We start from the raw sequence: 132540 nt of genomic DNA on the forward strand, positions 1-132540 counted from the left end.
GCGCTGGGTGCTCAGTGCTCGGGGTGCTGGGTGCTCAGTGCTCAGTCCTCAGGGTGATGGATGCTCAGTGCTCAGGGTGCTGGGTGCTCAGTGCTCAGGGTGCTGGGTACTCAGTGCTCAGGGTGCTGGGTGCTCAGTACTCAGGGTGCTGGGTGCTCAGTACACATGGTGCTGGGTTCTCAGTGCTCGGGTTGCTGGGTGCTCAGTGCTCGGGGTGCTGGGTGCTCAGTGCTCGGGGTGCTGTGTGTTCAGTGCTCAGGGTGCTGGGTGTTCAGTACTCAGGATGCTGGGTGCTCAGTACTCAGGGTTCTCATTGCTCAGGGTGCTGGGTGCTCAGTACTCAAGGTGCTGGGTGCTCAGTACTCAGGGTGCTCAGTGCTCAGTACTCAGGGTGCTCAGTGCTCAGTACTCAGGGTGCTCGGTGCTCAGGGTGCTGTGTGCTCAGTGCTCGGGGTGCTCGGTGCTCAGTACTCAGGGTGCTGGGTGCTCAGTGCTCAGGGTGCTGGGTGCTCAGTGCTCAGGGTGCTGGGTGCTCAGTGCTCAGGGTGCTGGGAGCTCAGTACTCAGGGTGCTCGGTGCTCGGGGTGCTGGGTGCTCAGTGCTCGGGGTGCTCGGTGCTCAGTACTCAGGGTGCTCAGTGCTCAGTACTCAGGGTGCTGGGTGCTCAGTGCTCAGGGTGCTGGGTGCTCAGTACTCAGGGTGCTGGGTGCTCGGTGCTCAGTACGCTGGGTGCTCAGTACTCAGGGTGCTGGGTGCTCAGTACTCAGGGTGCTCGGTGCTCAGTACTCAGGGTGCTGGGTGCTCAGTGCTCGGGGTGCTGGGTGCTCAGGACTAAGGGTGCTCAGTGCTCAGTACTCAGCGTGCTGGGTGCTCAGTGCTCAGGGTGCTCGGTGCTCAGTACTCAGGGTGCTCAGTGCTCAGTTCTCAGCGTGCTATGTGCTCAGTGCTCAGGGTGCTCGGTGCTCAGTACTCAGGGTGCACAGTGCTCAGTACTCAGCGTGCTGGGTGCTCAGTGCTCAGGGTGCTCGGTGCTAAGTACTCAGGGTGCTCAGTGCTGAGTACTCAGCGTGCTGGGTGCTCAGTGCTCGGGGTGCTGGGTGGTCAGTACTCAGGGTGCTGGGTGCTCAGTACTCGTTGTGCTGGGTGCTAAGTGCTCAGGGTGCTGGGTGCTCAGAACTCAGGGTGCTGGGTGCTCAGTACTCAGGGTGCTCAGTGCTCAGTACTCAGCGTGCTGGGTGCTCAGTGCTCAGGCTGCTCGGTGCTCAATGCTCGGGGTGCTGAGTGCTCAGTGCTCAGTGTGCTGGGTTCTCAGTACTCAGGGTGCTGGGTACTCAGTACTCAGGGTGCTGGGTGCTCAGTACTCGGGTGCTGGGTGCTCAGTACTCAGGGTGCTGGGTGCTCAGTACTCGGGTGCTGGGTGCTCAGTGTTCAGGGTGCTGGGTGCTCAGTGCTCAGGGTGCTGGGTACTCAGTGCTCAGGGTGCTGAGTGCTCAGTACTCAGGGTGCTCAGTGCTCAGTACTAGGGGTGCTGGGTGCTCAGTGCTCAGGGTGCTCAGTGCTCAGTACTCGTGGTGCTGTGTGCTCAGTGCTCAGGGTGCTCAGTGCTCAGTGCTCGGGGTGCTGGGTGCTCAGTGCTCGGGGCGCTGGGTGCTCAGTGCTCGGGGTGCTGGGTGCTCAGTTCTCGGGGTGCGTGGTGCTCAGTGCTCAGGGTGCTCAGTGCTCAGTACTCAGTGCTCAGGGTGCTCAGTGCTCAGGGTGCTGGGTGTTCAGTACTCAGGGTGCTGGGTGCTCAGTACTCAGGGTGCTGGGTGCTCAGTGCTCAGGGTGCTGGGTGCTCAGTGCTCCGGGTGCTCAGTACTCAGGGTGCTGTGTGTTCAGTGCTCAGGGTACTGGGTGCTCAGTACTCAGGGTGCTGGGTGCTAAGTGCTCAGGGTGCTTGGTGCTCAGTGCTCAGGGTGCTCAGTGCTCAGTACTCAGTGTGCTTGGTGCTCAGTGCTCAGGGTGCTGTGTGCTCAGTGCTCAGGGTGATGGGTGCACAGTGCTCAGGGTGCTGGGTACTCAGTGCCCGGGGTGCTCAGTGCTCAGTACTCGGGGTGCTGGGTGCTCAGTGCTCAGGGTGCTCAATGCTCAGTACTCGGGGTGCTGTGTGCTCAGTGCTCAGGGTGCTCAGTGCTCAGTGCTCGGGGTGCTGGGTGCTCAGTGCTCAGGGCGCTGGGTGCTCAGTGCTCAGGGTGCTGGGTGCTCAGTACTCGGGGTGCTGGGTGCTCAGTGCTCAGGGTGCTCAGTGCTCAGTACTCAGTGCTCAGGGTGCTCAGTGTTCAGTGCTCAGGGTGCTGGGTGTTCAGTACTCAGGGTGCTGGGTGCTCAGTACTCAGGGTGCCGGGAGCTCAGTGCTCAGGGTGCTGGGTGCTCAGTGCTCGGGGTGCTCAGTACTCAGGGTGCTGTGTGTTCAGTGCTCAGGTTACTGGGTGCTCAGTACTCAGGGTGCTCGGTGCTTAGTACTCAGGGTGCTGGGTGCTCAGTAATCCGGGTGATGGGTGCTCAGTGCTCGGGGTGCTCAGTACTCAGGGTGCTGGGTGCTCAGTGCTCGGGGTGCTCAGTACTCAGGGTGCTGTGTGTTCAGTACTCAGGGTGCTGGGTGCTCAGTACTCAGGGTGCTGGGTGCTCAGTGCTCAGGGTGCTGGGTGCTCAGTGCTCGGGGTGCTCAGTACTCAGGGTGCTGTGTGTTCAGTACTCAGGGTGCTGGGTGCTCAGTACTCAGGGTGCTGGGTGCTCAGTACTCGGGTGCTGGGTGCTCAGTACTCAGGGTGCTGGGTGCTCAGTACTCGGGTGCTGGCTGCTCAGTGTTCAGGGTGCTGGGTGCTCAGTGCTCGGGGTGCTGGGTCCTCAGTGCTCAGTACTCAGGGTGCTGGGTGCTCAGTGCTCGGGGTGCTGGGTGCTCAGTGCTCAGGGTGCTGGGTGCTCAGTGCTCGGGGTGCTGCGTGCTCAGTGCTCAGTACTCAGGGTGCTGGGTGCTCAGTGCTCGGGGTGCTGGGTGCTCAGTGCTCAGGGTGCTGGGCGCTCAGTACTCAGGGTGCTGGGTGCTCAGTACTCAGGGTGCTGGGTGCTCAGTACTCGGGTGCTGGGTGCTCAGTGCTCAGGGTGCTGGGTGCTCAGTGCTCGGGGTGCTGGGTGCTCAGTGGTCAGTACTCAGGGTGCTGGGTGCACAGTGCTCGGGGTGCTGGGTGCTCAGTGCTCAGGGTGCTGGGTGCTCAGTGCTCAGGGCGCTGGGTGCTCAGTGCTCGGGGTGCTGGGTGCTCAGTGCTCAGTCCTCAGGGTGATGGATGCTCAGTGCTCAGGGTGCTGGGTGCTCAGTGCTCAGGGTGCTGGGTACTCAGTGCTCAGGGTGCTGGGTGCTCAGTACTCAGGGTGCTGGGTGCTCAGTACACATGGTGCTGGGTTCTCAGTGCTCGGGTTGCTGGGTGCTCAGTGCTCGGGGTGCTGGGTGCTCAGTGCTCGGGGTGCTGTGTGTTCAGTGCTCAGGGTGCTGGGTGTTCAGTACTCAGGATGCTGGGTGCTCAGTACTCAGGGTTCTCATTGCTCAGGGTGCTGGGTGCTCAGTACTCAAGGTGCTGGGTGCTCAGTACTCAGGGTGCTCAGTGCTCAGTACTCAGGGTGCTCAGTGCTCAGTACTCAGGGTGCTCGGTGCTCAGGGTGCTGTGTGCTCAGTGCTCGGGGTGCTCGGTGCTCAGTACTCAGGGTGCTGGGTGCTCAGTGCTCAGGGTGCTGGGTGCTCAGTGCTCAGGGTGCTGGGTGCTCAGTGCTCAGGGTGCTGGGAGCTCAGTACTCAGGGTGCTCGGTGCTCGGGGTGCTGGGTGCTCAGTGCTCGGGGTGCTCGGTGCTCAGTACTCGGGGTGCTCAGTGCTCAGTACTCAGGGTGCTGGGTGCTCAGTGCTCAGGGTGCTGGGTGCTCGGTGCTCAGTACGCTGGGTGCTCAGTACTCAGGGTGCTGGGTGCTCAGTACTCAGGGTGCTCGGTGCTCAGTACTCAGGGTGCTGGGTGCTCAGTGCTCGGGGTGCTGGGTGCTCAGTAATAAGGGTGCTCAGTGCTCAGTACTCAGCGTGCTGGGTGCTCAGTGCTCAGGGTGCTCGGTGCTCAGTACTCAGGGTGCTCAGTGCTCAGTTCTCAGCGTGCTATGTGCTCAGTGCTCAGGGTGCTCGGTGCTCAGTACTCAGGGTGCACAGTGCTCAGTACTCAGCGTGCTGGGTGCTCAGTGCTCAGGGTGCTCGGTGCTAAGTACTCAGGGTGCTCAGTGCTGAGTACTCAGCGTGCTGGGTGCTCAGTGCTCGGGGTGCTGGGTGGTCAGTACTCAGGGTGCTGGGTGCTCAGTACTCGTTGTGCTGGGTGCTAAGTGCTCAGGGTGCTGGGTGCTCAGAACTCAGGGTGCTGGGTGCTCAGTACTCAGGGTGCTCAGTGCTCAGTACTCAGCGTGCTGGGTGCTCAGTGCTCAGGCTGCTCGGTGCTCAGTGCTCGGGGTGCTGAGTGCTCAGTGCTCAGGGTGCTGGGTTCTCAGTACTCAGGGTGCTGGGTACTCAGTACTCAGGGTGCTGGGTGCTCAGTACTCGGGTGCTGGGTGCTCAGTACTCAGGGTGCTGGGTGCTCAGTACTCGGGTGCTGGGTGCTAAGTGTTCAGGGTGCTGGGTGCTCAGTGCTCGGGGTGCTGGGTTCTCAGTGCTCAGTACTCAGGGTGCTGGGTGCTCAGTGCTCGGGGTGCTGGGTGCTCAGTGCTCAGGGTGCTGGGTGCTCAGTGCTCGGGGTGCTGGGTGCTCAGTGCTCAGTACTCAGGGTGCTGGGTGCTCAGTACTCAGGGTGCTATGTGTTCAGTACTCAGGGTGCTGGGTGCTCAGTACTCAGGGTGCTGGGTGCTCAGTACTCAGGGTGCTGGGTGCTCAGTACTCGGGTGCTGGGTGCTCAGTGTTCAGGGTGCTGGGTGCTCAGTGCTCGGGGTGCTGGGTGCTCAGTGCTCAGTACTCAGGGTGCTGGGTGCTCACTGCTCGGGGTGCTGGGTGCTCAGTGCTCAGGGTGCTGGGTGCTCAGTGCTCGGGGTGCTGGGTGCTCAGTGCTCAGTACTCAGGGTGCTGGGTGCTCAGTGCTCGGGGTGCTGGGTGCTCAGTGCTCAGGGTGCTGGGCGCTCAGTACTCAGGGTGCTGGGTGCTCAGTACTCAGGGTGCTGGGTGCTCAGTACTCGGGTGCTGGGTGCTCAGTGCACAGGGTGCTGGGTGCTCAGTGCTCGGGGTGCTGGGTGCTCAGTGCTCGGGGTGCTGTGTGTTCAGTGCTCAGGGTGCTGGGTGTTCAGTACTCAGGATGCTGGGTGCTCAGTACTCAGGGTTCTCATTGCTCAGGGTGCTGGGTCCTCAGTACTCAGGGTGCTGGGTGCTCAGTACTCAGGGTGCTCAGTGCTCAGTACTCAGGGTGCTCAGTGCTCAGTACTCAGGGTGCTCGGTGCTCAGGGTGCTGTGTGCTCAGTGCTCGGTGTGCTCGGTGCTCAGTACTCAGGGTGCTGTGTGCTCAGTGCTCAGGGTGCTGGGTGCTCAGTGCTCAGGGTGCTGGGTGCTCAGTGCTCAGGGTGCTGGGAGCTCAGTACTCAGGGTGCTCGGTGCTCGGGGTGCTGGGTGCTCAGTGCTCGGGGTGCTCGGTGCTCAGTACTCGGGGTGCTCAGTGCTCAGTACTCAGGGTGCTGGGTGCTCAGTGTTCAGGGTGCTGGGTGCTCAGTACTCAGGGTGCTGGGTGCTCGGTGCTCAGTACGCTGGGTGCTCAGTACTCAGGGTGCTGGGTGCTCAGTACTCAGGGTGCTCGGTGCTCAGTACTCAGGGTGCTGGGTGCTCAGTGCTCGGGGTGCTGAGTGCTCAGTACTAAGGGTGCTCAGTGCTCAGTACTCAGCGTGCTGGGTGCTCAGTGCTCAGGGTGCTCGGTGCTCAGTACTCAGGGTGCTCAGTGCTCAGTTCTCAGCGTGCTGGGTGCTCAGTGCTCAGGGTGCTCGGTGCTCAGTACTCAGGGTGCTCAGTGCTGAGTACTCAGCTTGCTGGGTGCTCAGTGCTCGGGGTGCTGGTTGCTCAGTACTAAGGGTGCTCAGTGCTCAGTACTCAGCGTGCTGGGTGCTCAGTGCTCAGGGTGCTCGGTGCTCAGTACTCAGGGTGCTCAGTGCTGAGTACTCAGCGTGCTGGGTGCTCAGTCCTCGGGGTGCTGGGTGCTCAGTACTCAGGGTGCTGGGTGCTCAGTACTCGTTGTGCTGGGTGCTAAGTGCTCAGGGTGCTGGGTCCTCAGAACTCAGGGTGCTGGGTGCTCAGTACTCAGGGTGCTCAGTGCTCAGTACTCGGGTGCTGGGTGCTCAGTGTTCAGGGTGCTGGGTGCTCAGTGCTCGGGGTGCTGGGTGCTCAGTGCTCAGTACTCAGGGTGCTGGGTGCTCAGTGCTCGGGTTGCTGGGTGCTCTGTGCTCAGGGTGCGGGGTGCTCAGTGCTCGGGGTGCTGGGTGCTCAGTGCTCAGTACTCAGGGTGCTGTGTGCTCAGTGCTCGGGGTGCTGGGTGCTCAGTGCTCAGGGTGCTGGGCGCTCAGTACTCAGGGTGCTGGGTGCTCAGTACTCAGGGTGCTGGGTGCTCAGTACACGGGTGCTGGGTGCACAGTGCTCAGGGTGCTGGGTGCTCAGTGCTCGGGGTGCTGGGTGCTCAGTGCTCAGTACTCAGGGTGCTGGGTGCTCAGTGCTCGGGGTGCTGGGTGCTCAGTGCTCAGGGTGCTGGGTGCTCAGTGCTCAGGGCGCTGGGTGCTCAGTGCTCGGGGTGCTGGGTGCTCAGTGCTCAGTCCTCAGGGTGATGGGTGCTCAGTTCTCAGGGTGCTGGGTGCTCAGTGCTCAGGGTGCTGGGTGCTCAGTGATCGGGGTGCTGGGTGCTCAGTGCTCATGGTGCTCAGTACTCAGGGTGCTGGGGGCTCAGTACTCAGGGTGCTGGGTGCTCAGTACTCAGGGTGCTGGGTGCTCAGTACTCAGGGTGCTCGGTGCTCAGTACTCAGGGTGCTGGGTGCTCAGTGCTCGGGGTGCTGAGTGCTCAGTACTAAGGGTGCTCAGTGCTCAGTACTCAGCGTGCTGGGTGCTCAGTGCTCAGGGTGCTCGGTGCTCAGTACTCAGGGTGCTCAGTGCTCAGTTCTCAGCGTGCTGGGTGCTCAGTGCTCAGGGTGCTCGGTGCTCAGTACTCAGGGTGCTCAGTGCTGAGTACTCAGCTTGCTGGGTGCTCAGTGCTCGGGGTGCTGGTTGCTCAGTACTAAGGGTGCTCAGTGCTCAGTACTCAGCGTGCTGGGTGCTCAGTGCTCAGGGTGCTCGGTGCTCAGTACTCAGGGTGCTCAGTGCTGAGTACTCAGCGTGCTGGGTGCTCAGTCCTCGGGGTGCTGGGTGCTCAGTACTCAGGGTGCTGGGTGCTCAGTACTCGTTGTGCTGGGTGCTAAGTGCTCAGGGTGCTGGGTCCTCAGAACTCAGGGTGCTGGGTGCTCAGTACTCAGGGTGCTCAGTGCTCAGTACTCGGGTGCTGGGTGCTCAGTGTTCAGGGTGCTGGGTGCTCAGTGCTCGGGGTGCTGGGTGCTCAGTGCTCAGTACTCAGGGTGCTGGGTGCTCAGTGCTCGGGTTGCTGGGTGCTCTGTGCTCAGGGTGCGGGGTGCTCAGTGCTCGGGGTGCTGGGTGCTCAGTGCTCAGTACTCAGGGTGCTGTGTGCTCAGTGCTCGGGGTGCTGGGTGCTCAGTGCTCAGGGTGCTGGGCGCTCAGTACTCAGGGTGCTGGGTGCTCAGTACTCAGGGTGCTGGGTGCTCAGTACACGGGTGCTGGGTGCACAGTGCTCAGGGTGCTGGGTGCTCAGTGCTCGGGGTGCTGGGTGCTCAGTGCTCAGTACTCAGGGTGCTGGGTGCTCAGTGCTCGGGGTGCTGGGTGCTCAGTGCTCAGGGTGCTGGGTGCTCAGTGCTCAGGGCGCTGGGTGCTCAGTGCTCGGGGTGCTGGGTGCTCAGTGCTCAGTCCTCAGGGTGATGGGTGCTCAGTGCTCAGGGTGCTGGGTGCTCAGTGCTCAGGGTGCTGGGTGCTCAGTGATCGGGGTGCTGGGTGCTCAGTGCTCATGGTGCTCAGTACTCAGGGTGCTGGGGGCTCAGTACTCAGGGTGCTGGGTGCTCAGTACTCTGGGTGCTCGGTTCTCAGTACTCAGGGTGCTGGGAGCTCATTCTCGGGGTGCTGGGTGCTCAGTGCTCGGGGTGCTGGGTGCTCAGTACTCATTGTGCTGGGGGCTCAGTACTCAGAGTGGTGGGTGCTCAGTACTCAGGGTGATCTGTTCTCAGTACTCAGGGTGCTGGGTGCTCAGTGCTCGGGGTGCTGGGTGCACAGTGCTCAGGGTGCTGGGTGCTCAGTGCTCGGGGTGCTCAGTACTCAGGGTGCTGTGTGTTCAGTGCTCAGGGTACTGGGTGCTCAGTACTTAGGGTGCTTGGTCCTCAGTACTCAGGGTGCTGGTTGCTCAGTACTCGGGGTGCTGGGTTCTCAGTACTCGGGGTGCTGGGTGCACAGTGCTCAGGGTGCTGGGTGCTCAGTGCTCGGTGTGCTGGGTACTCAGTGCTCAGGGTGCTGGCTGCTCAGTGCTCAGGGTGCTGGGTGCTCAGTACTCAGTGTGCTCAGTGCTCAGTACTCAGCGAGCTGGGTGCTCAGTGCTCAGGGTCCTCGGTGCTCAGTACTCAGGGTGCTCAGTGCTCAGTACTCAGCGTGCTTTGTGCTCAGTGCTCAGGGTGCTGGGTGCTCAGTACTAAGGGTGCTGGGTGCTCAGTACTCAGGGTGCTGGGTGCTCAGTACTCAGGGTGCTGGGTGCTCATTGCTCGGGGTGCTCGGTGAACAGTACTCAGGGTGCTGGGTGCTCAGTGCTCAGGGTGCTGGGTACTCAGTACTCAGGGTGCTGGGTGCTCAGTGCTCAGGGTGCTGGGTGCTCAGTGCTCGGGGTGCTGGGTGCTCAGTGCTCGGGGTGCTGGGTGCTCAGTGCTCGGGGTGCTGGGTGCTCAGTGCTCGGGGTGCTGGGTGCTCAGTGCTCGGGGTGCTGGGTGCTCAGTACTCAGGGTGCTGGGTGCTCAGTACTCAGGGTGTTCGGTGCTCAGTATTCAGGGTGCTCAGTGCTCAGTACTCAGGGTGCTGGGTGCCCAGTGCTCGGGGTGCTGGGTGCTCAGTACTCGGGGTGCTGGGTGCTCAGTACTCAGGGTGCTGGGTACTCAGTGCTCAGGGCGCTGTTTGCTCAGTACTCAGGGTGCTGGGTGCTCAGTGCTCAGGGTGCTCAGTGCTCAGTACTCAGCGTGCTTTGTGCTCAGTGCTCAGGGTGCTGGGTGCTCAGTACTCAGGGTGCTGGGTGCTCAGTACTCACGGTGCTGGGTGCTCAGTGCTCAGGGTGCTGGGTGCTCAGTACTCCGTGCTCAGGATGCTGGGTGCTCAGTGCTCAGGGTGCTCGGTGCTCAGTACTAAGTGCTCAGGGTGATGGGTGCTCAGTGCTCGGGGTGCTCGGTGCTCAGTGCTCAGGGTCCTGGGTGCTCAGTACTTAGGGTGCTGGGTGCTTAGTACTCAGGGTGCTCAGTGCTCAGTACACAGGGTGCTGGGTGCTCAGTGCTCAGTACTCAGGGTGCTGGGTGCTCAGTGCTCGGGGTGCTGCGTGCTCAGTACTCAGCGTGCTGGGTGCTCAGTACTCAGGGTGCTGGGTGCTCAGTGCTCAGAGTGCTGGGTGCTCAGTGCTCAGGGTGCTATGTGCTCAGTGATCGGGGTGCTGGGTGCTCAGTGCTCAGGGTGCTGGCTGCTCAGTGCTCAGGGTGCTGGGTGCTCAGTGCTCAGGGTGCTCGGTGCTCAGTACTCAGTGCTCAGGGTGATGGGTGCTCAGTGCTCGGGGTGCTCGGTGCTCAGTGCTCAGGGTCCTGGGTGCTCAGTACTCAGGGTGCTGGGTGCTTAGTACTCAGGGTGCTCAGTGCTCAGTACACAGGGTGCTGGGTGCTCAGTGCTCGGGGTGCTGGGTGCTCAGTGCTCAGTACTCAGGGTGCTGGGTGCTCAGTGCTCGGGGTGCTGGGTGCTCAGTACTCAGCGTGCTGGGTGCTCAGTACTCAGGGTGCTGGGTGCTCAGTGCTCAGGGTGCTGGGTGCTCAGTGCTCAGGGTGCTATGTGCTCTGTGATCGGGGTGCTGGGTGCTTAGTACTCAGGGTGCTCAGTGCTCGGGGAGCTCGGTGCTCAGTGCTCAGGGTGCTGGGTGCTCAGTACTCAGTGCTCAGGATGCTGGGTGCTCAGTGCTCAGGGTGCTGGGTGCTCAGTGCTCAGGGTGCTCAGTGTTCAGTGCTCAGTACTCAGGGTGCTGGGTGCTCAGTACTCAGGGTGCTGGGTGCTCAGTGCTCGGGGTGCCCGGTGCTCAGTGCTCGGGGTGCTGGGTGCGCAGTACTCAGGGTGCTGGGTGCTCAGTGCTCAGGGTGCTGGGTCCTCAGTGCTCAGGGTGCTGGGTGCTCAGTACTCAGGGTGCTGGGTCCTCAGTGCTCAGGGTGCTGGGTGCTCAGTACTCAGTGTGCTCAGTGCTCAGGGTGCTGGGTGCACAGAACTCAGGGTGCTGGGTGCTCAGTACTCAGGGTGCTGGGTGCTCAGTACTCAGGGTGCTTGGTGCTCAGTACTCAGGGTGCTGGGTGCTCAGTGCTCAGGGTGCTCGGTGCTCAGTACTCATGGTACTGGGTGCTCATTCTCGGGGTGCTGGGTGCTCAGTACTCAGGTTGCTCAGTACTCTGGGTGCTTGGTGCTCAGTACTCATGGTGCTGGGTGCTCAGTACTCAGGGTGCTCGGTGCTCAGTTCTCAGGGTGCTCGGTGCTCAGTGTTTGGGGTGCTGGGTGCTCAGTACTCAGGGTGCTGGGTGCTCAGTGCTCGGGGTGCTCGGTGCTCAGTACTCAGGGTGCTGTGTGCTCAGTACTCGGGGTGCTGGGTGCTCAGTGCTCAGGGTGCTGGGTGCTCAGTGCTCGGGGTGCTGGGTAATCAGTGCTCAGGGTGCTGGCTGCTCAGTGCTCAGGGTGCTGGGTGCTCAGTACTCAGGGTGCTGGGTGCTCAGTACTCACGGTGCTGGATGCTCAGTACTCGGGGTGCTGGGTGCTCAGTACTCAGGGTGCTGGGTGCTCAGTGCTCTGGGTGCTCGGTGCTCAGTACTCTTGGTGCTGGGTGCTCAGTACTCAGGGTGCTGGGTGCTCAGTGCTCAGGGTGATCGGTGCTCAGTACTCAGGGTGCTCAGTACTCAGGGTGCTGGGTGCTCAGTACTCAGGGTGCTTGGTGCTCAGTGCTCTTGGTGCTGGGTGCTCAGTGCTCACCGTGCTGGGTGCTCAGTGCTCGGTGTGCTGGGTACTCAGTGCTCAGGTTGCTAGGTGCTCAGTACGTTGTGTGCTCAGAGCTCAGGGTGCTGGGTGCTCAGTGCTCAGGGTGCTGGGTGCTCAATGCTCAGGGTGCTGGGTGCTCAGTACTCAGGGTGCTGGGTGCTCAGTGCTCAGGGTGCTGTGTACTCAGTGCTCAGGGTGCTCGGTGGTCAGTACTCGGTGTGCTGGGAGCTCAGTGCTCGGGGTGCTGGGTGCACAGTGCTCAGTACTCAGGGTGCTCAGTGCTCATTACTCAGCGTGCTTTGTGCTCAGTGCTCAGGGTGCTGGGTGCTCAGTACTCAGTGTGCTGGGTGCTCAGTACTCAGGGTGCTCGGGGCTCAGTACTCAGGGTGCTGGGTGCTCAGTACTCAGGGTGCTGGGTGCTCAGTACTCAGGGTGCTGGGTGCTCAGTACTCAGGGTGCTCGGGGCTCAGTACTCAGGGTGCTGGGTGCTCAGTACTCAGGGTGATCTGTTCTTAGTACTCAGGGTGCTGGGTGCTCAGTGCTCGGGGTGCTGGGTGGACAGCGCCCAGGGTGCTGGGTGCTCAGTGCTCAGGGTGCTCAGTACTCAGGGTGCTGTGTTTTCAGTGCTTAGGGTACTGGGTGCTCAGTACTCAGGGTGCATGGTGCACAGTACTCAGGGTGCTGGGTGCTCAGTACTCGGGGTGCTGGGTGCTCAGAACTCGGGGTGCTGAGTGCACAGTGCTCAGGGTGCTGGGTGCTCAGTGCTCGGGGTGATGGGTGCTCAGTGCTCAGGCTGCTGGCTGCTCAGTGCTCAGGGTGCTGGGTGCTCAGTACTCAGGGTGCTCAGTGCTCAGTACTCAGCGTGCTGGGTGCTCAGTCCTCAGGGTCCTCGGTGCTCAGTACTCAGGGTGCTCAGTGCTCAGTACTCAGCGTGCTTTGTGCTCAGTGCTCAGGGTGCTGGATGCTCAGTACTCAGGGTGCTGGGTGCTCAGTACTCAGGGTGCTGGGTGCTCAGTACTCAGGGTGCTGGGTGCTCAGTGCACGGGGTGCTCGGTGATCAGTACTAAGAGTGCTGGGTGCTCAGTGCCCAGGGTACTGGGTACTCAGTACTCAGGGTGCTGGGTGATCAGTGCTCAGGGTGCTGGGTGCTCAGTGCTCAGGGTGCTGGGTGCTCAGTGCTCGGGGTGCTGGGTGCTCAGTGCTCAGGGTGCTGGGTGATCAGTGCTCAGTGCTCAGGGTGCTGGGTGCTCAGTGCTCAGGGTGCTGGGTGCTCAGTGCTCGGGGTGCTGGGTGCTCAGTGCTCAGGGTGCTGGGTGCTCAGTGCTCGGGGTGCTGGGTGCTCAGTACTCAGGGTGCTGGGTGCTCAGTACTCAGTGTGTTCGGTGCTCAGTACTCAGGGTGCTCAGTGCTCAGTACTCAGGGTGCTGGGTGCTCAGTTCTCGGGGGGCTAGGTGCTCAGTACTCGGGGTGCTAGGTGCTCAGTACTCAGGGTTCTGGGTGCTCAGTGCTCAGGGTGCTGGGTGTTCAGTACTCAGGGTGCTGGGTGCTCAGTACTTAGTGTGCTCGGTCCTCAGTACTCAGGTTGCTGAGTGCTCAGTGTGCTGGGTACTCAGTACTCAGGGTGCTGGGTGCTCAGTACTCAGGGTGCTGGGTGCTCAGTGCTCAGGGTGCTTTGTGCTCAGTACTCAGGGTGGTGGGTGCTCAGTACTCAGGGTGCTGGGTGCTCAGTGCTCGGGGTGCTGGGTGCTCAGTGCTCGGGGTGCTGGGTCTCAGTGCTCAGGGTGCTGGGTGCTCAGTGCTCGGGGCGCTGGGTGCTCTGTGCTCGGGGTGCTCGGAACTCAGTACTCAGGGTGCTGGGTGCTCAGTGCTCGGGGTGCTCGGTGCTCAGTACTCAGGGTGCTGGGTGCTTAGTGCTCGGGGTGCTCGGTGCTCAGTACGTTGGGTGCTCACTACTCAGGGTGCTGGGTGCTCAGTGCTCAGGGTGCTGGGTGCTTAGTGCTCAGGATGCTGGGTGCTCAGTGCTCAGGGTGCTGGGTGCTCAGTACTCAGGGTGCTGGGTGCACAGTGCTCGGGGTGCAGGTTTCTCAGTGCTCAGGGTGCTGGGTGCTCAGTGCTCAGGGTGCTGGGTGCTCAGTACTCGGGGTGCTGGGTGCTCAGTACTCAGGGTGCTGCGTGCTCAGTACTCAGGGTGCTGGGTGATCAGTACTCGTGTGCTGGGTGCTCAGTGCTCAGGGTGCTGGGTGCTCAGTGCTCGGGGTGCTGGGTGCTCAGTGCTCAGTACTCAGGGTGCTGGGTGCTCAGTGCTCGGGGTGCTGGGTTCTCAGTGCTCAGTACTCAGGGTGCTGGGTGCTCAGTGCTCAGGGTGCTGGGTGCTCAGTGCTCAGGGTGCTGGGTGCTCAGTGCTCAGGGTGCTGGGTACTCAGTGCTCAGGGAGCAGGGTACTCAGTGCTCGGGGTGCTGGGTGCTCAGTACTCAGGGTGCTGGGTGCTCAGTACTCAGGGTGCTCAGTGCTCAGTACTCAGGGTGCTCAGTGCTCAGTACTCAGGGTGCTCAGTGCTCAGTGTGCTGTGTGCTCAGTGCTCGGGGTGCTGGGTGCTCATTCCTCAGGGTGCTGGGTGCTCAGTGCTCAGGGTGCTCGGTGCTCAGTGCTCAGGGTGCTGGGTGCTCAGTACTCAGGGTGCTGGGTGCTCAGTGCTCGGGGTGCTGGGTGCTCAGTACTCAGGGTGCTGGGTGCTCAGTGCTCAGGGTGCTGGGTGCTCAGTGCTCAGGGTGCTCGGTGCTTAGTACTCAATGTGCTCGGTGCTCGGGGTGCTGGGTGCTCAGTGCTCGGGGTGCTGGGTGCTCAGTGCTCGGGGTGCTGGGTGCTCAGTGCTCGGGGTGCTGGGTGCTCAGTGCTCAGGGTGCTGGGTGCTCAGTGCTCGGGGAGCTGGGTGCTCAGTACTCGGGGTGCTCGGTGCTCAGTACTCAGGTTGCTGGGTGCTCAGTGCTCAGGGTGCTGGGTGCTCAGTACTCAGGGTGCTGGGTGCTCGGTGCTCAGTACGCTGGGTGCTCAGTACTCAGGGTGCTGGCTGCTGAGTACTCAGGGTGCTCGGTGCTCAGTACTCAGGGTGCTGGGTGCTCAGTGCTCAGGGTGCTGGGTGCTCATTAGTCAGGGTGCTGGGTGCTCAGTACTCAGGGTGCTCAGTGCTCGGGGTGCTGGGTGCTCAGTACTCAGGGTGCTGGGTGCTCAGTGCTCGGGGTGCTGGGTGCTCAGTGCTCAGGGTGCTGGGTGCTCAGTGATCAGGGTGCTGGGTGCTCAGTACTCAGGGTGCTCAGTGCTCGGGGAGCTCGGTGCTCAGTACTCAGGGTGCTGGGTGCTCAGTACTCAGTGCTCGGGGTCCTGGGTGCTCCGTGCTCGGGGTGCTGTGTGCTCAGTGCTCTGGGTGCTTAGTGCTCAGTACTAAGGGTGCTGGGTGCTCAGTACTCAGGGTGCTCAGTGCTCGGCGTGCTGGGTGCTCAGTACTCAGGGTGCTGGGTGCTCAGTACTCAGGGTGCTGGGTGCTCATTCTCGGGGTGCTGGGTGCTCAGTGCTCGGGGTGCTGGGTGCTCAGTACTCAGGGTGCTGGGTGCTCAGTACTCAGGCTGCTGGGGGCTCAGTACTCAGGGTGCTGGGTGCTCAGTACTCAGGGTGCTCGGTTCTCAGTACTCACGGTGCTGGGAGCTCATTCTCGGGGTGCTGGGTGCTCAGTGCTCGGGGTGATGGGTGCTCAGTACTCATTGTGCTGGGGGCTCAGTACTCAGGGTGGTGGGTGCTCAGTACTCAGGGTGATCTGTTCTCAGTACTCAGGGTGCTAGGTGCTCAGTGCTCGGGGTGCTGGGTGCACAGTGCTCAGGGTGCTGGGTGCTCAGTGCTCGGGGTGCTCAGTACTCAGGGTGCTGTGTGTTCAGTGCTCAGGGTACTGGGGGCTCAGTACGCAGGGTGCTTGGTGCTCAGTACTCAGGGTGCTGGTTGCTCAGTACTCGGGGTGCTGGGTGCTGAGTACTCGGGGTGCTGGGTGCACAGTGCTCAGGGTGCTGGGTGCTCAGTGCTCAGGGTGCTGGGTGCTCAGTGCTCAGGGTGCTGGCTGCTCAGTGCTCAGGGTGCTGGGTGCTCAGTACTCAGGGTGCTCAGTGCTCAGTACTCAGCGTGCTGGGTGCTCAGTGCTCAGGGTCCTCGGTGCTCAGTACTCAGGGTGCTCAGTGCTCAGTACTCAGCGTGCTTTGTGCTCAGTGCTCAGGGTGCTGGGTGCTCAGTACTAAGGGTGCTGGGTGCTCAGTACTCAGGGTGCTGGGTGCTCAGTACTCAGGGTGCTGGGTGCTCAGTGCACGGGGTGCTCGGTGATCAGTACTAAGAGTGCTGGGTGCTCAGTGCCCAGGGTACTGGGTACTCAGTACTCAGGGTGCTGGGTGATCAGTGCTCAGGGTGCTGGGTGCTCAGTGCTCAGGGTGCTGGGTGCTCAGTGCTCGGGGTGCTGGGTGCTCAGTGCTCAGGGTGCTGGGTGATCAGTGCTCAGTGCTCAGGGTGCTGGGTGCTCAGTGCTCAGGGTGCTGGGTGCTCAGTGCTCGGGGTGCTGGGTGCTCAGTGCTCAGGGTGCTGGGTGCTCAGTGCTCGGGGTGCTGGGTGCTCAGTACTCAGGGTGCTGGGTGCTCAGTACTCAGTGTGTTCGGTGCTCAGTACTCAGGGTGCTCAGTGCTCAGTACTCAGGGTGCTGGGTGCTCAGTTCTCGGGGGGCTAGGTGCTCAGTACTCGGGGTGCTACGTGCTCAGTACTCAGGGTTCTGGGTGCTCAGTGCTCAGGGTGCTGGGTGTTCAGTACTCAGGGTGCTGGGTGCTCAGTACTTAGTGTGCTCGGTCCTCAGTACTCAGGTTGCTGAGTGCTCAGTGTGCTGGGTACTCAGTACTCAGGGTGCTGGGTGCTCAGTACTCAGGGTGCTGGGTGCTCAGTGCTCAGGGTGCTGGGTGCTCAGTACTCAGGGTGGTGGGTGCTCAGTACTCAGGGTGCTGGGTGCTCAGTGCTCGGGGTGCTGGGTGCTCAGTGCTCGGGGTGCTGGGTCTCAGTGCTCAGGGTGCTGGGTGCTCAGTGCTCGGGGCGCTGGGTGCTCTGTGCTCGGGGTGCTCGGAACTCAGTACTCAGGGTGCTGGGTGCTCAGTGCTCGGGGTGCTCGGTGCTCAGTACTCAGGGTGCTGGGTGCTTAGTGCTCGGGGTGCTCGGTGCTCAGTACGTTGGGTGCTCACTACTCAGGGTGCTGGGTGCTCAGTGCTCAGGGTGCTGGGTGCTTAGTGCTCAGGATGCTGGGTGCTCAGTGCTCAGGGTGCTGGGTGCTCAGTACTCAGGGTGCTGGGTGCACAGTGCTCGGGGTGCAGGTTTCTCAGTGCTCAGGGTGCTGGGTGCTCAGTGCTCAGGGTGCTGGGTGCTCAGTACTCGGGGTGCTGGGTGCTCAGTACTCAGGGTGCTGCGTGCTCAGTACTCAGGGTGCTGGGTGATCAGTACTCGTGTGCTGGGTGCTCAGTGCTCAGGGTGCTGGGTGCTCAGTGCTCGGGGTGCTGGGTGCTCAGTGCTCAGTACTCAGGGTCCTGGGTGCTCAGTGCTCGGGGTGCTGGGTTCTCAGTGCTCAGTACTCAGGGTGCTGGGTGCTCAGTGCTCAGGGTGCTGGGTGCTCAGTGCTCAGGGTGCTGGGTGCTCAGTGCTCAGGGTGCTGGGTACTCAGTGCTCAGGGAGCAGGGTACTCAGTGCTCGGGGTGCTGGGTGCTCAGTACTCAGGGTGCTGGGTGCTCAGTACTCAGGGTGCTCAGTGCTCAGTACTCAGGGTGCTCAGTGCTCAGTACTCAGGGTGCTCAGTGCTCAGTGTGCTGTGTGCTCAGTGCTCGGGGTGCTGGGTGCTCATTCCTCAGGGTGCTGGGTGCTCAGTACTCAGGATGCTGGGTGCACAGTGCTCGGGGTGCAGGTTTCTCAGTGCTCAGGGTGCTGGGTGCTCAGTGCTCAGGGTGCTGGGTGCTCAGTACTCGGGGTGCTGGGTGCTCAGTACTCAGGGTGCTGCGTGCTCAGTACTCAGGGTGCTGGGTGATCAGTACTCGTGTGCTGGGTGCTCAGTGCTCAGGGTGCTGGGTGCTCAGTGCTCGGGGTGCTGGGTGCTCAGTGCTCAGTACTCAGGGTGCTGGGTGCTCAGTGCTCGGGGTGCTGGGTTCTCAGTGCTCAGTACTCAGGGTGCTGGGTGCTCAGTGCTCAGGGTGCTGGGTGCTCAGTGCTCAGGGTGCTGGGTGCTCAGTGCTCAGGGTGCTGGGTACTCAGTGCTCAGGGAGCAGGGTACTCAGTGCTCGGGGTGCTGGGTGCTCAGTACTCAGGGTGCTGGGTGCTCAGTACTCAGGGTGCTCAGTGCTCAGTACTCAGGGTGCTCAGTGCTCAGTACTCAGGGTGCTCAGTGCTCAGTGTGCTGTGTGCTCAGTGCTCGGGGTGCTGGGTGCTCATTCCTCAGGGTGCTGGGTGCTCAGTGCTCAGGGTGCTCGGTGCTCAGTGCTCAGGGTGCTGGGTGCTCAGTACTCAGGGTGCTGGGTGCTCAGTGCTCGGGGTGCTGGGTGCTCAGTACTCAGGGTGCTGGGTGCTCAGTGCTCAGGGTGCTGGGTGCTCAGTGCTCAGGGTGCTCGGTGCTTAGTACTCAATGTGCTCGGTGCTCGGGGTGCTGGGTGCTCAGTGCTCGGGGTGCTGGGTGCTCAGTGCTCGGGGTGCTGGGTGCTCAGTGCTCGGGGTGCTGGGTGCTCAGTGCTCAGGGTGCTGGGTGCTCAGTGATCAGGGTGCTGGGTGCTCAGTACTCAGGGTGCTCAGTGCTCGGGGAGCTCGGTGCTCAGTACTCAGGGTGCTGGGTGCTCAGTACTCAGTGCTCGGGGTCCTGGGTGCTCCGTGCTCGGGGTGCTGTGTGCTCAGTGCTCTGGGTGCTTAGTGCTCAGTACTAAGGGTGCTGGGTGCTCAGTACTCAGGGTGCTCAGTGCTCGGGGTGCTGGGTGCTCAGTACTCAGGGTGCTGGGTGCTCAGTACTCAGGGTGCTGGGTGCTCATTCTCGGGGTGCTGGGTGCTCAGTGCTCGGGGTGCTGGGTGCTCAGTACTCAGGCTGCTGGGGGCTCAGTACTCAGGGTGCTGGGTGCTCAGTACTCAGGGTGCTCGGTTCTCAGTACTCACGGTGCTGGGAGCTCATTCTCGGGGTGCTGGGTGCTCAGTGCTCGGGGTGATGGGTGCTCAGTACTCATTGTGCTGGGGGCTCAGTACTCAGGGTGGTGGGTGCTCAGTACTCAGGGTGATCTGTTCTCAGTACTCAGGGTGCTAGGTGCTCAGTGCTCGGGGTGCTGGGTGCACAGTGCTCAGGGTGCTGGGTGCTCAGTGCTCGGGGTGCTCAGTACTCAGGGTGCTGTGTGTTCAGTGCTCAGGGTACTGGGGGCTCAGTACGCAGGGTGCTTTGTGCTCAGTACTCAGGGTGCTGGTTGCTCAGTACTCGGGGTGCTGGGTGCTGAGTACTCGGGGTGCTGGGTGCACAGTGCTCAGGGTGCTGGGTGCTCAGTGCTCAGGGTGCTGGGTGCTCAGTGCTCAGGGTGCTGGCTGCTCAGTGCTCAGGGTGCTGGGTGCTCAGTACTCAGGGTGCTCAGTGCTCAGTACTCAGCGTGCTGGGTGCTCAGTGCTCAGGGTCCTCGGTGCTCAGTACTCAGGGTGCTCAGTGCTCAGTACTCAGCGTGCTTTGTGCTCAGTGCTCAGGGTGCTGGGTGCTCAGTACTAAGGGTGCTGGGTGCTCAGTACTCAGCGTGCTTTGTGCTCAGTGCTCAGGGTGCTGGGTGCTCAGTACTAAGGGTGCTGGGTGCTCAGTACTCAGGGTGCTGGGTGCTCAGTACTCAGGGTGCTGGGTGCTCAGTGCTCGGGGTGCTCGGTGATCAGTACTCAGGGTGCTGGGTGCTCAGTGCTCAGGGTGCTGGGTACTCAGTACTCAGGGTGCTGGCTGCTCAATGCTCAGGGTGCTGGGTGCTCAGTGCTCAGGGTGCTGTGTGCTCAGTGCTCGGGGTGCTCGGTGCTCAGTGCTCGTGGTGCTGGGTGCTCAGTGCTCGGGGTGATGGGTGCTCAGTGCTCGGGGTGCTGGGTGCTCAGTAATCAGGGTGCTGGGTGCTCAGTACTCAGGGTGTTCGGTGCTCAGTATTCAGGGTGCTCAGTGCTCAGTACTCAGGGTGCTGGGTGCTCATTGCTCGGGGTGCTGGCTGCTCAGTACTCGGGGTGCTGGGTGCTCAGTACTCAGGGTGCTGGGTACTCAGTGCTCAGGGTGCTGGGTGCTCAGTACTCAGGGTGCTGGGTGCTCAGTACTTAGGGTGCTCGGTGCTCATTACTCAGGGTGCTGGGTGCTCAGTGCTCAGGGTGCTCAGTGCTCAGTACTCAGCGTGCTTTGTGCACAGTGCTCAGGGTGCTGGGTGCTCAGTACTCAGGGTGATGGGTGCTCAGTACTCACGGTGCTGGGTGCTCAGTGCTCAGGGTGCTGGGTGCTCAGTACTCAGTGCTCAGGATGCTGGGTGCTCAGTGCTCAGGGTGCTCGGTGCTCAGTACTCAGTGCTCAGGGTGATGGGTGCTCAGTGCTCGGGGTGCTCGGTGCTCAGTGCTCAATGTCCTGGGTGCTCAGTACTCAGGGTGCTGGGTGCTTAGTACTCAGGGTGCTCAGTGCTCAGTACACAGGGTGCTGGGTGCTCAATTCTCGGGGTGCTGGGTGCTCAGTGCTCAGTACTCAGGGTGCTGGGTGCTTAGTACTCAGGGGGCTCAGTGCTCAGTACACAGGGTGCTGAGTGCTCAGTGCTCGGGGTGCTGGGTGCTCAGTGCTCGGGGTGCTATGTGCTCAGTGCTCGCGGTGCTGGGTGCTCAGTGCTCGGGGTGCTCGGTGCTCAGTACTCAGGGTGCTGGGTGCTCAGTGCTCGAGGTGCTCAGAACTCAGGGTGCTGTGTGTTCAGTGCTTAGGGTGCTAAGTGCTCAGTACTCAGGGTGCTCGTTGCTTAGTACTCAGGGTGCTGGGTGCTCAGTACTCCGGGTGCTGGGTGCTCAGTGCTCGGGGTTCTCGGTGCTCAGAGCTCAAGGTGCTGGGTGCTCAGTACTCAGGGTGCTCATTGCTCAGGGTGCTGGGTGCTCAGTGCTCAGGGTGCTCGGTGCTCGGGGCACTGGGTGCTCAGTACTCAGGGTGCTGGGTGCTCAGTGCTCGGGGTGCTCGGTGCTCAGTACTCAGGGTGCTGGGTGCTCAGTGCTCGGGGTGCACGGTGCTCAGTACGTTGGGTGCTCACTACTCAGGGTGCTGGGTGCTCAGTGCTCAGGGTGCTGGGTGCTCGGTGCTCAGGGTGCTGGGTGCTCAGTACTCAGGGTGCTGGGTGCTCAGTGCTCGGGGTGCTGGGTGCTTAGTACTCAGGGTGCTGGGTGCTCAGTACTCAGGGTGCTGGGTGCTCAGTACTCGGGTGCTGGCTGCTCAGTGCTCAGGGTGCTGGGTGCTCAGTGCTCAGTACTCAGGGTGCTGGGTGTTCAGTGCTCGGGGTGCTGGGTGCTCAGTGCTCAGTACTCAGGGTGCTGGGTGCTCAGTGCTCAGGGTGCTGGGTGCTCAGTGCTCAGAGTGCTGGGTGCTCAGTGCTCAGGATGCTTGGTACTCAGTGCTCAGGGTGCTGGGTGCTCAGTACTCAGGGTGCTCAGTGCTCAGTACTCAGGGTGCTGGGTGCTCAGTGCTCAGGGTGCTGGGTGCTCAGTACTCAGGGTGCTGTGTGCTCAGTGCTCGGGGTGCTGGGTGCTCAGTGCTTAGAACTCAGGGTGCTGGGTGCTCAGTTGATGGAGGAAGGTCATTGGCTAATAAAGGCACTGCCCTGGCCCATTTTATTGGTTAGAGGATAGGTGGGAGGAGTAAATAGAACAAAATGCTGGGAGGAAGAGGAAGTGAGCAGAGACTCCACAGCTCTCTTGGGAGCATGACCTTCCTCCATCACTCAGTGCTCAGGGTGCTGTCTGCTCAGTGCTCAGGGTGCTGGGTGCTCAGTGCTCAGGGTGCTGGGTACTCAGTGCTCAGGGTGCTGGGTGCTCAGTACTCAGGGTGCTGGGTGCTCAGTACTCAGGGTGCTGGGTGCTCAGTGCTCTGTGTGCTGGGTGCTCATTGCTCGCGGTGCTGGGTGCTCAGTGCTCGGGGTGCTCGGTGCTCAGTACTCAGGGTGCTGGGTGCTCAGTGCTCGATGTGCTCAGTAGTCAGGGTGCTGTGTGTTCAGTGCTCAGGGTGCTGGGTGCTCAGTACTCAGGGTGCTGGGTGCTCAGTGCTCGGGGTGCTGGGTGCTCAGTGCTCAGGGTGCTGGGTGCTCAGTCCTCAGGGTGCTGGTTGCTCAGTACTCGGGGTCCTGGGTGCTCAGTACTCAGGGTGCTGGGTGCTCAGTACTCGGGTGCTGGGTGCTCAGTGCTCAGGGTGCTGGGTGCTCAGTGCTCGGGGTGCTGGCTGCTCAGTGCTCGGGGTGCTCGGTGCTCAGTGCTCAAGGGGCTGGGTGCTCAGTACTCAGGGTGCTCATTGCTCAGGGTGCTGGGTGCTCAGTACTCAGGGTGCTGGGTGCTCAGTGCTCAGGGTGCTCGGTGCTCGGGGCGCTGGGTGCTCAGTGCTCGGGGTGCTCGGAGCTCAGTACTCAGGGTGCTGGGTGCTCAGTGCTCGGGGTGCTCGGTGCTCAGTACTCAGGGTGCTGGGTGCTCAATGCTCGGGGTGGTGGGTGCTCAGTGCTCAGTACTCAGGGTGCTGGGTGCTCAGTGCTCAGGGTGCTGTGTGCTCAGTGCTCAGGGTGCTGGGTGCTCAGTGCTCAGGGTGCTGGGTACTCAGTACTCAGGGTGCTGGGTGCTCAGTGCTCGGGGTGCTATGTGCTCAGTGCTCGCGGTGCTGGGAGCTCAGTGCTCGGGGTGCTGGGTGCTCAGTGCTCGGGGTGCTATGTGCTCAGTGCTCGCGGTGCTTGGTGCTCAGTGCTCGGGGTGCTCGGTGCTCAGTACTCAGGGTGCTGGGTGCTCAGTGCTCGAGGTGCTCAGTACTCAGGGTGCTGTGTGTTCAGTGCTCAGGGTGCTGGGTGCTCAGTACTCAGGGTGCTCGGTGCTTAGTACACAGGGTGCTGGGTGCTCAGTACTCCGGGTGCTGGGTGCTCAGTGCTCGGGGTTCTCGGTGCTCAGTGCTCAAGGTGCTGGCTGCTCAGTACTCAGGGTGCTCATTGCTCAGGGTGCTGGGTGCTCAGTGCTCAGGGTGCTCGGTGCTCTTGGCACTGGGTGCTCAGTGCTCACGGTGCTCAGAGCTCAGTACTCAGGGTGCTGTGTGCTCAGTGCTCGGGGTGCTCGGTGCTCAGTACTCAGGGTGCTGGGTGCTCAGTGCTCGGGGTGCTCGGTGATCAGTACGTTGGGTGCTCACTACTCAGGGTGCTGAGTGCTCAGTGCTCAGGGTGCTGGGTGCTCGGTGCTCAGGGTGCTGGGTGCTCAGTACTCAGGGTGCTGGGTGCTCAGTGCTCAGGGTGCTGGCTGCTGAGTACTCAGGGTGCTCGGTGCTCAGTACTCAGGGTGCTGGGTGCTCAGTGCTCGGGGTGCTGGGTGCTCATTAGTCAGGGTGCTGGGTGCTCAGTACTCAGGGTGCTCAGTGCTCGGGGTGCTGGGTGCTCAGTACTCAGGGTGCTGGGTGCTCAGTGCTCGGGGTGCTGGGTGCTCAGTGCTCAGGGTGCTGGGTGCTCAGTGATCAGGGTGCTGGGTGCTCAGTACTCAGGGTGCTCAGTGCTCGGGGAGCTCGGTGCTCAGTACTCAGGGTGCTGGGTGCTCAGTACTCAGTGCTCGGGGTCCTGGGTGCTCCGTGCTCGGGGTGCTGTGTGCTCAGTGCTCTGGGTGCTTAGTGCTCAGTACTAAGGGTGCTGGGTGCTCAGTACTCAGGGTGCTCAGTGCTCGGGGTGCTGGGTGCTCAGTACTCAGGGTGCTGGGTGCTCAGTACTCAGGGTGCTGGGTGCTCATTCTCGGGGTGCTGGGTGCTCAGTGCTCGGGGTGCTGGGTGCTCAGTACTCAGGCTGCTGGGGGCTCAGTACTCAGGGTGCTGGGTGCTCAGTACTCAGGGTGCTCGGTTCTCAGTACTCACGGTGCTGGGAGCTCATTCTCGGGGTGCTGGGTGCTCAGTGCTCGGGGTGATGGGTGCTCAGTACTCATTGTGCTGGGGGCTCAGTACTCAGGGTGGTGGGTGCTCAGTACTCAGGGTGATCTGTTCTCAGTACTCAGGGTGCTAGGTGCTCAGTGCTCGGGGTGCTGGGTGCACAGTGCTCAGGGTGCTGGGTGCTCAGTGCTCGGGGTGCTCAGTACTCAGGGTGCTGTGTGTTCAGTGCTCAGGGTACTGGGGGCTCAGTACGCAGGGTGCTTTGTGCTCAGTACTCAGGGTGCTGGTTGCTCAGTACTCGGGGTGCTGGGTGCTGAGTACTCGGGGTGCTGGGTGCACAGTGCTCAGGGTGCTGGGTGCTCAGTGCTCAGGGTGCTGGGTGCTCAGTGCTCAGGGTGCTGGCTGCTCAGTGCTCAGGGTGCTGGGTGCTCAGTACTCAGGGTGCTCAGTGCTCAGTACTCAGCGTGCTGGGTGCTCAGTGCTCAGGGTCCTCGGTGCTCAGTACTCAGGGTGCTCAGTGCTCAGTACTCAGCGTGCTTTGTGCTCAGTGCTCAGGGTGCTGGGTGCTCAGTACTAAGGGTGCTGGGTGCTCAGTACTCAGCGTGCTTTGTGCTCAGTGCTCAGGGTGCTGGGTGCTCAGTACTAAGGGTGCTGGGTGCTCAGTACTCAGGGTGCTGGGTGCTCAGTACTCAGGGTGCTGGGTGCTCAGTGCTCGGGGTGCTCGGTGATCAGTACTCAGGGTGCTGGGTGCTCAGTGCTCAGGGTGCTGGGTACTCAGTACTCAGGGTGCTGGCTGCTCAATGCTCAGGGTGCTGGGTGCTCAGTGCTCAGGGTGCTGTGTGCTCAGTGCTCGGGGTGCTCGGTGCTCAGTGCTCGTGGTGCTGGGTGCTCAGTGCTCGGGGTGATGGGTGCTCAGTGCTCGGGGTGCTGGGTGCTCAGTAATCAGGGTGCTGGGTGCTCAGTACTCAGGGTGTTCGGTGCTCAGTATTCAGGGTGCTCAGTGCTCAGTACTCAGGGTGCTGGGTGCTCATTGCTCGGGGTGCTGGCTGCTCAGTACTCGGGGTGCTGGGTGCTCAGTACTCAGGGTGCTGGGTACTCAGTGCTCAGGGTGCTGGGTGCTCAGTACTCAGGGTGCTGGGTGCTCAGTACTTAGGGTGCTCGGTGCTCATTACTCAGGGTGCTGGGTGCTCAGTGCTCAGGGTGCTCAGTGCTCAGTACTCAGCGTGCTTTGTGCACAGTGCTCAGGGTGCTGGGTGCTCAGTACTCAGGGTGATGGGTGCTCAGTACTCACGGTGCTGGGTGCTCAGTGCTCAGGGTGCTGGGTGCTCAGTACTCAGTGCTCAGGATGCTGGGTGCTCAGTGCTCAGGGTGCTCGGTGCTCAGTACTCAGTGCTCAGGGTGATGGGTGCTCAGTGCTCGGGGTGCTCGGTGCTCAGTGCTCAATGTCCTGGGTGCTCAGTACTCAGGGTGCTGGGTGCTTAGTACTCAGGGTGCTCAGTGCTCAGTACACAGGGTGCTGGGTGCTCAATTCTCGGGGTGCTGGGTGCTCAGTGCTCAGTACTCAGGGTGCTGGGTGCTTAGTACTCAGGGGGCTCAGTGCTCAGTACACAGGGTGCTGAGTGCTCAGTGCTCGGGGTGCTGGGTGCTCAGTGCTCGGGGTGCTATGTGCTCAGTGCTCGCGGTGCTGGGTGCTCAGTGCTCGGGGTGCTCGGTGCTCAGTACTCAGGGTGCTGGGTGCTCAGTGCTCGAGGTGCTCAGAACTCAGGGTGCTGTGTGTTCAGTGCTTAGGGTGCTAAGTGCTCAGTACTCAGGGTGCTCGTTGCTTAGTACTCAGGGTGCTGGGTGCTCAGTACTCCGGGTGCTGGGTGCTCAGTGCTCGGGGTTCTCGGTGCTCAGAGCTCAAGGTGCTGGGTGCTCAGTACTCAGGGTGCTCATTGCTCAGGGTGCTGGGTGCTCAGTGCTCAGGGTGCTCGGTGCTCGGGGCACTGGGTGCTCAGTACTCAGGGTGCTGGGTGCTCAGTGCTCGGGGTGCTCGGTGCTCAGTACTCAGGGTGCTGGGTGCTCAGTGCTCGGGGTGCACGGTGCTCAGTACGTTGGGTGCTCACTACTCAGGGTGCTGGGTGCTCAGTGCTCAGGGTGCTGGGTGCTCGGTGCTCAGGGTGCTGGGTGCTCAGTACTCAGGGTGCTGGGTGCTCAGTGCTCGGGGTGCTGGGTGCTTAGTACTCAGGGTGCTGGGTGCTCAGTACTCAGGGTGCTGGGTGCTCAGTACTCGGGTGCTGGCTGCTCAGTGCTCAGGGTGCTGGGTGCTCAGTGCTCAGTACTCAGGGTGCTGGGTGTTCAGTGCTCGGGGTGCTGGGTGCTCAGTGCTCAGTACTCAGGGTGCTGGGTGCTCAGTGCTCAGGGTGCTGGGTGCTCAGTGCTCAGAGTGCTGGGTGCTCAGTGCTCAGGATGCTTGGTACTCAGTGCTCAGGGTGCTGGGTGCTCAGTACTCAGGGTGCTCAGTGCTCAGTACTCAGGGTGCTGGGTGCTCAGTGCTCAGGGTGCTGGGTGCTCAGTACTCAGGGTGCTGTGTGCTCAGTGCTCGGGGTGCTGGGTGCTCAGTGCTTAGAACTCAGGGTGCTGGGTGCTCAGTTGATGGAGGAAGGTCATTGGCTAATAAAGGCACTGCCCTGGCCCATTTTATTGGTTAGAGGATAGGTGGGAGGAGTAAATAGAACAAAATGCTGGGAGGAAGAGGAAGTGAGCAGAGACTCCACAGCTCTCTTGGGAGCATGACCTTCCTCCATCACTCAGTGCTCAGGGTGCTGGGTGCTCAGTGCTCAGGGTGCTGGGTACTCAGTGCTCAGGGTGCTGGGTGCTCAGTACTCAGGGTGCTGGGTGCTCAGTACTCAGGGTGCTGGGTGCTCAGTGCTCTGTGTGCTGGGTGCTCATTGCTCGCGGTGCTGGGTGCTCAGTGCTCGGGGTGCTCGGTGCTCAGTACTCAGGGTGCTGGGTGCTCAGTGCTCGAGGTGCTCAGTAGTCAGGGTGCTGTGTGTTCAGTGCTCAGGGTGCTGGGTGCTCAGTACTCAGGGTGCTGGGTGCTCAGTGCTCGGGGTGCTGGGTGCTCAGTGCTCAGGGTGCTGGGTGCTCAGTCCTCAGGGTGCTGGTTGCTCAGTACTCGGGGTCCTGGGTGCTCAGTACTCAGGGTGCTGGGTGCTCAGTACTCGGGTGCTGGGTGCTCAGTGCTCAGGGTGCTGGGTGCTCAGTGCTCGGGGTGCTGGCTGCTCAGTGCTCGGGGTGCTCGGTGCTCAGTGCTCAAGGGGCTGGGTGCTCAGTACTCAGGGTGCTCATTGCTCAGGGTGCTGGGTGCTCAGTACTCAGGGTGCTGGGTGCTCAGTGCTCAGGGTGCTCGGTGCTCGGGGCGCTGGGTGCTCAGTGCTCGGGGTGCTCGGAGCTCAGTACTCAGGGTGCTGGGTGCTCAGTGCTCGGGGTGCTCGGTGCTCAGTACTCAGGGTGCTGGGTGCTCAATGCTCGGGGTGGTGGGTGCTCAGTGCTCAGTACTCAGGGTGCTGGGTGCTCAGTGCTCAGGGTGCTGTGTGCTCAGTGCTCAGGGTGCTGGGTGCTCAGTGCTCAGGGTGCTGGGTACTCAGTACTCAGGGTGCTGGGTGCTCAGTGCTCGGGGTGCTATGTGCTCAGTGCTCGCGGTGCTGGGAGCTCAGTGCTCGGGGTGCTGGGTGCTCAGTGCTCGGGGTGCTATGTGCTCAGTGCTCGCGGTGCTTGGTGCTCAGTGCTCGGGGTGCTCGGTGCTCAGTACTCAGGGTGCTGGGTGCTCAGTGCTCGAGGTGCTCAGTACTCAGGGTGCTGTGTGTTCAGTGCTCAGGGTGCTGGGTGCTCAGTACTCAGGGTGCTCGGTGCTTAGTACACAGGGTGCTGGGTGCTCAGTACTCCGGGTGCTGGGTGCTCAGTGCTCGGGGTTCTCGGTGCTCAGTGCTCAAGGTGCTGGCTGCTCAGTACTCAGGGTGCTCATTGCTCAGGGTGCTGGGTGCTCAGTGCTCAGGGTGCTCGGTGCTCTTGGCACTGGGTGCTCAGTGCTCACGGTGCTCAGAGCTCAGTACTCAGGGTGCTGTGTGCTCAGTGCTCGGGGTGCTCGGTGCTCAGTACTCAGGGTGCTGGGTGCTCAGTGCTCGGGGTGCTCGGTGATCAGTACGTTGGGTGCTCACTACTCAGGGTGCTGAGTGCTCAGTGCTCAGGGTGCTGGGTGCTCGGTGCTCAGGGTGCTGGGTGCTCAGTACTCAGGGTGCTGGGTGCTCAGTGCTCGGGGTGCTGGGTGCTCAGTACTCAGGGTGCTGTGTGTTCAGTACTCAGGGTGCTGGGTGATCAGTACTCGGGGTTCTCTGTGCTCAGTGCTCAAGGTCCTGGGTGCTCAGTACTCAGGGTGCTCATTGCTCAGGGTGCTGGGTGCTCAGTGCTCAGGGTGCTCGGTGCTCGGGGCACTGGGTGCTCAGTGCTCGGGGTGCTCGGAGCTCAGTACTCAGGGTGCTGGGTGCTCAGTGCTTGGGGTGCTCGGTGCTCAGTACTCAGGGTGCTGGGTGCTCAGTGCTTGGGGTGCTCGGTGCTCAGTACTCAGGGTGCTGGGTGCTCAGTGCTCGGGGTGATCGGTGCTCAGTACGTTGGGTGCTCACTACTCAGGGTGCTGGGTGCTCAGTGCTCAGGGTGCTGGGTGCTCGGTGCTCGGGGTGCTCGGTGATCAGTACTCAGGGTGCTGGGTGCTCAGTGCTCAGGGTGCTCAGTACTCAGTACTCAGGGTGCTGGCTGCTCAATGCTCAGGGTGCTGGGTGCTCAGTGCTCAGGGTGCTGTGTGCTCAGTGCTCGGGGTGCTGGGTGCTCAGTGCTCGTGGTGCTGGGTGCTCAGTGCTCAGGGTGATGGGTGCTCAGTGCTCGGGGTGCTGGGTGCTCAGTACTCAGGGTGCTGGGTGCTCAGTACTCAGGGTGTTCGGTGCTCAGTATTCAGGGTGCTCAGTGCTCAGTACCAGGGTGCTGGGTGCTCAGTGCTCGGGGTGCTGGGTGCTCAGTGCTCAGGGTGCTCAGTGTTCAGTGCTCAGTACTCAGGGTGCTGGGTGCTCAGTACTCAGGGTGCTGGGTTCTCAGTGCTCGGGGTGCCCGGTGCTCAGTGCTAGGGGTGCTGGGTGCGCAGTACTCAGGGTGCTGGGTGCTCAGTGCTCAGGGTGCTGGGTCCTCAGTGCTCAGGGTGCTGGGTGCTCAGTACTCAGGGTGCTGGGTCCTCAGTGCTCAGGGTTCTGGGTGCTCAGTACTCAGTGTGCTCAGTGCTCAGGGTGCTGGGTGCTCAGAACTCAGGGTGCTGGGTGCTCAGTACTCAGGGTGCTGGGTGCTCAGTACTCAGGGTGCTTGGTGCTCAGTACTCAGGGTGCTGGGTGCTCAGTGCTCAGGGTGCTCGGTGCTCAGTACTCATGGTGCTGGGTGCTCATTCTCGGGGTGCTGGGTGCTCAGTACTCAGGTTGCTCAGTACTCTGGGTGCTCGTTGCTCAGTACTCATGGTGCTGGGTGCTCAGTACTCAGGGTGCTCGGTGCTCAGTTCTCAGGGTGCTCGGTGCTCAGTGTTTGGGGTGCTGGGTGCTCAGTACTCAGGGTGCTGGGTGCTCAGTGCTCGGGGTGCTCGGTGCTCAGTACTCAGGGTGCTGTGTGCTCAGTACTCGGGGTGCTGGGTGCTCAGTGCTCAGGGTGCTGGGTGCTCAGTGCTCGGGGTGCTGGGTAATCAGTGCTCAGGGTGCTGGCTGCTCAGTGCTCAGGGTGCTGGGTGCTCAGTACTCAGGGTGCTCGGTGCTCAGTACTCAGGGTGCTCAGTGCTCAGTACTCAGCGTGCTGGGTGCTCAGTGCTCAGGGTCCTCGGTGCTCAGTACTCAGTGTGCTCAGTGCTCAGTACGCAGCGTGCTTTTTGCTCAGTGCTCAGGGTGCTGGGTGCTCAGTACTCAGGGTGCTGGGTGCTCAGTACTCACGGTGCTGGATGCTCAGTACTCGGGGTGCTGGGTGCTCATTACTCAGGGTGCTGGGTGCTCAGTGCTCTGGGTGCTCGGTGCTCAGTACTCTTGGTGCTGGGTGCTCAGTACTCAGGGTGCTGGGTGCTCAGTGCTCAGGGTGATCGGTGCTCAGTACTCAGGGTGCTCAGTACTCAGGGTGCTGGGTGCTCAGTACTCAGGGTGCTGGGTGATCAGTACTCGGGTGCTTGGTGCTCAGTGCTCAGGGTGCTGGGTGCTCAGTGCTCGGGGTGTTGGGTGCTCAGTGCTAGGGGTGCTCGGTGCTCAGTGCTCAAGGTGCTGGGTGCTCAGTACTCAGGGTGCTCATTGCTCAGGGTGCTGGGTGCTCAGTACTCAGGGTGCTGGGTGCTCATTGCTCAGGTTGCACGGTGCTCGGGGCACTGGGTGCTCAGTGCTCGGGGTGCTCGGAGCTCAGTACTCAGGGTGCTGGGTGCTCAGTGCTCAGGGTGCTCGGTGCTCAGTACTCAGGGTGCTAGGTGCTCAGTGCTCGGGGTGCTGGGTGCTCAGTGCTCAGTACTCAGGGTGCTGGGTGCCCAGTGCTCACGGTGCTGTGTGCTCAGTGCTCAGGGTGCTGGGTGCTCAGTGCTCAGGGTGCTGGGTACTCAGTACTCAGGGTGCTGCGTGCTCAGTGCTCAGGGTGCTATGTGCTCAGTGCTCGCGGTGCTGGGTGCTTCGTGCTCGGGGTGCTGGGTGCTCAGTGCTCGGGGTGCTGGGTGCTCAGTGCTCGGGGTGCTCGGTGCTCAGTACTCAGGGTGCTGGGTGCTCAGTGCTCGAGGTGCTCAGTACTCAGGGTGCTGTGTGTTCAGTGCTCAGGGTGATGGGTGCTCAGTACTCAGGGTTCTCGTTGCTTAGTACTCAGGGTGCTGGGTGCTCAGTACTCCGGGTGCTGGGTGCTCAGTGCTCGGGGTTCTCGGTGCTCAGTGCTCAAGGTCCTGGGTGCTCAGTACTCAGGGTGCTAATTGCTCAGGGTGCTGGGTGCTCAGTGCTCAGGGTGCTCGGTGCTCGGGGCACTGGGTGCTCAGTGCTCGGGGTGCTCGGAGCTCAGTACTCAGGGTGCTGGGTGCTCAGTGCTTGGGGTGCTCGGTGCTCAGTACTCAGGGTGCTGGGTGCTCAGTGCTTGGGGTGCTCGGTGCTCAGTACTCAGGGTGCTGGGTGCTCAGTGCTCGGGGTGCTCGGTGCTCAGTACGTTGGGTGCTCACTACTCAGGGTGCTGGGTGCTCAGTGCTCAGGGTGCTGGGTGCTCGGTGCTCGGGGTGCTCGGTGATCAGTACTCAGGGTGCTGGGTGCTCAGTGCTCAGGGTGCTCAGTACTCAGTACTCAGGGTGCTGGCTGCTCAATGCTCAGGGTGCTGGGTGCTCAGTGCTCAGGGTGCTGTGTGCTCAGTGCTCGGGGTGCTGGGTGCTCAGTGCTCGTGGTGCTGGGTGCTCAGTGCTCAGGGTGATGGGTGCTCAGTGCTCGGGGTGCTGGGTGGTCAGTACTCAGGGTGCTGGGTGCTCAGTACTCAGGGTGTTCGGTGCTCAGTATTCAGGGTGCTCAGTGCTCAGTACCAGGGTGCTGGGTGCTCAGTGCTCGGGGTGCTGGGTGCTCAGTGCTCAGGGTGCTCAGTGTTCAGTGCTCAGTACTCAGGGTGCTGGGTGCTCAGTACTCAGGGTGCTGGGAGCTCAGTGCTCGGGGTGCCCGGTGCTCAGTGCTCGGGGTGCTGGGTGCGCAGTACTCAGGGTGCTGGGTGCTCAGTGCTCAGGGTGCTGGGTCCTCAGTGCTCAGGGTGCTGGGTGCTCAGTACTCAGGGTGCTGGGTCCTCAGTGCTCAGGGTGCTGGGTGCTCAGTACTCAGTGTGCTCAGTGCTCAGGGTGCTGGGTGCTCAGAACTCAGGGTGCTGGGTGCTCAGTACTCAGGGTGCTGGGTGCTCAGTACTCAGGGTGCTTGGTGCTCAGTACTCAGGGTGCTGGGTGCTCAGTGCTCAGGGTGCTCGGTGCTCAGTACTCATGGTGCTGGGTGATCATTCTCGGGGTGCTGGGTGCTCAGTACTCAGGTTGCTCAGTACTCTGGGTGCTCGGTGCTCAGTACTCATGGTGCTGGATGCTCAGTACTCAGGGTGCTCGGTGCTCAGTTCTCAGGGTGCTCGGTGCTCAGTGTTTGGGGTGCTGGGTGCTCAGTACTCAGGGTGCTGGGTGCTCAGTGCTCGGGGTGCTCGGTGCTCAGTACTCAGGGTGCTGTGTGCTCAGTACTCGGGGTGCTGGGTGCTCAGTGCTCAGGGTGCTGGGTGCTCAGTGCTCGGGGTGCTGGGTAATCAGTGCTCAGGGTGCTGGCTGCTCAGTGCTCAGGGTGCTGGGTGCTCAGTACTCAGGGTGCTCGGTGCTCAGTACTCAGGGTGCTCAGTGCTCAGTACTCAGCGTGCTGGGTGCTCAGTGCTCAGGGTCCTCGGTGCTCAGTACTCAGGGTGCTCAGTGCTCAGTACGCAGCGTGCTTTTTGCTCAGTGCTCAGGGTGCTGGGTGCTCAGTACTAAGGGTGCTGGGTGCTCAGTACTCACGGTGCTGGATGCTCAGTACTCAGGGTGCTGGGTGCTCATTACTCAGGGTGCTGGGTGCTCAGTGCTCTGGGTGCTCGGTGCTCAGTACTCTTGGTGCTGGGTGCTCAGTACTCAGGGTGCTGGGTGCTCAGTGCTCAGGGTGATCGGTGCTCAGTACTCAGGGTGCTCAGTACTCAGGGTGCTGGGTGCTCAGTACTCAGGGTGCTGGGTGCTCAGTGCTCTTGGTGCTGGGTGCTCAGTGCTCAGGGTGCTGGGTGCTCAGTGCTCGGTGTGCTGGGTACTCAGTGCTCAGGTTGCTCGGTGCTCAGTACGTTGTGTGCTCAGTGCTCAGGGTGCTGGGTGCTCAGTGCTCAGGGTGCTGGGTGCTCAATGCTCAGGGTGCTGGGTGCTCAGTACTCAGGGTGCTGGGTGCTCAGTGCTCAGGGTGCTGTGTACTCAGTGCTCAGGGTGCTCGGTGGTCAGTACTCAGTGTGCTGGGAGCTCAGTGCTCGGGGTGCTGGGTGCACAGTGCTCAGTACTCAGGGTGCTCAGTGCTCATTACTCAGCGTGCTTTGTGCTCAGTGCTCAGGGTGCTGGGTGCTCAGTACTCAGTGTGCTGGGTGCTCAGTACTCAGGGTGCTCGGGGCTCAGTACTCAGGGTGCTGGGTGCTCAGTACTCAGGGTGCTGGGTGCTCAGTACTCAGGGTGCTGGGTGCTCAGTACTCAGGGTGCTCGGGGCTCAGTACTCAGGGTGCTGGGTGCTCAGTACTCAGGGTGATCTGTTCTCAGTACTCAGGGTGCTGGGTGCTCAGTGCTCGGGGTGCTGGGTGCACAGCGCCCAGGGTGCTGGGTGCTCAGTGCTCAGGGTGCTCAGTACTCAGGGTGCTGTGTTTTCAGTGCTTAGGGTACTGGGTGCTCAGTACTCAGGGTGCTTGGTGCACAGTACTCAGGGTGCTGGGTGCTCAGTACTCGGGGTGCTGGGTGCTCAGAACTCGGGGTGCTGAGTGCACAGTGCTCAGGGTGCTGGGTGCTCAGTGCTCGGGGTGCTGGGTGCTCAGTGCTCAGGCTGCTGGCTGCTCAGTGCTCAGGGTGCTGGGTGCTCAGTACTCAGGGTGCTCAGTGCTCAGTACTCAGCGTGCTGGGTGCTCAGTCCTCAGGGTCCTCGGTGCTCAGTACTCAGGGTGCTCAGTGCTCAGTACTCAGCGTGCTTTGTGCTCAGTGCTCAGGGTGCTGGATGCTCAGTACTCAGGGTGCTGGGTGCTCAGTACTCAGGGTGCTGGGTGCTCAGTACTCAGGGTGCTGGGTGCTCAGTGCACGGGGTGCTCGGTGATCAGTACTAAGAGTGCTGGGTGCTCAGTGCCCAGGGTACTGGGTACTCAGTACTCAGGGTGCTGGGTGATCAGTGCTCAGGGTGCTGGGTGCTCAGTGCTCAGGGTGCTGGGTGCTCAGTGCTCGGGGTGCTGGGTGCTCAGTGCTCAGGGTGCTGGGTGATCAGTGCTCAGTGCTCAGGGTGCTGGGTGCTCAGTGCTCAGGGTGCTGGGTGCTCAGTGCTCGGGGTGCTGGGTGCTCAGTGCTCAGGGTGCTGGGTGCTCAGTGCTCGGGGTGCTGGGTGCTCAGTACTCAGGGTGCTGGGTGCTCAGTACTCAGTGTGTTCGGTGCTCAGTACTCAGGGTGCTCAGTGCTCAGTACTCAGGGTGCTGGGTGCTCAGTGCTCGGGGGGCTAGGTGCTCAGTACTCGGGGTGCTAGGTGCTCAGTACTCAGGGTTCTGGGTGCTCAGTGCTCAGGGTGCTGGGTGTTCAGTACTCAGGGTGCTGGGTGCTCAGTACTTAGTGTGCTCGGTCCTCAGTACTCAGGTTGCTGAGTGCTCAGTGTGCTGGGTACTCAGTACTCAGGGTGCTGGGTGCTCAGTACTCAGGGTGCTGGGTGCTCAGTGCTCAGGGTGCTGGGTGCTCAGTACTCAGGGTGGTGGGTGCTCAGTACTCAGGGTGCTGGGTGCTCAGTGCTCGGGGTGCTGGGTGCTCAGTGCTCGGGGTGCTGGGTCTCAGTGCTCAGGGTGCTGGGTGCTCAGTGCTCGGGGCGCTGGGTGCTCTGTGCTCGGGGTGCTCGGAACTCAGTACTCAGGGTGCTGGGTGCTCAGTGCTCGGGGTGCTCGGTGCTCAGTACTCAGGGTGCTGGGTGCTTAGTGCTCGGGGTGCTCGGTGCTCAGTACGTTGGGTGCTCACTACTCAGGGTGCTGGGTGCTCAGTGCTCAGGGTCCTGGGTGCTTAGTGCTCAGGATGCTGGGTGCTCAGTGCTCAGGGTGCTGGGTGCTCAGTACTCAGGGTGCTGGGTGCACAGTGCTCGGGGTGCAGGTTTCTCAGTGCTCAGGGTGCTGAGTGCTCAGTGCTCAGGGTGCTGGGTGCTCAGTACTCGGGGTGCTGGGTGCTCAGTACTCAGGGTGCTGCGTGCTCAGTACTCAGGGTGCTGGGTGATCAGTACTCGTGTGCTGGGTGCTCAGTGCTCAGGGTGCTGGGTGCTCAGTGCTCGGGGTGCTGGGTGCTCAGTGCTCAGTACTCAGGTTGCTGGGTGCTCAGTGCTCGGGGTGCTGGGTTCTCTGTGCTCAGTACTCAGGGTGCTGGGTGCTCAGTGCTCAGGGTGCTGGGTGCTCAGTGCTCAGGGTGCTGGGTGCTCAGTGCTCAGGGTGCTGGGTACTCAGTGCTCAGGGAGCAGGGTACTCAGTGCTCGGGGTGCTGGGTGCTCAGTACTCAGGGTGCTGGGTGCTCAGTACTCAGGGTGCTCAGTGCTCAGTACTCAGGGTGCTCAGTGCTCAGTACTCAGGGTGCTCAGTGCTCAGTGTGCTGTGTGCTCATTGCTCGGGGTGCTGGGTGCTCATTCCTCAGGGTGCTGGGTGCTCAGTGCTCAGGGTGCTCGGTGCTCAGTGCTCAGGGTGCTGGGTGCTCAGTACTCAGGGTGCTGGGTGCTCAGTGCTCGGGGTGCTGGGTGCTCAGTACTCAGGGTGCTGGGTGCTCAGTGCTCAGGGTGCTGGGTGCTCAGTGCTCAGGGTGCTCGGTGCTAAGTACTCAATGTGCTCGGTGCTCGGGGTGCTGGGTGCTCAGTGCTCGGGGTGCTGGGTGCTCAGTGCTCGGGGTGCTGGGTGCTCAGTGCTCGGGGTGCTGGGTGCTCAGTGCTCAGGGTGCTGGGTGCTCAGTGTTCGGGGAGCTGGGTGCTCAGTACTCGGGGTGCTCGGTGCTCAGTACTCAGGTTGCTGGGTGCTCAGTGCTCAGGGTGCTGGGTGCTCAGTACTCAGGGTGCTGGGTGCTCGGTGCTCAGTACGCTGGGTGCTCAGTACTCAGGGTGCTGGCTGCTGAGTACTCAGGGTGCTCGGTGCTCAGTACTCAGGGTGCTGGGTGCTCAGTGCTCGGGGTGCTGGGTGCTCATTAGTCAGGGTGCTGGGTGCTCAGTACTCAGGGTGCTCAGTGCTCGGGGTGCTGGGTGCTCAGTACTCAGGGTGCTGGGTGCTCAGTGCTCGGGGTGCTGGGTGCTCAGTGCTCAGGGTGCTGGGTGCTCAGTGATCAGGGTGCTGGGTGCTCAGTACTCAGGGTGCTCAGTGCTCGGGGAGCTCGGTGCTCAGTACTCAGGGTGCTGGGTGCTCAGTACTCAGTGCTCGGGGTCCTGGGTGCTCCGTGCTCGGGGTGCTGTGTGCTCAGTGCTCTGGGTGCTTAGTGCTCAGTACTAAGGGTGCTGGGTGCTCAGTACTCAGGGTGCTCAGTGCTCGGGGTGCTGGGTGCTCAGTACTCAGGGTGCTGGGTGCTCAGTACTCAGGGTGCTGGGTGCTCATTCTCGGGGTGCTGGGTGCTCAGTGCTCGGGGTGCTGGGTGCTCAGTACTCAGGGTGCTGGGTGCTCAGTACTCAGGCTGCTGGGGGCTCAGTACTCAGGGTGCTGGGTGCTCAGTACTCAGGGTGCTCGGTTCTCAGTACTCACGGTGCTGGGAGCTCATTCTCGGGGTGCTGGGTGCTCAGTGCTCGGGGTGATGGGTGCTCAGTACTCATTGTGCTGGGGGCTCAGTACTCAGGGTGGTGGGTGCTCAGTACTCAGGGTGATCTGTTCTCAGTACTCAGGGTGCTAGGTGCTCAGTGCTCGGGGTGCTGGGTGCACAGTGCTCAGGGTGCTGGGTGCTCAGTGCTCGGGGTGCTCAGTACTCAGGGTGCTGTGTGTTCAGTGCTCAGGGTACTGGGGGCTCAGTACGCAGGGTGCTTGGTGCTCAGTACTCAGGGTGCTGGTTGCTCAGTACTCGGGGTGCTGGGTGCTGAGTACTCGGGGTGCTGGGTGCACAGTGCTCAGGGTGCTGGGTGCTCAGTGCTCAGGGTGCTGGGTGCTCAGTGCTCAGGGTGCTGGCTGCTCAGTGCTCAGGGTGCTGGGTGCTCAGTACTCAGGGTGCTCAGTGCTCAGTACTCAGCGTGCTGGGTGCTCAGTGCTCAGGGTCCTCGGTGCTCAGTACTCAGGGTGCTCAGTGCTCAGTACTCAGCGTGCTTTGTGCTCAGTGCTCAGGGTGCTGGGTGCTCAGTACTAAGGGTGCTGGGTGCTCAGTACTCAGCGTGCTTTGTGCTCAGTGCTCAGGGTGCTGGGTGCTCAGTACTAAGGGTGCTGGGTGCTCAGTACTCAGGGTGCTGGGTGCTCAGTACTCAGGGTGCTGGGTGCTCAGTGCTCGGGGTGCTCGGTGATCAGTACTCAGGGTGCTGGGTGCTCAGTGCTCAGGGTGCTGGGTACTCAGTACTCAGGGTGCTGGCTGCTCAATGCTCAGGGTGCTAGGTGCTCAGTGCTCAGGGTGCTGTGTGCTCAGTGCTCGGGGTGCTCGGTGCTCAGTGCTCGTGGTGCTGGGTGCTCAGTGCTCGGGGTGATGGGTGCTCAGTGCTCGGGGTGCTGGGTGCTCAGTAATCAGGGTGCTGGGTGCTCAGTACTCAGGGTGTTCGGTGCTCAGTATTCAGGGTGCTCAGTGCTCAGTACTCAGGGTGCTGGGTGCTCATTGCTCGGGGTGCTGGCTGCTCAGTACTCGGGGTGCTGGGTGCTCAGTACTCATGGTGATGGGTACTCAGTGCTCAGGGTGCTGGGTGCTCAGTACTCAGGGTGCTGGGTGCTCAGTACTTAGGGTGCTCGGTGCTCATTACTCAGGGTGCTGGGTGCTCAGTGCTCAGGGTGCTCAGTGCTCAGTACTCAGCGTGCTTTGTGCACAGTGCTCAGGGTGCTGGGTGCTCAGTACTCAGGGTGATGGGTGCTCAGTACTCACGGTGCTGGGTGCTCAGTGCTCAGGGTGCTGGGTGCTCAGTACTCAGTGCTCAGGATGCTGGGTGCTCAGTGCTCAGGGTGCTCGGTGCTCAGTACTCAGTGCTCAGGGTGATGGGTGCTCAGTGCTCGGGGTGCTCGGTGCTCAGTGCTCAGGGTCCTGGGTGCTCAGTACTCAGGGTGCTGGGTGCTTAGTACTCAGGGTGCTCAGTGCTCAGTACACAGGGTGCTGGGTGCTCAATTCTCGGGGTGCTGGGTGCTCAGTGCTCAGTACTCAGGGTGCTGGGTGCTTAGTACTCAGGGTGCTCAGTGCTCAGTACACAGGGTGCTGGGTGCTCAGTGCTCGGGGTGCTGGGTGCTCAGTGCTCGGGGTGCTATGTGCTCAGTGCTCGCGGTGCTGGGTGCTCAGTGCTCGGGGTGCTCGGTGCTCAGTACTCAGGGTGCTGGGTGCTCAGTGCTCGAGGTGCTCAGTACTCAGGGTGCTGTGTGTTCAGTGCTTAGGGTGCTAAGTGCTCAGTACTCAGGGTGCTCGTTGCTTAGTACTCAGGGTGCTGGGTGCTCAGTACTCCGGGTGCTGGGTGCTCAGTGCTCGGGGTTCTCGGTGCTCAGAGCTCAAGGTGCTGGGTGCTCAGTACTCAGGGTGCTCATTGCTCAGGGTGCTGGGTGCTCAGTGCTCAGGGTGCTCGGTGCTCGGGGCACTGGGTGCTCAGTACTCAGGATGCTGGGTGCTCAGTGCTTGGGGTGCTCGGTGCTCAGTACTCAGGGTGCTGGGTGCTCAGTGCTCGGGGTACACGGTTCTCAGTACGTTGGGTGCTCACTACTCAGGGTGCTGGGTGCTCAGTGCTCAGGGTGCTGGGTGCTCGGTGCTCAGGGTGCTGGGTGCTCAGTACTCAGGGTACTGGGTGCTCAGTGCTCGGGGTGCTGGGTGCTCAGTACTCAGGGTGCTGGGTGCTCAGTACTCAGGGTGCTGGGTGCTCAGTACTCGGCTGCTGGCTGCTCAGTGCTCAGGGTGCTGGGTGCTCAGTGCTCAGTACTCAGGGTGCTGGGTGTTCAGTGCTCGGGGTGCTGGGTGCTCAGTGCTCAGTACTCAGGGTGCTGGGTGCTCAGTGCTCAGGGTGCTGGGTGCTCAGTGCTCAGAGTGCTGGGTGCTCAGTGCTCAGGGTGCTGGGTACTCAGTGCTCAGGGTGCTGGGTGCTCAGTACTCAGGGTGCTCAGTGCTCAGTACTCAGGGTGCTGGGTGCTCAGTGCTCAGGGTGCTGGGTGCTCAGTACTCAGGGTGCTGTGTGCTCAGTGCTCGGGGTGCTGGGTGCTCAGTGCTTAGAACTCAGGGTGCTGGGTGCTCAGTTGATGGAGGAAGGTCATTGGCTAATAAAGGCACTGCCCTGGCCCATTTTATTGGTTAGAGGATAGGTGGGAGGAGTAAATAGAACAAAATGCTGGGAGGAAGAGGAAGTGAGCAGAGACTCCACAGCTCTCTTGGGAGCATGACCTTCCTCCATCACTCAGTGCTCAGGGTGCTGTCTGCTCAGTTCTCAGGGTGCTGGGTGCTCAGTGCTCAGGGTGCTGGGTACTCAGTGCTCAGGGTGCTGGGTGCTCAGTACTCAGGGTGCTGGGTGCTCAGTACTCAGGGTGCTGGGTGCTCAGTGCTCTGTGTGCTGGGTGCTCATTGCTCGCGGTGCTGGGTGCTCAGTGCTCGGGGTGCTCGGTGCTCAGTACTCAGGGTGCTGGGTGCTCAGTGCTCGAGGTGCTCAGTAGTCAGGGTGCTGTGTGTTCAGTGCTCAGGGTGCTGGGTGCTCAGTACTCAGGGTGCTGGGTGCTCAGTGCTCGGGGTGCTGGGTGCTCAGTGCTCAGGGTGCTGGGTGCTCAGTCCTCAGGGTGCTGGTTGCTCAGTACTCGGGGTCCTGGGTGCTCAGTACTCAGGGTGCTGGGTGCTCAGTACTCGGGTGCTGGGTGCTCAGTGCTCAGGGTGCTGGGTGCTCAGTGCTCGGGGTGCTGGCTGCTCAGTGCTCGGGGTGCTCGGTGCTCAGTGCTCAAGGGGCTGGGTGCTCAGTACTCAGGGTGCTCATTGCTCAGGGTGCTGGGTGCTCAGTGCTCAGGGTGCTCGGTGCTCGGGGCGCTGGGTGCTCAGTGCTCGGGTTGCTCGGAGCTCAGTACTCAGGGTGCTGGGTGCTCAGTGCTCGGGGTGCTCGGTGCTCAGTACTCAGGGTGCTGGGTGCTCAATGCTCGGGGTGGTGGGTGCTCAGTGCTCAGTACTCAGGGTGCTGGGTGCTCAGTGCTCAGGGTGCTGTGTGCTCAGTGCTCAGGGTGCTGGGTGCTCAGTGCTCAGGGTGCTGGGTACTCAGTACTCAGGGTGCTGGGTGCTCAGTGCTCGGGGTGCTATGTGCTCAGTGCTCGCGGTGCTGGGAGCTCAGTGCTCGGGGTGCTGGGTGCTCAGTGCTCGGGGTGCTATGTGCTTAGTGCTGGCGGTGCTTGGTGCTCAGTGCTCGGGGTGCTCGGTGCTCAGTACTCAGGGTGCTGGGTGCTCAGTGCTCGAGGTGCTCAGTACTCAGGGTGCTGTGTGTTCAGTGCTCAGGGTGCTGGGTGCTCAGTACTCAGGGTGCTCGGTGCTTAGTACACAGGGTGCTGGGTGCTCAGTACTCCGGGTGCTGGGTGCTCAGTGCTCGGGGTTCTCGGTGCTCAGTGCTCAAGGTGCTGGCTGCTCAGTACTCAGGGTGCTCATTGCTCAGGGTGCTGGGTGCTCAGTGCTCAGGGTGCTCGGTGCACTTGGCACTGGGTGCTCAGTGCTCACGGTGCTCAGAGCTCAGTACTCAGGGTGCTGTGTGCTCAGTGCTCGGGGTGCTCGGTGCTCAGTACTCAGGGTGCTGGGTGCTCAGTGCTCGGGGTGCTCGGTGATCAGTACGTTGGGTGCTCACTACTCAGGGTGCTGAGTGCTCAGTGCTCAGGGTGCTGGGTGCTCGGTGCTCAGGGTGCTGGGTGCTCAGTACTCAGGGTGCTGGGTGCTCAGTGCTCGGGGTGCTGGGTGCTCAGTACTCAGGGTGCTGTGTGTTCAGTACTCAGGGTGCTGGGTGATCAGTACTTGGGTGCTTGGTGCTCAGTGCTCAGGGTGCTGGGTGCTCAGTGCTCGGGGTGTTGGGTGCTCAGTGCTAGGGGTGCTCGGTGCTCAGTGCTCAAGGTGCTGGGTGCTCAGTACTCAGGGTGCTCATTGCTCAGGGTGCTGGGTGCTCAGTACTCAGGGTGCTGGGTGCTCATTGCTCAGGTTGCACGGTGCTCGGGGCACTGGGTGCTCAGTGCTCGGGGTGCTCGGAGCTCAGTACTCAGGGTGCTGGGTGCTCAGTGCTCAGGGTGCTCGGTGCTCAGTACTCAGGGTGCTGGGTGCTCAGTGCTCGGGGTGCTGGCTGCTCAGTGCTCAGTACTCAGGGTGCTGTGTGCCCAGTGCTCACGGTGCTGTGTGCTCAGTGCTCAGGGTGCTGGGTGCTCAGTGCTCAGGGTGCTGGGTACTCAGTACTCAGGGTGCTGCGTGCTCAGTGCTCAGGGTGCTATGTGCTCAGTGCTCGCGGTGCTGGGTGCTTCGTGCTCGGGGTGCTGGGTGCTCAGTGCTCGGGGTGCTGGGTGCTCAGTGCTCGGGGTGCTCGGTGCTCAGTACTCAGGGTGCTGGGTGCTCAGTGCTCGAGGTGCTCAGTACTCAGGGTGCTGTGTGTTCAGTGCTCAGGGTGATGGGTGCTCAGTACTCAGGGTTCTCGTTGCTTAGTACTCAGGGTGCTGGGTGCTCAGTACTCCGGGTGCTGGGTGCTCAGTGCTCGGGGTTCTCGGTGCTCAGTGCTCAAGGTCCTGGGTGCTCAGTACTCAGGGTGCTCATTGCTCAGGGTGCTGGGTGCTCAGTGCTCAGGGTGCTCGGTGCTCGGGGCACTGGGTGCTCAGTGCTCGGGGTGCTCGGAGCTCAGTACTCAGGGTGCTGGGTGCTCAGTGCTTGGGGTGCTCGGTGCTCAGTACTCAGGGTGCTGGGTGCTCAGTGCTTGGGGTGCTCGGTGCTCAGTACTCAGGGTGCTGGGTGCTCAGTGCTCGGGGTGCTCGGTGCTCAGTACGTTGGGTGCTCACTACTCAGGGTGCTGGGTGCTCAGTGCTCAGGGTGCTGGGTGCTCGGTGCTCGGGGCACTGGGTGCTCAGTACTCAGGGTGCTGGGTGCTCAGTGCTTGGGGTGCTCGGTGCTCAGTGCTCAGGGTGCTGGGTGCTCGGTGCTCGGGGTGCTCGGTGATCAGTACTCAGGGTGCTGGGTGCTCAGTGCTCAGGGTGCTGTGTGCTCAGTGCTCGGGGTGCTGGGTGCTCAGTGCTCGTGGTGCTGGGTGCTCAGTGCTCAGGGTGATGGGTGCTCAGTGCTCGGGGTGCTGGGTGCTCAGTACTCAGGGTGCTGGGTGCTCAGTACTCAGGGTGTTCAGTGCTCAGTATTCAGGGTGCTCAGTGCTCAGTACTCAGGGTGCTGGGTGCTCAGTGCTCGGGGTGCTGGCTGCTCAGTACTCGGGGTGCTGGGTGCTCAGTACTCAGGGTGCTGGGTACTCAGTGCTCAGGGTGCTGGGTGCTCAGTACTCAGGGTGCTGGGTGCTCAGTACTTAGGGTGCTCGGTGCTCATTACTCAGGGTGCTGGGTGCTCAGTGCTCAGGGTGCTCAGTGCTCAGTACTCAGCGTGCTTTGTGCTCAGTGCTCAGGGTGCTGGGTGCTCAGTAGTCAGGGTGCTGGGTGCTCAGTACTCACGGTGCTGGGTGCTCAGTGCTCAGGGTGCTGGGTGCTCAGTACTCAGTGCTCAGGATGCTGGGTGCTCAGTGCTCAGGGTGCTCGGTGCTCAGTACTCAGTGCTCAGGGTGATGGGTGCTCAGTGCTCGGGGTGCTCGGTGCTCAGTGCTCAGGGTCCTGGGTGCTCAGTACTCAGGGTGCTGGGTGCTTAGTACTCAGGGTGCTCAGTGCTCAGTACACAGGGTGCTGGGTGCTCAGTACTCAGGGTGCTGTGTGCCCAGTGCTCACGGTGCTGTGTGCTCAGTGCTCAGGGTGCTGGGTGCTCAGTGCTCAGGGTGCTGGGTACTCAGTACTCAGGGTGCTGCGTGCTCAGTGCTCAGGGTGCTATGTGCTCAGTGCTCGCGGTGCTGGGTGCTTCGTGCTCGGGGTGCTGGGTGCTCAGTGCTCGGGGTGCTGGGTGCTCAGTGCTCGGGGTGCTCGGTGCTCAGTACTCAGGGTGCTGGGTGCTCAGTGCTCGAGGTGCTCAGTACTCAGGGTGCTGTGTGTTCAGTGCTCAGGGTGATGGGTGCTCAGTACTCAGGGTTCTCGTTGCTTAGTACTCAGGGTGCTGGGTGCTCAGTACTCCGGGTGCTGGGTGCTCAGTGCTTGGGGTGCTCGGTGCTCAGTACTCAGGGTGCTGGGTGCTCAGTGCTCGGGGTGCTCGGTGCTCAGTACGTTGGGTGCTCACTACTCAGGGTGCTGGGTGCTCAGTGCTCAGGGTGCTGGGTGCTCGGTGCTCGGGGTGCTCGGTGATCAGTACTCAGGGTGCTGGGTGCTCAGTGCTCAGGGTGCTCAGTACTCAGTACTCAGGGTGCTGGCTGCTCAATGCTCAGGGTGCTGGGTGCTCAGTGCTCAGGGTGCTGTGTGCTCAGTGCTCGGGGTGCTGGGTGCTCAGTGCTCGTGGTGCTGTGTGCTCAGTGCTCAGGGTGATGGGTGCTCAGTGCTCGGGGTGCTGGGTGCTCAGTACTCAGGGTGCTGGGTGCTCAGTACTCAGGGTGTTCAGTGCTCAGTATTCAGGGTGCTCAGTGCTCAGTACTCAGGGTGCTGGGTGCTCAGTGCTCGGGGTGCTGGCTGCTCAGTACTCGGGGTGCTGGGTGCTCAGTACTCAGGGTGCTGGGTACTCAGTGCTCAGGGTGCTGGGTGCTCAGTACTCAGGGTGCTGGGTGCTCAGTACTTAGGGTGCTCGGTGCTCATTACTCAGGGTGCTGGGTGCTCAGTGCTCAGGGTGCTCAGTGCTTAGTACTCAGCGTGCTTTGTGCTCAGTGCTCAGGGTGCTGGGTGCTCAGTAGTCAGGGTGCTGGGTGCTCAGTACTCACGGTGCTGGGTGCTCAGTGCTCAGGGTGCTGGGTGCTCAGTACTCAGTGCTCAGGATGCTGGGTGCTCAGTGCTCAGGGTGCTCGGTGCTCAGTACTCAGTGCTCAGGGTGATGGGTGCTCAGTGCTCGGGGTGCTCGGTGCTCAGTGCTCAGGGTCCTGGGTGCTCAGTACTCAGGGTGCTGGGTGCTTAGTACTCAGGGTGCTCAGTGCTCAGTACACAGGGTGCTGGGTGCTCAGTTCTCGGGGTGCTGGGTGCTCAGTGCTCAGTACTCAGGGTGCTGGGTGCTCAGTGCTCGGGGTGCTGGGTGCTCAGTACTCAGCGTGCTGGGTGCTCAGTACTCAGGGTGCTGGCTGCTCAGTGCTCAGAGTGCTGGGTGCTCAGTGCTCAGGGTGCTATGTGCTCAGTGATCGGGTTGCTGTGTGCTCAGTACTCAGGGTGCTGGCTGCTCAGTGCTCAGGGTGCTGGGTGCTCAGTGCTCAGGGTGCTCGGTGCTCAGTACTCAGTGCTCAGGGTGATGGGTGCTCAGTGCTCGGGGTGCTCTGTGCTCAGTGCTCAGGGTCCTGGGTGCTCAGTACTCAGGGTGCTGGGTGCTTAGTACTCAGGGTGCTCAGTGCTCAGTACACAGGGTGCTGGGTGCTCAGTGCTCGGGGTGCTGGGTGCTCAGTGCTCGGGGTGCTATGTGCTCAGTGCTCGCGGTGCTGGGTGCTCAGTGCTCGGGGTGCTCGGTGCTCAGGACTCAGGGTGCTGGGTGCTCAGTGCTCGAGGTGCTCAGTACTCAGGGTGCTGTGTGTTCAGTGCTTAGGGTGCTGGGTGCTCAGTACTCAGGGTGCTGGGTGCTCAGTGCTCAGGGTGCTGGGTGCTCAGTGCTCGGGGTTCTCGGTGCTCAGAGCTCAAGGTGCTGGGTGCTCAGTACTCAGGGTGCTCATTGCTCAGGGTGCTGGGTGCTCAGTGCTCAGGGTGCTTGGTGCTCGGGGCACTGGGTGCTCAGTGCTCGGGGTGCTCGGAGCTCAGTACTCAGGGTGCTGGGTGCTCAGTGCTTGGGGTGCTCGGTGCTCAGTACTCAGGGTGCTGGGTGCTCAGTGCTCGGGGTGCTCGGTGCTCAGTACGTTGGGTGCTCACTACTCAGGGTGCCTGGTGCTCAGTGCTCAGGGTGCTGGGTGCTCGGTGCTCAGGGTGCTGGGTGCTCAGTACTCAGGGTGCTGGGTGCTCAGTGCTCGGGGTGCTGGGTGCTCAGTACTCAGGGTGCTGGGTGCTCAGTACTCAGGGTGCTGGGTGCTCAGTACTCGGGTGCTGGGTGCTCAGTGCTCAGGGTGCTGGGTGCTCAGTGCTTAGTACTCAGGGTGCTGGGTGTTCAGTGCTCGGGGTGCTGGGTGCTCAGTGCTCAGTACTCAGGGTGCTGGGTGCTCAGTGCTCAGGGTGCTGGGTGCTCAGTGCTCAGGGAGCTGGGTGCTCAGTGCTCAGGGTGCTGGGTACTCAGTGCTCAGGGTGCTGGGTGCTCAGTACTCAGGGTGCTCAGTGCTCAGTACTCAGGGTGCTGGGTGCTCAGTGCTCAGGGTGCTGGGTGCTCAGTACTCAGGGTGCTGGGTGCTCAGTGCTCGGGGTGCTGGGTGCTCAGTGCTTAGAACTCAGGGTGCTGGGTGCTCAGTGCTCAGGGTGCTGTCTGCTCAGTGCTCAGGGTGCTGGGTGCTCAGTGCTCAGGGTGCTGGGTACTCAGTGCTCAGGGTGCTGGGTGCTCAGTAATCAGGGTGCTGGGTGCTCAGTACTCAGGGTGCTGGGTGCTCAGTGCTCGGTGTGCTGGGTGCTCATTGCTCGCGGTGCTGGGTGCTCAGTGCTCGGGGTGCTCGGTGCTCAGTACTCAGGGTGCTGGGTGCTCAGTACTCGAGGTGCTCAGTACTCAGGGTGCTGTGTGTTCAGTGCTCAGGGCGCTGGGTGCTCAGTACTCAGGGTGCTGGGTGCTCAGTGCTCGGGGTGCTGGGTGCTCAGTGCTCAGGGTGCTGGGTGCTCAGTACTCAGGGTGCTGGGTGCTCAGTACTCGGGGTCCTGGGTGCTCAGTACTCAGGGTGTTGGGTGCTCAGTACTCGGGTGCTGGGTGCTCAGTGCTCAGGGTGCTGGGTGCTCAGTGCTCGGGGTGCTGGGTGCTCAGTGCTCGGGGTGCTCAGTGCTCAGTGCTCAAGGTGCTGGGTGCTCAGTACTCAGGGTGCTCATTGCTCAGGGTGCTGGGTGCTCAATGCTCGGGGTGCTGGGTGCTCAGTGCTCAGTACTCAGGATGCTGGGTGCTCAGTGCTCAGGGTGCTGTGTGCTCAGTGCTCAGGGTGCTGGGTGCTCAGTGCTCAGGGTGCTGGGTACTCAGTACTCAGTGTGCTGGGTGCTCAGTGCTCGGGGTGCTATGTGCTCAGTGCTCGCGGTGCTGGGAGCACAGTGCTCGGGGTGCTGGGTGCTCAGTGCTCGGGGTGCTATGTGCTCAGTGCTCGCGGTGCTTGGTGCTCAGTGCTCGGGGTGCTCGGTGCTCAGTACTCAGGGTGTTGGGTGCTCAGTGCTCGAGGTGCTCAGTACTCAGGGTGCTGTGTGTTCAGTGCTCAGGGTGCTGGGTGCTCAGTACTCAGGGTGCTCGGTGCTTAGTACTCAGGGTGCTGGGTGCTCAGTGCTCGGGGTTCTCGGTGCTCAGTGCTCAAGGTGCTGGCTGCTCAGTACTCAGGGTGCTCAATGCTCAGGGTGCTGGGTGCTCAGTGCTCAGGGTGCTCGGTGCTCTTGGCACTGGGTGCTCAGTGCTCACGGTGCTAAGAGCTCAGTAATCAGGGTGCTGTGTGCTCAGTGCTCGGGGTGCTCGGTGCTCAGTACTCAGGGTGCTGGGTGCTCAGTGCTCGGGGTGCTTGGTGCTCAGTACGTTGGGTGCTCACTACTCAGGGTGCTGGGTGCTCAGTGCTCAGGGTGCTGGGTGCTCGGTGCTCAGGGTGCTGGGTGCTCAGTACCCAGGGTGCTGTGTGCTCAGTGCTCGGGGTGCTGGGTGCTCAGTACTCAGGGTGCTGGGTGCTCAGTACTCAGGGTGCTGGGTGATCAGTACTCGGGTGCTTGGTGCTCAGTGCTCAGGGTGCTGGGTGCTCAGTGCTCGGGTGTTGGGTGCTCAGTGCTAGGGGTGCTCGGTGCTCAGTGCTCAAGGTGCTGGGTGCTCAGTACTCAGGGTGCTCATTGCTCAGTGTGCTGGGTGCTCAGTACTCAGGGTGCTGGGTGCTCATTGCTCAGGTTGCACGGTGCTCGGGGCGCTGGGTGCTCAGTGCTCGGGGTGCTCGGAGCTCAGTACTCAGGGTGCTGGGTGCTCAGTGCTCAGGGTGCTCGGTGCTCAGTACTCAGGGTGCCGGGTGCTCAGTGCTCGGGGTGCTGGGTGCTCAGTGCTCAGTACTCAGGGTGCTGGGTGCTCAGTGCTCACGGTGCTGTGTGCTCAGTGCTCAGGGTGCTGGGTGCTCAGTGCTCAGGGTGCTGGGTAATCAGTACTCAGGGTGCTGCGTGCTCAGTGCTCGGGGTGCTATGTGCTCAGTGCTCGCGGTGCTGAGTGCTTAGTGCTCGGGGTGCTGGGTGCTCAGTGCTCGGGGTGCTATGTGCTCAGTGCTCGCGGTGCTGGGTGCTCAGTGCTCGGGGTGCTCGGTGCTCAGTACTCAGGGTGCTGGGTGCTCAGTGCTCGAGGTGCTCAGTACTCAGGGTGCTGTGTGTTCAGTTCTCAGGGTGCTGGGTGCTCAGTACTCAGGGTGCTCGTTGCTTAGTACTCAGGGTGCTGGGTGCTCAGTACTCCGGGTGCTGGGTGCTCAGTGCTCGGGGTTCTCGGTGCTCAGTGCTCAAGGTCCTGGGTGCTCAGTACTCAGGGTGCTCATTGCTCAGGGTGCTGGGTGCTCAGTGCTCAGGGTGCTCGGTGTTCGGGGCACTGGGTGCTCAGTGCTCGGGGTGCTCGGAACTCAGTACTCAGGGTACTGGGTGCTCAGTGCTTGGGGTGCTCGGTGCTCAGTACTCAGGGTGCTGGGTGCTCAGTGCTCGGGGTGCTCGGTGCTCAGTCCGTTGGGTGCTCACTACTCAGGGTGCTGGGTGCTCAGTGCTCAGTGTGCTAGGTGCTCGGTGCTCAGCGTGCTGGGTGCTCAGTGCTCATGGTGCTGGGTGCTCAGTGCTCGGGGTGCTGGGTGCTCAGTGCTCAGTACTCAGGGTGCTGGGTGCTCAGTGCTCAGGGTGCTGGGTGCTCAGTGCTCAGGGTGCTGGGTGCTCAGTGCTCAGGGTGCTGGGTACTCAGTGCTCAGGGTGCTGGGTGCTCAGTACTCAGGGTGCTCAGTGCTCAGTACTCGGGGTGCTGGGTGCTCAGTGCTCAGGGTGCTCAATGCTCAGTACTCGGGGTGCTGTGTTCTCAGTGCTCAGGGTGCTCAGTGCTCAGTGCTCGGGGTGCTGGGTGCTCAGTGCTCGGGGCGCTGGGTGCTCAGTGCTCGGGGTGCTGGGTGCTCAGTACTCGGGGTGCTGGGTGCTTAGTGCTCAGGGTGCTCAGTGCTCAGTACTCAGTGCTCAGGGTGCTCAGTGCTCAGGGGGCTGGGTGTTCAGTACTCAGGGTGCTGGGTGCTCAGTACTCAGGGTGCTGGGTGCTCAGTGCTCAGGGTGCTGGGTGCTCAGTGCTCGGGGTGCTCAGTACTCAGGGTGCTGTGTGTTCAGTGCTCAGGGTACTGGGTGCTCAGTACTCAGGGTGCTCGGTGCTTAGTACTCAGGGTGCTGGGTGCTCAGTACTCCGGGTGCTGGGTGCTCAGTGCTCGTGGTGCTCGGAGCTCAGTACTCAGGGTGCTGGGTGCTCAGTTCTCGGGGTGATCGGTGCTCAGTACTCAGGGTGCTGGGTGCTCAGTGCTCGGGGTGCTCGGTGCTCAGTACGTTGGGTGCTCACTACTCAGGGTGCTGGGTGCTCAGTACTCAGGGTGCTCGGTGCTCAGTACTCAGGGTGCTGGGTGCTCAGTGCTCTGGGTGCTGGGTGCTCAGTACTCAGGGTGCTGGGTGCTCAGTGCTCGGGGTGCTCGGTGCTCAGTACGCTGGGTGCTCAGTACTCAGGGTGCTGGGTGCTCAGTACTCAGGGTGCTGGGTGCTCAGTACTCAGGGTGCTGGGTGCTTAGTACTCAGGGTGCTGGGTGCTCAGTGCTCGGGTTGCTGGGTGCTCAGTGCTCGGGGTGCTCAGTGCTCAGTACTCAGGGTGCTGGGTGCTCAGTACTTGTTGTGCTGGGTGCTCAGTGCTCAGGGTGCTGGGTGCTCAGTACTCAGGGTGCTCGGTGCTCAGTGCTCGGGGTGCTGGGTGCTCAGTACTCAGGGTGCTGGGTGCTCAGTACTCAGTGTGCTCAGTTCTCAGTACTCAGCGTGCTGGGTGCTCAGTGCTCAGGGTGCTCGGTGCTCAGTACTCAGGGTGCTCAGTGCTCAGTACTCAGCGTGCTGGTTGCTCAGTGCTCAGGGTGCTGGGTGCTCAGTACTCAGGGTGCTGGTTGCTTAGTACTCAGGGTGCTCGGTCCGCAGTGCTCAGGGTGCTGGGTGCTCAGTACTCAGGGAGCAGGGTGCTCAGTGCTCAGGGTGCTCAGTGCTCAGTACTCATCGTGCTCGGTGCTCAGTGCTCAGGGTGCTCAGTGCTCAGTACTCAGGGTGCTCAGTGCTCAGTGCTCTGGGTGCTGGTTGCTCAGTGCTCGGGGTGCTGGGTGCTCAGTGCTCAGTGTGCTGGGTGCTCAGTACTCAGGGTACTCAGTGCTCAGGGTGCTGGGTGCTCAGTGCTCGAGGTGCTCAGTACTCAGTACTCGGGGTGCTCAGTGCTCAGTACTCGGGGTTCTGGGTGCTCAGTGCTCAGGGTGCTCAGTGCTCAGTACTCGGGGTGCTCAGTGCTCAGTACTCGGGGTTCTGGGTGCTCAGTGCTCAGGGTGCTCAGTGCTCAGTACTCGGGGTGCTGTGTGCTCAGTGCTCAGGGTGCTCAGTGCTCAGTGCTCGGGGTGCTGGGTGCTCAGTGCTCGGGGGGCTGGGTGCTCAGTGCTCGGGGTGCTGGGTGCTCAGTACTCGGGGTGAGGGGTGCTCAGTGGTCAGGGTGCTCAGTGCTCAGTACTCAGTCCTCAGGATGCTCAGTGCTCAGTGCTCGGGGTGCTGGGTGCTCAGTGCTCGGGGTGCTCGGAGATCAGTACTCAGGGTGCTGGGTGCTCAGTTCCCGGGGTGATCGGTGCTCAGTACTCAGGGTGCTGGGTGCTCAGTGCTCGGGGTGCTCGGTGCTCAGTACGTTGGGTGCTCACTACTCAGGTTGCTGGGTGCTCAGTGCTCAGTGTGCTGGGTGCTCAGTACTCAGGGTGCTGGGTGCTCAGTTCTCGGGGAGATCGGTGCTCAGTACTCAGGGTGCTGGGTGCTCAGTGCTCGGGGTGCTCGGTGCTCAGTACGTTGGGTGCTCACTACTCAGGTTGCTGGGTGCTCAGTGCTCAGTGTGCTGGGTGCTCAGTGCTCAGGGTGCTGGGTGCTCAGTACTCAGGGTGCTGGGTGCTCAGTGCTCGGGCTGCTGGGTGCTCAGTGCTCAGGGTGCTGGGTGCTCAGTACTCGGGGTGCTGGGCGCTCAGTACTCAGGGTGCTGGGTGCTCAGTACTCAGGGTGCTGGGTGCTCAGTACTCTCGTGCTGGGTGCTCAGTGCTCAGGGTCCTGGGTGCTCAGTGATCGGGGTGCTGGGTGCTCAGTGCTCAGTACTCAGGGTGTTGGGTGCTCAGTGCTCAGTGTGCTGTGTGCTCAGGGCTCAGGGTGCTGGGTACTCAGTACTCAGGGTGCTGGGTGCTCAGTGCTCGGGGTGCTATGTGCTCAGTGCTCGCGGTGCTGGGTGCTCTGTGCTCGGGGTGCTGGGTGCTCAGTGCTCGGGGTGCTATGTGCTCAGTGCTCGCGGTGCTGGGTGCTCAGTGCTCGGGGTGCTGGGTGCTCAGTGCTCGAGGTGCTCAGTACTCAGGGTGCTGTGTGTTCAGTGCTCGGGGCGCTGGGTGCTCAGTACTCCGGGTGCTGGGTGCTCAGTGCTCAGGGTGCTCGGTGCTCGGGGCACTGGGTGCTCAGTGCTCAGGGTGCTCGGAGCTCAGTACTCAGGGTGCTGGGTGCTCAGTGCTCGGGGTGCTCGGTGCTCAGTACTCAGGCTGCTGTGTGCTCAGTACTCAGGGTGCTGGGTGCTCGGTGCTCAGGGTGCTGGGTGCTCAGTGCTCAGGGTGCTGGGTGCTCAGTACTCAGGGTGCTCAGGGCTCAGTACTCGGGGTGCTGGGTGCTCAGTGCTCCGGGTGCTCAGTGGTCAGTACTCGGGGTGCTGTGTGCTGAGTGCTCAGGGTGCTCAGTGCTCAGTGCTCGGGGTGCCGGGTGCTCAGTGCTCGGGGCGCTGGGTGCTCAGTGCTCAGGGTGCTGGGTGCTCAGTGCTCAGGGTGCTCGGTGCTCGGGGCACTGGGTGCTCAGTGCTCAGGGTGCTCGGAGCTCAGTACTCAGGGTGCTGGGTGCTCAGTGCTCGGGGTGCTCGGTGCTCAGTACTCAGGGTGCTGGGTGCTCAGTGCTCGGGGTGCTGGGTGCTCGGTGCTCAGGGTGCTGGGTGCTCAGTACTCAGGGTGCTGGGTGCTCAGTGCTCGGGGTGCTGGGTGCTCAGTACTCAGGGTGCTGGGTGCTCAGTACTCAGGGTCCTGGGTGCTCAGTACTCGGGTGCTGGGTGCTCAGTGCTCAGGGTGCTGGGTGCTCAGTGCTCGGGGTGCTGGGTGCTCATTGCTCAGTACTCAGGGTGCTGGGTGTTCAGTGCTCGGGGTGCTGGGTGCTCAGTGCTCAGTACTCAGGGTGCTGGGTGCTCAGTGCTCAGGGTGCTGGGTGCTCAGTGCTCAGGGTGCTGGGTGCTCAGTACTCAGGGTGCTCAGGGCTCAGTACTCGGGGTGCTGGGTGCTCAGTGCTCCGGGTGCTCAGTGGTCAGTACTCGGGGTGCTGTGTGCTGAGTGCTCAGGGTGCTCAGTGCTCAGTGCTCGGGGTGCCGGGTGCTCAGTGCTCGGGGCGCTGGGTGCTCAGTGCTCGGGGTGCTGGGTGCTCAGTACTCAGGGTGCTGGGTGCTCAGTGCTCAGGGTGCTCAGTGCTCAGTACTCAGTGCTCAGGGTGCTGGGTGCTCAGTACTCAGGGTGCTGGGTGCTCAGTGCTCAGGGTGCTGGGTGCTCAGTGCTCGGGGTGCTCAGTACTCAGGGTGCTGTGTGTTCAGTGCTCAGGGTACTGGGTGCTCAGTACTCAGGGTGATCTGTGCTTAGTACTCAGGGTGCTGGGTGCTCAGTACTCCGGGTGCTGGGTGCTCAGTGCTCGGGGTGCTCGGAGCTCAGTACTCAGGGTGATGGGTGCTCAGTTCTCGGGGTGATCGGTGCTCAGTACTCAGAGTGCTGGGTGCTCAGTGCTCGGGGTGCTCGGTGCTCAGTACGTTGGGTGCTCACTACTCAGGGTGCTGGGTGCTCAGTGCTCAGTGTGCTGGGTGCTCAGTGCTCAGGGTGCTGGCTGCTCAGAGATCAGGGTGCTGGGTGCTCAGTACTCAGGGTGCTCAGGGCTCAGTACTCGGGGTGCTGGGTGCTCAGTGCTCAGGGTGCTCAGTGGTCATTACTCGGGGTGCTGTGTGCTGAGTGCTCAGGGTGCTCAGTGCTCAGTGCTCGGGGTGCCGGGTGCTCAGTGTTCGGGGCGCTGGGTGCTCAGTGCTCGGGGTGCTGGGTGCGCAGTACTCAGGGTGCTGGGTGCTCAGTGCTCAGGGTGCTCAGTGCTCAGTACTCAGTGCTCAGGGTGCTGGATGTTCAGTACTCAGGGTGCTGGGTGCTCAGTGCTCGGGGTGCTCATTACTCAGGGTGCTGGGTGCTCAGTGCTCAGTACTCGGGTACTGGGTGCTCAGTGCTCATTGTGCTGGGTGCTCAGTGCTCAGTACTCAGGGTGCTGGGTGCTCAGTGCTCGTTGTGCTGGGTGCTCAGTGCTCAGTACTCAGGGTGCTGGGTGCTCAGTGCTCAGGGTGCTGTGTGCTCAGTGCTCAGGGTGCTGGGTGCTCAGTGCTCAGGGTGCTGGGTGCTCAGTGCTCGGGTTTCTCGGTGCTCAGTGCTCAAGGTGCTGGGTGTTCAGTACTCAGGGTGCTCATTGCTCAGGGTGCTGGGTGCTCAGTGCTCAGGGTGCTCGGTGCTCGGGGCACTGGGTGCTCAGTGCTCAGGGTACTGGGTGCTCAGTACTCAGGGTGATCGGTGCTTAGTACTCAGGGTGCTGGGTGCTCAGTACTCCGGGTGCTGGGTGCTCAGTGCTCGGGGTGCTCGGAGCTCACTACTCAGGGTGCTGGGTGCTCAGTGCTCAGTGTGCTGGGTGCTCAGTGCTCAGGGTGCTGGGTGCTCAGTGCTCAGGGTGCTGGGTGCTCAGTATTCAGGGTGCTGGGTGCTCAGTGCTCGGGGTGCTGGGTGCTCAGTGCTCAGGGTGCTGGGTGCTCAGTACTCAGGGTGCTGGGTGCTCAGTACTCGGGTGCTGGGTGCTCAGTGCTCGTTGTGCTGGGTGCTTAGTGCTCAGTACTCAGGGTGCTGGGTGCTCAGTGCTCGTTGTGCTGGGTGCTCAGTGCTCAGTACTCAGGGTGCTGGGTGCTCAGTACTCAGGGTGCTGGGTGCTCAGTACTCGGGTGCTGGGTGCTCAGTGCTCGTTGTGCTGGGTGCTCAGTGCTCAGTACTCAGGGTGCTGGGTGCTCAGTGCTCGTTGTGCTGGGTGCTCAGTGCTCAGTACTCAGGGTGCTGGGTGCTCAGTGCTCAGGGTGCTGTGTGCTCAGTGCTCAGGGTGCTGGGTGCTCAGTGCTCGGGTTTCTCGGTGCTCAGTGCTCAAGGTGCTGGGTGCTCAGTACTCAGGGTCCTCATTGCTCAGGGTGCTGGGTGCTCAGTGCTCAGGGTGCTCGGTGCTCGGGGCACAGGGTGCTCAGTGCTCAGGGTGCTCAGAGCTCAGTACTCAGGGTGCTGGGTGCTCAGTGCTCGGGGTGCTCGGTGCTCAGTACTCAGGGTGCTGGGTGCTCAGTGCTCGGGGTGCTCGGTGCTCAGTACGTTGGGTGCTCACTACTCAGGGTACTGGGTGCTCAGTGCTCAGGGTGCTGGGTGCTCGGTGCTCAGGGTGCTGGGTGCTCAGTACTCAGGGTGCTGGGTGCTCAGTGCTCGGGGTGCTGGGTGCTCAGTACTCAGGGTGCTGGGTGCTCAGTACTCAGGGTGCTGGGTGCTCAGTACTCGGGTGCTGGGTGCTCAGTGCTCAGGGTGCTGGGTTCTCAGTGCTCGGGGTGCTGGGTGCTCAGTGCTCAGTACTCAGGGTGCTGGGTGTACAGTGCTCGGGTGCTGGGTGCTCAGTGCTCAGTACTCAGGGTGCTGGGTGCTCAGTGCTCAGGGTGCTGGGTGCTCAGTGCTCAGGGTGCTGGGTACTCAGTGCTCAGGGTGCTCAGTGCTCAGTACTCGGGGTTCTGGGTGCTCAGTGCTCAGGGTGCTCAGTGCTCAGTGCTCGGGGTGCTGGGTGCTCAGTGCTCGGGGCGCTGGGTGCTCAGTGCTCGGGGTGCTGGGTGCTCAGTGCTCGCGGTGCTGGGTGCTCAGTGCTCGGGGTGCTGGGTGCTCAGTGCTCGAGGTGCTCAGTACTCAGGGTGCTGTGTGTTCAGTGCTCGGGGCGCTGGGTGCTCAGTACTCCGGGTGCTGGGTGCTCAGTGCTCAGGGTGCTCGGTGCTCGGGGCACTGGGTGCTCAGTGCTCAGGGTGCTCGGAGCTCAGTACTCAGGGTGCTGGGTGCTCAGTGCTCGGGGTGCTCGGTGCTCAGTACTCAGGCTGCTGGGTGCTCAGTACTCAGGGTGCTCATTGCTCAGGGTGCTGGGTGCTCAGTGCTCAGGGTGCTCGGTGCTCGGGGCACTGGGTGCTCAGTGCTCAGTGTGCTCAGTGCTCGGGGTGCTCGGTGCTCAGTACTCAGGGTGCTGGGTGCTCAGTGCTCGGGGTGCTGGGTGCTCGGTGCTCAGGGTGCTGGGTGCTCAGTACTCAGGGTGCTGGGTGCTCAGTGCTCGGGGTGCTGGGTGCTCAGTACTCAGGGTGCTGGGTGCTCAGTACTCAGGGTCCTGGGTGCTCAGTACTCGGGTGCTGGGTGCTCAGTGCTCAGGGTGCTGGGTGCTCAGTGCTCGGGGTGCTGGGTGCTCATTGCTCAGTACTCAGGGTGCTGGGTGTTCAGTGCTCGGGGTGCTGGGTGCTCAGTGCTCAGTACTCAGGGTGCTGGGTGCTCAGTGCTCAGGGTGCTGGGTGCTCAGTGCTCAGGGTGCTGGGTGCTCAGTACTCAGGGTGCTCAGGGCTCAGTACTCGGGGTGCTGGGTGCTCAGTGCTCAGGGTGCTCAGTGGTCAGTACTCGGGGTGCTGTGTGCTGAGTGCTCAGGGTGCTCAGTGCTCAGTGCTCGGGGTGCCGGGTGCTCAGTGCTCGGGGCGCTGGGTGCTCAGTGCTCGGGGTGCTGGGTGCTCAGTACTCAGGGTGCTGGGTGCTCAGTGCTCAGGGTGCTCAGTGCTCAGTACTCAGTGCTCAGGGTGCTGGGTGTTCAGTACTCAGGGTGCTGGGTGCTCAGTACTCAGGGTGCTGGGTGCTCAGTGCTCAGGGTGCTGGGTGCTCAGTGCTCGGGGTGCTCAGTACTCAGGGTGCTGTGTGTTCAGTGCTCAGGGTACTGGGTGCTCAGTACTCAGGGTGATCTGTGCTTAGTACTCAGGGTGCTGGGTGCTCAGTACTCCGGGTGCTGGGTGCTCAGTGCTCGGGGTGCTCGGAGCTCAGTACTCAGGGTGATGGGTGCTCAGTTCTCGGGGTGATCGGTGCTCAGTACTCAGAGTGCTGGGTGCTCAGTGCTCGGGGTGCTCGGTGCTCAGTACGTTGGGTGCTCACTACTCAGGGTGCTGGGTGCTCAGTGCTCAGTGTGCTGGGTGCTCAGTGCTCAGGGTGCTGGCTGCTCAGTGATCAGGGTGCTGGGTGCTCAGTACTCAGGGTGCTCAGGGCTCAGTACTCGGGGTGCTGGGTGCTCAGTGCTCAGGGTGCTCAGTGGTCAGTACTCGGGGTGCTGTGTGCTGAGTGCTCAGGGTGCTCAGTGCTCAGTGCTCGGGGTGCCGGGTGCTCAGTGCTCGGGGCGCTGGGTGCTCAGTGCTCGGGGTGCTGGGTGCGCAGTACTCAGGGTGCTGGGTGCTCAGTGCTCAGGGTGCTCAGTGCTCAGTACTCAGTGCTCAGGGTGCTGGATGTTCAGTACTCAGGGTGCTGGGTGCTCAGTGCTCGGGGTGCTCATTACTCAGGGTGCTGGGTGCTCAGTGCTCAGTACTCGGGTACTGGGTGCTCAGTGCTCATTGTGCTGGGTGCTCAGTGCTCAGTGCTCGGGGCGCTGGGTGCTCAGTGCTCGGTGTGCTGGGTGCTCAGTACTCAGGGTGCTGGGTGCTCAGTACTCAGGGTGCTGGGTGCTCAGTGCTCAGGGTGCTGGGTGCTCAGTGCTCGAGGTGCTCAGTACTCAGGGTGCTGTGTGTTCAGTGCTCAGGGTACTGGGTGCTCAGTACTCAGGGTGATCGGTGCTTAGTACTCAGGGTGCTGGGTGCTCAGTACTCCGGGTGCTGGGTGCTCAGTGCTCGGGGTGCTCCGAGCTCAGTACTCAGGGTGATGGGTGCTCAGTTCTCGGGGTGATCGGTGCTCCGTACTCAGAGTGCTGGGTGCTCAGTGCTCGGGGTGCTCGGTGCTGAGTACATTGGGTGCTCACTACTCAGGGTGCTGGGTGCTCAGTGCTCAGTGTGCTGGGTGCTCAGTGCTCAGGGTGCTGGGTGCTCAGTGCTCAGGTTGCTGGGTGCTCAGTATTCAGGGTGCTGGGTGCTCAGTACTCAGGGTGCTGTGTGCTCAGTACTCAGGGTGTTGGGTGCTCAGTGCTCGGGGTGCTGGGTGCTCAGTACTCAGGGTGCTGGGTGTTCAGTGCTCAGGGTGCTGTGTGCTCAGTGCTCAGGGTGATGCGTGCTCAGTGCTCAGGGTGCTGGGTACTCAGTGCTCAGGGTGCTGGGTGCTCAGTACTCGGGGTGCTGGGTGCTCATTACTCAGGGTGCTGGGTGCTCAGTGCTCGGGTGCTGGGTGCTCAGTGCTCGCGGTGCTGGGTGCTCAGTGCTCGAGGTGCTCAGTACTCAGGGTGCTGTGTGTTCAGTGCTCAGGGTGCTGGGTGCTCAGTACTCAGGGTGCTCGGTGCTTAGTACTCAGGGTGTTGGGTGCTCAGTGCTCAGGGTGCTGTGTGCTCAGTACTCAGGGTGCTGGGTGCTCAGTGCTCGAGGTGCTCAGTACTCAGGGTGCTGTGTGTTCAGTGCTCAGGGCGCTGGGTGCTCAGTACTCCAGGTGCTGGGTGCTCAGTGCTCAGGGTGCTCGGTGCTCGGGGCACTGGGTGCTCAGTGCTCAGGGTGCTCGGAGCTCAGTACTCAGGGTGCTGGGTGCTCAGTGCTCGGGGTGCTCGGTGCTCAGTACTCAGGGTGCTGGGTGCTCAGTACTCAGGGTGCTCATTGCTCAGGGTGCTGGGTGCTCAGTGCTCATGGTGCTCGGTGCTCGGGGCACTGGGTGCTCAGTGCTCAGGGTGCTCGGAGCTCAGTACTCAGGGTGCTGGGTGCTCAGTTCTCGGGGTGCTCGGTGCTCAGTACTCAGATTGCTGGGTGCTCAGTGCTCGGGGTGCTCGGTGCTCAGTACGTTGGGTGCTCACTACTCAGGGTGCTGGGTACTCAGTGCTCAGGGTGCTGGGTGCTCGGTGCTCAGGGTGCTGGGTGCTCAGTACTCAGGGTGTTGGGTGCTCAGTGCTCGGGGTGCTGGGTGCTGAGTACTCAGGGTGCTGGGTGCTCAGTACTCAGGGTCCTGGGTGCTCAGTACTCGGGTGCTGGGTGCTCAGTGCTCAGGGTGCTGGGTGCTCAGTGCTCGGGGTGCTGGGTGCTCAGTGCTCAGTACTCAGGGTGCTGGGTGTTCAGTGCTCGGGGTGCTGGGTGCTCAGTGCTCAGTACTCAGGGTGTTGGGTGCTCAGTGCTCAGGGTGCTGGGTGCTCAGTGCTCAGGGTGCTGGGTGCTCAGTACTCAGGGTGCTCAGGGCTCAGTACTCGGGGTGCTGGGTGCTCAGTGCTCAGGGTGCTCAGTGCTCAGTGCTCAGGGTGCCGGGTGCTCAGTGCTCGGAGCGCTGGGTGCTCGGTGCTCAGGGTGCTGGGTGCTCAGTACTCAGGGTGCTGGGTGCTCAGTACTCAGGGTGCTGGGTGCTCAGTGCTCTGGGTGCTCAGTGCTCAGTACTCAGTGCTCAGGGTGCTCAGTGCTCAGTGCTCAGGGTGCTGGGTGTTCAGTACTCAGGGTGCTGGGTGCTCAGTACTCAGGGTGCTGGGTGCTCAGTGCTCAGGGTGCTGGGTGCTCAGTGCTCGGGGTGCTCAGTACTCAGGGTGCTGTGTGTTCAGTGCTCAGGGTACTGGGTGCTCAGTACTCAGGGTGATCGGTGCTTAGTACTCAGGGTGCTGGGTGCTCAGTACTCCGGGTGCTGGGTGCTCAGTGCTCGGGGTGCTCCGAGCTCAGTACTCAGGGTGATGGGTGCTCAGTTCTCGGGGTGATCGGTGCTCAGTACTCAGAGTGCTGGGTGCTCAGTGCTCGGAGTGCTCGGTGCTGAGTACATTGGGTGCTCACTACTCAGGGTGCTGGGTGCTCAGTGCTCAGTGTGCTGGGTGCTCAGTGCTCAGGGTGCTGGGTGCTCAGTGCTCAGGGTGCTGGGTGCTCAGTATTCAGGGTGCTGGGTGCTCAGTGCTCGGGGTGCTGGGTGATCAGTGCTCAGGGTGCTGGGTGCTCAGTACTCAGGGTGCTGGGTGCTCAGTACTCGGGGTGCTGGGCGCTCAGTACTCAGGGTGCTGGGTGCTCAGTACTCAGGGTGCTGGGTGCTCAGTACTCGGGTGCTGCGTGCTCAGTGCTCAGGGTGCTGGGTGCTCAGTGCTCGGGGTGCTGGGTGCTCAGTGCTCAGTACTCAGGGTGCTGGGTGCTCAGTGCTCGTTGTGCTGGGTGCTCAGTGCTCAGTACTCAGGGTGCTGGGTGTTCAGTGCTCAGGGTGCTGTGTGCTCAGTGCTCAGGGTGCTGGGTGCTCAGTGCTCAGTGTGCTGGGTACTCAGTGCTCAGGGTGCTGGGTGCTCAGTACTCAGGGTGCTGGGTGCTCATTACTCAGGGTGCTGGGTGCTCAGTGCTCGGGTGCTGGGTGCTCAGTGCTCGCGGTGCTGGGTGCTCAGTGCTCGAGGTGCTCAGTACTCAGGGTGCTGTGTGTTCAGTAATCAGGGTGCTGGGTGCTCAGTACTCAGGGTGCTCGGTGCTTAGTACTCAGGGTGCTGGGTGCTCAGTACTCCGGGTGCTGGGTGCTCAGTGCTCAGGGTTCTCGGTGCTCAGTGCTCAAGGTGCTGGGTGCTCAGTACTCATGGTGCTCATTGCTCAGGGTGCTGGGTGCTCAGTGCTCAGGGTGCTCGGTGCTCGGGGCACTGGGTGCTCAGTGCTCAGGGTGCTCAGAGCTCAGTACTCAGGGTGCTGGGTGCTCCGTGCTCGGGGTGCTCGGTGGTCAGTACTCAGGGTGCTGGGTGCTCAGTGCTCGGGGTGCTCGGTGCTCAGTACGTTGGGTGCTCACTACTCAGGGTGCTGGGTGCTCAGTGCTCAGGGTGCTGGGTGCTCGGTGCTCAGGGTGCTGGGTGCTCAGTACTCAGGGTGCTGGGTGCTCAGTGCTCAGGGTGCTGGGTACTCAGTGCTCAGGGTGCTGGGTGCTCAGTACTCAGGGTGCTCAGTGCTCAGTACTCGGGGTGCTGGGTGTTCAGTGCTCGGGGTGCTGGGTGCTCAGTGCTCAGTACTCAGGGTTCTGGGTGCTCAGTGCTCAGGGTGCTGGGTGCTCAGTGCTCAGGGTGCTGGGTGCTCAGTGCTCAGGGTGCTGGGTACTCAGTTCTCAAGGTGCTGGGTGCTCAGTACTCAGGGTGCTCGGTGCTCGGGGCTCGGGGTGCTCGGTGCTCAGTACGTTGGGTGCTCACTACTCAGGGTGCTGTGTGCTCAGTGCTCAGGGTGCTGGGTTCTCGGTGCTCAGGGTGCTGGGTGCTCAGTACTCAGGGTGCTGGGTGCTCAGTACTCGGGTGCTGGGTGCTCAGTGCTCAGGGTGCTGGGTGCTCAGTGCTCGGGGTGATGGGTGCTCAGTGCTCAGTACTCAGTGTGCTGGGTGCTCAGTACTCAGGGTGCTGGGTGCTCAGTACTCGGGTGCTGTGTGTTCAGTGCTCAGGGTACTGGGTGCTCAGTGCTCCGGGTGCTGGGTACTCAGTCCTCAGGGTGCTGGGTGCTCAGTGCTAAGGGTGCTCAGTGCTCAGTGCTCAGGGTGCTGGGTGCTCAGTACTCAGGGTGCTCGGTGCTCAGTACTCAGGGTGCTGGGTGCTCAGTGCTCAGGGTGCTGGGTGCTTAGTACTCAGGGTGCTGGGTGCTCGGTGCTCAGTACACTGGGTGCTCAGTACTCAGGGTGCTGGGTGCTCAGTACTCAGGGTGCTCGGTGCTTGGGGTGCTGGGTGCTCAGTTCTCAGGGTGCTCAGTGCTTGGGGTGCAGGGTGCTCAGTACTCAGGGTGCTGGTTGCTCAGTGCTCAGGGTGCTGGGTGCTGAGTACTCAGGGTGCTGGGTGCTCAGTACTCAGGGTGCTGGGTGCTCAGTGCTCGGGTTGTTGGGTGCTCAGTGCTCGGGTTGCTGGGTGCTCAGTGCTCGGGGTGCTGTGTGCTCAGTGCTCGGGGTGCTGGGTGCTCAGTGCTCAGGGTGCTGGGTGCTCATTGCTCGGGGTGCTGTTTGCTCAGTGCTCGGTGTGCTCGGTGCTCAGTGCTCGGGGTGCTGGGTGCTCAGTACTCGGGGTGCTCAGTGCTCAGTACTCAGGGTGCTGGGTGCTCAGTACTCAGGGTGCTGGGTGCTCATTGCTCGGGGTGCTGGGTCCTCAGTGCTACGGGTGCTGGGTGCTCAGTGCTCGGGGTGCTGGGTGCTCAGTGCTCGGGGCGCTGGGTGCTCAGTGCTCGGGGTGCTCGATGCTCAGTACTCAGGGTGCTGGGTGCTCAGTGCTCAGGGTGCTCGGTGCTCAGTACTCAGGGTCCTGGGTGCTCAGTGCTCAGTGTGCTCGGTGCTCAGTACGTTGGGTGCTCAGTACTCAGGGTGTTGGGTGCTCAGTGCTCAGGGAGATCGGTGCTCAGTACTCAGGGTGCTCAGTACTCAGGGTGCTGGGTGCTCAGGGCTCGGGGTGCTGGGAGCTCAGTACTCAGGGTGCTGGGTGCTCAGTGCTCGGGGTGCTGGGTGCTGAGTGCTCAGGGTGCTTGGTGCTCAGTACTCGGGGTGCTCGGTGCTCACTACTCAGGGTGCTGGGTGTTCAGTGATCAGGGTGCTCTCTGCTCAGTACTCAGGGTGCTGGGTGCTCAGTGCTCAGGGTGCTGGGTGCTCAGTACTCAGGGTGCTGGGTGCTCAGTGCTCAGGGTGATCGGTGCTCAGTCCTCAGGGTGCTCAGTACTCAGGGTGCTGTATGCTCAGTGCTCAGGTTGCTCAGTACTCAGGGTGCTGGGTACTCAGTACTCAGGGTGCTGTGTGCTCAGTGCTCGGGGTGCTGGGTGCTCAGTATTCAGGGTGCTGGGTGCTCAGTGCTCAGGGTGCTGGGTGCTCAGTACTCAGGGTGCTCAGTGCTCGGGGTGCTGGGTGCTCAGTGCTCGGGGTGCTCGGTGCTCAGTGCTCGGGGTGCTGGTACTCAGTACTCGGGGTGCTCAGTGCTCAGTACTCAGGGTGCTGGGTGCTCAGTGCTCAGGGTGATTGGTGCTCAGTCCTCAGGGTGCTCAGTACTCAGGGTGCTGTATGCTCAGTGCTCAGGTTGCTCAGTACTCAGGGTGCTGCGTACTCAGTACTCAGGGTGCTGTGTGCTCAGTGCTCGGGGTGGTGGGTGCTCAGTACTCAGGGTGCTGGGTGCTCATTGCTCGGGGTGCTGGGTGCTCAGTGCTCCGGGTGCTGGGTGCTCAGTGCTCGGGGTGCTGGGTGCTCAGTGCTCAGGGTGCTGGGTGCTCAGTGCTCAGGGTGATCGGTGATCAGTACTCAGCGTGCACAGTAATCAGGGAGCTGGGTGCTCAGTATTCAGGGTGCTCAGTGCTCGGGGTGCTGGGTGCTCAGTACTCAGGGTGCTGGGTGCTCATTCTCGGGGTGCTGGGTGCTCAGTGCTCGGGGTGCTGGGTGCTCAGGACTCGGGGTGCTGGGTGCTCAGTGCTCAGCATGCTGGGTGCTCAGTACTCAGGGTGCTCGGTTCTCAGTACTCAGGGTGCTGGGTGCTCATTCTCGGGGTGCTGGGTGCTCAGTGCTCAGGGTGCTGGGTGCTCAGTGCTCAGGGTCCTCGGTGCTCAGTACTCAGGGTGCTCAGTACTCAGCGTGCTTTGTGCTCAGTGCTCAGGGTGCTGGGTGCTCAGTACTCAGGTTGCTGAGTGCTCAGTACTCACGGTGCTGGGTGCTCAGTACTAAGGGTGCTCAGTACTCATTACTCAGGGTGCTGGGTGCTCAGTGCTTGGGGTGCTGGGTGCTCAGTGCTCAGGGTGCTGGGTGCTCAGTGCTCGGGGTGCTGGGTGCTCAGTACTCGGTGTGCTCAGTGCTCAGTACTCAGGGTGCTGGGTGCTCAGTACTCAGGGTGCTGGGTGCTCAGTGCTCAGGGTGCTGGGTGCTCAGTACTCAGGTTGCTGGGTGCTCAGTACTCAGGGTGCTGGGTGCTCAGTGCTCAGGGTGCTGCGTGCTTAGTGCTCGGGGTGCTCGGTGCTCAGTACTCAGGGTGCTCAGTGCTCAGTACTCAGCGTGCTGGGTGCTCAGTGCTCAGTACTCAGCGTGCTGGGTGCTCAGTGCTCAGGGTGCTGGGTGCTCAGTACTCAGGGTGCTGGGTGCTTAGTACTCAGGGTGCTCGGTCCTCAGTGCTCAGGGTGCTGGGTGCTCAGTACTCAGGGTGCTGGGTTCTCAGTGGTCAGGGTGCTCAGTGCTCAGCACTCAGGGTGCTCGGTGCTCAGTGCTCAGGGTGCTCAGTGCTCAGTACTCAGGGTGCTCAGTGCTCTGGGTGCTGGGTGCTCAGTGCTCAGGGTGCTGGGTGCTCAGTGCTCAGGGTGCTGGGTGCTCAGTGCTCAGGGTGCTGGGTACTCAGTGCTCAGTACACAGGGTGCTGAGTGCTCAGTGCTCGGGGTGCTGGGTGCTCAGTGCTCAGTACTCAGGGTTCTGGGTGCTCAGTGCTCAGGGTGCTGGGTGCTCAGTACTCAGGGTGCTGGGTGCTCAGTGCTCAGGGTGCTGGGTGCTCAGTACTCAGGGTGCTGGGTCCTCAGTGCTCAGGGTGCTGGGTGCTCAGTGCTCGGGGTGCTCAGTACTCAGGGTGCTGTGTGTTCAGTGCTCAGGGTACTGGGTGCTCAGTACTCAGGGTGCTCGGTGCTTAGTACTCAGGGTGCTGGGTGCTCAGTACTCCGGGTGCTGGGTGCTCAGTGCTCGGGGTGCTCGGTGCTCATTGCTCAGGGTGCTGGGTGCTCAGTACTCAGGGTGCTCATTGCTCAGGGTGCTGGGTGCTCAGTACTCAGGGTGCTGGGTGCTCAGTACTCAGGGTGCTCAGTGCTCAGTACTCAGGGTGCTCAGTGCTCAGTACTCAGGGTGCTCAGTGCTCAGGGTGCTGGGTGCTCAGTGCTCGGGGTGCTGGGTGCTCAGTGCTCACGGTGCTGTGTGCTCAGTACTCAGGGTGCTGGGTGCTCAGTGCTCAGGGTGCTGGGTGCTCAATACTCAGGGTGCTGGGTGCTCAGTACTCAGGGTGCTCAGTGCTCAGTACTCAGGGTGCTCAGTGCTCAGGGTGCTCGGTGCTCAGTGCTCAGGTTGCTGGGTGCTCAATACTCAGGGTGCTGGGTGCTCAGTACTCAGGGTGCTCAGTGCTCAGTACTCAGGGTGCTCAGTGCTCAGGGTGCTGGGTGCTCAGTGCTCGGGGTGCTGGGTACTCAGTCCTCAGGGTGCTGGGTGCTCAGTGCTCAGGGTGCTCGGTGCTCAGTGCTCAGGGTGCTGGGTGCTCAGTACTCAGGGTGCTCGGTGCTCAGTACTCAGGGTGCTGGGTGCTCAGTGCTCAGGGTGCTGGGTGCTCAGTACTCAGGGTGCTGGGTGCTCGGTGCTCAGTACACTGGGTGCTCAGTACTCAGGGTGCTGGGTGCTCAGTACTCAGGGTGCTCGATGCTTGGGGTGCTGGGTGCTCAGTTCTCAGGGTGCTCAGTGCTTGGGGTGCAGGGTGCTCAGTACTCAGGGTGCTGGTTGCTCAGTGCTCAGGGTGCTGGGTGCTGAGTACTCAGGGTGCTGGGTGCTCAGTACTCAGGGTGCTGGGTGCTCAGTGCTCAGGGTGCTGGGTGCTCAGTGCTCGGGTTGCTGGGTGCTCAGTGCTCGGGGTGCTGGGTGCTCAGTACTCAGGGTGCTGGGTGCTCAGTACTCAGGGTGCTGGGTGCTCATTACTCGGGGTGCTGTGTCCTCAGTGCTACGGGTGCTGGGTGCTCAGTGCTCGGGGTGCTGTGTGCTCATTGCTTGGGGTGCTGTGTGCTCAGTGCTCGGTGTGCTCGGTGCTCAGTGCTCGGGGTGGTGGGTGCTCAGTACTCGGGGTGCTCAGTGCTCAGTACTCAGGGTGCTGGGTGCTCAGTACTCAGGGTGCTGGGTGCTCATTACTCGGGGTGCTGGGTCCTCAGTGCTACGGGTGCTGGGTGCTCAGTGCTCGCGGTGCTGGGTGCTCAGTGCTCGGGGCGCTGGGTGCTCAGTGCTCGGGGTGCTCGGTGCTCAGTACTCAGGGTGCTGGGTGCTCAGTGCTCAGGGTGCTCGGTGCTCAGTACTCAGGGTGCTGGGTGCTCAGTGCTCAGGGTGCTGGGTGCTCAGTGCTCGGGGTGCTGGGTGCTCAGTGCTCACGGTGCTGTGTGCTCAGTACTCAGGGTGCTCAGTACTCAGGGTGCTGGGTGCTCAGTGCTCAGGGTGCTGGGTGCTCAGTGCTCAGGGTGCTGGGTGCTCAGTGCTCAGGGTGCTCGGTGCTCAGTGCTCAGGTTGCTGGGTGCTCAATACTCAGGGTGCTGGGTGCTCAGTACTCAGGGTGCTCGGTGCCCAGTACTCAGGGTGCTCAGTGCTCAGGGTGCTGGGTGCTCAGTGCTCGCCGTGCTGGGTACTCAGTCCTCAGGGTGCTGGGTGCTCAGTGCTCAGGGTGCTCAGTGCTCAGTGCTCAGGGTGCTGGGTGCTCAGTACTCAGGGTGCTCGGTGCTCAGTACTCAGGGTGCTGGGTGCTCAGTGCTCAGGGTGCTGGGTGCTCAGTACTCAGGGTGCTGGGTGCTCGGTGCTCAGTACACTGGGTGCTCAGTACTCAGGGTGCTGGGTGCACAGTACTCAGGGTGCTCAATGCTTGGGGTGCTGGGTGCTCAGTTCTCAGGGTGCTCAGTGCTTGGGGTGCAGGGTGCTCAGTACTCAGGGTGCTGGTTGCTCAGTGCTCAGGGTGCTGGGTGCTGAGTACTCAGGGTGCTGGGTGCTCAGTACTCAGGGTGCTGGGTGCTCAGTGCTCGGGGTGCTGGGTGCTCAGTGCTCGGGTTGCTGTGTGCTCAGTGCTCGGGGTGCTGGGTGCTCAGTGCTCGGTGTGCTCGGTGCTCAGTGCTCGGGGTGGTGGGTGCTCAGTACTCGGGGTGCTCAGTGCTCAGTACTCAGGGTGCTGGGTGCTCAGTACTCAGGGTGCTGGGTGCTCATTACTCGTTGTGCTGGGTCCTCAGTGCTACGGGTGCTGGGCGCTCAGTGCTCGGGGTGCTGGGTGCTCAGTGCTCGGGGCGCTTGGTGCTCAGTACTCAGGGTGCTGGGTGCTCAGTGCTCAGGGTGCTCGGTGCTCAGTACTCAGGGTGCTGGGTGCTCATTGCTCAGTGTGCTCGGTGCTCAGTACGTTGGGTGCTCAGTACTCAGGGTGTTGGGTGCTCAGTACTCAGGGTGATCGGTGCTCAGTCCTCAGGGTGCTCAGTGCTGAGGGCGCTGGGTGCTCAGTGCTCGGGGTGCTAGGTGCTGAGTGCTCAGGGTGCTGGGTGCTCAGTACTCGGGTTGCTCGGTGCTCAGTACTCAGGGTGCTGGGTGCTCACTACTCAGGGTGCTGGGTGCTCAGTTATCAGGGTGCTCTCTGCTCAGTACTCAGGGTGCTGCGTGCTCAGTGCTCAGGGTGCTGGGTGCTCAGTACTCAGGGTGCTGGGTGCTCAGTAATCAGGGTGATCGATGCTCAGTCCTCAGGGTGCTCAGTACTCAGGGTGCTGGGTGCTCAGTGCTCAGGTTGCTCAGTACTCAGGGTGCTGGGTACTCAGTACTCAGGGTGCTGTGTGCTCAGTGCTCGGGGTGCTGGGTGCTCAGTACTCAGGGTGCTGGGTGCTCAGTGCTCAGGGTGCTGGGTGCTCAGTACTCAGGGTGCTGGGTGCTCAGTACTCAGGGTGCTCAGTGCTCGGGGAGCTCGGTGCTCAGTACTCAGGGTGCTGGGTGCTCAGTACTCAGTGCTCGGGGTCCTGGGTGCTCAGCGCTCTGGGTGCTTAGTGCACAGTACTCAGGGTGCTGGGTGCTCAGTATTCAGGGTGCTCAGTGCTCGGGGTGCTGGGTGCTCATTACTCAGGATGCTGGGTGCTCAGTACTCAGGGTGCTGTGTGCTCATTCTCGTGGTGCTGGGTGCTCAGTGCTCGGGGTGCTGGGTGCTCAGTACTCGGGGTGCTGGGTGCTCAGTGCTCAGCGTGCTGGGTGCTCAGTACTCAGGGTGCTCGTTTCTCAGTACTCAGGGTGCTGGGTGCTCATTCTCGGGGTGCTGGGTGCTCAGTGCTCAGGGTGCTGGGTTCTCAGTGCTCAGGGTCCTCGGTGCTCAGTACTCAGGGTGCTCAGTACTCAGCATGCTTTGTGCTCAGTGCTCAGGGTGCTGGGTGCTCAGTACTCAGGGTGCTGGGTGCTCAGTACTCAGTGTGCTGGGTGCTCAGTACTCAGGGTGCTTGGTGCTCAGTACTCAGGGTGCTGGGTGCTCAGTACTCAGTGTGCTGGGTGCTCAGTACTCAGGGTGCTGGGTGCTCAGTACTCAGGGTGCTGGGTGCTCAATACTCAGGGTGGTGGGTGCTCAGTGCTCAGGGTGCTGAGTGCTCAGTACTCAGGGTGCTGGGTGCTCAGTGTTCAGGGTGCTGGGTGCTCAGTGCTCAGGGTGCTTGGTGCTCAGTGCTCGGGGTGCTCAGTGCTCAGTACTCAGGGTGCTGGGTCCTCAGTGCTCGGGGTGCTGGGTGCTCAGTGCTCAGGGTGCTGGGTGCTCAGTACTCGGGGTGCTCGGTGCTCAGTACTCAGGGTGCTGGGTGCTCAGTACTCAGGGTGCTGGGTTCTCAGTACTCAGGGTGCTCGGTGCTCAGTACTCAGGGTGCTGGGTGCTCAGTGCTCAGGTGCTGGGTGCTAAGTACTCAGGGTGCTGGGTGCTCAGTACTCAGGGTGCTGGGTGCTCAGTGCTCAGGGTGCTGGGTGCTCAGTACTCAGGGTGCTGGGTGCTCAGCACTCAGGGTGCTCAGTACTCAGGGTGCTGGGTGCTCAGTGCTCGGGGTGCTGGGTGCTCTGTACTCAGGGTGCTCAGTACTCAGGGTGCTGGGTGCTCAGAACTCAGGGTGCTGGGTGCTCAGTACTCAGGGTGCTGGGTGCTCAGTACTCAGGGTGCTGGGTGCTCAGTACTCAGGGTGCTGGGTGCTCAGTGCTCGGGGTGCTGGGTGCTCATTAATCAGGGTACTGGGTGCTCAGTACTCAGGGTGCTCAGTGCTTGGGGTGCTGGGTGCTCAGTACTCAGGGTGCTCAGTGCTTGGGATGCTGGGTGCTCAGTACTCAGGGTGCTGGTTGCTCAGTGCTCAGGGTGCTGGGTGCTGAGTACTCAGGGTGCTGGGTGCTCAGTACTCAGGGTGCTGGGTGCTCAGTGCTCGGGATGCTGGGTGCTCAGTGCTCGGGGTGCTGAGTGCTCAGTGCTCGGGGTGCTGGGTGCTCAGTGCTCAGGGTGCTGGGTGCTCAGTGCTCGGGGTGCTGGGTGCTCAGTGCTCGGGGTGCTGGGTGCTCGGTGCTCAGGTTGCTGGGTGCTCAGTACTCGGGGTGGTGGGTGCTCAGTACTCAGGGTGCTGAGTGCTCAGTGCTCGGGGTGGTGGGTGCTCAGTGCTCAGGGTGCTGGGTGCTCAGTGCTCGGGGTGCTGGGTGCTCAGTGCTCGGGGTTCTGGGTACTCAGTACTCGGGGTGCTCAGTGCTCAGTACTCAGGGTGCTGGGTGCTCAGTGCTCAGGGTGCTGGGTGCTCAGTGCTCGGGGTGCTGGGTGCTCGGTGCTCAGGTTGCTGGGTGCTCAGTACTCGGGGTGGTGGGTGCTCAGTACTCAGGGTGCTGGGTGCTCATTGCTCGGGGTGCTGGGTGCTCAGTGCTCCGGGTGCTGGGTGCTCAGTGCTCGGGGTGCTGGGTGCTCAGTGCTCAGGGTGCTGGGTGCTCAGTGCTCGGGGTGCTCGGTGCTCAGTACTCAGGGTTCTGTGTGCTCAGTGCTCAGGGTGCTCGGTGCTCAGTACTCAGGGTGCTGGGTGCTCAGTGCTCGGTGTGCTCGGTGCTCAGTACGTTGGGTGCTCAGTACTCAGGGTGCTGGGTGCTCAGTGCTCAGGGTGATCGGTGATCAGTACTCAGCGTGCACAGTAATCAGGGAGCTGGGTGCTCAGTATTCAGGGTGCTCAGTGCTCGGGGTGCTGGGTGCTCAGTACTCAGGGTGCTGGGTGATCAGTACTCAGGGTGCTGGGTGCTCATTCTCGGGGTGCTGGGTACTCAGTGCTCGGGGTGCTGGGTGCTCAGTGCTCAGGGTCCTCGGTGCTCAGTACTCAGGGTGCTCAGTACTCAGCGTGCTTTGTGCTCAGTGCTCAGGGTGCTGGGTGCTCAGTACTCAGGGTACTGAGTGCTCAGTACTCACGGTGCTGGGTGCTCAGTACTCAGGGTGCTCAGTACTCAGTACTCAGGGTGCTGGGTGCTCAGTGCTTGGGGTGCTGGGTGCTCAGTGCTCAGTACTCATGGTGCTGGGTGCTCAGTACTCAGGGTGCTGGGTGCTCAGTGCTCAGGGTGCTGTGTGCTCAGTACTCAGGTTGCTTGGTGCTCAGTACTCAGGGTGCTGGGTGCTCAGTCCTCAGGGTGCTGGGTGCTTAGTGCTCGGGGTGCTCGGTGCTCAGTACTCAGGGTGCTCAGTGCTCAGTACTCAGCGTGCTGGGTGCTCAGTGCTCAGGGTGCTCGGTGCTCAGTACTCAGGGTGCTCAGTGCTCAGTACTCAGCGTGCTGGGTGCTCAGTGATCAGGGTGCTGGTTGCTCAGTACTCAGGGTGCTGGGTGCTTAGTACTCAGGGTGCTCGGTCCTCAGTGCTCAGGGTGCTGGGTCCTCAGTACTCAGGGTGCTGGGTGCTCAGTGGTCGGGGTGCTCAGTGCTCAGCACTCAGGGTGCTCGGTGCTCAGTGCTCAGGGTGCTCAGTGCTCAGTACTCAGGGTGCTCAGTGCTCTGGGTGCTGGGTGCTCAGTGCTCAGGGTGCTGGGTGCTCAGTGCTCAGGGTGCTGGGTGCTCAGTGCTCGGGGTGCTCAGTACTCAGGGTGCTGGGTGCTCAGTGCTCGGGGTGCTCGGTGCTCAGTGCTCAGGGTGCTGGGTGCTCAGTACTCAGGGTGCTCATTGCTCAGGGTGATGGGTGCTCAGTACTCAGGGTGCTGGGTGCTCAGTACTCAGGGTGCTCAGTGCTCAGTACTCAGGGTGCTCAGTGCTCAGTCCTCAGGGTGCTCAGTGCTCAGGGTGCTGGGTGCTCAGTGCTCGGGGTGCTGGGTGCTCAGTGCTCACGGTGCTGTGTGCTCAGTACTCAGGGTGCTCAGTACTCAGGGTGCTGGGTGCTCAGTGCTCAGGGTGCTGGGTGCTCAGTGCTCAGGGTGCTGGGTGCTCAGTGCTCAGGGTGCTCGGTGCTCAGTGCTCAGGGTGCTGGGTGCTCAGTACTCAGGGTGCTGGGTGCTCAGTGCTCGGGGTGCTGGGGGCTCAGTACTCAGGGTGCTGGGTGCTCAGTGCTCAGGGTGCTGGGTGCTCAGTGCTCAGGGTGCTCGGTTCTTAGTACTCATGGTGCTCGGTGCTCGGGGTGCTGGGTGCTCAGTGCTCGGTGTGCTGGGTGCTCAGTGCTCGGGGTGCTGGGTGCTGAGTGCTCGGTGTGCTGGGTACTCAGTGCTCGGGGTGCTGGGTGCTCAGTGCTCGGGGTGCTGGGTGCTCAGTACTCAGGGTGCTCGGTGCTCAGTACTCAGGGTGCTGGGTGCTCAGTGCTCAGGGTGCTGGGTGCTGAGTACTCAGGGTGCTGGGTGCTCGGTGCTCAGTACACTGGGTGCTCAGTACTCAGGGTGCTGGGTGCTCAGTACTCAGGGTGCTCGGTGCTTGGGTTGCTGGGTGCTCAGTTCTCAGGGTGCTCAGTGCTTGGGGTGCAGGGTGCTCAGTACTCAGGGTGCTGGTTGCTCAGTGCTCAGGGTGCTGGGTGCTGAGTACACAGGGTGCTGGGTGCTCAGTACTCAGGGTGCTGGGTGCTCAGTGCTCGGGGAGCTGGGTGCTCAGTGCTCGGGTTGCTGGGTGCTCAGTGCTCGGGGTGCTGGGTGCTCAGTGCTCGGGGTGCTGGGTGCTCAGTGCTCAGGGTGCTGGGTGCTCAGTGCTCGGTGTGCTCGGTGCTCAGTGCTCGGGGTGGTGGGTGCTCAGTACTCGGGGTGCTCAGTGCTCAGTACTCAGGGTGCTGGGTGCTCAGTACTCAGGGTGCTGGGTGCTCAGTGCTCGGGGTGCTGGGTCCTCAGTGCTACGGGTGCTGGGTGCTCAGTGCTCGGGGTGCTGGGTGCTCAGTGCTCGGGGCGCTGGGTGCTCAGTGCTCGAGGTGCTCGGTGCTCAGTACTCAGGGTGCTGGGAGCTCAGTGCTCAGGGTGCTCAGTGCTCAGTACTCAGGGTGCTGGGTGCTCAGTGCTCAGTGTGCTCGGTGCTCAGTACGTTGGGTGCTCAGTACTCAGGGTGTTGGGTGCTCAGTGCTCAGGGTGATCGGTGCTCAGTACACAGGGTGCTCAGTACTCAGGGTGCTGGGTGCTCAGGGCTCGGGGTGCTGGGAGCTCAGTACTCAGGGTGCTGGGTGCTCAGTGCTCGGGGTGCTGGGTGCTGAGTGCTCAGGGTGCTGGGTGCTCAGTACTCGGGGTGCTCGGTGCTCAGTACTCAGGGTGCTGGGTGCTCAGTACTCAGGGTGCTGGGTGCTCAGTGATCAGGGTGCTCTCTGCTCAGTACTCAGGGTGCTGGGTGGTCAGTGCTCAGTGTGCTGGGTGCTCAGTACTCAGGGTGCTGGGTGCTCAGTGCTCAGGGTGCTGGGTGCTCAGTGCTCAGGGTGCTGGGTGCTCAGTACTCAGGGTGCTGGGTGCTCGGTGCTCAGTACACTGGGTGCTCAGTACTCAGGGTGCTGGGTGCTCAGTACTCAGGGTGCTCGATGCTTGGGGTGCTGGGTGCTCAGTTCTCTGGGTGCTCAGTGCTTGGGGTGCAGGGTGCTCAGTACTCAGGGTGCTGGTTGCTCAGTGCTCAGGGTGCTGGGTGCTGAGTACTCAGGGTGCTGGGTGCTCAGTACTCAGGGTGCTGGGTGCTCAGTGCTCAGGGTGCTGGGTGCTCAGTGCTCGGGTTGCTGGGTGCTCAGTGCTCGGGGTGCTGGGTGCTCAGTACTCAGGGTGCTGGGTGCTCAGTACTCAGGGTGCTGGGTGCTCATTACTCGGGGTGCTGGGTCCTCAGTGCTACGGGTGCTGGGTGCTCAGTGCTCGGGGTGCTGGGTGCTCAGTGCTCGGGGTGCTGGGTGCTCAGTGCTCAGGGTGCTGGGTGCTCATTGCTTGGGGTGCTGTGTGCTCAGTGCTCGGTGTGCTCGGTGCTCAGTGCTCGGGGTGGTGGGTGCTCAGTACTCGGGGTGCTCAGTGCTCAGTACTCAGGGTGCTGGGTGCTCAGTACTCAGGGTGCTGGGTGCTCATTACTCGGGGTGCTGGGTCCTCAGTGCTACGGGTGCTGGGTGCTCAGTGCTCGCGGTGCTGGGTGCTCAGTGCTCGGGGCGCTGGGTGCTCAGTGCTCGGGGTGCTCGGTGCTCAGTACTCAGGGTGCTGGGTGCTCAGTGCTCAGGGTGCTCGGTGCTCAGTACTCAGGGTGCTGGGTGCTCAGTGCTCAGGGTGCTGGGTGCTCAGTGCTCGGGGTGCTGGGTGCTCAGTGCTCACGGTGCTGTGTGCTCAGTACTCAGGGTGCTCAGTACTCAGGGTGCTGGGTGCTCAGTGCTCAGGGTGCTGGGTGCTCAGTGCTCAGGGTGCTGGGTGCTCAGTGCTCAGGGTGCTCGGTGCTCAGTGCTCAGGTTGCTGGGTGCTCAATACTCAGGGTGCTGGGTGCTCAGTACTCAGGGTGCTCGGTGCCCAGTACTCAGGGTGCTCAGTGCTCAGGGTGCTGGGTGCTCAGTGCTCGCCGTGCTGGGTACTCAGTCCTCAGGGTGCTGGGTGCTCAGTGCTCAGGGTGCTCAGTGCTCAGTGCTCAGGGTGCTGGGTGCTCAGTACTCAGGGTGCTCGGTGCTCAGTACTCAGGGTGCTGGGTGCTCAGTGCTCAGGGTGCTGGGTGCTCAGTACTCAGGGTGCTGGGTGCTCGGTGCTCAGTACACTGGGTGCTCAGTACTCAGGGTGCTGGGTGCACAGTACTCAGGGTGCTCAATGCTTGGGGTGCTGGGTGCTCAGTTCTCAGGGTGTTCAGTGCTTGGGGTGCAGGGTGCTCAGTACTCAGGGTGCTGGTTGCTCAGTGCTCAGGGTGCTGGGTGCTGAGTACTCAGGGTGCTGGGTGCTCAGTACTCAGGGTGCTGGGTGCTCAGTGCTCGGGGTGCTGGGTGCTCAGTGCTCGGGTTGCTGTGTGCTCAGTGCTCGGGGTGCTGGGTGCTCAGTGCTCGGTGTGCTCGGTGCTCAGTGCTCGGGGTGGTGGGTGCTCAGTACTCGGGGTGCTCAGTGCTCAGTACTCAGGGTGCTGGGTGCTCAGTACTCAGGGTGCTGGGTGCTCATTACTCGTTGTGCTGGGTCCTCAGTGCTACGGGTGCTGGGCGCTCAGTGCTCGGGGTGCTGGGTGCTCAGTGCTCGGGGCGCTTGGTGCTCAGTACTCAGGGTGCTGGGTGCTCAGTGCTCAGGGTGCTCGGTGCTCAGTACTCAGGGTGCTGGGTGCTCATTGCTCAGTGTGCTCGGTGCTCAGTACGTTGGGTGCTCAGTACTCAGGGTGTTGGGTGCTCAGTACTCAGGGTGATCGGTGCTCAGTCCTCAGGGTGCTCAGTGCTGAGGGCGCTGGGTGCTCAGTGCTCGGGGTGCTAGGTGCTGAGTGCTCAGGGTGCTGGGTGCTCAGTACTCGGGTTGCTCGGTGCTCAGTACTCAGGGTGCTGGGTGCTCACTACTCAGGGTGCTGGGTGCTCAGTTATCAGGGTGCTCTCTGCTCAGTACTCAGGGTGCTGCGTGCTCAGTGCTCAGGGTGCTGGGTGCTCAGTACTCAGGGTGCTGGGTGCTCAGTGCTCAGGGTGATCGATGCTCAGTCCTCAGGGTGCTCAGTACTCAGGGTGCTGGGTGCTCAGTGCTCAGGTTGCTCAGTACTCAGGGTGCTGGGTACTCAGTACTCAGGGTGCTGTGTGCTCAGTGCTCGGGGTGCTGGGTGCTCAGTACTCAGGGTGCTGGGTGCTCAGTGCTCAGGGTGCTGGGTGCTCAGTACTCAGGGTGCTGGGTGCTCAGTACTCAGGGTGCTCAGTGCTCGGGGAGCTCGGTGCTCAGTACTCAGGGTGCTGGGTGCTCAGTACTCAGTGCTCGGGGTCCTGGGTGCTCAGCGCTCTGGGTGCTTAGTGCACAGTACTCAGGGTGCTGGGTGCTCAGTATTCAGGGTGCTCAGTGCTCGGGGTGCTGGGTGCTCATTACTCAGGATGCTGGGTGCTCAGTACTCAGGGTGCTGTGTGCTCATTCTCGTGGTGCTGGGTGCTCAGTGCTCGGGGTGCTGGGTGCTCAGTACTCGGGGTGCTGGGTGCTCAGTGCTCAGCGTGCTGGGTGCTCAGTACTCAGGGTGCTCGTTTCTCAGTACTCAGGGTGCTGGGTGCTCATTCTCGGGGTGCTGGGTGCTCAGTGCTCAGGGTGCTGGGTTCTCAGTGCTCAGGGTCCTCGGTGCTCAGTACTCAGGGTGCTCAGTACTCAGCATGCTTTGTGCTCAGTGCTCAGGGTGCTGGGTGCTCAGTACTCAGGGTGCTGGGTGCTCAGTACTCAGTGTGCTGGGTGCTCAGTACTCAGGGTGCTTGGTGCTCAGTACTCAGGGTGCTGGGTGCTCAGTACTCAGTGTGCTGGGTGCTCAGTACTCAGGGTGCTGGGTGCTCAGTACTCAGGGTGCTGGGTGCTCAGTACTCAGGGTGGTGGGTGCTCAGTGCTCAGGGTGCTGAGTGCTCAGTACTCAGGGTGCTGGGTGCTCAGTGTTCAGGGTGCTGGGTGCTCAGTGCTCAGGGTGCTTGGTGCTCAGTGCTCGGGGTGCTCAGTGCTCAGTACTCAGGGTGCTGGGTCCTCAGTGCTCGGGGTGCTGGGTGCTCAGTGCTCAGGGTGCTGGGTGCTCAGTACTCGGGGTGCTCGGTGCTCAGTACTCAGGGTGCTGGGTGCTCAGTACTCAGGGTGCTGGGTTCTCAGTACTCAGGGTGCTCGGTGCTCAGTACTCAGGGTGCTGGGTGCTCAGTGCTCAGGTGCTGGGTGCTAAGTACTCAGGGTGCTGGGTGCTCAGTACTCAGGGTGCTGGGTGCTCAGTGCTCAGGGTGCTGGGTGCTCAGTACTCAGGGTGCTGGGTGCTCAGCACTCAGGGTGCTCAGTACTCAGGGTGCTGGGTGCTCAGTGCTCGGGGTGCTGGGTGCTCTGTACTCAGGGTGCTCAGTACTCAGGGTGCTGGGTGCTCAGAACTCAGGGTGCTGGGTGCTCAGTACTCAGGGTGCTGGGTGCTCAGTACTCAGGGTGCTGGGTGCTCAGTACTCAGGGTGCTGGGTGCTCAGTGCTCGGGGTGCTGGGTGCTCATTAATCAGGGTACTGGGTGCTCAGTACTCAGGGTGCTCAGTGCTTGGGGTGCTGGGTGCTCAGTACTCAGGGTGCTCAGTGCTTGGGATGCTGGGTGCTCAGTACTCAGGGTGCTGGTTGCTCAGTGCTCAGGGTGCTGGGTGCTGAGTACTCAGGGTGCTGGGTGCTCAGTACTCAGGGTGCTGGGTGCTCAGTGCTCGGGATGCTGGGTGCTCAGTGCTCGGGGTGCTGAGTGCTCAGTGCTCGGGGTGCTGGGTGCTCAGTGCTCAGGGTGCTGGGTGCTCAGTGCTCGGGGTGCTGGGTGCTCAGTGCTCGGGGTGCTGGGTGCTCGGTGCTCAGGTTGCTGGGTGCTCAGTACTCGGGGTGGTGGGTGCTCAGTACTCAGGGTGCTGAGTGCTCAGTGCTCGGGGTGGTGGGTGCTCAGTGCTCAGGGTGCTGGGTGCTCAGTGCTCGGGGTGCTGGGTGCTCAGTGCTCGGGGTTCTGGGTACTCAGTACTCGGGGTGCTCAGTGCTCAGTACTCAGGGTGCTGGGTGCTCAGTGCTCAGGGTGCTGGGTGCTCAGTGCTCGGGGTGCTGGGTGCTCGGTGCTCAGGTTGCTGGGTGCTCAGTACTCGGGGTGGTGGGTGCTCAGTACTCAGGGTGCTGGGTGCTCATTGCTCGGGGTGCTGGGTGCTCAGTGCTCCGGGTGCTGGGTGCTCAGTGCTCGGGGTGCTGGGTGCTCAGTGCTCAGGGTGCTGGGTGCTCAGTGCTCGGGGTGCTCGGTGCTCAGTACTCAGGGTTCTGTGTGCTCAGTGCTCAGGGTGCTCGGTGCTCAGTACTCAGGGTGCTGGGTGCTCAGTGCTCGGTGTGCTCGGTGCTCAGTACGTTGGGTGCTCAGTACTCAGGGTGCTGGGTGCTCAGTGCTCAGGGTGATCGGTGATCAGTACTCAGCGTGCACAGTAATCAGGGAGCTGGGTGCTCAGTATTCAGGGTGCTCAGTGCTCGGGGTGCTGGGTGCTCAGTACTCAGGGTGCTGGGTGATCAGTACTCAGGGTGCTGGGTGCTCATTCTCGGGGTGCTGGGTACTCAGTGCTCGGGGTGCTGGGTGCTCAGTGCTCAGGGTCCTCGGTGCTCAGTACTCAGGGTGCTCAGTACTCAGCGTGCTTTGTGCTCAGTGCTCAGGGTGCTGGGTGCTCAGTACTCAGGGTACTGAGTGCTCAGTACTCACGGTGCTGGGTGCTCAGTACTCAGGGTGCTCAGTACTCAGTACTCAGGGTGCTGGGTGCTCAGTGCTTGGGGTGCTGGGTGCTCAGTGCTCAGTACTCAGGGTGCTGGGTGCTCAGTACTCAGGGTGCTGGGTGCTCAGTGCTCAGGGTGCTGTGTGCTCAGTACTCAGGTTGCTTGGTGCTCAGTACTCAGGGTGCTGGGTGCTCAGTCCTCAGGGTGCTGGGTGCTTAGTGCTCGGGGTGCTCGGTGCTCAGTACTCAGGGTGCTCAGTGCTCAGTACTCAGCGTGCTGGGTGCTCAGTGCTCAGGGTGCTCGGTGCTCAGTACTCAGGGTGCTCAGTGCTCAGTACTCAGCGTGCTGGGTGCTCAGTGATCAGGGTGCTGGTTGCTCAGTACTCAGGGTGCTGGGTGCTTAGTACTCAGGGTGCTCGGTCCTCAGTGCTCAGGGTGCTGGGTCCTCAGTACTCAGGGTGCTGGGTGCTCAGTGGTCGGGGTGCTCAGTGCTCAGCACTCAGGGTGCTCGGTGCTCAGTGCTCAGGGTGCTCAGTGCTCAGTACTCAGGGTGCTCAGTGCTCTGGGTGCTGGGTGCTCAGTGCTCAGGGTGCTGGGTGCTCAGTGCTCAGGGTGCTGGGTGCTCAGTGCTCGGGGTGCTCAGTACTCAGGGTGCTGGGTGCTCAGTGCTCGGGGTGCTCGGTGCTCAGTGCTCAGGGTGCTGGGTGCTCAGTACTCAGGGTGCTCATTGCTCAGGGTGATGGGTGCTCAGTACTCAGGGTGCTGGGTGCTCAGTACTCAAGGTGCTCAGTGCTCAGTACTCAGGGTGCTCAGTGCTCAGTCCTCAGGGTGCTCAGTGCTCAGGGTGCTGGGTGCTCAGTGCTCGGGGTGCTGGGTGCTCAGTGCTCACGGTGCTGTGTGCTCAGTACTCAGGGTGCTCAGTACTCAGGGTGCTGGGTGCTCAGTGCTCAGGGTGCTGGGTGCTCAGTGCTCAGGGTGCTGGGTGCTCAGTGCTCAGGGTGCTCGGTGCTCAGTGCTCAGGGTGCTGGGTGCTCAGTACTCAGGGTGCTGGGTGCTCAGTGCTCGGGGTGCTGGGGGCTCAGTACTCAGTGTGCTGGGTGCTCAGTGCTCAGGGTGCTGGGTGCTCAGTGCTCAGGGTGCTCGGTTCTTAGTACTCATGGTGCTCGGTGCTCGGGGTGCTGGGTGCTCAGTGCTCGGTGTGCTGGGTGCTCAGTGCTCGGGGTGCTGGGTGCTGAGTGCTCGGTGTGCTGGGTACTCAGTGCTCGGGGTGCTGGGTGCTCAGTGCTCGGGGTGCTGGGTGCTCAGTACTCAGGGTGCTCGGTGCTCAGTACTCAGGGTGCTGGGTGCTCAGTGCTCAGGGTGCTGGGTGCTGAGTACTCAGGGTGCTGGGTGCTCGGTGCTCAGTACACTGGGTGCTCAGTACTCAGGGTGCTGGGTGCTCAGTACTCAGGGTGCTCGGTGCTTGGGTTGCTGGGTGCTCAGTTCTCAGGGTGCTCAGTGCTTGGGGTGCAGGATGCTCAGTACTCAGGGTGCTGGTTGCTCAGTGCTCAGGGTGCTGGGTGCTGAGTACACAGGGTGCTGGGTGCTCAGTACTCAGGGTGCTGGGTGCTCAGTGCTCGGGGAGCTGGGTGCTCAGTGCTCGGGTTGCTGGGTGCTCAGTGCTCGGGGTGCTGGGTGCTCAGTGCTCGGGGTGCTGGGTGCTCAGTGCTCAGGGTGCTGGGTGCTCAGTGCTCGGTGTGCTCGGTGCTCAGTGCTCGGGGTGGTGGGTGCTCAGTACTCGGGGTGCTCAGTGCTCAGTACTCAGGGTGCTGGGTGCTCAGTACTCAGGGTGCTGGGTGCTCAGTGCTCGGGGTGCTGGGTCCTCAGTGCTACGGGTGCTGGGTGCTCAGTGCTCGGGGTGCTGGGTGCTCAGTGCTCGGGGCGCTGGGTGCTCAGTGCTCGGGGTGCTCGGTGCTCAGTACTCAGGGTGCTGGGAGCTCAGTGCTCAGGGTGCTCAGTGCTCAGTACTCAGGGTGCTGGGTGCTCAGTGCTCAGTGTGCTCGGTGCTCAGTACGTTGGGTGCTCAGTACTCAGGGTGTTGGGTGCTCAGTGCTCAGGGTGATCGGTGCTCAGTACACAGGGTGCTCAGTACTCAGGGTGCTGGGTGCTCAGGGCTCGGGGTGCTGGGAGCTCAGTACTCAGGGTGCTGGGTGCTCAGTGCTCGGGGTGCTGGGTGCTGAGTGCTCAGGGTGCTGGGTGCTCAGTACTCGGGGTGCTCGGTGCTCAGTACTCAGGGTGCTGGGTGCTCAGTACTCAGGGTGCTGGGTGCTCAGTGATCAGGGTGCTCTCTGCTCAGTACTCAGGGTGCTGGGTGGTCAGTGCTCAGGGTGCTGGGTGCTCAGTACTCAGGGTGCTGGGTGCTCAGTGCTCAGGGTGTTCGGTGCTCAGTCCTCAGGGTGCTCAGTACTCAGGGTGCTGGGTGCTCAGTGCTCAGGTTGCTCAGTACTCAGGGTGCTGGGTACTCAGTACTCAGGGTGCTGTGTGCTCAGTGCTCGGGGTGCTGGGTGCTCAGTACTCAGGGTGCTGGGTGCTCAGTGCTCAGGGTGCTGGGTGCTCAGTACTCAGGGTGCTGGGTGCTCAGTACTCAGGGTGCTCAGTGCTCGGGGAGCTCGGTGCTCAGTACTCAGGGTGCTGTGTGCTCAGTACTCAGTGCTCGGGGTCCTGGGTGCTCAGCGCTCTGGGTGCTTAGTGCACAGTACTCAGGGTGCTGGGTGCTCAGTATTCAGGGTACCCAGTGCTCTGGGTGCTGGGTGCTCATTACTCAGGGTGCTGGGTGCTCAGTACTCAGGGTGCTGGGTGCTCATTCTCGTGGTGCTGGGTGCTCATTCTCGTGGTGCTGGGTGCTCAGTGCTCGGGGTGCTGGGTGCTCAGTACTCGGGGTGCTGGGTGCTCAGTGCTCAGCGTGCTGGGTGCTCAGTACTCAGGGTGCTCGGTTCTCAGTACTCAGGGTGCTGGGTGCTCATTCTCGGGGTGCTGGGTGCTCAGTGCTCAGGGTGCTGGGTTCTCAGTGCTCAGGGTCCTCGGTGCTCAGTACTCAGGGTGCTCAGTACTCAGCGTGCTTTGTGCTCAGTGCTCAGGGTGCTGGGTGCTCAGTACTCAGGGTGCTGGGTGCTCAGTACTCAAGGTGCTGGGTGCTCAGTACTCGGGGTGCTTTGTGCTCATTACTCAGGGTGCTGGGTGCTCAGTGCTCAGGGTGCTCGCTGCTCAGTACTCTTTTAGCTGGGTGCTCAGTACTCAGGGTGCTGGGTGCTCAGTGCTCGGGGTGCTCGGTGCTCAGTGCTCAGGATGCTCGGTGCTCAGTACTTTTGCTGCTGGGTGCTCAGTACTCAGGGTGCTGGGTGCTCAGTGCTCGGGGTGCTCGGTGCTCAGTACTCAGGGTGCTGGGTGCTCAGTGCTCAGGATGCTGGGTGCTCAGTACTCAGGGTGCTCAGTACTCAGTACTCAGGGTGCTGGGTGCTCAGTGCTTGGGGTGCTGGGTGCTCAGTGCTCAGGGTGCTGGGTGCTCAGTGCTCGGGGTGCTGGGTGCTCAGTACTCGGAGTGCTCGGTGCTCAGTACTCAGGGTGCTGGGTGCTCAGTGCTCAGGGTGCTGGGTGCTCAGTACTCAGGTTGCACAGTACTCAGGGTGCTGGGTGCTCAGTGCTCGGGGTGCTGGGTGCTCAGTACTCAGGGTGCTCAGTACTCAGGATGCTGGGTGCTCAGTACTCAGGGTGCTGGGTACTCAGTGCTCAGTACACAGGGTGCTGAGTGTTCAGTGCTCGGGGTGCTGGGTGCTCAGTGCTCAGTTCTCAAGGTGCTGGGTGCTCAGTGCGCAGGGTGCTGGGTGCTCAGTACTCAGGGTGCTGTGTGTTCAGTGCTCAGGGTACTGGGTGCTCAGTACTCAGGGTGCTCGGTGCTTAGTACTCAGGGTGCTGGGTGCTCAGTGCTCGGGGTGCTCGGTGCTCAGTGCTCAGGGTGCTGGGTGCTCAGTACTCAGGGTGCTCATTGCTCAGGGTGATGGGTGCTCAGTACTCAGGGTGCTGGGTGCTCAGTACTCAGGGTGCTCAGTGCTCAGTACTCAGGGTGCTCAGTGCTCAGTCCTCAGGGTGCTCAGTGCTCAGGGTGCTGGGTGCTCAGTGCTCGGGGTGCTGGGTGCTCAGTGCTCACGGTGCTGTGTGCTCAGTACTCAGGGTGCTCAGTACTCAGGGTGCTGGGTGCTCAGTGCTCAGGGTGCTGGGTGCTCAGTGCTCAGGGTGCTGGGTGCTCAGTGCTCAGGGTGCTCGGTGCTCAGTGCTCAGGGTGCTGGGTGCTCAGTACTCAGGGTGCTGGGTGCTCAGTGCTCGGGGTGCTGGGGGCTCAGTACTCAGGGTGCTGGGTGCTCAGTGCTCAGGGTGCTGGGTGCTCAGTGCTCAGGGTGCTCGGTTCTTAGTACTCATGGTGCTCGGTGCTCGGGGTGCTGGGTGCTCAGTGCTCGGTGTGCTGGGTGCTCAGTGCTCGGGGTGCTGGGTGCTGAGTGCTCGGTGTGCTGGGTACTCAGTGCTCGGGGTGCTGGGTGCTCAGTGCTCGGGGTGCTGGGTGCTCAGTACTCAGGGTGCTCGGTGCTCAGTACTCAGGGTGCTGGGTGCTCAGTGCTCAGGGTGCTGGGTGCTCAGTACTCAGGGTGCTGGGTGCTCGGTGCTCAGTACACTGGGTGCTCAGTACTCAGGGTGCTGGGTGCTCAGTACTCAGGGTGCTCGGTGCTTGGGTTGCTGGGTGCTCAGTTCTCAGGGTGCTCAGTGCTTGGGGTGCAGGGTGCTCAGTACTCAGGGTGCTGGTTGCTCAGTGCTCAGGGTGCTGGGTGCTGAGTACACAGGGTGCTGGGTGCTCAGTACTCAGGGTGCTGGGTGCTCAGTGCTCGGGGAGCTGGGTGCTCAGTGCTCGGGTTGTTGGGTGCTCAGTGCTCGGGGTGCTGGGTGCTCAGTGCTCGGGGTGCTGGGTGCTCAGTGCTCAGGGTGCTGGGTGCTCAGTGCTCGGTGTGCTCGGTGCTCAGTGCTCGGGGTGGTGGGTGCTCAGTACTCGGGGTGCTCAGTGCTCAGTACTCAGGGTGCTGGGTGCTCAGTACTCAGGGTGCTGGGTGCTCAGTGCTCGGGGTGCTGGGTCCTCAGTGCTACGGGTGCTGGGTGCTCAGTGCTCGGGGTGCTGGGTGCTCAGTGCTCGGGGCGCTGGGTGCTCAGTGCTCGGGGTGCTCGGTGCTCAGTACTCAGGGTGCTGGGAGCTCAGTGCTCAGGGTGCTCAGTGCTCAGTACTCAGGGTGCTGGGTGCTCAGTGCTCAGTGTGCTCGGTGCTCAGTACGTTGGGTGCTCAGTACTCAGGGTGTTGGGTGCTCAGTGCTCAGGGTGATCGGTGCTCAGTACACAGGGTGCTCAGTACTCAGGGTGCTGGGTGCTCAGGGCTCGGGGTGCTGGGAGCTCAGTACTCAGGGTGCTGGGTGCTCAGTGCTCGGGGTGCTGGGTGCTGAGTGCTCAGGGTGCTGGGTGCTCAGTACTCGGGGTGCTCGGTGCTCAGTACTCAGGGTGCTGGGTGCTCAGTACTCAGGGTGCTGGGTGCTCAGTGATCAGGGTGCTCTCTGCTCAGTACTCAGGGTGCTGGGTGGTCAGTGCTCAGGGTGCTGGGTGCTCAGTACTCAGGGTGCTGGGTGCTCAGTGCTCAGGGTGTTCGGTGCTCAGTCCTCAGGGTGCTCAGTACTCAGGGTGCTGGGTGCTCAGTGCTCAGGTTGCTCAGTACTCAGGGTGCTGGGTACTCAGTACTCAGGGTGCTGTGTGCTCAGTGCTCGGGGTGCTGGGTGCTCAGTACTCAGGGTGCTGGGTGCTCAGTGCTCAGGGTGCTGGGTGCTCAGTACTCAGGGTGCTGGGTGCTCAGTACTCAGGGTGCTCAGTGCTCGGGGATCTCGGTGCTCAGTACTCAGGGTGCTGTGTGCTCAGTACTCAGTGCTCGGGGTCCTGGGTGCTCAGCGCTCTGGGTGCTTAGTGCACAGTACTCAGGGTGCTGGGTGCTCAGTATTCAGGGTGCCCAGTGCTCTGGGTGCTGGGTGCTCATTACTCAGGGTGCTGGGTGCTCAGTACTCAGGGTGCTGGGTGCTCATTCTCGTGGTGCTGGGTGCTCATTCTCGTGGTGCTGGGTGCTCAGTGCTCGGGGTGCTGGGTGCTCAGTACTCGGGGTGCTGGGTGCTCAGTGCTCAGCGTGCTGGGTGCTCAGTACTCAGGGTGCTCGGTTCTCAGTACTCAGGGTGCTGGGTGCTCATTCTCGGGGTGCTGGGTGCTCAGTGCTCAGGGTGCTGGGTTCTCAGTGCTCAGGGTCCTCGGTGCTCAGTACTCAGGGTGCTCAGTACTCAGCGTGCTTTGTGCTCAGTGCTCAGGGTGCTGGGTGCTCAGTACTCAGGGTGCTGGGTGCTCAGTACTCACGGTGCTGGGTGCTCAGTACTCGGGGTGCTTTGTGCTCATTACTCAGGGTGCTGGCTGCTCAGTGCTCAGGGTGCTCACTGCTCAGTACTCTTTTAGCTGGGTGCTCAGTACTCAGGGTGCTGGGTGCTCAGTGCTCGGGGTGCTCGGTGCTCAGTGCTCAGGATGCTCGGTGCTCAGTACTTTTGCTGCTGGGTGCTCAGTACTCAGGGTGCTGGGTGCTCAGTGCTCGGGGTGCTCGGTGCTCAGTACTCAGGGTGCTGGGTGCTCAGTGCTCAGGATGCTGGGTGCTCAGTACTCAGGGTGCTCAGTACTCAGTACTCAGGGTGCTGGGTGCTCAGTGCTTGGGGTGCTGGGTGCTCAGTGCTCAGGGTGCTGGGTGCTCAGTGCTCGGGGTGCTGGGTGCTCAGTACTCGGAGTGCTCGGTGCTCAGTACTCAGGGTGCTGGGTGCTCAGTGCTCAGGGTGCTGGGTGCTCAGTACTCAGGTTGCACAGTACTCAGGGTGCTGGGTGCTCAGTGCTCGGGGTGCTGGGTGCTCAGTACTCAGGGTGCTCAGTACTCAGGATGCTGGGTGCTCAGTACTCAGGGTGCTGGGTACTCAGTGCTCAGTACACAGGGTGCTGAGTGTTCAGTGCTCGGGGTGCTGGGTGCTCAGTGCTCAGTTCTCAGGGTGCTGGGTGCTCAGTGCGCAGGGTGCTGGGTGCTCAGTACTCAGGGTGCTGGGTGCTCAGTGCTCAGGGTGCTGGGTGCTCAGTACTCAGGGTGCTGGGTCCTCAGTGCTCAGGGTGCTGGGTGCTCAGTGCTCGGGGTGCTCAGTACTCAGGGTGCTGTGTGTTCAGTGCTCAGGGTACTGGGTGCTCAGTACTCAGGGTGCTCGGTGCTTAGTACTCAGGGTGCTGGGTGCTCAGTACTCAGGGTGCTCATTGCTCAGGGTGCTGGGTTCTCAGTACTCAGGGTGCTGGGTGCTCAGTACTCAGGGTGCTCAGTGCTCAGTACTCAGGGTGCTCAGTGCTCAGGGTGCTGGGTGCTCAGTGCTCGGGGTGCTGGGTGCTCAGTGCTCACGGTGCTGTGTGCTCAGTACTCAGGGTGCTGGGTGCTCAGTGCTCGGGGTGCTCGGTGCTCAGTGCTCAGGGTGCTGGGTGCTCAGTACTCAGGGTGCTCATTGCTCAGGGTGCTGGGTTCTCAGTACTCAGGGTGCTGGGTGCTCAGTACTCAGGGTGCTCAATGCTCAGTACTCAGGGTGCTCAGTGCTCAGTACTCAGGGTGCTCAGTGCTCAGGGTGCTGGGTGCTCAGTGCTCGGGGTGCTGGGTGCTCAGTGCTCACGGTGCTTTGTGCTCAGTACTCAGGGTGCTGGGTGCTCAGGGCTCGGGGTTCTGGGAGCTCAGTACTCAGGGTGCTGGGTGCTCAGTGCTCGGGGTGCTGGGTGCTGAGTGCTCAGGGTGCTGGGTGCTCAGTACTCGGGGTGCTCGGTGCTCAGTACTCAGGGTGCTGGGTGCTCAGTACTCAGGGTGCTGGGTGCTCAGTTATCAGGGTGCTCTCTGCTCAGTACTCAGGGTGCTGGGTGCTCAGTGCTCAGGATGCTGGGTGCTCAGTACTCAGGGTGCTGGGTGCTCAGTGCTCAGGGTGATCGGTGCTCAGTCCTCAGGGTGCTCAGTACTCAGGGTGCTGGGTGCTCAGTGCTCAGGTTGCTCAGTACTCAGGGTGCTGGGTACTCAGTACTCAGGGTGCTGTGTGCTCAGTGCTCGGGGTGCTGGGTGCTCAGTACTCAGGGTGCTGGGTGCTCAGTGCTCAGGGTGCTGGGTGCTCAGTACTCAGGGTGCTGGGTGCTCAGTACTCAGGGTGCTCAGTGCTCGGGGAGCTCGGTGCTCAGTACTCAGGGTGCTGGGTGCTCAGTACTCAGTGCTCGGGGTCCTGGGTGCTCAGCGCTCTGGGTGCTTAGTGCACAGTACTCAGGGTGCGGGGTGCTCAGTATTCAGGGTGCTCAGTGCTCTGGGTGCTGGGTGCTCATTACTCAGGGTGCTGGGTGCTCAGTACTCAGGGTGCTGGGTGCTCATTCTCGTGGTGCTGGGTGCTCATTCTCGTGGTGCTGGGTGCTCAGTGCTCGGGGTGCTGGGTGCTCAGTACTCGGGGTGCTGGGTGCTCAGTGCTCAGCGTGCTGGGTGCTCAGTACTCAGGGTGCTCGGTTCTCAGTACTCAGGGTGCTGGGTGCTCATTCTCGGGGTGCTGGGTGCTCAGTGCTCAGGGTGCTGGGTTCTCAGTGCTCAGGGTCCTCGGTGCTCAGTACTCAGGGTGCTCAGTACTCAGCATGCTTTGTGCTCAGTGCTCAGGGTGCTGGGTGCTCAGTACTCAGGGTGCTGGGTGCTCAGTACTCACGGTGCTGGGTGCTCAGTACTCGGGGTGCTTTTTGCTCATTACTCAGGGTGCTGGGTGCTCAGTGCTCAGGGTGCTCGCTGCTCAGTACTCTTTTAGCTGGGTGCTCAGTACTCAGGGTGCTGGGTGCTCAGTGCTCGGGGTGCTCGGTGCTCAGTGCTCAGGATGCTCGGTGCTCAGTACTTTTGCTGCTGGGTGCTCAGTACTCAGGGTGCTGGGTGCTCAGTGCTCGGGGTGCTCGGTGCTCAGTACTCAGGGTGCTGGGTGCTCAGTGCTCAGGATGCTGGGTGCTCAGTACTCAGGGTGCTCAGTACTCAGTACTCAGGGTGCTGGGTGCTCAGTGCTTGGGGTGCTGGGTGCTCAGTGCTCAGGGTGATGGGTGCTCAGTGCTCGGGGTGCTGGGTGCTCAGTACTCGGAGTGCTCGGTGCTCAGTACTCAGGGTGCTGGGTGCTCAGTGCTCAGGGTGCTGGGTGCTCAGTACTCAGGTTGCACAGTACTCAGGGTGCTGGGTGCTCAGTGCTCGGGGTGCTGGGTGCTCAGTACTCAGGGTGCTCAGTACTCAGGATGCTGGGTGCTCAGTACTCAGGGTGCTGGGTACTCAGTGCTCAGTACACAGGGTGCTGAGTGCTCAGTGCTCGGGGTGCTGGGTGCTCAGTGCTCAGTACTCAGGGTGCTGGGTGCTCAGTGCGCAGGGTGCTGGGTGATAAGTACTCAGGGTGCTGGGTGCTCAGTGCTCAGTGTGCTGGGTGCTCAGTACTCAGGGTGCTGGGTCCTCAGTGCTCAGGGTGCTGGGTGCTCAGTGCTCGGGGTGCTCAGTACTCAGGGTGCTGTGTGTTCAGTGCTCAGGGTACTGGGTGCTCAGTACTCAGGGTGCTCGGTGCTTAGTACTCAGGGTGCTGGGTGCTCAGTACTCAGGGTGCTCATTGCTCAGGGTGCTGGGTTCTCAGTACTCAGGGTGCTGGGTGCTCAGTACTCAGGGTGCTCAGTGCTCAGTACTCAGGGTGCTCAGTGCTCAGTACTCAGGGTGCTCAGTGCTCAGGTTGCTGGGTGCTCAGTGCTCGGGGTGCTGGGTGCTCAGTGCTCACGGTGCTGTGTGCTCAGTACTCAGGGTGCTGGGTGCTCAGTGCTCGGGGTGCTCGGTGCTCAGTGCTCAGGGTGCTGGGTGCTCAGTACTCAGGGTGCTCATTGCTCAGGGTGCTGGGTTCTCAGTACTCAGGGTGCTGGCTGCTCAGTACTCAGGGTGCTCAATGCTCAGTAATCAGGGTGCTCAGTGCTCAGTACTCAGGGTGCTCAGTGCTCAGGGTGCTGGGTGCTCAGTGCTCGGGGTGCTGGGTGCTCAGTGCTCACGGTGCTGTGTGCTCAGTACTCAGGGTGCTCAGTACTCAGGGTGCTGGGTGCTCAGTGCTCAGGGTGCTGGCTGCTCAGTGCTCAGGGTGCTGGGTGCTCAGTGCTCAGGGTGCTCGGTGCTCAGTACTCAGGGTGCTCAGTGCTCAGGGTGCTGGGTGCTCAGTGCTCGGGGTGCTGGGTACTCAGTCCTCAGGGTGCTGGGTGCTCAGTGCTCAGGGTGCTCGGTGCTCAGTGCTCAGGGTGCTGGGTGCTCAGTACTCAGGGTGCTGGGTGCTCAGTGCACGGGGTGCTAGGGGCTCAGTACTCAGGGTGCTGGGTGCTCAGTGCTCAGGGTGCTGGGTGCTCAGTGCTCAGGGTGCTCGGTTCTTAGTACTCATGGTGCTCGGTGCTCGGGGTGCTGGGTGCTCAGTGCTCGGTGTGCTGGGTGCTCAGTGCACGGGGTGCTGGGTGCTGAGTGCTCGGTGTGCTGGGTGCTCAGTGCTCGGGGTGCTTGGTGCTCAGTGCTCGGGGTGCTGGGTGCTCAGTACTCAGGGTGCTCGGTGCTCAGTACTCAGGGTGCTGGGTGCTCAGTGCTCAGGGTGCTGGGTGCTCAGTACTCAGGGTGCTGGGTGCTCGGTGCTCAGTACACTGGGTGCTCAGTACTCAGGGTGCTGGGTGCTCAGTACTCAGGGTGCTGGTTGCTCAGTGCTCAGGGTGCTGGGTGCTGAGTACTCAGGGTGCTGGGTGCTCAGTACTCAGGGTGCTGGGTGCTCAGTGCTCGGTGTGCTGGGTGCTCAGTGCTCGGGTTGCTGGGTGCTCAGTGCTCGGGTTGCTGGGTGCTCAGTGCTCGGGGTGCTGGGTGCTCAGTGCTCAGTGTGCTGGGTGCTCATTGCTCGGGGTGCTGGGTCCTCAGTGTTACGGGTGCTGGGTGCTCAGTGCTCGGGGTGCTGGGTGCTCAGTGCTCGGGGCCCTGGGTGCTCAGTGCTCGGGGTGCTCGGTGCTCAGTACTCAGGGTTCTGGGTGCTCAGTGCTCAGAGTGCTCGGTGCTCAGTACTCAGGGTGCTGGGTGCTCAGTGCTCAGTGTGCTCGGTGCTCAGTACGTTGGGTGCTCAGTACTCAGGGTGTTGGGTGCTCAGTGCTCAGGGTGATCGGTGCTCAGTACTCAGGGTGCTCAGTACTCAGGGTGCTGGGTGCTCAGGGCTCGGGGTGCTGGGAGCTCAGTACTCAGGGTGCTGTGTGCTCAGTGCTCGGGGTGCTGGGTGCTGAGTGCTCAGGGTTCTTGGTGCTCAGTACTCGGGGTGCTCGGTGCTCAGTACTCAGGGTGCTGGGTGCTCAGTACTCAGGGTGCTGGGTGCTCAGTGATCAGGGTGCTCTCTGCTCAGTACTCAGGGTGCTGGGTGCTCAGTGCTCAGGATGCTGGGTGCTTAGTACTCAGGGTGCTGGGTGCTCAGTGCTCAGGGTGATCGGTGCTCAGTCCTCAGGGTGCTCAGTACTCAGGGTGCTGGGTGCTCAGTACTCAGGGTGCTGGGTGCTCATTGCTCGGGGTGCTGGGTCCTCAGTGTTACGGGTGCTGGGTGCTCAGTGCTCGGGGTGCTGGGTGCTCAGTGCTCGGGGCCCTGGGTGCTCAGTGCTCGGGGTGCTCGGTGCTCAGTACTCAATGTTCTGGGTGCTCAGTGCTCAGGGTGCTCGGTGCTCAGTACTCAGGGTGCTGGGTGCTCAGTGCTCAGTGTGCTCGGTGCTCAGTGCTCAGGATGCTCGGTGCTCAGTACTTTTGCTGCTGGGTGCTCAGTACTCAGGGTGCTGGGTGCTCAGTGCTCGGGGTGCTCGGTGCTCAGTACTCAGGGTGCTGGGTGCTCAGTGCTCAGGATGCTGGGTGCTCAGTACTCAGGGTGCTCAGTACTCAGTACTCAGGGTGCTGGGTGCTCAGTGCTTGGGGTGCTGGGTGCTCAGTGCTCAGGGTGATGGGTGCTCAGTGCTCGGGGTGCTGGGTGCTCAGTACTCGGAGTGCTCGGTGCTCAGTACTCAGGGTGCTGGGTGCTCAGTGCTCAGGGTGCTGGGTGCTCAGTACTCAGGTTGCACAGTACTCAGGGTGCTGGGTGCTCAGTGCTCGGGGTGCTGGGTGCTCAGTACTCAGGGTGCTCAGTACTCAGGATGCTGGGTGCTCAGTACTCAGGGTGCTGGGTACTCAGTGCTCAGTACACAGGGTGCTGAGTGCTCAGTGCTCGGGGTGCTGGGTGCTCAGTGCTCAGTACTCAGGGTGCTGGGTGCTCAGTGCGCAGGGTGCTGGGTGCTCAGTACTCAGGGTGCTGGGTGCTCAGTGCTCAGTGTGCTGGGTGCTCAGTACTCAGGGTGCTGGGTCCTCAGTGCTCAGGGTGCTGGGTGCTCAGTGCTCGGGGTGCTCAGTACTCAGGGTGCTGTGTGTTCAGTGCTCAGGGTACTGGGTGCTCAGTACTCAGGGTGCTCGGTGCTTAGTACTCAGGGTGCTGGGTGCTCAGTACTCAGGGTGCTCATTGCTCAGGGTGCTGGGTTCTCAGTACTCAGGGTGCTGGGTGCTCAGTACTCAGGGTGCTCAGTGCTCAGTACTCAGGGTGCTCAGTGCTCAGTACTCAGGGTGCTCAGTGCTCAGGTTGCTGGGTGCTCAGTGCTCGGGGTGCTGGGTGCTCAGTGCTCACGGTGCTGTGTGCTCAGTACTCAGGGTGCTGGGTGCTCAGTGCTCGGGGTGCTCGGTGCTCAGTGCTCAGGGTGCTGGGTGCTCAGTACTCAGGGTGCTCATTGCTCAGGGTGCTGGGTTCTCAGTACTCAGGGTGCTGGCTGCTCAGTACTCAGGGTGCTCAATGCTCAGTAATCAGGGTGCTCAGTGCTCAGTACTCAGGGTGCTCAGTGCTCAGGGTGCTGGGTGCTCAGTGCTCGGGGTGCTGGGTGCTCAGTGCTCACGGTGCTGTGTGCTCAGTACTCAGGGTGCTCAGTACTCAGGGTGCTGGGTGCTCAGTGCTCAGGGTGCTGGCTGCTCAGTGCTCAGGGTGCTGGGTGCTCAGTGCTCAGGGTGCTCGGTGCTCAGTACTCAGGGTGCTCAGTGCTCAGGGTGCTGGGTGCTCAGTGCTCGGGGTGCTGGGTACTCAGTCCTCAGGGTGCTGGGTGCTCAGTGCTCAGGGTGCTCGGTGCTCAGTGCTCAGGGTGCTGGGTGCTCAGTACTCAGGGTGCTGGGTGCTCAGTGCACGGGGTGCTAGGGGCTCAGTACTCAGGGTGCTGGGTGCTCAGTGCTCAGGGTGCTGGGTGCTCAGTGCTCAGGGTGCTCGGTTCTTAGTACTCATGGTGCTCGGTGCTCGGGGTGCTGGGTGCTCAGTGCTCGGTGTGCTGGGTGCTCAGTGCACGGGGTGCTGGGTGCTGAGTGCTCGGTGTGCTGGGTGCTCAGTGCTCGGGGTGCTTGGTGCTCAGTGCTCGGGGTGCTGGGTGCTCAGTACTCAGGGTGCTCGGTGCTCAGTACTCAGGGTGCTGGGTGCTCAGTGCTCAGGGTGCTGGGTGCTCAGTACTCAGGGTGCTGGGTGCTCGGTGCTCAGTACACTGGGTGCTCAGTACTCAGGGTGCTGGGTGCTCAGTACTCAGGGTGCTGGTTGCTCAGTGCTCAGGGTGCTGGGTGCTGAGTACTCAGGGTGCTGGGTGCTCAGTACTCAGGGTGCTGGGTGCTCAGTGCTCGGTGTGCTGGGTGCTCAGTGCTCGGGTTGCTGGGTGCTCAGTGCTCGGGTTGCTGGGTGCTCAGTGCTCGGGGTGCTGGGTGCTCAGTGCTCAGTGTGCTGGGTGCTCATTGCTCGGGGTGCTGGGTCCTCAGTGTTACGGGTGCTGGGTGCTCAGTGCTCGGGGTGCTGGGTGCTCAGTGCTCGGGGCCCTGGGTGCTCAGTGCTCGGGGTGCTCGGTGCTCAGTACTCAGGGTTCTGGGTGCTCAGTGCTCAGAGTGCTCGGTGCTCAGTACTCAGGGTGCTGGGTGCTCAGTGCTCAGTGTGCTCGGTGCTCAGTACGTTGGGTGCTCAGTACTCAGGGTGTTGGGTGCTCAGTGCTCAGGGTGATCGGTGCTCAGTACTCAGGGTGCTCAGTACTCAGGGTGCTGGGTGCTCAGGGCTCGGGGTGCTGGGAGCTCAGTACTCAGGGTGCTGGGTGCTCAGTGCTCGGGGTGCTGGGTGCTGAGTGCTCAGGGTTCTTGGTGCTCAGTACTCGGGGTGCTCGGTGCTCAGTACTCAGGGTGCTGGGTGCTCAGTACTCAGGGTGCTGGGTGCTCAGTGATCAGGGTGCTCTCTGCTCAGTACTCAGGGTGCTGGGTGCTCAGTGCTCAGGATGCTGGGTGCTTAGTACTCAGGGTGCTGGGTGCTCAGTGCTCAGGGTGATCGGTGCTCAGTCCTCAGGGTGCTCAGTTCTCAGGGTGCTGGGTGCTCAGTACTCAGGGTGCTGGGTGCTCATTGCTCGGGGTGCTGGGTCCTCAGTGTTACGGGTGCTGGGTGCTCAGTGCTCGGGGTGCTGGGTGCTCAGTGCTCGGGGCCCTGGGTGCTCAGTGCTCGGGGTGCTCGGTGCTCAGTACTCAATGTTCTGGGTGCTCAGTGCTCAGGGTGCTCGGTGCTCAGTACTCAGGGTGCTGGGTGCTCAGTGCTCAGTGTGCTCGGTGCTCAGTACGTTGGGTGCTCAGTACTCAGGGTGTTGGGTGCTCAGTGCTCAGGGTGATCGGTGCTCAGTACTCAGGGTGCTCAGTACTCAGGGTGCTGGGTGCTCAGGGCTCGGGGTGCTGGGAGCTCAGTACTCAGGGTGCTGGGTGCTCAGTGCTCGGGGTGCTGGGTGCTGAGTGCTCAGGGTGCTGGGTGCTCAGTACTCGGGGTGCTCGGTGCTCAGTACTCAGGGTGCTGGGTGCTCAGTACTCAGGGTGCTGGGTGCTCAGTGATCAGGGTGCTCTCTGCTCAGTACTCAGGGTGCTGGGTGCTCAGTGCTCAGGATGCTGGGTGCTCAGTACTCAGGGTGCTGGGTGCTCAGTGCTCAGGGTGATCGGTGCTCAGTCCTCAGGGTGCTCAGTACTCAGGGTGCTGGGTGCTCAGTGCTCAGGTTGCTCAGTACTCAGGGTGCTGGGTACTCAGTACTCAGGGTGCTGTTTGCTCAGTGCTCGGGGTGCTGGGTGCTCAGTACTCAGGGTGCTGGGTGCTCAGTGCTCAGGGTGCTGGGTGCTCAGTACTCAGGGTGCTGGGTGCTCAGTACTCAGGGTGCTCAGTGCTCGGGGAGCTCGGTGCTCAGTACTCAGGGTGCTGGGTGCTCAGTACTCAGTGCTCGGGGTCCTGGGTGCTCAGCGCTCTGGGTGCTTAGTGCACAGTACTCAGGGTGCTGGGTGCTCAGTATTCAGGGTGCTCAGTGCTCTGGGTGCTGGGTGCTCATTACTCAGGGTGCTGGGTGCTCAGTACTCAGGGTGCTGGGTGCTCATTCTCGTGGTGCTGGGAGCTGATTCTCGTGGTGCTGGGTGCTCAGTGCTCGGGATGCTGGGTGCTCAGTACTCGGGGTGCTGGGTGCTCAGTGCTCAGCGTGCTGGGTGCTCAGTACTCAGGGTGCTCGGTTCTCAGTACTCAGGGTGCTGGGTGCTCATTCTCGGGGTGCTGGGTGCTCAGTGCTCAGGGTGCAGGGTTCTCAGTGCTCAGGGTCCTCGGTGCTCAGTACTCAGGGTGCTCAGTACTCAGCGTGCTTTGTGCTCAGTGCTCAGGGTGCTGGGTGCTCAGTACTCGGGGTGCTTTGTGCTCATTACTCAGGGTGCTGGGTGCTCAGTGCTCAGGGGGCTCGCTGCTCAGTACTCTTTTAGCTGGGTGCTCAGTACTCAGGGTGCTGGGTGCTCAGTGCTCGGGGTGCTCGGTGCTCAGTGCTCAGGATGCTCGGTGCTCAGTACTTTTGCTGCTGGGTGCTCAGTACTCAGGGTGCTGGGTGCTCAGTGCTCGGGGTTCTCGCTGCTCAGTACTCAGGGTGCTGGGTGCTCAGTGCTCAGGATGCTGGGTGCTCAGTACTCAGGGTGCTCAGTACTCAGTACTCAGGGTGCTGGGTGCTCAGTGCTTGGGGTGCTGGGTGCTCAGTGCTCAGGGTGCTGGGTGCTCAGTGCTCGGGGTGCTGGGTGCTCAGTACTCGGAGTGCTCGGTGCTCAGTACTCAGGGTGCTGGGTGCTCAGTGCTCAGGGTGCTGGGTGCTCAGTACTCAGGTTGCACAGTACTCAGGGTGCTGGGTGCTCAGTGCTCGGGGTGCTGGGTGCTCAGTACTCAGGGTGCTCAGTACTCAGGATGCTGGGTGCTCAGTACTCAGGGTGCTGGGTACTCAGTGCTCAGTACACAGGGTGCTGAGTGCTCAGTGCTCGGGGTGCTGGGTGCTCAGTGCACAGTACTCAGGGTGCTGGGTGCTCAGTGCGCAGGGTGCTGGGTGCTCAGTACTCAGGGTGCTGGGTGCTCAGTGCTCAGTGTGCTGGGTGCTCAGTACTCAGGCTGCTGGGTCCTCAGTGCTCAGGGTGCTGGGTGCTCAGTGCTCGGGGTGCTCAGTACTCAGGGTGCTGTGTGTTCAGTGCTCAGGGTACTGGGTGCTCAGTACTCAGGGTGCTCGGTGCTTAGTACTCAGGGTGCTGGGTGCTCAGTACTCAGGGTGCTCATTGCTCAGGGTGCTGGGTTCTCAGTACTCAGGGTGCTGGGTGCTCAGTACTCAGGGTGCTCAGTGCTCAGTACTCAGGGTGCTCAGTGCTCAGTACTCAGGGTGCTCAGTGCTCAGGGTGCTGGGTGCTCAGTGCTCGGGGTGCTGGGTGCTCAGTGCTCACGGTGCTGTGTGCTCAGTACTCAGGGTGCTGGGTGCTCAGTGCTCGGGGTGCTCGGTGCTCAGTGCTCAGGGTGCTGGGTGCTCAGTACTCAGGGTGCTCATTGCTCAGGGTGCTGGGTTCTCAGTACTCAGGGTGCTGGGTGCTCAGTACTCAGAGTGCTCAATGCTCAGTACTCAGGGTGCTCAGTGCTCAGTACTCAGGGTGCTCAGTGCTCAGGGTGCTGGGTGCTCAGTGCTCGGGGTGCTGGGTGCTCAGTGCTCACGGTGCTGTTTGCTCAGTACTCAGGGTGCTCAGTACTCAGGGTGCTGGGTGCTCAGTGCTCAGGGTGCTGGCTGCTCAGTGCTCAGGGTGCTGGGTGCTCAGTGCTCAGGGTGCTCGGTGCTCAGTGCTCAGGTTGCTGGGTGCTCAATACACAGGGTGCTGGGTGCTCAGTACTCAGGGTGCTCAGTGCTCAGTACTCAGGGTGCTCAGTGCTCAGGGTGCTGGGTGCTCAGTGCTCGGGGTGCTGGGTACTCAGTCCTCAGGGTGCTGGATGCTCAGTGCTCAGGGTGCTCGGTGATCAGTGCTCAGGGTGCTGGATGCTCAGTACTCAGGGTGCTGGGTGCTCAGTGCACGGGGTGCTAGGGGCTCAGTACTCAGGGTGCTGGGTGCTCAGTGCTCAGGGTGCTGGGTGCTCAGTGCTCAGTGTGCTGGGTGCTCAGTACTCAGGTTGCACAGTACTCAGGGTGCTGGGTGCTCAGTGCTCGGGGTGCTGGGTGCTCAGTACTCAGGGTGCTCAGTACTCAGGATGCTGGGTGCTCAGTACTCAGGGTGCTGGGTACTCAGTGCTCAGTACACAGGGTGCTGAGTGCTCAGTGCTCGGGGTGCTGGGTGCTCAGTGCACAGTACTCAGGGTGCTGGGTGCTCAGTGCGCAGGGTGCTGGGTGCTCAGTACTCAGGGTGCTGGGTGCTCAGTGCTCAGTGTGCTGGGTGCTCAGTACTCAGGGTGCTGGGTCCTCAGTGCTCAGGGTGCTGGGTGCTCAGTGCTCGCGGTGCTCAGTACTCAGGGTGCTGTGTGTTCAGTGCTCAGGGTACTGGGTGCTCAGTACTCAGGGTGCTCGGTGCTTAGTACTCAGGGTGCTGGGTGCTCAGTACTCAGGGTGCTCATTGCTCAGGGTGCTGGGTTCTCAGTACTCAGGGTGCTGGGTGCTCAGTACTCAGGGTGCTCAGTGCTCAGTACTCAGTGTGCTCAGTGCTCAGTACTCAGGGTGCTCAGTGCTCAGGGTGCTGGGTGCTCAGTGCTCGGGGTGCTGGGTGCTCAGTGCTCACGGTGCTGTGTGCTCAGTACTCAGGGTGCTGGGTGCTCAGTGCTCGGGGTGCTCGGTGCTCAGTGCTCAGGGTGCTGGGTGCTCAGTACTCAGGGTGCTCATTGCTCAGGGTGCTGGGTTCTCAGTACTCAGGGTGCTGGGTGCTCAGTACTCAGAGTGCTCAATGCTCAGTACTCAGGGTGCTCAGTGCTCAGTACTCAGGGTGCTCAGTGCTCAGGGTGCTGGGTGCTCAGTGCTCGGGGTGCTGGGTGCTCAGTGCTCACGGTGCTGTTTGCTCAGTACTCAGGGTGCTCAGTACTCAGGGTGCTGGGTGCTCAGTGCTCAGGGTGCTGGCTGCTCAGTGCTCAGGGTGCTGGGTGCTCAGTGCTCAGGGTGCTCGGTACTCAGTGCTCAGGTTGCTGGGTGCTCAATACACAGGGTACTGGGTGCTCAGTACTCAGGGTGCTCAGTGCTCAGTACTCAGGGTGCTCAGTGCTCAGGGTGCTGGGTGCTCAGTGCTCGGGGTGCTGGGTACTCAGTCCTCAGGGTGCTGGGTGCTCAGTGCTCAGGGTGCTCGGTGATCAGTGCTCAGGGTGCTGGGTGCTCAGTACTCAGGGTGCTGGGTGCTCAGTGCACGGGGTGCTAGGGGCTCAGTACTCAGGGTGCTGGGTGCTCAGTGCTCAGGGTGCTGGGTGCTCAGTGCTCAGGGTGCTCCGTTCTTAGTACTCATGGTGCTCGGTGCTCGGGGTGCTGGGTGCTCAGTGCTCTGTGTGCTGGGTGCTCAGTGCACGGGGTGCTGGGTGCTGAGTGCTCGGTGTGCTGGGTGCTCAGTGCTCGGGGTGCTGGGTGCTCAGTGCTCGGGGTGCTGGGTGCTCAGTACTCAGGGTGCTGGGTGCTCAGTACTCAGGGTGCTGGGTGCTCAGTGCTCAGGGTGCTGGGTGCTCAGTACTCAGGGTGCTGGGTGCTCGGTGCTCAGTACACTGGGTGCTCAGTACTCAGGGTGCTGGGTGCTCAGTACTCAGGGTGCTCGGTGCTTGGGGTGCTGGGTGCTCAGTTCTCAGGGTGCTCAGTGCTTGGGGTGCAGGGTGCTCAGTACTCAGGGTGTTGGTTGCTCAGTGCTCAGGGTGCTGGGTGCTGAGTACTCAGGGTGCTGGGTGCTCATTCTCGGGGTGCTGGGTGCTCAGTGCTCAGGGTGCTGGGTTCTCAGTGCTCAGGGTCCTCGGTGCTCAGTACTCAGGGTGCTCAGTACTCAGCGTGCTTTGTGCTCAGTGCTCAGGGTGCTGGGTGCTCAGTACTCAGGGTGCTGGGTGCTCAGTACTCACGGTGCTGGGTGCTCAGTACTCGGGGTGCTTTTTGCTCATTACTCAGGGTGCTGGGTGCTCAGTGCTCAGGGTGCTCGCTGCTCAGTACTCTTTTAGCTGGGTGCTCAGTACTCAGGGTGCTGGGTGCTCAGTGCTCGGGGTGCTCGGTGCTCAGTGCTCAGGATGCTCGGTGCTCAGTACTTTTGCTGCTGGGTGCTCAGTACTCAGGGTGCTGGGTGCTCAGTGCTCGGGGTGCTCGGTGCTCAGTACTCAGGGTGCTGGTTGCTCAGTGCTCAGGATGCTGGGTGCTCAGTACTCAGGGTGCTCAGTACTCAGTACTCAGGGTGCTGGGTGCTCAGTGCTTGGGGTGCTGGGTGCTCAGTGCTCAGGGTGATGGGTGCTCAGTGCTCGGGTTGCTGGGTGCTCAGTACTCAGAGTGCTCGGTGCTCAGTACTCAGGGTGCTGAGTGCTCAGTGCTCAGGGTGCTGGGTGCTCAGTACTCAGGTTGCACAGTACTCAGGGTGCTGGGTGCTCAGTGCTCGGGGTGCTGGGTGCTCAGTACTCAGGGTGCTCAGTACTCAGGATGCTGGGTGCTCAGTACTCAGGGTGCTGGGTACTCAGTGCTCAGTACACAGGGTGCTGAGTGCTCAGTGCTCGGGGTGCTGGGTGCTCAGTGCTCAGTACTCAGGGTGCTGGGTGCTCAGTGCGCAGGGTGCTGGGTGCTCAGTACTCAGGGTGCTGGGTGCTCAGTGCTCAGTGTGCTGGGTGCTCAGTACTCAGGGTGCTGGGTCCTCAGTGCTCAGGGTGCTGGGTGCTCAGTGCTCGGGGTGCTCAGTACTCAGGGTGCTGTGTGTTCAGTGCTCAGGGTACTGGGTGCTCAGTACTCAGGGTGCTCGGTGCTTAGTACTCAGGGTGCTGGGTGCTCAGTACTCAGGGTGCTCATTGCTCAGGGTGCTGGGTTCTCAGTACTCAGGGTGCTGGGTGCTCAGTACTCAGGGTGCTCAGTGCTCAGTACTCAGGGTGCTCAGTGCTCAGTACTCAGGGTGCTCAGTGCTCAGGTTGCTGGGTGCTCAGTGCTCGGGGTGCTGGGTGCTCAGTGCTCACGGTGCTGTGTGCTCAGTACTCAGGGTGCTGGGTGCTCAGTGCTCGGGGTGCTCGGTGCTCAGTGCTCAGGGTGCTGGGTGCTCAGTACTCAGGGTGCTCATTGCTCAGGGTGCTGGGTTCTCAGTACACAGGGTGCTGGCTGCTCAGTACTCAGGGTGCTCAATGCTCAGTAATCAGGGTGCTCAGTGCTCAGTACTCAGGGTGCTCAGTGCTCAGGGTGCTGGGTGCTCAGTGCTCAGGGTGCTCAGTACTCTGGGTGCTGGGTGCTCAGTGCTCAGGGTGCTGGCTGCTCAGTGCTCAGGGTGCTGGGTGCTCAGTGCTCAGGGTGCTCGGTGCTCAGTGCTCAGGTTGCTGGGTGCTCAATACACAGGGTGCTGGGTGCTCAGTACTCAGGATGCTCAGTGCTCAGTACTCAGGGTGCTCAGTGCTCAGGGTGCTGGGTGCTCAGTGCTCGGGGTGCTGGGTACTCAGTCCTCAGGGTGCTGGGTGCTCAGTGCTCAGGGTGCTCGGTGCTCAGTGCTCAGGGTGCTGGGTGCTCAGTGCTCAGGGTGCTGGGTGCTCAGTGCACGGGGTGCTAGGGGCTCAGTACTCAGGGTGCTGGGTGCTCAGTGCTCAGGGTGCTCGGTTCTTAGTACTCATGGTGCTCGGTGCTCGGGGTGCTGGGTGCTCAGTGCTCGGTGTGCTGGGTGCTCAGTGCACGGGGTGCTGGGTGCTGAGTGCTCGGTGTGCTGGGTGCTCAGTGCTCGGGGTGCTGGGTGCTCAGTGCTCGGGGTGCTGGGTGCTCAGTACTCAGGGTGCTTGGTGCTCAGTACTCAGGGTGCTGGGTGCTCAGTGCTCAGGGTGCTGGGTGCTCAGTACTCAGGGTGCTGGGTGCTCGGTGCTCAGTACACTGGGTGCTCAGTACTCAGGGTGCTGGGTGCTCAGTACTCAGGGTGCTGGGTGCTCAGTGCTCAGGGTGCTGGGTGCTCAGTGCACGGGGTGCTGGGTGCTGAGTACTCAGGGTGCTGGGTGCTGAGTGCTCAGGGTTCTTGGTGCTCAGTACTCGGGGTGCTCGGTGCTCAGTACTCAGGGTGCTGGGTGCTCAGTACTCAGGGTGCTGGGTGCTCAGTGATCAGGGTGCTCTCTGCTCAGTACTCAGGGTGCTGGGTGCTCAGTGCTCAGGATGCTGGGTGCTTAGTACTCAGGGTGCTGGGTGCTCAGTGCTCAGGGTGATCGGTGCTCAGTCCTCAGGGTGCTCAGTACTCAGGGTGCTGGGTGCTCAGTACTCAGGGTGCTGGGTGCTCATTGCTCGGGGTGCTGGGTCCTCAGTGTTACGGGTGCTGGGTGCTCAGTGCTCGGGGTGCTGGGTGCTCAGTGCTCGGGGCCCTGGGTGCTCAGTGCTCGGGGTGCTCGTTGCTCAGTACTCAATGTTCTGGGTGCTCAGTGCTCAGGGTGCTCGGTGCTCAGTACTCACGGTGCTGGGTGCTCAGTGCTCAGTGTGCTCGGTGCTCAGTACGTTGGGTGCTCAGTACTCAGGGTGTTGGGTGCTCAGTGCTCAGGGTGATCGGTGCTCAGTACTCAGGGTGCTCAGTACTCAGGGTGCTGGGTGCTCAGGGCTCGGGGTGCTGGGAGCTCAGTACTCAGGGTGCTGGGTGCTCAGTGCTCGGGGTGCTGGGTGCTGAGTGCTCAGGGTGCTGGGTGCTCAGTACTCGGGGTGCTCGGTGCTCAGTACTCAGGGTGCTGGGTGCTCAGTACTCAGGGTGCTGGGTGCTCAGTGATCAGGGTGCTCTCTGCTCAGTACTCAGGGTGCTGGGTGCTCAGTGCTCAGGATGCTGGGTGCTCAGTACTCAGGGTGCTGGGTGCTCAGTGCTCAGGGTGATCGGTGCTCAGTCCTCAGGGTGCTCAGTACTCAGGGTGCTGGGTGCTCAGTGCTCAGGTTGCTCAGTACTCAGGGTGCTGGGTACTCAGTACTCAGGGTGCTGTTTGCTCAGTGCTCGGGGTGCTGGGTGCTCAGTACTCAGGGTGCTGGGTGCTCAGTGCTCAGGGTGCTGGGTGCTCAGTACTCAGGGTGCTGTGTGCTCAGTACTCAGGGTGCTCAGTGCTCGGGGAGCTCGGTGCTCAGTACTCAGGGTGCTGGGTGCTCAGTACTCAGTGCTCGGGGTCCTGGGTGCTCAGCGCTCTGGGTGCTTAGTGCACAGTACTCAGGGTGCTGGGTGCTCAGTATTCAGGGTGCTCAGTGCTCTGGGTGCTGGGTGCTCATTACTCAGGGTGCTGGGTGCTCAGTACTCAGGGTGCTGGGTGCTCATTCTCGTGGTGCTGGTAGCTGATTCTCGTGGTGCTGGGTGCTCAGTGCTCGGGATGCTGGGTGCTCAGTACTCGGGGTGCTGGGTGCTCAGTGCTCAGCGTGCTGGGTGCTCAGTACTCAGGGTGCTCGGTTCTCAGTACTCAGGGTGCTGGGTGCTCATTCTCGGGGTGCTGGGTGCTCAGTGCTCAGGGTGCTGGGTTCTCAGTGCTCAGGGTCCTCGGTGCTCAGTACTCAGGGTGCTCAGTACTCAGCGTGCTTTGTGCTCAGTGCTCAGGGTGCTGGGTGCTCAGTACTCACGGTGCTGGGTGCTCAGTACTCGGGGTGCTTTGTGCTCATTACTCAGGGTGCTGGGTGCTCAGTGCTCAGGGTGCTCGCTGCTCAGTACTCTTTTAGCTGGGTGCTCAGTACTCAGGGTGCTGGGTGCTCAGTGCTCGGGGTGCTCGGTGCTCAGTGCTCAGGATGCTCGGTGCTCAGTACTTTTGCTGCTGGGTGCTCAGTACTCAGGGTGCTGGGTGCTCAGTGCTCGGGGTTCTCGGTGCTCAGTACTCAGGGTGCTGGGTGCTCAGTGCTCAGGATGCTGGGTGCTCAGTACTCAGGGTGCTCAGTACTCAGTACTCAGGGTGCTGGGTGCTCAGTGCTTGGGGTGCTGGGTGCTCAGTGCTCAGGGTGCTGGGTGCTCAGTGCTCGGGGTGCTGGGTGCTCAGTACTCGGAGTGCTCGGTGCTCAGTACTCAGGGTGCTGGGTGCTCAGTGCTCAGGGTGCTGGGTGCTCAGTACTCAGGTTGCACAGTACTCAGGGTGCTGGGTGCTCAGTGCTCGGGGTGCTGGGTGCTCAGTACTCAGGGTGCTCAGTACTCAGGATGCTGGGTGCTCAGTACTCAGGGTGCTGGGTACTCAGTGCTCAGTACACAGGGTGCTGAGTGCTCAGTGCTCGGGGTGCTGGGTGCTCAGTGCACAGTACTCAGGGTGCTGGGTGCTCAGTGAGCAGGGTGCTGGGTGCTCAGTACTCAGGGTGCTGGGTGCTCAGTGCTCAGTGTGCTGGGTGCTCAGTACTCAGGGTGCTGGGTCCTCAGTGCTCAGTGTGCTGGGTGCTCAGTGCTCGGGGTGCTCAGTACTCAGGGTGCTGTGTGTTCAGTGCTCAGGGTACTGGGTGCTCAGTACTCACGGTGCTCGGTGCTTAGTACTCAGGGTGCTGGGTGCTCAGTACACAGGGTGCTCATTGCTCAGGGTGCTGGGTTCTCAGTACTCAGGGTGCTGGGTGCTCAGTACTCAGGGTGCTCAGTGCTCAGTACTCAGGGTGCTCAGTGCTCAGTACTCAGGGTGCTCAGTGCTCAGGGTTCTGGGTGCTCAGTGCTCGGGGTGCTGGGTGCTCAGTGCTCACGGTGCTGTGTGCTCAGTACTCAGGGTGCTGGGTGCTCAGTGCTCGGGGTGCTCGGTGCTCAGTGCTCAGGGTGCTGGGTGCTCAGTACTCAGGGTGCTCACTGCTCAGGGTGCTGGGTTCTCAGTACTCAGGGTGCTGGGTGCTCAGTGATCAGGGTGCTCTCTGCTCAGTACTCAGGGTGCTGGGTGCTCAGTGCTCAGTGTGCTGGGTGTTCAGTACTCAGGGTGCTGGGTCCTCAGTGCTCAGGGTGCTGGGTGCTCAGTGCTCGGGGTGCTCAGTACTCAGGGTGCTGTGTGTTCAGTGCTCAGGGTACTGGGTGCTCAGTACTCAGGGTGCTCGGTGCTTAGTACTCAGGGTGCTGGGTGCTCAGTACTCAGGGTCTTCATTGCTCAGGGTGCTGGGTTCTCAGTACTCAGGGTGCTGGGTGCTCAGTTCTCAGGGTGCTCAGTGCTCAGTACTCAGGGTGTTCAGTGCTCAGTACTCAGGGTGCTCAGTGCTCAGGTTGCTGGGTGCTCAGTGCTCGGGGTGCTGGGTGCTCAGTGCTCACGGTGCTGTGTGCTCAGTACTCAGGGTGCTGGGTGCTCAGTGCTCGGGGTGCTCGGTGCTCAGTGCTCAGGGTGCTGGGTGCTCAGTACTCAGGGTGCTCATTGCTCAGGGTGCTGGGTTCTCAGTACTCAGGGTGCTGGGTGCTCAGTACTCAGAGTGCTCAATGCTCAGTACTCAGGGTGCTCAGTGCTCAGTACTCAGGGTGCTCAGTGCTCAGGGTGCTGGGTGCTCAGTGCTCGGGGTGCTGGGTGCTCAGTGCTCACGGTGCTGTTTGCTCAGTACTCAGGGTGCTCAGTACTCAGGGTGCTGGGTGCTCAGTGCTCAGGGTGCTGGCTGCTCAGTGCTCAGGGTGCTGGGTGCTCAGTGCTCAGGGTGCTCGGTGCTCAGTGCTCAGGTTGCTGGGTGCTCAATACACAGGGTGCTGGGTGCTCAGTACTCAGGGTGCTCAGTGCTCAGTACTCAGGGTGCTCAGTGCTCAGGGTGCTGGGTGCTCAGTGCTCGGGGTGCTGGGTACTCAGTCCTCAGGGTGCTGGGTGCTCAGTGCTCAGGGTGCTCGGTGATCAGTGCTCAGGGTGCTGGGTGCTCAGTACTCAGGGTGCTGGGTGCTCAGTGCACGGGGTGCTAGGGGCTCAGTACTCAGGGTGCTGGGTGCTCAGTGCTCAGGGTGCTGGGTGCTCAGTGCTCAGGGTGCTGGGTGCTCAGTACTCAGGTTGCACAGTACTCAGGGTGCTGGGTGCTCAGTGCTCGGGGTGCTGGGTGCTCAGTACTCAGGGTGCTCAGTACTCAGGATGCTGGGTGCTCAGTACTCAGGGTGCTGGGTACTCAGTGCTCAGTACACAGGGTGCTGAGTGCTCAGTGCTCGGGGTGCTGGGTGCTCAGTGCACAGTACTCAGGGTGCTGGGTGCTCAGTGCGCAGTGTGCTGGGTGCTCAGTACTCAGGGTGCTGGGTGCTCAGTGCTCAGTGTGCTGGGTGCTCAGTACTCAGGGTGCTGGGTCCTCAGTGCTCAGGGTGCTGGGTGCTCAGTGCTCGGGGTGCTCAGTACTCAGGGTGCTGTGTGTTCAGTGCTCAGGGTACTGGGTGCTCAGTACTCAGGGTGCTCGGTGCTTAGTACTCAGGGTGCTGGGTGCTCAGTACTCAGGGTGCTCATTGCTCAGGGTGCTGGGTTCTCAGTACTCAGGGTGCTGGGTGCTCAGTACTCAGGGTGCTCAGTGCTCAGTACTCAGGGTGCTCAGTGCTCAGTACTCAGGGTGCTCAGTGCTCAGGGTGCTGGGTGCTCAGTGCTCGGGGTGCTGGGTGCTCAGTGCTCACGGTGCTGTGTGCTCAGTACTCAGGGTGCTGGGTGCTCAGTGCTCGGGGTGCTCGGTGCTCAGTGCTCAGGGTGCTGGGTGCTCAGTACTCAGGGTGCTCATTGCTCAGGGTGCTGGGTTCTCAGTACTCAGGGTGCTGGGTGCTCAGTACTCAGAGTGCTCAATGCTCAGTACTCAGGGTGCTCAGTGCTCAGTACTCAGGGTGCTCAGTGCTCAGGGTGCTGGGTGCTCAGTGCTCGGGGTGCTGTGTGCTCAGTGCTCACGGTGCTGTTTGCTCAGTACTCAGGGTGCTCAGTACTCAGGGTGCTGGGTGCTCAGTGCTCAGGGTGCTGGCTGCTCAGTGCTCAGGGTGCTGGGTGCTCAGTGCTCAGGGTGCTCGGTGCTCAGTGCTCACGTTGCTGGGTGCTCAATACACAGTGTGCTGGGTGCTCAGTACTCAGGGTGCTCAGTGCTCAGTACTCAGGGTGCTCAGTGCTCAGGGTGCTGGGTGCTCAGTGCTCGGGGTGCTGGGTACTCAGTCCTCAGGGTGCTGGGTGCTCAGTGCTCAGGGTGCTCGGTGATCAGTGCTCAGGGTGCTGGGTGCTCAGTACTCAGGGTGCTGGGTGCTCAGTGCATGGGGTGCTAGGGGCTCAGTACTCAGGGTGCTGGGTGCTCAGTGCTCAGGGTGCTGGGTGCTCAGTGCTCAGGGTGCTCGGTTCTTAGTACTCATGGTGCTCGGTGCTCGGGGTGCTGGGTGCTCAGTGCTCTGTGTGCTGGGTGCTCAGTGCACGGGGTGCTGGGTGCTGAGTGCTCGGTGTGCTGGGTGCTCAGTGCTCGGGGTGCTGGGTGCTCAGTGCTCGGGGTGCTGGGTGCTCAGTACTCAGGGTGCTCGGTGCTCAGTACTCAGGGAGCTCGGTGCTCAGTGCTCAGGGTGCTGGGTGCTCAGTACTCAGGGTGCTGGGTGCTCGGTGCTCAGTACACTGGGTGCTCAGTACTCAGGGTGCTGGGTGCTCAGTACTCAGGGTGCTCGGTGCTTGGGGTGCTGGGTGCTCAGTTCTCAGGGTGCTCAGTGCTTGGGGTGCAGGGTGCTCAGTACTCAGGGTGCTGGTTGCTCAGTGCTCAGGGTGCTGGGTGCTGAGTACTCAGGGTGCTGGGTGCTCAGTACTCAGGGTGCTGGGTGCTCAGTGCTCGGTGTGCTGGGTGCTCAGTGCTCGGGTTGCTGGGTGCTCAGTGCTCGGGTTGCTGGGTGCTCAGTGCTCGGGGTGCTGGGTGCTCAGTGCTCAGGGTGCTGGGTGCTCAGTGCTCGGGGTGCTGGGTGCTCAGTGCTCGGTGTGCTCGGTGCTCAGTGCTCGGGGTGGTGGGTGCTCAGTACTCGGGGTGCTCAGTGCTCAGTACTCAGGGTGCTGGGTGCTCAGTACTCAGGGTGCTGGGTGCTCATTGCTCGGGGTGCTGGGTCCTCAGTGTTACGGGTGCCGGGTGCTCAGTGCTCGGGGTGCTGGGTGCTCAGTGCTCGGGGCCCTGGGTGCTCAGTGCTCGGGGTGCTCGGTGCTCAGTACTCAGGGTTCTGGGTGCTCAGTGCTCAGGGTGCTCGGTGCTCAGTACTCAGGGTGCTCAGTCCTCAGGGTGCTGGGTGCTCAGGGCTCCGGGTGCTGGGAGCTGAGTGCTCAGGGTGCTGGGTGCTCAGTACTCGGGGTGCTCGGTGCTCAGTACTCAGGGTTCTGGGTGCTCAGTGCTCAGGGTGCTCGGTGCTCAGTACTCAGGGTGCTCAGTACTCAGGGTGCTGGGTGCTCAGTGCTCGGGGTGCTGGGTGCTGAGTGCTCAGGGTGCTGGGTGCTCAGTACTCGGGGTGCTCGGTGCTCAGTACTCAGGGTGCTGGGTGCTCAGTACTCAGGGTGCTGGGTGCTCAGTGATCAGGGTGCTCTCTGCTCAGTACTCAGGGTGCTGGGTGCTCAGTGCTCAGGATGCTGGGTGCTCAGTACTCAGGGTGCTGGGTGCTCAGTGCTCAGGGTGATCGGTGCTCAGTCCTCAGGGTGCTCAGTACTCAGGGTGCTGGGTGCTCAGTGCTCAGGTTGCTCAGTACTCAGGGTGCTGGGTACTCAGTACTCAGGGTGCTGTGTGCTCAGTGCTCGGGGTGCTGGGTGCTCAGTACTCAGGGTGCTGGGTGCTCAGTGCTCAGGGTGCTGGGTGCTCAGTACTCAGGGTGCTGGGTGCTCATTCTCGTGGTGCTGGGTGCTCAGTGCTCGGGGTGCTGGGTGCTCAGTACTCAGGGTGCTGGGTGATCAGTGCTCGGGGTGCTCGTTGCTCAGTACGTTGGGTGCTCAGTGCTCAGGGTGCTGGCTGCTCAGTGCTCAGGGTGCTGGGTGCTCAGTGCTCAGGGTGCTTGATGCTCAGTACTCAGGGTGCTGGGTGCTCAGTGCTCAGGGTGCTGGGTGGTCAGTGCTCGGGGTGCTGGGTGCTCAGTGCTCAGGGTGCTGGGTGCTCAGTACTCAGGGTGCTGGGTGCTCAGTACTCGCGGTGCTGGGTGCTCAGTGCTCAGCGTGCTGGGTGCTCAGTACTCAGGGTGCTCGGTGCTCAGTGCTTGGGGTGCCGGGTGCTCAGTACTCAGGGTGCTGGGTGCTCAGTGCTCAGGGTGCTGCGTGCTCAGTGCTCAGTGGTCAGGGTGCTGGGTGTTCAGTACTCAGGGTGCTGGGTGCTCAGTACTCACGGTGCTGTGTGCTCAGTGCTCGGGGTGCTGGGTGCTCAGTACTCAGGGTGCTGGGTGCTCAGTGCTCGGGGTGCTCTGTGCTCAGTACGCTGGGTGCTCAGTACTCAGGGTGCTGGGTGCTCAGTACTCAGGGTGCTGGGTGCTTAGTACTCAGGCTGCTGGGTGCTCAGTGCTCAGGGTGCTCAGTGCTCAGTACTCAGGGTGCTCAGTGCTCAGTACTCAGGGTGCTCAGTGCTCAGGGTTCTGGGTGCTCAGTGCTCGGGGTGCTGGGTGCTCAGTGCTCACGGTGCTGTGTGCTCAGTACTCAGGGTGCTGGGTGCTCAGTGCTCGGGGTGCTCGGTGCTCAGTGCTCAGGGTGCTGGGTGCTCAGTACTCAGGGTGCTCACTGCTCAGGGTGCTGGGTTCTCAGTACTCAGGGTGCTGGGTGCTCAGTGATCAGGGTGCTCTCTGCTCAGTACTCAGGGTGCTGGGTGCTCAGTGCTCAGTGTGCTGGGTGTTCAGTACTCAGGGTGCTGGGTCCTCAGTGCTCAGGGTGCTGGGTGCTCAGTGCTCGGGGTGCTCAGTACTCAGGGTGCTGTGTGTTCAGTGCTCAGGGTACTGGGTGCTCAGTACTCAGGGTGCTCGGTGCTTAGTACTCAGGGTGCTGGGTGCTCAGTACTCAGGGTCTTCATTGCTCAGGGTGCTGGGTTCTCAGTACTCAGGGTGCTGGGTGCTCAGTTCTCAGGGTGCTCAGTGCTCAGTACTCAGGGTGTTCAGTGCTCAGTACTCAGGGTGCTCAGTGCTCAGGTTGCTGGGTGCTCAGTGCTCGGGGTGCTGGGTGCTCAGTGCTCACGGTGCTGTGTGCTCAGTACTCAGGGTGCTGGGTGCTCAGTGCTCGGGGTGCTCGGTGCTCAGTGCTCAGGGTGCTGGGTGCTCAGTACTCAGGGTGCTCATTGCTCAGGGTGCTGGGTTCTCAGTACTCAGGGTGCTGGGTGCTCAGTACTCAGAGTGCTCAATGCTCAGTACTCAGGGTGCTCAGTGCTCAGTACTCAGGGTGCTCAGTGCTCAGGGTGCTGGGTGCTCAGTGCTCGGGGTGCTGGGTGCTCAGTGCTCACGGTGCTGTTTGCTCAGTACTCAGGGTGCTCAGTACTCAGGGTGCTGGGTGCTCAGTGCTCAGGGTGCTGGCTGCTCAGTGCTCAGGGTGCTGGGTGCTCAGTGCTCAGGGTGCTCGGTGCTCAGTGCTCAGGTTGCTGGGTGCTCAATACACAGGGTGCTGGGTGCTCAGTACTCAGGGTGCTCAGTGCTCAGTACTCAGGGTGCTCAGTGCTCAGGGTGCTGGGTGCTCAGTGCTCGGGGTGCTGGGTACTCAGTCCTCAGGGTGCTGGGTGCTCAGTGCTCAGGGTGCTCGGTGATCAGTGCTCAGGGTGCTGGGTGCTCAGTACTCAGGGTGCTGGGTGCTCAGTGCACGGGGTGCTAGGGGCTCAGTACTCAGGGTGCTGGGTGCTCAGTGCTCAGGGTGCTGGGTGCTCAGTGCTCAGGGTGCTGGGTGCTCAGTACTCAGGTTGCACAGTACTCAGGGTGCTGGGTGCTCAGTGCTCGGGGTGCTGGGTGCTCAGTACTCAGGGTGCTCAGTACTCAGGATGCTGGGTGCTCAGTACTCAGGGTGCTGGGTACTCAGTGCTCAGTACACAGGGTGCTGAGTGCTCAGTGCTCGGGGTGCTGGGTGCTCAGTGCACAGTACTCAGGGTGCTGGGTGCTCAGTGCGCAGTGTGCTGGGTGCTCAGTACTCAGGGTGCTGGGTGCTCAGTGCTCAGTGTGCTGGGTGCTCAGTACTCAGGGTGCTGGGTCCTCAGTGCTCAGGGTGCTGGGTGCTCAGTGCTCGGGGTGCTCAGTACTCAGGGTGCTGTGTGTTCAGTGCTCAGGGTACTGGGTGCTCAGTACTCAGGGTGCTCGGTGCTTAGTACTCAGGGTGCTGGGTGCTCAGTACTCAGGGTGCTCATTGCTCAGGGTGCTGGGTTCTCAGTACTCAGGGTGCTGGGTGCTCAGTACTCAGGGTGCTCAGTGCTCAGTACTCAGGGTGCTCAGTGCTCAGTACTCAGGGTGCTCAGTGCTCAGGGTGCTGGGTGCTCAGTGCTCGGGGTGCTGGGTGCTCAGTGCTCACGGTGCTGTGTGCTCAGTACTCAGGGTGCTGGGTGCTCAGTGCTCGGGGTGCTCGGTGCTCAGTGCTCAGGGTGCTGGGTGCTCAGTACTCAGGGTGCTCATTGCTCAGGGTGCTGGGTTCTCAGTACTCAGGGTGCTGGGTGCTCAGTACTCAGAGTGCTCAATGCTCAGTACTCAGGGTGCTCAGTGCTCAGTACTCAGGGTGCTCAGTGCTCAGGGTGCTGGGTGCTCAGTGCTCGGGGTGCTGTGTGCTCAGTGCTCACGGTGCTGTTTGCTCAGTACTCAGGGTGCTCAGTACTCAGGGTGCTGGGTGCTCAGTGCTCAGGGTGCTGGCTGCTCAGTGCTCAGGGTGCTGGGTGCTCAGTGCTCAGGGTGCTCGGTGCTCAGTGCTCACGTTGCTGGGTGCTCAATACACAGTGTGCTGGGTGCTCAGTACTCAGGGTGCTCAGTGCTCAGTACTCAGGGTGCTCAGTGCTCAGGGTGCTGGGTGCTCAGTGCTCGGGGTGCTGGGTACTCAGTCCTCAGGGTGCTGGGTGCTCAGTGCTCAGGGTGCTCGGTGATCAGTGCTCAGGGTGCTGGGTGCTCAGTACTCAGGGTGCTGGGTGCTCAGTGCATGGGGTGCTAGGGGCTCAGTACTCAGGGTGCTGGGTGCTCAGTGCTCAGGGTGCTGGGTGCTCAGTGCTCAGGGTGCTCGGTTCTTAGTACTCATGGTGCTCGGTGCTCGGGGTGCTGGGTGCTCAGTGCTCTGTGTGCTGGGTGCTCAGTGCACGGGGTGCTGGGTGCTGAGTGCTCGGTGTGCTGGGTGCTCAGTGCTCGGGGTGCTGGGTGCTCAGTGCTCGGGGTGCTGGGTGCTCAGTACTCAGGGTGCTCGGTGCTCAGTACTCAGGGAGCTCGGTGCTCAGTGCTCAGGGTGCTGGGTGCTCAGTACTCAGGGTGCTGGGTGCTCGGTGCTCAGTACACTGGGTGCTCAGTACTCAGGGTGCTGGGTGCTCAGTACTCAGGGTGCTCGGTGCTTGGGGTGCTGGGTGCTCAGTTCTCAGGGTGCTCAGTGCTTGGGGTGCAGGGTGCTCAGTACTCAGGGTGCTGGTTGCTCAGTGCTCAGGGTGCTGGGTGCTGAGTACTCAGGGTGCTGGGTGCTCAGTACTCAGGGTGCTGGGTGCTCAGTGCTCGGTGTGCTGGGTGCTCAGTGCTCGGGTTGCTGGGTGCTCAGTGCTCGGGTTGCTGGGTGCTCAGTGCTCGGGGTGCTGGGTGCTCAGTGCTCAGGGTGCTGGGTGCTCAGTGCTCGGGGTGCTGGGTGCTCAGTGCTCGGTGTGCTCGGTGCTCAGTGCTCGGGGTGGTGGGTGCTCAGTACTCGGGGTGCTCAGTGCTCAGTACTCAGGGTGCTGGGTGCTCAGTACTCAGGGTGCTGGGTGCTCATTGCTCGGGGTGCTGGGTCCTCAGTGTTACGGGTGCCGGGTGCTCAGTGCTCGGGGTGCTGGGTGCTCAGTGCTCGGGGCCCTGGGTGCTCAGTGCTCGGGGTGCTCGGTGCTCAGTACTCAGGGTTCTGGGTGCTCAGTGCTCAGGGTGCTCGGTGCTCAGTACTCAGGGTGCTCAGTCCTCAGGGTGCTGGGTGCTCAGGGCTCCGGGTGCTGGGAGCTGAGTGCTCAGGGTGCTGGGTGCTCAGTACTCGGGGTGCTCGGTGCTCAGTACTCAGGGTTCTGGGTGCTCAGTGCTCAGGGTGCTCGGTGCTCAGTACTCAGGGTGCTCAGTACTCAGGGTGCTGGGTGCTCAGTGCTCGGGGTGCTGGGTGCTGAGTGCTCAGGGTGCTGGGTGCTCAGTACTCGGGGTGCTCGGTGCTCAGTACTCAGGGTGCTGGGTGCTCAGTACTCAGGGTGCTGGGTGCTCAGTGATCAGGGTGCTCTCTGCTCAGTACTCAGGGTGCTGGGTGCTCAGTGCTCAGGATGCTGGGTGCTCAGTACTCAGGGTGCTGGGTGCTCAGTGCTCAGGGTGATCGGTGCTCAGTCCTCAGGGTGCTCAGTACTCAGGGTGCTGGGTGCTCAGTGCTCAGGTTGCTCAGTACTCAGGGTGCTGGGTACTCAGTACTCAGGGTGCTGTGTGCTCAGTGCTCGGGGTGCTGGGTGCTCAGTACTCAGGGTGCTGGGTGCTCAGTGCTCAGGGTGCTGGGTGCTCAGTACTCAGGGTGCTGGGTGCTCATTCTCGTGGTGCTGGGTGCTCAGTGCTCGGGGTGCTGGGTGCTCAGTACTCAGGGTGCTGGGTGATCAGTGCTCGGGGTGCTCGTTGCTCAGTACGTTGGGTGCTCAGTGCTCAGGGTGCTGGCTGCTCAGTGCTCAGGGTGCTGGGTGCTCAGTGCTCAGGGTGCTTGATGCTCAGTACTCAGGGTGCTGGGTGCTCAGTGCTCAGGGTGCTGGGTGGTCAGTGCTCGGGGTGCTGGGTGCTCAGTGCTCAGGGTGCTGGGTGCTCAGTACTCAGGGTGCTGGGTGCTCAGTACTCGCGGTGCTGGGTGCTCAGTGCTCAGCGTGCTGGGTGCTCAGTACTCAGGGTGCTCGGTGCTCAGTGCTTGGGGTGCCGGGTGCTCAGTACTCAGGGTGCTGGGTGCTCAGTGCTCAGGGTGCTGGGTGCTTGGTGCTCGGGGTGCTGGGTGCTTAGTGCTCGGGGTGCTGGGTGCTCAGTACTCAGGGTGCTGGGTGGTCAGTACTCACGATGCTGGGTGCTCAGTACTCGGGGTGCTGGGTATTCACTACTCAGTGTGCTGGGTGCTTAGTACTCAGGGTGCTCGGTGCTCAGTGCTTGGGGTGCTGGGTGCTCAGTACTCAGGGTGCTGGGTGCTCAGTGCTCAGGGTGCTGCGTTCTCAGTGCTCAGGGTGCTGGGTGATCAGTACTCAGTGCTCAGGATGCTGGGTGCTCAGTGCTCGGGCTGCTGGGTGCTCAGTGCTCAGGGTGCTGGGTGCTCAGTACTCAGGGTGCTGGGTTCTCCGTACTCAGGGTGCTGGGTGCACAGTGCTAGGGGTGCTGGGTGCTCAGTGCTCGGGGTCTGGGTGCTCAGTACTCAGGGTGCTGGGTGCTCAGTGCTCGGGGTGCTGGGTGCTGAGTGCTCAGGGTGCTGGGTGCTCAGTGCTCGGGGTGCTCGGGGTGCTCGGTGCTCAGTACACAGGGTGCTGGGTGCTCAGTGCTCGGGGTGCTGGGTGCTCAGTGCTCAGTACTCAGGGTGCTGGGTGCTCAGTGCTCGGGGTGCTGGGTGCTCAGTACTCAGCGTGCTGGGTGCTCAGTACTCAGGGTGCTGGGTGCTCAGTGCTCAGGGTGCTGGGTGCTCAGTGCTCAGGGTGCTGGGTGCTCAGTGATCGGGGTGCTGGGTGCTCAGTACTCAGGGTGCTCAGTGCTCGGGGAGCTCGGTGCTCAGTACTCAGGGTGCTGGGTGCTCAGTACTCAGTGCTCGGGGTCCTGGGTGCTCCGTGCTCTGGGTGCTGGGTGCTCAGTGCTCTGGGTGCTTAGTGCTCAGTACTCAGGGTGCCTGGTGCTCAGTACTCAGGGTGCTCAGTGCTCGGGGTGCTGGGTGCTCAGTGCTCAGGGTGATAGGTGCTCAGTACTCAGAATGCTGTGTACTCAGTACTCAGGGTGCTGGGTGCTCAGTGCTCGGGGTGCTCGGTGCTCTGTACTCAGGGTGCTGAGTGCTCAGTACTCAGGGTGCTGGGTGCTCAGTACTCAGGGTGCTGGGTGCTCAGTGCTCGGGGTGCTGGGTGCTCAGTGCTCAGGGTGCTCAGTGCTCAGTTCTCAGGGTGCTCAGTGCTCAGTACTCAGGGTGCTGGGTGCTCATTACTCAGGGTGCTTGGTGCTCAGTGCTCGGGGTGCTGGGTGCTCAGTACTCAGGGTACTGGGTGCTCAGTGCTCAGGGTGCTGGGTGCTCAGTGCTCGGGGTGCTGGGTGCTCAGTATTCAGGGTGCTGGGTGCTCAGTACTCAGGGTGCTGAGTGCTCAGTGCTCAGGGTGCTCGGTGCTCAGTGCTCTGGGTGCTGGGTGCTCAGTACTCAGTGCTCAGGATGCTGGGTGCTCAGTGCTCAGGGTGCTTGGTGCTCAGTGCTCAGGGAGCTCAGTGCTCAGTACTTAGGGTGCTGGGTGCTCAGTACTCAGGGTGCTGGGTGCTCAGTGCTCGGGGTGCCCTGTGCTCAGTGCTCGGTGTGCTCGGTGCTCAGTACTCAGGGTGCTGGGTGCTCAGTACTCACGGTGCTGGGTGCTCAGTGCTCGGGGTGCTGGGTGCTCAGTGCTCGGGGTGCTGGGTGCTCAGTACTCAGGGTGTTGGGTGCTCAGTGCTCAGGGTGCTGGGTGCTCAGTACTCAGGGTGCTGGGTGCTCAGTGCTCGGGGTGCCCTGTGCTCAGTGCTCGGTGTGCTCGGTGCTCAGTACTCAGGGTGCTCAGCGCTCAGTACTCAGGGTGCTGGGTGATCAGTGCTCGGGGTGCTCGTTGCTCAGTACGTTGGGTGCTCAGTGCTCAGGGTGCTGGCTGCTCAGTGCTCAGGGTGCTGGGTGCTCAGTGCTCAGGGTGCTTGATGCCCAGTACTCAGGGTGCTGGGTGCTCAGTGCTCAGGGTGCTGGGTGGTCAGTGCTCGGGGTGCTGGGTGCTCAGTGCTCAGGGTGCTGGGTGCTCAGTACTCAGGGTGCTGGGTGCTCAGTACTCAGCGTGCTGGGTGCTCAGTACTCAGGGTGCTGGGTGCTCAGTGCTCAGGGTGCTGGGTGCTCAGTGCTCAGGGTGCTGGGTGCTCAGTGATCGGGGTGCTGGGTGCTCAGTACTCAGGGTGCTCAGTGCTCGGGGAGCTCGGTGCTCAGTACTCAGGGTGCTGGGTGCTCAGTACTCAGTGCTCGGGGTCCTGGGTGCTCCGTGCTCTGGGTGCTGGGTGCTCAGTGCTCTGGGTGCTTAGTGCTCAGTACTCAGGGTGCCTGGTGCTCAGTACTCAGGGTGCTCAGTGCTCGGGGTGCTGGGTGCTCAGTGCTCAGGGTGATAGGTGCTCAGTACTCAGAATGCTGTGTACTCAGTATTCAGGGTGCTGTATGCTCAGTGCTCGGGGTGCTCGGTGCTCTGTACTCAGGGTGCTGAGTGCTCAGTACTCAGGGTGCTGGGTGCTCAGTACTCAGGGTGCTGGGTGCTCAGTGCTCGGGGTGCTGGGTGCTCAGTGCTCAGGGTGCTCAGTGCTCAGTTCTCAGGGTGCTCAGTGCTCAGTACTCAGGGTGCTGGGTGCTCAGTACTCAGGGTGCTGGGTGCTCGGTGCTCAGTACGCTGGGTGCTCAGTACTCAGGGTGCTGGGTGATCAGTACTCAGGGTGCTCGGTGCTCAGTACTCAGCGTGCTGGGTGCTCAGTGCTCGGGGTGCTGGGTGCTCAGTACTCAGGGTGCTGGGTGCTCAGTGCTCGGGGTGCTCGGTGCTCAGTACGCTGGGTGCTCAGTACTCAGGGTGCTGGGTGCTCAGTACTCAGGGTGCTGGGTGCTTAGTACTCAGGGTGCTGGGTGCTTAGTACTCAGGGTGCTGGGTGCTCAGTGCTCAGGGTGCGGGGTGCTCAGTGCTCAGTGCTCAGGGTGCTGGGTGCTCAGTGCTCAGGGTGCTGGGTGCTCGGCGCTCGGGGTGCTGGGTGCTTAGTGCTCGGGGTGCTGGGTGCTCAGTACTCACGGTGCTGGGTGCTCAGTACTCGGGGTGCTGGGTGCTCACTACTCAGGGTGCTGGGTGCTCAGTACTCAGGGTGCTGGGTGCTCAGTGCTCGGGGTGCTCGGTGCTCAGTACTCAGGGTGCTGGGTGCTCAGTGCTCAGGGTGCTGGGTGCTCAGTACTCAGTGTGCTGGGTGCTCAGTGCTCAGGGTGCTGGGTGCTCAGTACTCAGGGTGCTCAGTACTCAGGGTGCTGGGTGCTCAGTACTCAGGGTGCTCAGGACTCAGGGTGCTGGGTGCTCAGTGCTCGGGGTGCTGGGTGCTCAGTACTCAGGGTGCTCAGTACTCAGGGTGCTGGGTGCTCAGTGCTCGGGGTGCTGGGTGCTCAGTGCTCAGGGTGATCGGTGCTCAGTACTCAGGATGCTGGGTGCTCAGTACTCAGGGTGCTGGATGCTCAGTACTCAGGGTGCTGGTTGCTCAGTCCTCAGCGTGCTCAGTGCTCAGGGTGCTGGGTGCTCAGTGCTCGGGGTGCTGGGTGCTCAGTGCTCAGGGTGCTGGGTGCTCAGTGCTCAGGGTGCTCAGTGCTCAGTACTCAGGGTGCTGGGTGCTCATTACTCAGGGTGCTTGGTGCTCAGTGCTCGGGGTGCTGGGTGCTCAGTACTCAGGGTACTGGGTGCTCAGTGCTCAGGGTGCTGGGTGCTCAGTGCTCGGGGTGCTGGGTGCTCAGTATTCAGGGTGCTGGGTGCTCAGTACTCAGGGTGCTGAGTGCTCAGTGCTCAGGGTGCTCGGTGCTCAGTGCTCTGGGTGCTGGGTGCTCAGTACTCAGTGCTCAGGATGCTGGGTGCTCAGTGCTCAGGGTGCTTGGTGCTCAGTGCTCAGGGAGCTCAGTGCTCAGTACTTAGGGTGCTGGGTGCTCAGTACTCAGGGTGCTGGGTGCTCAGTGCTCGGGGTGCCCTGTGCTCAGTGCTCGGTGTGCTCGGTGCTCAGTACTCAGGGTGCTGGGTGCTCAGTACTCACGGTGCTGGGTGCTCAGTGCTCGGGGTGCTGGGTGCTCAGTGCTCGGGGTGCTGGGTGCTCAGTACTCAGGGTGCTGGGTGCTCAGTGCTCAGGGTGCTGGGTGCTCAGTACTCAGGGTGCTGGGTGCTCAGTGCTCGGGGTGCCCTGTGCTCAGTGCTCGGTGTGCTCGGTGCTCAGTACTCAGGGTGCTCAGCGCTCAGTACTCAGGGTGCTGGGTGATCAGTGCTCGGGGTGCTCGTTGCTCAGTACGTTGGGTGCTCAGTGCTCAGGGTGCTGGCTGCTCAGTGCTCAGGGTGCTGGGTGCTCAGTGCTCAGGGTGCTTGATGCCCAGTACTCAGGGTGCTGGGTGCTCAGTGCTCAGGGTGCTGGGTGGTCAGTGCTCGGGGTGCTGGGTGCTCAGTGCTCAGGGTGCTGGGTGCTCAGTACTCAGGGTGCTGGGTGCTCAGTACTCGCGGTGCTGGGTGCTCAGTGCTCAGCGTGCTGGGTGCTCAGTACTCAGGGTGCTCGGTGCTCAGTGCTTGGGGTGCCGGGTGCTCAGTACTCAGGGTGCTGGGTGCTCAGTGCTCAGGGTGCTGCGTGCTCAGTACTCAGGGTGCTGGGTGCTCGGTGCTCAGTACGCTGGGTGCTCAGTACTCAGGGTGCTGGGTGATCAGTACTCAGGGTGCTCGGTACTCAGTACTCAGCGTGCTGGGTGCTCAGTGCTCGGGGTGCTGGGTGCTCAGTACTCAGGGTGCTGGGTGCTCAGTGCTCGGGGTGCTCGGTGCTCAGTACGCTGGGTGCTCAGTACTCAGGGTGCTGGGTGCTCAGTACTCAGGGTGCTGGGTGCTTAGTACTCAGGGTGCTGGGTGCTTAGTACTCAGGGTGCTGGGTGCTCAGTGCTCAGGGTGCGGGGTGCTCAGTGCTCAGTGCTCAGGGTGCTGGGTGCTCAGTGCTCAGGGTGCTGGGTGCTCGGCGCTCGGGGTGCTGGGTGCTTAGTGCTCGGGGTGCTGGGTGCTCAGTACTCAGGGTGCTGGGTGGTCAGTACTCACGGTGCTGGGTGCTCAGTACTCGGGGTGCTGGGTGCTCACTACTCAGAGTGCTGGGTGCTCAGTACTCAGGGTGCTGGGTGCTCAGTGCTCGGGGTGCTCGGTGCTCAGTACTCAGGGTGCTGGGTGCTCAGTGCTCAGGGTGCTGGGTGCTCAGTACTCAGTGTGCTGGGTGCTCAGTGCTCAGGGTGCTGGGTGCTCAGTACTCAGGGTGCTCAGTACTCAGGGTGCTGGGTGCTCAGTTCTCAGGGTGCTCAGGACTCAGGGTGCTGGGTGCTCAGTGCTCGGGGTGCTGGGTGCTCAGTACTCAGGGTGCTCAGTACTCAGGGTGCTGGGTGCTCAGTGCTCGGGGTGCTGGGTGCTCAGTGCTCAGGGTGATCGGTGCTCAGTACTCAGGATGCTGGGTGCTCAGTACTCAGGGTGCTGGATGCTCAGTACTCAGGGTGCTGGTTGCTCAGTCCTCAGCGTGCTCAGTGCTCAGGGTGCTGGGTGCTCAGTGCTCGGGGTGCTGGGTGCTCAGTGCTCAGGGTGCTGGGTGCTCATTACTCAGGGTGCTTGGTGCTCAGTGCTCGGGGTGCTGGGTGCTCAGTACTCAGGGTACTGGGTGCTCAGTGCTCAGGGTGCTGGGTGCTCAGTGCTCGGGGTGTTGGGTGCTCAGTATTCAGGGTGCTGGGTGCTCAGTACTCAGGGTGCTGGGTGCTCAGTGCTCGGGGGGCTGGGTGCTCAGTGCTCAGGGTGCTGGGTGCTCATTACTTAGGGTGCTGCATGCTCAGTGCTCGGGGTGCTCGGTGCTCAGTACTCAAGGTGCTGGGTGCTCAGTGCTCACGGTGCTGGGTGCTCAGTCCTCGGGGTGCTCCGTTCTCAGTGCTCAGGGTGCTGGGTGCTCAGTGATCAGGGTGCTCGGTGCTCAGTACTCATGGTGCTGGGTGCTCATTCTCGGGGTGCTGGGTGCTCAGTAGTCAGGTTGCTCAGTACTCTGGGTGCTCGGTGCTCAGTACTCATGGTGCTGGGTGCTCAGTACTCAGGGTGCTGGGTGCTCAGTGCTCAGGGTGCTGGGTGCTCAGTGCTCACGATGCTGGGTGCTCAGTACTCAGGGTGCTGGGTGCTCAGTTCTCAGGGTGCTGGGTGCACAGTGTTCGGGGTGCTCGGTGCTCAGTGCTCGGGGTGATGGGTGCTCAGTACTCAGGGTGCTGGGTGCTCAGTACTCAGGGTGCTGGTTGCTCAGTCCTCAGCGTGCTCAGTGCTCAGGGTGCTGGGTGCTCAGTGCTCGGGGTGCTCGGTGCTCAGTACTCAGGGTGCTGAGTGCTCAGTACTCAGGGTGCTGGGTGCTCAGTGCTCAGGGTGCTGGGTGCTCAGTGCTCAGGGTGCTCAGTGCTCAGTACTCAGGGTGCTGGGTGCTCATTACTCAGGGTGCTTGGTGCTCAGTACTCGGGGTGCTGGGTGCTCAGTACTCAGGGTACTGGGTGCTCAGTGCTCAGGGTGCTGGGTGCTCAGTGCTCGGGGTGCTGGGTGCTCAGTACTCAGGGTGCTGGGTGATCAGTGCTCGGGGTGCTCGTTGCTCAGTACGTTGGGTGCTCAGTGCTCAGGGTGCTGGCTGCTCAGTGCTCAGGGTGCTGGGTGCTCAGTGCTCAGGGTGCTTGATGCTCAGTACTCAGGGTGCTGGGTGCTCAGTGCTCAGGGTGCTGGGTGGTCAGTGCTCGGGGTGCTGGGTGCTCAGTGCTCAGGGTGCTGGGTGCTCAGTACTCAGGGTGCTGGGTGCTCAGTACTCGCGGTGCTGGGTGCTCAGTGCTCAGCGTGCTGGGTGCTCAGTACTCAGGGTGCTCGGTGCTCAGTGCTTGGGGTGCCGGGTGCTCAGTACTCAGGGTGCTGGGTGCTCAGTGCTCAGGGTGCTGCGTGCTCAGTGCTCAGTGGTCAGGGTGCTGGGTGTTCAGTACTCAGGGTGCTGGGTGCTCAGTACTCACGGTGCTGTGTGCTCAGTGCTCGGGGTGCTGGGTGCTCAGTACTCAGGGTGCTGGGTGCTCAGTGCTCGGGGTGCTCTGTGCTCAGTACGCTGGGTGCTCAGTACTCAGGGTGCTGGGTGCTCAGTACTCAGGGTGCTGGGTGCTTAGTACTCAGGCTGCTGGGTGCTCAGTGCTCAGGGTGCTGGGTGCTCAGTGCTCAGTACTCAGGGTGCTGGGTGCTCAGTGCTCAGGGTGCTGGGTGCTTGGTGCTCGGGGTGCTGGGTGCTTAGTGCTCGGGGTGCTGGGTGCTCAGTACTCAGGGTGCTGGGTGGTCAGTACTCACGATGCTGGGGGCTCAGTACTCGGGGTGCTGGGTGCTCACTACTCAGTGTGCTGGGTGCTTAGTACTCAGGGTGCTCGGTGCTCAGTGCTTGGGGTGCTGGGTGCTCAGTACTCAGGGTGCTGGGTGCTCAGTGCTCAGGGTGCTGCGTTCTCAGTGCTCAGGGTGCTGGGTGATCAGTACTCAGTGCTCAGGATGCTGGGTGATCAGTGCTCAGGGTGCTGGGTGCTCAGTACTCAGGGTGCTGTGTTCTCCGTACTCAGGGTGCTGGGTGCACAGTGCTAGGGGTGCTGGGTGCTCAGTGCTCGGGGTCTGGGTGCTCAGTACTCAGGGTGCTGGGTGCTCAGTGCTCGGGGTGCTGGGTGCTGAGTGCTCAGGGTGCTGGGTGCTCAGTGCTCGGGGTGCTCGGGGTGCTCGGTGCTCAGTACACAGGGTGCTGGGTGCTCAGTGCTCGGGGTGCTGGGTGCTCAGTGCTCAGTACTCAGGGTGCTGGGTGCTCAGTGCTCGGGGTGCTGGGTGCTCAGTACTCAGCGTGCTGGGTGCTCAGTACTCAGGGTGCTGGGTGCTCAGTGCTCAGGGTGCTGGGTGCTCAGTGCTCAGGGTGCTGGGTGCTCAGTGATCGGGGTGCTGGGTGCTCAGTACTCAGGGTGCTCAGTGCTCGGGGAGCTCGGTGCTCAGTACTCAGGGTGCTGGGTGCTCAGTACTCAGTGCTCGGGGTCCTGGGTGCTCCGTGCTCTGGGTGCTGGGTGCTCAGTGCTCTGGGTGCTTAGTGCTCAGTACTCAGGGTGCCTGGTGCTCAGTACTCAGGGTGCTCAGTGCTCGGGGTGCTGGGTGCTCAGTGCTCAGGGTGATAGGTGCTCAGTACTCAGAATGCTGTGTACTCAGTACTCAGGGTGCTGGGTGCTCAGTGCTCGGGGTGCTCGGTGCTCTGTACTCAGGGTGCTGAGTGCTCAGTACTCAGGGTGCTGGGTGCTCAGTACTCAGGGTGCTGGGTGCTCAGTGCTCGGGGTGCTGGGTGCTCAGTGCTCAGGGTGCTCAGTGCTCAGTTCTCAGGGTGCTCAGTGCTCAGTACTCAGGGTGCTGGGTGCTCAGTACTCAGGGTGCTGGGTGCTCGGTGCTCAGTACGCTGGGTGCTCAGTACTCAGGGTGCTGGGTGATCAGTACTCAGGGTGCTCGGTGCTCAGTACTCAGCGTGCTGGGTGCTCAGTGCTCGGGGTGCTGGGTGCTCAGTACTCAGGGTGCTGGGTGCTCAGTGCTCGGGGTGCTCGGTGCTCAGTACGCTGGGTGCTCAGTACTCAGGGTGCTGGGTGCTCAGTACTCAGGGTGCTGGGTGCTTAGTACTCAGGGTGCTGGGTGCTTAGTACTCAGGGTGCTGGGTGCTCAGTGCTCAGGGTGCGGGGTGCTCAGTGCTCAGTGCTCAGGGTGCTGGGTGCTCAGTGCTCAGGGTGCTGGGTGCTCGGCGCTCGGGGTGCTGGGTGCTTAGTGCTCGGGGTGCTGGGTGCTCAGTACTCACGGTGCTGGGTGCTCAGTACTCGGGGTGCTGGGTGCTCACTACTCAGGGTGCTGGGTGCTCAGTACTCAGGGTGCTGGGTGCTCAGTGCTCGGGGTGCTCGGTGCTCAGTACTCAGGGTGCTGGGTGCTCAGTGCTCAGGGTGCTGGGTGCTCAGTACTCAGTGTGCTGGGTGCTCAGTGCTCAGGGTGCTGGGTGCTCAGTACTCAGGGTGCTCAGTACTCAGGGTGCTGGGTGCTCAGTACTCAGGGTGCTCAGGACTCAGGGTGCTGGGTGCTCAGTGCTCGGGGTGCTGGGTGCTCAGTACTCAGGGTGCTCAGTACTCAGGGTGCTGGGTGCTCAGTGCTCGGGGTGCTGGGTGCTCAGTGCTCAGGGTGATCGGTGCTCAGTACTCAGGATGCTGGGTGCTCAGTACTCAGGGTGCTGGATGCTCAGTACTCAGGGTGCTGGTTGCTCAGTCCTCAGCGTGCTCAGTGCTCAGGGTGCTGGGTGCTCAGTGCTCGGGGTGCTGGGTGCTCAGTGCTCAGGGTGCTGGGTGCTCAGTGCTCAGGGTGCTCAGTGCTCAGTACTCAGGGTGCTGGGTGCTCATTACTCAGGGTGCTTGGTGCTCAGTGCTCGGGGTGCTGGGTGCTCAGTACTCAGGGTACTGGGTGCTCAGTGCTCAGGGTGCTGGGTGCTCAGTGCTCGGGGTGCTGGGTGCTCAGTATTCAGGGTGCTGGGTGCTCAGTACTCAGGGTGCTGAGTGCTCAGTGCTCAGGGTGCTCGGTGCTCAGTGCTCTGGGTGCTGGGTGCTCAGTACTCAGTGCTCAGGATGCTGGGTGCTCAGTGCTCAGGGTGCTTGGTGCTCAGTGCTCAGGGAGCTCAGTGCTCAGTACTTAGGGTGCTGGGTGCTCAGTACTCAGGGTGCTGGGTGCTCAGTGCTCGGGGTGCCCTGTGCTCAGTGCTCGGTGTGCTCGGTGCTCAGTACTCAGGGTGCTGGGTGCTCAGTACTCACGGTGCTGGGTGCTCAGTGCTCGGGGTGCTGGGTGCTCAGTGCTCGGGGTGCTGGGTGCTCAGTACTCAGGGTGCTGGGTGCTCAGTGCTCAGGGTGCTGGGTGCTCAGTGCTCAGGGTGCTTGATGCCCAGTACTCAGGGTGCTGGGTGCTCAGTGCTCAGGGTGCTGGGTGGTCAGTGCTCGGGGTGCTGGGTGCTCAGTACTCGCGGTGCTGGGTGCTCAGTGCTCAGCGTGCTGGGTGCTCAGTACTCAGGGTGCTCGGTGCTCAGTGCTTGGGGTGCCGGGTGCTCAGTACTCAGGGTGCTGGGTGCTCAGTGCTCAGGGTGCTGCGTGCTCAGTACTCAGGGTGCTGGGTGCTCGGTGCTCAGTACGCTGGGTGCTCAGTACTCAGGGTGCTGGGTGATCAGTACTCAGGGTGCTCGGTACTCAGTACTCAGCGTGCTGGGTGCTCAGTGCTCGGGGTGCTGGGTGCTCAGTACTCAGGGTGCTGGGTGCTCAGTGCTCGGGGTGCTCGGTGCTCAGTACGCTGGGTGCTCAGTACTCAGGGTGCTGGGTGCTCAGTACTCAGGGTGCTGGGTGCTTAGTACTCAGGGTGCTGGGTGCTTAGTACTCAGGGTGCTGGGTGCTCAGTGCTCAGGGTGCGGGGTGCTCAGTGCTCAGTGCTCAGGGTGCTGGGTGCTCAGTGCTCAGGGTGCTGGGTGCTCGGCGCTCGGGGTGCTGGGTGCTTAGTGCTCGGGGTGCTGGGTGCTCAGTACTCAGGGTGCTGGGTGGTCAGTACTCACGGTGCTGGGTGCTCAGTACTCGGGGTGCTGGGTGCTCACTACTCAGAGTTCTGGGTGCTCAGTACTCAGGGTGCTGGGTGCTCAGTGCTCGGGGTGCTCGGTGCTCAGTACTCAGGGTGCTGGGTGCTCAGTGCTCAGGGTGCTGGGTGCTCAGTACTCAGTGTGCTGGGTGCTCAGTGCTCAGGGTGCTGGGTGCTCAGTACTCAGGGTGCTCAGTACTCAGGGTGCTGGGTGCTCAGTTCTCAGGGTGCTCAGGACTCAGGGTGCTGGGTGCTCAGTGCTCGGGGTGCTGGGTGCTCAGTACTCAGGGTGCTCAGTACTCAGGGTGCTGGGTGCTCAGTGCTCGGGGTGCTGGGTGCTCAGTGCTCAGGGTGATCGGTGCTCAGTACTCAGGATGCTGGGTGCTCAGTACTCAGGGTGCTGGATGCTCAGTACTCAGGGTGCTGGTTGCTCAGTCCTCAGCGTGCTCAGTGCTCAGGGTGCTGGGTGCTCAGTGCTCGGGGTGCTGGGTGCTCAGTGCTCAGGGTGCTGGGTGCTCATTACTCAGGGTGCTTGGTGCTCAGTGCTCGGGGTGCTGGGTGCTCAGTACTCAGGGTACTGGGTGCTCAGTGCTCAGGGTGCTGGGTGCTCAGTGCTCGGGGTGTTGGGTGCTCAGTATTCAGGGTGCTGGGTGCTCAGTACTCAGGGTGCTGGGTGCTCAGTGCTCGGGGGGCTGGGTGCTCAGTGCTCAGGGTGCTGGGTGCTCATTACTTAGGGTGCTGCGTGCTCAGTGCTCGGGGTGCTCGGTGCTCAGTACTCAAGGTGCTGGGTGCTCAGTGCTCACGGTGCTGGGTGCTCAGTCCTCGGGGTGCTCCGTGCTCAGTGCTCAGGGTGCTGGGTGCTCAGTGATCAGGGTGCTCGGTGCTCAGTACTCATGGTGCTGGGTGCTCATTCTCGGGGTGCTGGGTGCTCAGTAGTCAGGTTGCTCAGTACTCTGGGTGCTCGGTGCTCAGTACTCATGGTGCTGGGTGCTCAGTACTCAGGGTGCTGGGTGCTCAGTGCTCAGGGTGCTGGGTGCTCAGTGCTCACGATGCTGGGTGCTCAGTACTCAGGGTGCTGGGTGCTCAGTTCTCAGGGTGCTGGGTGCACAGTGTTCGGGGTGCTCGGTGCTCAGTGCTCGGGGTGATGGGTGCTCAGTACTCAGGGTGCTGGGTGCTCAGTACTCAGGGTGCTGGTTGCTCAGTCCTCAGCGTGCTCAGTGCTCAGGGTGCTGGGTGCTCAGTGCTCGGGGTGCTCGGTGCTCAGTACTCAGGGTGCTGAGTGCTCAGTACTCAGGGTGCTGGGTGCTCAGTGCTCAGGGTGCTGGGTGCTCAGTGCTCAGGGTGCTCAGTGCTCAGTACTCAGGGTGCTGGGTGCTCATTACTCAGGGTGCTTGGTGCTCAGTGCTCGGGGTGCTGGGTGCTCAGTACTCAGGGTACTGGGTGCTCAGTGCTCAGGGTGCTGGGTGCTCAGTGCTCGGGGTGCTGGGTGCTCAGTATTCAGGGTGCTGGGTGCTCAGTACTCAGGGTGCTGAGTGCTCAGTGCTCAGGGTGCTCGGTGCTCAGTGCTCTGGGTGCTGGGTGCTCAGTACTCAGTGCTCAGGATGCTGGGTGCTCAGTGCTCAGGGTGCTTGGTGCTCAGTGCTCAGGGAGCTCAGTGCTCAGTACTTAGGGTGCTGGGTGCTCAGTACTCAGGGTGCTGGGTGCTCAGTGCTCGGGGTGCCCTGTGCTCAGTGCTCGGTGTGCTCGGTGCTCAGTACTCAGGGTGCTGGGTGCTCAGTACTCACGGTGCTGGGTGCTCAGTGCTCGGGGTGCTGGGTGCTCAGTGCTCGGGGTGCTGGGTGCTCAGTACTCAGGGTGCTGGGTGCTCAGTGCTCAGGGTGCTGGGTGCTCAGTACTCAGGGTGCTGGGTGCTCAGTGCTCGGGGTGCCCTGTGCTCAGTGCTCGGTGTGCTCGGTGCTCAGTACTCAGGGTGCTCAGCGCTCAGTACTCAGGGTGCTGGGTGATCAGTGCTCGGGGTGCTCGTTGCTCAGTACGTTGGGTGCTCAGTGCTCAGGGTGCTGGCTGCTCAGTGCTCAGGGTGCTGGGTGCTCAGTGCTCAGGGTGCTTGATGCCCAGTACTCAGGGTGCTGGGTGCTCAGTGCTCAGGGTGCTGGGTGGTCAGTGCTCGGGGTGCTGGGTGCTCAGTGCTCAGGGTGCTGGGTGCTCAGTACTCAGGGTGCTGGGTGCTCAGTACTCGCGGTGCTGGGTGCTCAGTGCTCATCGTGCTGGGTGCTCAGTACTCAGGGTACTCGGTGCTCAGTGCTTGGGGTGCCGGGTGCTCAGTACTCAGGGTGCTGGGTGCTCAGTGCTCAGGGTGCTGCGTGCTCAGTACTCAGGGTGCTGGGTGCTCGGTGCTCAGTACGCTGGGTGCTCAGTACTCAGGGTGCTGGGTGATCAGTACTCAGGGTGCTCGGTACTCAGTACTCAGCGTGCTGGGTGCTCAGTGCTCGGGGTGCTGGGTGCTCAGTACTCAGGGTGCTGGGTGCTCAGTGCTCGGGGTGCTCGGTGCTCAGTACGCTGGGTGCTCAGTACTCAGGGTGCTGGGTGCTCAGTACTCAGGGTGCTGGGTGCTTAGTACTCAGGGTGCTGGGTGCTTAGTACTCAGGGTGCTGGGTGCTCAGTGCTCAGGGTGCGGGGTGCTCAGTGCTCAGTGCTCAGGGTGCTGGGTGCTCAGTGCTCAGGGTGCTGGGTGCTCGGCGCTCGGGGTGCTGGGTGCTTAGTGCTCGGGGTGCTGGGTGCTCAGTACTCAGGGTGCTGGGTGGTCAGTACTCACGGTGCTGGGTGCTCAGTACTCGGGGTGCTGGGTGCTCACTACTCAGAGTGCTGGGTGCTCAGTACTCAGGGTGCTGGGTGCTCAGTGCTCGGGGTGCTCGGTGCTCAGTACTCAGGGTGCTGGGTGCTCAGTGCTCAGGGTGCTGGGTGCTCAGTACTCAGTGTGCTGGGTGCTCAGTGCTCAGGGTGCTGGGTGCTCAGTACTCAGGGTGCTCAGTACTCAGGGTGCTGGGTGCTCAGTACTCAGGGTGCTCAGGACTCAGGGTGCTGGGTGCTCAGTGCTCGGGGTGCTGGGTGCTCAGTACTCAGGGTGCTCAGTACTCAGGGTGCTGGGTGCTCAGTGCTCGGGGTGCTGGGTGCTCAGTGCTCAGGGTGATCGCTGCTCAGTACTCAGGATGCTGGGTGCTCAGTACTCAGGGTGCTGGATGCTCAGTACTCAGGGTGCTGGTTGCTCAGTCCTCAGCGTGCTCAGTGCTCAGGGTGCTGGGTGCTCAGTGCTCGGGGTGCTGGGTGCTCAGTGCTCAGGGTGCTGGGTGCTCATTACTCAGGGTGCTTGGTGCTCAGTGCTCGGGGTGCTGGGTGCTCAGTACTCAGGGTACTGGGTGCTCAGTGCTCAGGGTGCTGGGTGCTCAGTGCTCGGGGTGCTGGGTGCTCAGTATTCAGGGTGCTGGGTGCTCAGTACTCAGGGTGCTGGGTGCTCAGTGCTCGGGGGGCTGGGTGCTCAGTGCTCAGGGTGCTGGGTGCTCATTACTTAGGGTGCTGCGTGCTCAGTGCTCGGGGTGCTCGGTGCTCAGTACTCAAGGTGCTGGGTGCTCAGTGCTCACGGTGCTGGGTGCTCAGTCCTCGGGGTGCTCCGTGCTCAGTGCTCAGGGTGCTGGGTGCTCAGTGATCAGGGTGCTCGGTGCTCAGTACTCATGGTGCTGGGTGCTCATTCTCGGGGTGCTGGGTGCTCAGTAGTCAGGTTGCTCAGTACTCTGGGTGCTCGGTGCTCAGTACTCATGGTGCTGGGTGCTCAGTACTCAGGGTGCTGGGTGCTCAGTGCTCAGGGTGCTGGGTGCTCAGTGCTCACGATGCTGGGTGCTCAGTACTCAGGGTGCTGGGTGCTCAGTTCTCAGGGTGCTGGGTGCACAGTGTTCGGGGTGCTCGGTGCTCAGTGCTCGGGGTGATGGGTGCTCAGTACTCAGGGTGCTGGGTGCTCAGTACTCAGGGTGCTGGTTGCTCAGTCCTCAGCGTGCTCAGTGCTCAGGGTGCTGGGTGCTCAGTGCTCGGGGTGCTCGGTGCTCAGTACTCAGGGTGCTGAGTGCTCAGTACTCAGGGTGCTGGGTGCTCAGTGCTCAGGGTGCTGGGTGCTCAGTGCTCAGGTTGCTCAGTGCTCAGTACTCAGGGTGCTAGGTGCTCATTACTCAGGGTGCTTGGTGCTCAGTGCTCGGGGTGCAGGGTGCTCAGTACTCAGGGTGCTGGGTGCTCAGTGCTCAGGGTGCTGGGTGCTCAGTGCTCGGGGTGCTGGGTGCTCAGTACTCAGGGTGCTGGGTGCTCAGTACTCAGGGTGCTGGGTGCTCAGTGCTCGGGGGGCTGGGTGCTCAGTGCTCAGGGTGCTGGGTGCTCATTACTTAGGTGCTGGGTGCTCAGTGCTTGGGGTGCTCGGTGCTCAGTACTCAAGGTGCTGGGTGCTCAGTGCTCACGGTGCTGGGTGCTCAGTCCTCGGGGTGCTCCGTGCTCAGTGCTCAGGGTGCTGGGGGCTCAGTACTCAGGTTGCTCAGTACTCTGGGTGCTCAGTACTCATGGTGCTGGTTGCTCAGTACTCAGGGTGCTCAGTACTCAGGGTGCTGGGTGCTCAGTGCTCGGGGTGCTGGGTGCTCAGTACTCAGGGTGCTGGGTGCTCAGTGCTCAGAGTGCTGGGTGCTCAGTGCTCGGGGTGCTGGGTGCTCATTCTCGGGGTGCTGGGTGCTCAGTACTCAGGGTGGTGGGTGCTCAGTGCTCGGGGTGCTCGGTGCTCAGTACACAGGGTGCTGGGTGCTCAGTGCTCGGGGTGCTGGGTGCTCAGTACTCAGGGTGCTGGGAGCTCAGTGCTCAGTACTCAGCGTGCTCTGTGCTCAGTGCTCAGAGTGTTGGATCCTCAGTACTCAGGGTGCTGGGTGCTCAGTGCTCAGGGTGCTCAGTGCTCAGGGTGCTGGGTGCTCAGGGTGCTGGGTGCTCAATGCTCAGGGTGCTGGGTGCTCAGTGCTCAGGGTGCTGGGTGCTCAGTGCTCAGTGCTCAGGGTGCTGGGTGCTCAGTGCTCAGTGCTCAGGGTGCTGGGTGTTCAGTACTCAGGGTGCTGGGTTGTCAGTACTCAGGGTGCTGGGTGCTCAGTGCTCAGGGTGCTGGGTGCTCAGTGCTCACGATGCCGGGTGCTCAGTACTCAGGGTGCTGGGTGCTCAGTTCTCAGGGTGCTGGGTGCACAGTGTTCGGGGTGCTCGGTGCTCAGTGCACAGGGTGCTGGGTGCTCAGTACTCAGGGTGCTGGGTTCTCAGTGCTCGCGGTGCTGGGTGCTCAGTGCTCGGGGTGCTGGGTGCTCAGTACTCAGGGTGCTCGGTGCTCAGTGCTCGGGGTGCTGGGTGCTCAGTGCTCGGGGTGCTGGGTGCTCAGTACTTGGGTTGCTGGGTGCTCAGTGCTCAGGGTGCTGGTTCTCAGTGCTCGGGGGTACTGGGTACTCAGTGCTCAGTACACAGGGTGCTGAGTGCTCAGTGCTCGGGGTGCTGGGTGCTCAGTGCTCAGTACTCAGGGTGCTGGGTGCTCAGTGCTCGGGGTGCTGGGTGCTCAGAGCTCGGGGTGCTCGGTGCTCAGTACTCAGGGTTCTCAGTGCTCAGTGCTCAGGGTGCTGGGTGCTCAGTGCCCAGGGTGCTGGGTGCTCAGTGCTCAGGGTGCTGCGTTCTCAGTGCTCAGGGTGCTGGGTGCTCAGTACTCAGTGCTCAGGATGCTGGGTGCTCAGTGCTCAGGGTGCTGGGTGCTCAGTACTCAGGGTGCTGGGTTCTCCGTACTCAGGGTGCTGCGTGCACAGTGCTAGGGGTGCTGGGTGCTCAGTGCTCGGGGTCTGGGTGCTCAGTACTCAGGGTGCTGGGTGCTCAGTGCTCGGGGTGCTGGGTGCTGAGTGCTCAGGGTGCTGGGTGCTCAGTGCTCGGGGTGCTCGGTGCTCAGTACACAGGGTGCTGGGTGCTCAGTGCTCGGGGTGCTGGGTGCTCAGTGCTCAGTACTCAGGGTGCTGGGTGCTCAGTACTCAGGGTGCTGGGTGCTCAGTGCTCGGGGTGCTGGGTGCTCAGTGCTCAGGGTGCTCAGTGCTCAGTTCTCAGGGTGCTCAGTGCTCAGTACTCAGGGTGCTGAGTGCTCAGTGCTCAGGGTGCTGGGTGCTCAGTACTCAGGGTGCTGGGTGCTCGGTGCTCAGTACGCTGGGTGCTCAGTACTCAGGGTGCTGGGTGCTCAGTACTCAGGGTGCTCGGTGCTCAGTACTCAGGGTGCTGGGTGCTCAGTGCTCGGGGTGCTGGGTGCTCAGTACTCAGGGTGCTGGGTGCTCAGTGCTCGGGGTGCTCGGTGCTCAGTACGCTGGGTGCTCAGTACTCAGGGTGCTGGGTGCTCAGTACTCAGGGTGCTGGGTGCTTAGTACTCAGGGTGCTGGGTGCTCAGTGCTCAGGGTGCTGGGTGCTCAGTGCTCAGTGCTCAGGGTGCTGGGTGCTCAGTGCTCAGGGTGCTGGGTGCTCGGCGCTCGGGGTGCTGGGTGCTTAGTGCTCGGGGTGCTGGGTGCTCAGTACTCAGGGTGCTGGATGGTCAGTACTCACGGTGCTGGGTGCTCAGTACTCGGGGTGCTGGGTGCTCACTACTCAGGGTGCTGGGTGCTCAGTACTCAGGGTGCTGGGTGCTCAGTGCTCGGGGTGCTCGGTGCTCAGTACTCAGGGTGCTGGGTGCTCAGTGCTCAGGGTGCTGGGTGCTCAGTACTCAGTGTGCTGGGTGCTCAGTGCTCAGGGTGCTGGGTGCTCAGTACTCTGGGTGCTCAGTACTCAGGGTGCTGGGTGCTCAGTACTCAGGGTGCTCAGGACTCAGGGTGCTGGGTGCTCAGTGCTCGGGGTGCTGGGTGCTCAGTACTCAGGGTGCTCAGTACTCAGGGTGCTGGGTGCTCAGTGCTCGGGGTGCTGGGTGCTCAGTGCTCAGGATGATCGGTGCTCAGTACTCAGGATGCTGGGTGCTCAGTACTCAGGGTGCTGGATGCTCAGTACTCAGGGTGCTGGTTGCTCAGTCCTCAGCATGCTCAGTGCTCAGGGTGCTGGGTGCTCAGTGCTCGGGGTGCTGGGTGCTCAGTGCTCAGGGTGCTGGGTGCTCAGTGCTCAGGGTGCTCAGTGCTCAGTACTCAGGGTGCTGGGTGCTCATTACTCAGGGTGCTTGGTGCTCAGTGCTCGGGGTGCTGGGTGCTCAGTACTCAGGGTACTGGGTGCTCAGTGCTCAGGGTGCTGGGTGCTCAGTGCTCGGGGTGCTGGGTGCTCAGTATTCAAGGTGCTGGGTGCTCAGTACTCAGGGTGCTGGGTGCTCAGTGCTCGGGGGGCTGGGTGCTCAGTGCTCAGGGTGCTGGGTGCTCATTACTTAGGGTGCTGGGTGCTCAGTGCTCGGGGTGCTCGGTGCTCAGTACTCAAGGTGCTGGGTGCTCAGTGCTCACGGTACTGGGTGCTCAGTCCTCGGGGTGCTCCGTGCTCAGTGCTCAGGGTGCTGGGTGCTCAGTGATCAGGCTGCTCGGTGCTCAGTACTCATGGTGCTGGGTGCTCATTCTCGGGGTGCTGGGTGCTCAGTACTCAGGTTGCTCAGTACTCTGGGTGCTCGGTGCTCAGTACTCATGGTGCTGGGTGCTCAGTACTCAGGGTGCTCGGTGCTCAGTTCTCAGGGTGCTGGGTGCTCAGTGCTCAGTGTGCTGGGTGCTCAGTGCTCACGATGCTGGGTGCTCAGTACTCAGGGTGCTGGGTGCTCAGTTCTCAGGGTGCTGGGTGCACAGTGTTCGGGGTGCTCGGTGCTCAGTGCTCAGGGTGCTGGGTGCTCAGTACTCAGGGTGCTGGGTGCTCAGTGCTCGGGGTGCTGGGTGCTCTGTGCTCGGGGTGCTGGGTGCTCAGTACTCAGGGTGCTCGGTGCTCAGTGATCGGGGTGCTGGGTGCTCAGTGCTCGGGGTGCTGGGTGCTCAGTACTCGGGGTGCTGGGTGCTCAGTGCTCAGGGTGCTGGTTCTCAGTGCTCGGGGGTACTGGGTACTCAGTGCTCAGTACACAGGGTGCTGAGTGCTCAGTGCTCGGGGTGCTGGGTGCTCAGTGCTCAGTACTCAGGGTGCTGGGTGCTCAGTGCTCGGGGTGCTGGGTGCTCAGTGCTCGGGGTGCTCGGTGCTCAGTACTCAGGGTTCTCAGTGCTCAGTGCTCAGGGTGCTGGGTGCTCAGTACTCAGGGTGCTCAGTGCTCAGTACTCGGGGTACTGGGTGCTCAGTACTCAGGGTGCTCAGTGCTCAGTACTCGGGGTTCTGGGTGCTCAGTGCTCAGGGTGCTCAGTGCTCAGTGCTCGGGGTGCTGGGTGCTCAGTGCTCGGTGTGCTGTGTGCTCAGTGCTCAGAGTGCTGGGTGCTCAGTACTCAGGTTGCTGGGTGCTCAGTGCTCAGGGTGCTGGGTGCTCAGTACTCAGGGTGCTGGGTGCTCAGTACTCAGGGTGCTGGGTGCTCAGTGCTCGGGGTGCTCGGTGCTCAGTACACAGGGTGCTGGGTGCTCAGTGCTCAGGGTGCTGGGTGCTCAGTACTCAGGGTGCTGGGTGCTCAGTGCTCAGTACTCAGCGTGCTCTGTGCTCAGTGCTCAGAGTGTTTGATGCTCAGTACTCAGGGTGCTGGGTGCTCAGTGCTCAGTGCTCAGGGTGCTCAGTGCTCAGGGTGCTGGGTGCTCAGGGTGCTGGGTGCTCAGTGCTCGGGGTGCTGGGTGCTCAGTGCTCAGGGTGCTGGGTGCTCAGTACTCAGGGTGCTGGGTGCTCAGTGATTGGTGTGCTGGGTGCTCAGTACTCAGGGTGCTCAGTGCTCGGGGAGATCGGTGCTCAGTACTCAGGGTGCTGGGTGCTCAGTACTCAGTGATCGGGGTCCTGGGTGCTCCGTGCTCGGGGTGCTGGGTGCTCAGTGCTCTGGGTGCTTAGTGCTCAGTACTCAGGGTACTGGGTGCTCAGTACTCAGGGTGCTCAGTGCTCGGGGTGCTGGGTGCTCAGTACTCAGGGTGCTGGGTGCTCTGTACTCAGGGTGCTCAGTGCTCAGGGTGCTGGGTGATCACTGCTCGGGGTGCTCGGTTCTCAGTACTCAGGGTGCTGAGTGCTCAGTACTCAGGGTGCTGGGTGCTCAGTACTCAGGGTGCTGGGTGATCAGTGCTCGGGGTGCTGGGTGCTCAGTGCTCAGGGTGCTCAGTGCTCAGTACTCAGGGTGCTCAGTGCTCAGTACTCAGGGTGCTGGGTGCTCAGTGCTCAGGGTGCTGGGTGCTCAGTACTCAGGGTGCTGGGTGCTCGGTGCTCAGTACGCTGGGTGCTCAGTACTCATGGTGCTGGGTGCTCAGTACTCAGGGTGCTCGGTGCTCAGTTCTCAGGGTGCTGGGTGCTCAGTGCTCAGTGTGCTGGGTGCTCAGTGCTCACGATGCTGGGTGCTCAGTACTCAGGGTGCTGGGTGCTCAGTTCTCAGGGTGCTGGGTGCACAGTGTTCGGGGTGCTCGGTGCTCAGTGCTCAGGGTGCTGGGTGCTCAGTACTCAGGGTGCTGGGTGCTCAGTGCTCGGGGTGCTGGGTGCTCTGTGCTCGGGGTGCTGGGTGCTCAGTACTCAGGGTGCTCGGTGCTCAGTGATCGGGGTGCTGGGTGCTCAGTGCTCGGGGTGCTGGGTGCTCAGTACTCGGGGTGCTGGGTGCTCAGTGCTCAGGGTGCTGGTTCTCAGTGCTCGGGGGTACTGGGTACTCAGTGCTCAGTACACAGGGTGCTGAGTGCTCAGTGCTCGGGGTGCTGGGTGCTCAGTGCTCAGTACTCAGGGTGCTGGGTGCTCAGTGCTCGGGGTGCTGGGTGCTCAGTGCTCGGGGTGCTCGGTGCTCAGTACTCAGTGTTCTCAGTGCTCAGTGCTCAGGGTGCTGGGTGCTCAGTACTCAGGGTGCTCAGTGCTCAGTACTCGGGGTACTGGGTGCTCAGTACTCAGGGTGCTCAGTGCTCAGTACTCGGGGTGCTGGGTGCTCAGTGCTCAGGGTGCTCAGTGCTCAGTGCTCGGGGTGCTGGGTGCTCAGTGCTCGGTGTGCTGTGTGCTCAGTGCTCAGAGTGCTGGGTGCTCAGTACTCAGGTTGCTGGGTGCTCAGTGCTCAGGGTGCTGGGTGCTCAGTACTCAGGGTGCTGGGTGCTCAGTACTCAGGGTGCTGGGTGCTCAGTGCTCGGGGTGCTCGGTGCTCAGTACACAGGGTGCTGGGTGCTCAGTGCTCAGGGTGCTGGGTGCTCAGTACTCAGGGTGCTGGGAGCTCAGTGCTCAGTACTCAGCGTGCTCTGTGCTCAGTGCTCAGAGTGTTTGATGCTCAGTACTCAGGGTGCTGGGTGCTCAGTGCTCAGTGCTCAGGGTGCTCAGTGCTCAGGGTGCTGGGTGCTCAGGGTGCTGGGTGCTCAGTGCTCGGGGTGCTGGGTGCTCAGTGCTCAGGGTGCTGGGAGCTCAGTACTCAGGGTGCTGGGTGCTCAGTGATTGGGGTGCTGGGTGCTCAGTACTCAGGGTGCTCAGTGCTCGGGGAGATCGGTGCTCAGTACTCAGGGTGCTGGGTGCTCAGTACTCAGTGATCGGGGTCCTGGGTGCTCCGTGCTCGGGGTGCTGGGTGCTCAGTGCTCTGGGTGCTTAGTGCTCAGTACTCAGGGTACTGGGTGCTCAGTACTCAGGGTGCTCAGTGCTCGGGGTGCTGGGTGCTCAGTACTCAGGGTGCTGGGTGCTCAGTACTCAGGGTGCTCAGTGCTCAGGGTGCTGGGTGATCACTGCTCGGGGTGCTCGGTTCTCAGTACTCAGGGTGCTGAGTGCTCAGTACTCAGGGTGCTGGGTGCTCAGTACTCAGGGTGCTGGGTGATCAGTGCTCGGGGTGCTGGGTGCTCAGTGCTCAGGGTGCTCAGTGCTCAGTACTCAGGGTGCTCAGTGCTCAGTACTCAGGGTGCTGGGTGCTCAGTGCTCAGGGTGCTGGGTGCTCAGTACTCAGGGTGCTGGGTGCTCGGTGCTCAGTACGCTGGGTGCTCAGTACTCAGGGTGCTGGGTGCTCAGTACTCAGGGTGCTGTGTGCTCAGTGCTCGGGGTGCTGGGTGCTCAGTACTCAGGGTGCTGGGTGCTCAGTGCTCGGGGTGCTCGGTGCTCAGTACGCTGGGTGCTCAGTACTCAGGGTGCTGGGTGCTCAGTACTCAGGGTGCTGGGTGCTTAGTACTCAGGCTGCTTGGTGCTCAGTGCTCAGGGTGCTGCGTGCTCAGTGCTCAGGGTGATGGGTGCTCAGTACTCAGTTCTCAGGATGCTGGGTGCTCAGTGCTCGGGCTGCTGGGTGCTCAGTGCTCAGGGTGCTGGGTGCTCAGTACTCAGGGTGCTGGGTTCTCCGTACTCAGGGTGCTGGGTGCACAGTGCTAGGGGTGCTGGGTGCTCAGTGCTCGGGGTCTGGGTGCTCAGTACTCAGGGTGCTGGGTGCTCAGTGCTCGGGGTGCTGGGTGCTGAGTGCTCAGGGTGCTGGGTGCTCAGTGCTCGGGGTGCTCGGTGCTCAGTACACAGGGTGCTGGGTGCTCAGTGCTCGGGGTGCTGGGTGCTCAGTGCTCAGTACTCAGGGTGCTGGGTGCTCAGTGCTCGGGGTGCTGGGTGCTCAGTACTCAGCGTGCTGGGTGCTCAGTACTCAGGGTGCTGGGTGCTCAGTGCTCAGGGTGCTGGGTGCTCAGTGCTCAGGGTGCTGTGTGCTCAGTGATCGGGGTGCTGGGTGCTCAGTACTCAGGGTGCTCAGTGCTCGGGGAGCTCGGTGCTCAGTACTCAGGGTGCTGGGTGCTCAGTACTCAGTGCTCGGGGTCCTGGGTGCTCCGTGCGCGGGGTGCTGGGTGCTCAGTGCTCTGGGTGCTTAGTGCTCAGTACTCAGGGTGTTGGGTGCTCAGTACTCAGGGTGCTCAGTGCTCGGGGTGCTGGGTGCTCAGTGCTCAGCGTGATAGGTGCTCAGTACTCAGGATGCTGTGTACTCAGTACACAGGGTGCTGGGTGCTCAGTGCTCGGGGTGCTCGGTGCTCAGTACTCAGGGTGCTGAGTGCTCAGTACTCAGGGTGCTGGGTGCTCAGTACTCAGGGTGCTGGGTGCTCAGTGCTCAGGGTGCTGGGTGCTCAGTGCTCGGGGTGCTGGGTGCTCAGTACTCAGGGTGCTGAGTGCTCAGTGCTCAGGGTGCTGGGTGCTCAGTACTCAGGGTGCTGGGTGCTCGGTGCTCAGTACGCTGGGTGCTCAGTACTCAGGGTGCTCGGTGCTCAGTACTCAGCGTGCTGGGTGCTCAGTGCTCGGGGTGCTGGGTGCTCAGTACTCAGGGTGCTGGGTGCTCAGTGCTCGGGGTGCTCGGTGCTCAGTACGCTGGGTGCTCAGTACTCAGGGTGCTGGGTGCTTAGTACTCAGGGTGCTGGGTGCTCAGTGCTCAGGGTGCTGGGTGCTCAGTGCTCAGTGCTCAGGGTGCTGGGTGCTCAGTGCTCAGGGTGCTGGGTGCTCAGTACTCAGGGTGGTGGGTGGTCAGTACTCACGGTGCTGGGTGCTCAGTACTCGGGGTGCTGGGTGCTCACTACTCAGGGTGCTGGGTGCT

Source organism: Microtus oregoni, unplaced genomic scaffold (genome assembly GCF_018167655.1).
Source record: "Microtus oregoni isolate MIOR12 unplaced genomic scaffold, Mior012 000066F_ref0000041, whole genome shotgun sequence".
Lineage (NCBI taxonomy): Eukaryota > Metazoa > Chordata > Mammalia > Rodentia > Cricetidae > Microtus > Microtus oregoni.